This window comes from Musca autumnalis, unplaced genomic scaffold (assembly GCF_047663935.1).
Source record: "Musca autumnalis isolate F117 unplaced genomic scaffold, ASM4766393v1 scaffold_3, whole genome shotgun sequence".
NCBI lineage: Eukaryota > Metazoa > Arthropoda > Insecta > Diptera > Muscidae > Musca > Musca autumnalis.
The window spans coordinates 235998871-236143049 of NW_027411866.1; the positions used below are offsets into that span (position 1 = coordinate 235998871).

General features: G+C 38.2%; 4 protein-coding genes across 12 annotated transcripts; 2 read left to right on the forward strand and 2 right to left on the reverse strand.

Moving 5' to 3' along the window:
• The first annotated feature begins 6479 nt into the window (after positions 1-6479).
• On the forward strand, positions 6480-17744 carry LOC141399126 (zinc metalloproteinase nas-13). The gene is made up of 5 exons (XM_073977269.1): positions 6480-6541; positions 6627-6800; positions 16999-17159; positions 17222-17497; positions 17565-17744. The coding sequence occupies exons 1-5, from the start codon at positions 6517-6519 to the stop codon at positions 17742-17744; spliced, it is 816 nt and encodes a 271-aa protein (XP_073833370.1). The 5' UTR covers positions 6480-6516.
• On the reverse strand, positions 17704-25982 carry fu (STKc_STK36 domain-containing protein fused). Its single transcript, XM_073977270.1, is given in 9 exon segments — positions 17704-17989; positions 18057-18617; positions 23343-23471; positions 23534-23684; positions 23747-24526; positions 24601-24692; positions 24694-24765; positions 24981-25565; positions 25621-25982. Coding segments are annotated over 9 exon segments (2532 nt in total). The 5' UTR covers positions 25732-25982; the 3' UTR covers positions 17704-17938.
• Positions 25983-35115: 9133 nt separating this feature from the next.
• On the forward strand, positions 35116-41371 carry LOC141399133 (uncharacterized). Its single transcript, XM_073977294.1, has 4 exons — positions 35116-35319; positions 36581-36771; positions 40120-40691; positions 40760-41371. Exons 2-4 carry the CDS (start codon positions 36596-36598, stop codon positions 41260-41262), a joined length of 1251 nt encoding a protein of 416 aa, XP_073833395.1. The 5' UTR covers positions 35116-35319; positions 36581-36595; the 3' UTR covers positions 41263-41371.
• Positions 41334-74629, reverse strand: Hexo2 (beta-hexosaminidase 2). 9 transcript variants are annotated; one of them, XM_073977284.1, is made up of 7 exons: positions 74210-74629; positions 53774-54054; positions 53309-53709; positions 45822-45915; positions 45545-45763; positions 44678-45483; positions 41334-41692 (listed from the first exon to the last, which is right to left on the reverse strand). In XM_073977284.1, the coding sequence occupies exons 2-7, from the start codon at positions 53866-53868 to the stop codon at positions 41511-41513; spliced, it is 1797 nt and encodes a 598-aa protein (XP_073833385.1). In that variant the 5' UTR covers positions 53869-54054; positions 74210-74629; the 3' UTR covers positions 41334-41510. The 9 variants fall into 9 exon arrangements, with proteins under 9 accessions (XP_073833385.1, XP_073833393.1, XP_073833392.1 ...); XM_073977292.1 differs by having other exon boundaries at positions 74455-74623; XM_073977291.1 differs by having other exon boundaries at positions 53774-54081; positions 74455-74623.
• Between the last annotated feature and the right edge of the window lie 69550 nt (positions 74630-144179).

The following is a 144179-nucleotide window of genomic DNA, read 5'->3' on the forward strand; positions in this document are numbered from 1 at the left end:
GCATAAGCTTTTCACTGGTAAACATTTCTTTTAGGGAATATAATCCGACTACCACCAAAAATAATATGCCTCTTTCTCTCTGGGACCCCCATAAGCAGCCAAAATTACGTGACCATCCGATCAAAATTACGACCTGTAGCTTGATTGCAAAAAATGGAAGAATTGGATGCATTACCGACTATTGTGGTATCTCCCTTGTTTGACCACCTTCGCCAACCTGCTTTACACCAATGTAAAGGTAATATTTTCTTCTTCCATAGACAGGCTTTGCCGTTGGTATACCCCTACTAGAAGCCGATATATTCACAAAGAAAAAAAATTTGAATTTGTCTCCAAATGAGTTTTTCCCCATTCCGACCCCTAAATATTATCCGACTATCACCAAAATCAATAGGCTTCTTCCTCTGTGGGCCCCCATCTACCCCCAAAAATTTTGTCACTATCCGATCAAAATTCTTACTTGTAGCGTGATTACAAAAAATGGAAATATTGGGTATATTACTGAATTTTGCAATATCTCGGTTTGCTCACTTACGCCAACATACTTTGCATCAATATAAACGAGATCTTTTCTTCTGCCATTGAGGGGTATTCCTTTTGGAATACTCCAACCAGAAGCGGAGATATTCGCATAAAAAAACGTTGACATTTCTCCACATAAGCTTTTCGCTTATTCCGACTCCTGAATATTATCCGACCATCACCAAACTAAATAGGCTTCTTCCTCTGTGGGACCCGCATCCACTCCCAAAAAATTCGTGACGATCCGATGAAAATTGCGACCGATTACAAAAAAACCGTGATTACAAAAAAATTGGAAAATAGGACGCATTATCGACTATTGCCATATCTCTGCTATTTGACCACCTACGACAACCTGCTTTACATCCTTGTAAAGGTGATATTTTCTACTTTCCTTGCCAGGTTTTGCTTTAGATGTACCTCTTAAATAAACAGAGATATTGGCTTTGAAATAAAACGTTGACCTTTCTCCAAATAAGTGTTTGCCCATTCCGACCCCTGAATATTATCCGACCATCATCAAGATCAATAGGCTTCTTTCTCTTTGGGACCCCCATTAACCCCCAAAATTTCGTGACGATCCGATCAAAATTGCGACCTGTAGCGTGATTACAAGAAAATCGGAAAATGGGATGCATTATCGACTATTGCCATATCTCTGCTATTTGACCACCTACGACAACCTATTTTACATCGTTGTAAAGGTGATATTTTCTACTTTCCTTGCCAGGTTTTGCTTTTGATATACCTCTTAAAGAAACAGAGATATTGGTTTTAAAATAAAATGTTGACTTTTCTCCAAATAAGTGTTTGCCCATTCCGACCCCTAATTATTATCCGACCAACACCAAAATTAATAGGCTTCTTCATCTGTGAGACCCCCATTAACCCTCAAGTTTTCGTGACGATCCGATTAAAATTGCGACCTGTAGCGTGATTTCCAAAAAAATAGAAAAATGGGATGTATTACCGACTATTGCGATATCTCCGTTATTTGGTTACCTACGCCGACCTAGTTTGCATCATTGTAAAGACTGGATCTTCTTCTTTCATAGTCAGACTTTGCTTTTGGAAAGTTTTCAACCAAAGCTGTGATATTCGTCAATATAGTTAAAATCGCAAAAATGAAAATTGGGGTTTTATTTGCTACTATTGTTATATCTTCGTTGTTTAATTACCTACGAGCACCTGCTTAACATCATTAGAAAGGTGATATTTTCTTCTTTCATTGTCAGGTTTTGCTTTTGGTATACCCCGTACAGAAGCTGAGATATTCGCTTTGGAAAAAAACGTTGTCATTTTATCCACCTAAGTTTTTTGCCCTTTCCGACCCCTAAATATTATCCGACCATCACCAAAATCAATAGGCTTCTTCCCCTCCGGGACCCCTATCAACATGCAAAATTTCGTGACGATCCGATCAAAATTGCGACCTGTAGCGTGATTACAAGGTTTAGATGGACAGACGGACAGACGGACGGACGGACGGACGGACACACATAGCCAGATCGACTCAGCTCGTCGAGACATTCATTTTGATATATATATGTATGGGTCTACGACCACTATTTTGATGCGTTACAAACTTTTTGGCCAAAACCAACTTATAATACCCTCCCCACATAGTGGTGTAGGGTATAAAAAGTGAGCGTAAAAGTGGCCGTTTTGCATAAAAACAAAAAAACAATTATCCAAATCGGTCCAGCCGTTCTCAACTGATGTCATTACCAACGAACGACATTTGATTTTTATTTATATAGATTTTATATTTCATATTTTAAATTTATATTTTTTAACAGTTTTTATACCCTACACCACTATGTGGGGAGGGTATTATAAGTTGGTTTTGGCCAAAAAGTTTGTAACGCATCGAAATAATGGTCGTAGACCCATACTTATATATACCAAAATGAATGTCTCGACGAGCTGAGTCGATCTGGCTATGTGTGTCCGTCCGTCAGTCCGTCCGTCCGTCTGTCCGTCTTAATCTTGTAATCATGCTACAGGTCGCAATTTTGATCGGATCGTCACGAAATTTTGGATGTTGATGGGGGTCCCGGAGGGGAAGAAGCCTATTGATTTTGGTGATGTTCGGATAATATTTAGGGGTCGGAATGGGCAAAAAACTTATGTGGAAAAAAGACAACGTTTTTTTCCAAAGCGAATATCTCAGCTTCTATACGGGGTATACCAAAAGCAAAACCTGACAATAAAATTCGAAAATATCACCTTTCTAATGATGTAAAATAGGTTCTCGTAGGTGATCAAACAACGAAGATATCACAATAGTCGCAAATAAAACCCAAGTTTCATTTGTGCGATTTTAATTATAATGACGAATATCACAGCTTTGGTTGGGGACTTTCCAAAAGCAAAGCCTGACTATGAAAGTAGAAGATCCCATCTTTACAATGATGTAAACTAGGTCGGCTTAGGTGACCAAATAACGGAGATATCGCAATAGTCGGTAATACATCCCATTTTTCCACTTTTTTGGAAATCACGCTACAGGTCTCAATTTTGATCGGATCGTCACGAAATTTTGAGGGTTAATGGGGGTCACACAGATGAAGAAGCCTATTGATTTTGGTGATGGTCGGATAATATTTAGGGGTCGTAATGAGCAAAAAACTTATTTGGAGAAAAAGACAAAATTTTTTTCCTAACCGAATATCTCAGCTTCAATATGGGGTATACCAAAAGCAGAACCTGGCCATGAAAGTAGAAAATATCGCATTTCTAATGATGTAAAGTAGGTTCTCGTAGGTGATCAAACAACGAACATATCGCAATAGACGCTAATAGAACCCAACTTTTTATTTTTGCGATTTTAATAATAATGACGAATATCACAGCTTCGGTTGGGGATCTTCCAAAAACAAAGTCTGACTATGAAAGTAGAAAATTTCATCTTTACAGTGATGCAAAGTAGGTTGGCGTAGGTGGCCACATAACGGAGATATCACAATAGTCGGCAATACATCCAATTCTTTCATTTTTTTGTAATCACGCTACAGGTCGCAATTTTGATCGGCTCGTCACGAAATTTTGGGGCTAATGGGGATCCTACAGAGAAAGAAGCCTACTGATTTTGGTGATGGTCGGATAATATTCAGGGGTCGGAATGGGCAAAAAAACTTATTTGGAGAAAAAGTCAACGTTTTATTTCAAAGCGAATATCTCCGCTTCTAAAAGGGGTATATCAAAAATGTTGAAATGAAAGTAGAAAATATCACCTTTGCAACGATGTTACGTAGGTTGTCGTAGGTGGTCAAACAACGAAGATATCGCAAAAGCCGCTAATAGAACACAAATTTTCATTTTTGCGATTTTAATAATAATGACGAATATCAAAGCTTTGGTTCGGGACCTTCCAAAAGCAATGTCTGACAATGAAAGTAAAAAATCCCATCATTACAATGATGTTAAGCAGGTTGGCGTAGGTATCCAAAGAACGGTAATACATCCCATTTTTCCACTTTTTTGGAAATCACGCTACAGGTCGCAATTTTAATTGGATCGTCACGAAATTTTTGGTGTTATTGGGGGTCCCACAAAGGAAAAACCCTTTTGATTTTTGATAATGGTCGGATATTATTCAGGGGTCGGAATGTGACAAAAAAAAAATATTTGGAAAAAAGACCAACGTTTTATTTCAAAGTTAATATCTTCCTTCTGTAGGAGGTATATCGAAAGCAAAACCTGGCAAGGAAATTAGAAAATATCACCTTTACAACGATGTGAAGTAGGTTGTCATAGGTGGTCAAACAACAGAGATATCGCAATAGTCGGTAATGCATCCCTTTTTCCATTTTTGTGCAATCACACTACGAAATTTTGATCGGACCCTCACGAAATTTTGGGGGTTGATGGGGGTCTAACAGAGAAAGATGGTTGGCATACATCCCACTTTTCCATTTTATATTTGGGTTGTACTGTCGATGCACTTAAATGCGTTTCAATAAAATTGGCCTGTATTAATGAAGACATTCAGAGAAAAGGCGCTAAGCTATCCCAATTTTAATATTTTGAATTTTATTAGTCAAAAGCTTATGAACAGAATAATGGTGTAGGGTATCACATAGTCGGCCCCGACCCGACTATAGCCTTGGCTCACTTGTTTTTTTTTTAAATTTTATATTTTTATATTTTACATTTTAAATATTTAAATTTCATATTTTATATTTTACATTTATGTTTTATATTTTGTATTATTGTATATTTTATATATTATTTTATTTTTCAAAGAACTGCTCTTTTTCATAACACCACTGTTAATTTCTGAAGATGGTAATTTCGTTATTATTGAAATAACTTCAACACCACACAACGTATCAGATGAAGAAAAACCCCTCCAACCTAAACTTCAAAATAGCAGGCACGGTAAAGCAGACATATGATTAACAACAAATTTAAAATTGATTTGTATGCAGACAGACATACGAATGAACTAACCCAGTGTCCTACATAAAGAAAGCTTAAAGCATTAATTGGAGACTCTTTTAACAATCATCAAAAAGAAGTATGGTGGGTTAGGTCGACTCTTTCAATACTCTTTAAAAGTATCTGTACAGACTTTATCAGATTTATTGAGAGCTGAGGAATGTGATAAGTCGAAAATACCCCTTTGCAACGACGCACAATCATTCGGTATAGGTTTGTTGCCTGGCCAAATCCCACATTTTTCTCGTCATTGATTTCTAATTTCAGAAAATACGTAATTTTTGTAAATTTACGAATCATGCAGTCGCCCAGCAGCAGCACGGATTCAGTCATTCTGTTATACAAATTTTGGCTCTACGTAGTGTCAGAATATTCCGCTTAAAGGACTGCAGGAAGGTGTATCCTCATGACAGCAGGAGGTGGCGAAGTTTGCAGTACCTGCTTGGGTGTTATCGCCATCCTGCCATAAGCGCTTCCCCCTCTCTGGGAAGTCAGTAGAGATCTTCATGATGTATAAAGAGAGGTCCAAAAGTAAAAAAACGAGAACCTGTAGATCAGCGTGCCTACCAGGAAGGCTTGAATAGCATTCACACTGTCCCTACACAGTTACCGTAATCCCCATGTTTCTTATAACCACACTGCCCAAATGAACTTAGCTTACAAAAATCATAGACATTCAAAAAGCTAACATATAGAATTCCAATGTCTTTGAAGTGCAATCCGAAAGCTTTTATCGCTTAACATACCCACACAAATTTTTCGGAGCTGTGGTCTTCCTCCCACCCACCATCAAAAGCTATTGAACAAAATTTAAACTGAGTAAATTATGTGCAGACAAAAATTACTTTCAATTTACATATTAAATTCATTGGTTCTGCTCAGCTCGCACGCTTGCTCGCTCATATGAAAATAAACTTACTATGCGCAAGTGCGTAGTACTTACTAGGAGGCAGCGCCGCCGTGAAGGCACTTGACAATTTCATTTTTTAATGATATTCAAAAACAATTTTATTACCTCCAATGTGAATGAATTGCCCGTTGAAGTGTTCAATGGAGGGGTTTTTGTTGTGTTGTCGTCAGCGATTTTCTTTTTTTGTTTTCTGTCGAATGTGAATGGGATGGTTATTTTAATCGACAAAGCAATTGAAAGTTCTTATTAAAAAATTCCAAGGTATCAGAGTTAGTTAGAGAGTGAAGCGTAGGTGGAGAGTGCAGACGGTGGCGAATTGTAAACCGAGACTATAAAAGACCCCCAGTACTTTTGAAAGTCTTTCTTTGGGTTCGAGTCTGTCAACAAAGAAAGTGAAGTTGATTTTTTTGGAAAACATTGTGAACATTGATTGTGAAGAAAAGAAAGAAAGTTATTGGTTCGAAGCCAAAAGAAGAAGCAACCACCATTCAACAAGCAATAAAAAAATGCATTTATTGCGTTATTTTTTGCCAGTTATTCTGTTCTTGGCATTTCAACTATTCGGACAATGTCAGGCAGCAGCAGCGGGCGTTATCAATTGGAATCCAGTAAAACCTCCCAATCCCCGTTGGGGTCCGAATATGCATATGTTGAGACAACACAACAGTATGTGGTAACTATTTGAAATAGAATTTCATCTATGAATTTAGTTTTTCATGGTGTAAAAACAACCCCTGTAACAATTTTCTAGGTCCAGCATTTGAATATTGGAAAGATGCAAATGAAGATCACATATGGGAACACAGTGGACTATTTGAAGGTGACATCATGTTGCATCGTGAATATTTACGCAATGGCCTATTGAATGAAAAATCAACTTGGCCCGATGCCACGGTACCATTTTATATTGATAGCCAAGATTTCAGTGAGTATTTTTGTGATTGATTTATAACATTTTGTGTGTGCGTTTTGTGTAATGATGAACAAAAAAACAACTCGGACAAAATTTAATTTTTAAGGTACATTTTTAAAATATTGAATATTGTAGTTCGAGGGGAAAACAAATGGAGATAAGCTTTTCGGATCAAACCTGTAACTTAATTGGTAATATTGTGTATTGAATTTATTTCTTTAAGAAGATTGAAAATTTCGATCTGATTTCTATTCCTTCGAAGTTACTAAAGGAAATTGATCCTCCTAATCACCCATATTTTCTACGATTTCTATAATCTCCGAATACTGGAAATTTCTTCTCTCAAAATCCAATCCGATTTTCAAAATGTTTTGTAGAAATCGTTTTTTAGCCACAATAATGAACTTGTAAAGTATTTTTCATCGATCGGACCATAATTGTGACATTTCCAAAATTTTGGTGACAATGCACCTTTGGCCCTGTACAAATTACTACGGAAACAAAGAACGCTAGGTTGGCCATAAAATGTCGTATATATGGTTTTTAGATCAAATGGAAAAAATTAGGGGGAGGAAATCAAAAAAAAAAAAATCTTTCAAAGAGTACACTACTCTCCAGCAATCAGTAGAGAGACCCCTATTCTGCTTCTGGATCATCATCAGCACATCCTTTACATCCTGACCTGGAGGTGGCACGCATGCTGTGGCTCTGCGTGGTATCTCGCTAGTAGGCACCGCAACTAGTTTGCAACCTTCCCAGAGTGCGCCCGAGCCATCAACCGTTCGGATGAGGTAATCTTTTGATTTCCTATCCTGGCAGTTGATGGCTTTGACTCCCCTTGTGTAGGTTGCCTTGCCAAAGCCTGTCATGCTAGCGTCTGCCTCGTCAGAGGTTATGGCCTTCCTCAGAAGACATTCAACTAGCATCCATTGATCATCACTTATCCAACCGTCTGGATCAGCCCTATTAATGACTACCACCTGAAGGTCCTCTGGGGCTAGCTTCTTGAGGGTAGTATCTGGTTTCGATGTCCCCACAACAGTTGGCTGTAGGAGCTTCGAACTGGAGCTACCTTTGCAGGCCCTTTCCGGTTCAGCCCCAACTGCTGACTGTTAAGTGGCCACCTTAGCGATCGAGGGTGAGTGGTTGTTCGGCTGACGATCCAACATCCTTTTGGCTGTGGGCTGTGGACCCTCCGAAGACCTAACCCGCTTGACGCATGACTGCTGCGGGGAGGTCTTTGGTTTGCCACTGGCCTGTCTAGAGGTTGAGGGACCGTCAGTCACTCTAACCATACGACCTCCTGCTTCTCCAACGCCTATCACTGCTCCTTCTACTGAGGAGCAGGGCTTCTTGGGGTCCTTCGGCGCCGCAGTATCCTGTATACCAGAACTCTGCATCGTCAAGGCTCCTATTTACCCCGCCAGCTGCGGGGGCAGTCGCCGGCAGAACGGATGCACTAGATGTCGCCTTGTGCATCTGCTTTGCCCGTGACTGTCCCTTTTTCCGCTCTAGCATCGAGACGGGTGTTACCTTTGTGGGTAATGACCGTTGTGATGCCTTCGAGGCCGGAGGCATCTTTCTGCTCGTCTCCGCCGCAGTCACCGCCGGTGTCCGCAAGGAGTTCGAGCAGCTCGATGCTTCCGAATTTTGTGTTTTCTCTGGAACCACTGCCTTCTTACCAGCCGTTGGGTTGGGGGGTGCAGTCGTTTCAGGAGTCGGAATCCGATCTCCTGACGCAATCTGTGGGTCTCTCTCTGCCCCAGGAGATCGAGCAATCCCCTGCTCTGCGTGAGGATATCTTTACTAATCCTGACCATTGTAGAGGTCGTCAGGGTCTCGTCCACGCCCTGAGGTTTTCGTAGTCGTCCATAGTCGCACTTGGTGCGGCGTTGTCCATTGTCGTAGAGAGGGTCGATATCGAGGGTAAACTTGTTTTTTTTGTGGGGTTTTTAGTTTATTATTCGTATCATCCATGAGAAAATATGTTTACGAGTATTGGGGAAATTCAAGACAGCCATGGTACAGCCCTCCGTACCATGACTAGGGCTCCAATTACTCGTGTAGGTGCCCAGGTATCACACGAGCCTCCGTTCAAATACAGTTGGTACCCTAACTGCAAACCCTAAGAACACCGATGGACACGAGGTCGCTTTACACCCCGGTGTTAGGGGATCTCTTTTGAGGTAGGAGATCGAAACCTGGAGTAACCTTTGGTTGTACGCAACCTTCTATTTTCCAGGCAGTACACTTGAAGTGCAGAGTATGCACTTGAAGTACACTGCTTGGTCAAGAAGAAAGTTGCGAACTTAAGCCCCCACATCGCTTCAAGATTTTTATCCCCCGGTGGGGGTAAGATTGTTATCCCCCGGTGGCGTGTAATGCTATTGTGGTACTGTGCATTTTCCGGAATGCATGCCGATATTGGTCAACTGTGTAACAGCTTCTCATCATGTGTAGGAGTAGTATCTCTAGAATCTTTGTTACTGACGACAAGAGGCCCGTACGATTCACCTCTGCTTGCATCCTTGCTGGCTTCATTAGCTATACGAACTTTAGTCTTTAGGGTTCATACGATGATGCTCATTTGCTAGTCCCGTCGTCTATATAGGAAAATTTGGTGCAGCAGGTATGCAGCGACTAGATGTTGATGTCCCGGATAATTCTCTCAGTTACCCGAGAATCTGATGGAATAAGCACCTTTCTGAAACGGTGACTGGTAAATTCTCTGAAACCTTGACAATCAGCTTTTAGAGGTTATGAAGTCCGCAAATGACGTGTTGCCATGGTGATGTCTGGAGAGCCAGTCTCTAGGAGGGTCATCGTCCAATCTGCATAATATGGAGCTATCGTTCTGCTCGGCCAGCGCTGTACACCTCTGGCCATTGCCTAGGACGGAATGGCTGTCTTTCAAAACGTCAGTTGCTTTGTATTCGTGCATGAAACTAGGGGTTCTTAGATTGAGTTCCATACTAGGGTAATTTTATGAAAGCAGTTGCGAAATCGATCTAGGAACCCCTAGTTTCATGCACGAATACAAAGCAACTGACGTTTTGGAAGTCAGCTAATCCCAAAGCTGATGAGGAGCATTTAAGTCCCCTAGCACGAACTAATATCAGGCATTTAATACAAGGCGATATGTACTCATTAAGCGCATATACCTCGATAGTCTCACACTTTACCGCTACCCCCATACCTTCAAACTCAAGCGAAATAGGTCTGTACTGGACAGACTCATGTACAACAAAGGCGCAACCTCCTCCTCCGCCTCTTGTACGATACTATCGCAAAAAGTTGTAACCATCGCAAAATGAATCGGTGCGATCATGATGTTTCTTCGATTCATAGGCTATAGGTCCTCCGAATTGCAGTCTTCAAGTACGGCATTCAGACTGTATGTCAATACTGCCTATGCGACTTCATCAGTGTAAATGCTACCCAAGCCTCCTGACGTGCCTGGGTGGGGAAGCCAGTCCACTATGTCGTAACAGGTATGCTCACTGCGATAGCGTCCACGCAGGTACTGCATCGACAACATCATATTGTGTTGATGCACCGGTAAAACCTTCGTCTCCTCATGAAGATGGTCAACTGGTGTCATGAGGAGGCAACCTGTTGTAATCCTCAGGGCGACGTTCTGGCAAGTTTGTATATTCTTCACTGCATAGCGCTAAAGGCCGTGGCACATACTGTCCGTTGAGCGTCGTGTTACAACATCCACATGAAAACTTCAAGAACAAACTTGGCATCGCTTACACATTTTTCATGTGGTTGTTGTTTTCAACGCGCAACGCTTCACACAACGGACCGTATGTATTTGGCCCTTAACATTTGCATACCACGCTGGCGCCGCACAGCTTACCACAGACTGACCTAATGCATGAACTTGCTATTTGATATGAAGCTGTACCAAACCATGAATCTATGTATGTCAAAACAAGTAAAAAGTATCAGTCGGCTTTGCCGACAGAGATATATACTCAGCCTATGTGAATTGGAACTATCATCTACGGACAGATCGAAAGTATTTTGGATTTTTTCAGAACTTTGTGGCGCTTTTTGGACATTTGAACTTGCCGACAAGAATGTGGATTAGAAATAAAGTTCTAAAGTGTTGCGGAGGAGGTACTTAGAGGAATGGACCGAGTCATATCTTTTTGATAGATATCGCGCCTACTAGTCATTTCAGTATGCCAGGAAGCATGGACTTGTCCACGGAAAACATAATATGGCTGTAAACACGACGAAAACGAACAGCATCGCTATACATTTCCAAAGGATCTTCGAACATACCCAAACTGCACTTAGACACAAATGTTGAACTTTTGTGGGGGAGGTCCAATAAGGAGAAGACGGCCATTTTGGAAGTTAAACTAAATTTGGACAAAATATTATGAGATCCAAAGTTTTGAACAAATTGATTGCCCCGTTCATAATATATCGTGTTGTTGTAACAGTGTTTTTTTATTATGTTTGTATGTTCGTTCCCCTGTTCAATCTGACTCTGGGTCTATCTCCAGTTCCAGAAAAATGGCTGCTTCGATGGGATGTAGCCACAGATCCAATGTGGGCCCATGCCCCATATTGGGAAGATGTCTTGCACGGCGCGATCGATTTCCGCCCAATAATATTTTATGCTACTGCAATATCCCGAGCTTAGTTGAGCCAAAACTACTCTGGTTTGTCGTGGCAGCTGACGCTCCTCAGCTGCGATAGATGGGGGATGTACTTCGAGTACTTTATTCACACTATAATTGCTTAAGGCCTTGGCAACTGCGTCCGTGTGAATGCTATTCAAACCTGCTTGATATGCTTGTTGATCTAGGGGTTCTCTCCTGTATCGTTGGACCTCTCCCTCTAGAGCATGGATATCCTTCCTGATCTGTCGGGCCTACCCACAAGGTGGTGATTGGGATGGCTCACACGGTAACATCCAAGCCGGTACTGCAACGACAGCATCTCATTGTGTTGCTTTACTGGAAGAATCTTTGTCTCCTCATATAGATGGTCCACTGAAGATTTGAGGAGGCACCCTGTTGCTGTTCTCAGGGCGGCATTCTGGCAAGTTTGAATCTTTTTCCAATTCGTATCACATAATCTAGGGGACAAGATTGGAGCCGCATAGCTTACCACAGACCGACCTATCGCGTTATATGTGGTCAACAAGGTTTCTTTATCTGCACCCCAAGTGCTGCCAGCTAGGGACTTGAGGACCATGTTCCTACTTTTCAGCTTGTCGCAGACAGCTGTGGCGTGTGCGCACGACGTGAATGTAGTGTCGAATGTGTAGAATTCTGCTACCATCGACCACGACATTCAACTCACGTCCAAACTGTGCTGTCCATGTGGTGAACAGAGTGGCTGTAGATTTTGTGGCGGAAATCTGCATATTCCTCGAATGGAAAAGGGTGGTAAGATCGGTTAAATAATTTTTCAGTCTCTCACATATGTCATCAGGATAGGTAACCGACGCCAGGATCGTGCAATCATCCGCATACGTTACGATCTCGAAGCCGTCTGGAGGGGGTGGAATACAGGAGAGGTAGAGTTAAACAGTTCCGGAGATATCACCCCACCTTGGGGAACCCCCTGTTTCACTCCACGGGGTTTGGACTTCTTGTTCCTGAATTCCACGTACGACTGGCGTCCACACATATAGTTGCCTATCCAACGTTTCAAGCTTGCCGGAGGGTTGTCTGCTGAATGTCCTCAAACAGCGTTGAGTGCCTGACTGTATTAAAGGCTTTTGATAAGTCAAGCGCCACCATCACTGTTCTATCGCACGGTCGTCTCTGGTTGAGTCCTTGACAGATATATGTGGTAGTGGCGTGCAGCGCTGTTGTCGTGCTGTGCTGCTTACGGAATCCATGATGATGATCGGCGACTTGATAGCTATTTCTGATACTGGGGTAGGAGTAAGGCCTCAAGTGTCTTTGCTACGGGCGACAAAAGCGAAATCGCCCTGTACGATTCACTTTTGCTGGCATCCTTGCCTGGCTTCCGTAGTGGGACCAACCTGCCCATTTTCTAGACTTCGGGAACAACGAGGGTGGCTAGCGACAAGTTGAGAACTTTAGTGAGATACTCCAATCCCGGCTCATCCAGCTGCTTCAGCATCACCATGGAGATTCCATCAGGGCCCAACGCTTTGGATAATTTAGCGTTTCTAATGGCATCAGAACATCATCCATTGTAAATTGTGATGCTTCATCCTCGGATGAGAGAGAGAGAGATCTGATGCGATGTAATACTCTTCTCTTCGCCTTGTCACTCTCGGGGTGCTCGACAAACTGTCTATTGAAATTACTTGCGCACCTCTTCGGGTCAGTCAACGTAACGTCGCCAAACATGACTGAGCCCACAATTCACCTATACCGGCTCCAATGTTGCAGCTCTTCAGATGATTTAACCATTTGTTCCGCTTATGTTCGCCGACCAGCCTGTTAACTTCCATATCGTGCATACCATTTTAGTGAATTTTTTTAAATATTGAGGAGGAAGTTGTTGACCATTTTAGTGACATTTTTTAAATATTGAGGAGGAAGTTGTTGCCCATCTTCGAACTGAAACTAAGTTTGGACAAAATATGACGAAGGCCAAATTTTGGACCAAATCTGCTGATCAGTTCGAGAGTTATCGAACTCTCCAGCCTCTACATATGGTGCTATACACCTTTCGGGCTGTTTTCTCAAGAAGTATGGACTTGCCCCTGAAAAAAAAAACTTTACCGTCGTTACTGAGGCAGCGAATGCATGTTGCTTCAATAAAAATCAAAGAAATTCGAGAGCAGGTCTTAAAGTGAACTTATCCGAAATTTTGTGTGGGAGGTATCCGAAGGATTGGACAAATATAGTCCATATTCGAACCTGATCTATATCTGGTAGATATATTAGGATGTGTAAAGTATGGACCAAACCGGCCACTCCCTTCAAGAGTTATTGTGCGCACAATTTTTCCGAACATTTTTGAACTTTTGTGAGGGAGGTACCTGAAGGAGTGTACCGATATGGCATATCTTCGAACTTAAACTAAATTTGGACAGAATATGACGAAGGCTAAATTTTGGACCGAATCGGCAGATGCGTTTGAGAGTTATCTTGCGCTCCAACCACTACACACGGTGTCATAGGGGTTTTTATACTTTTCAGGCTATTTTCTCAGGAAGTATGGACTTGCCCCAGATGAAACTTGTATCGTCGTACTACTATCCACACAACGGACTGCTTACAGCTGATAGCTTCAGTATAATTTTTAGGCTCTTCAATTTCAGCTGTCTTGCATATATAACGGGACGGTAATTTTCCCTTTGTGCTCCGAGTGGACTTCCGAACCTCCGAAATATTTTCTTGATTTTGTGAATTCTCAGGGTCCTCACCTTCAACAGTTTCAGGTTGAGATTCTTCAATAGGTTGAATATTTTCGCAATTCTCTTGGATACTGCAATAAGAAATATCGTCTTCGCTAAGACTGTCATCCTGCGACTCCTGTTGAAATTCGTTATTTTCGCTTGCCACTCGGCGCATGGGAATTAATGCTTCAGTTGATGTTTCCGACTCACCAGACGGTGACGGTGCACAAATGCTTGACTCGTCAATAAACTTAACATCTCTGCTTAAGACAATATTCTTAGTTTTGAGGTCGAGTAAACGATACCCTTTGGTATTCTCATCATAACCAACAAATGTTAACTTCTGGCCCCTGTTGTGCAACTTCTTCAACTTTTCTTTAGGGTTCAATGCGTATACTGTTGACCCAAATATTTTCAAATTACTTACATCTGGTTTCCGACTTTCCCACATCTCGAAAGGCGTCTTGGGGATACAACTAGATACCAATCTGTTTTGAAGGTAGTTAGCAGTCATGACGGCTTCTCCCCATAAATAATTCGGTAATTGAGAACCATTCAAAAGACATCTCACCATCTCCACTAGATATATTTTTTTCCGCTCTGCAACTCCATTTTGTTGCGGATTATAGGGAACGGTTAGCTCGTGCTTAATACCTCTTTTCTGTAAGTATTTCTGCAAATGTTTACCCATGTACTCTCCACCGTTGTCGGACCTCAATTTCTTTGGATATCGCATAAATTTTTTTTTCACCATTTCCATGTATATTTCCAGTTTTTCTGCAACTTCAGATTTGTTCCGCAGGAGATAAATGACTGTATATCTGCTGTAGTCATCTATTAGCGTAAGAAAATATCTGTAACCTCTAGCAGTTGGTGTTTGAAATGGACCACATACGTCTGTGTGGACTAAATCCAAAACTTCTGACGATTTAGTTGTTGACTTTTGGAATGGTGTTTTCACCATTTTGCTTTGAATGCATACTTCACATTGCTTTCTAACTCCGCAATCAATAACTTGAAATTCACTTTCTGTTTTCCCTTCTTGCATATTCTCTATTGCGTCCATACTCCTGTGTCCAAAAACTCTGTGCCAATAATGTTGGCAATTCTTCATCATGCACTCAGCGATCAAAGCATGATGAGTTTCCTTCTGGCGTAAGCAAAACAATTCGTTTTCATTATCAGCATACCCCACTTCATCACCATTCTTTGTACGTATGCTGCAACCTTTATCGCTGAAAACTACTTGATTTCCGTTCTTCAGTATTCTGTCGACAGATAAGAGATTTCCGTGAAATGATGGAATGAAGAGGACATCTTTCACGTCCACCACTTTTTCATTTCCATTCCTGTTAATAAGTTTAATCCTACACGAACACTTGCCGCTAGATTTAATTGTTTCTCCATTAGCCACAGTCACTTCTTCTGTTACGGATTTATCCAGAAATGTGAAATCTTCTGCGTGCGTACTGATGTGACACGTTGCACCAGAGTCCAAGATCCAATTTCTATAATTGCTTCCAAAACCAAAACATACATTTTCTGTTTTACCTTTACAAACTTTGGTCTCATGTCCTTTGTTGTATGTTTTATTTTCCAGCTTCCAACAGTTCTTCATTATGTGTCCTTTCTTGTGACAATGGTGACACGTTTTTTCCTTCTGCTTCTTGAAGTTTGGGCGTGATGTTAATTTGAGAGCTGCGTTCTTAGCTCCTTCATTGTGTTGCCTCTGATATTTCTCAATCAAACTAGTCTCAACAACCCGCAATGTCAACTCATCCATCTTTCGCGCTTCCAAAGCAGTGACCAGAGTGTCAAAATATGAGGGTAAACTGCTTAACAACATAGCGACTAACCACTTCTCAGAAAACTGCTCACCCAGAGCTTCGAGCTTTTCAAACAAAATCTTCATTTCCATGATGTGTTCCGCTATGTCTGTATCATTTGAAAAACGCATGCCACATATCTTGCGCATCAAACGAACACTGGATCCCAATGTATCCTTCTCATGATGGCTTTTCAGAATTTCCCAGGCTTCCCTTGTTGATGTCGCTTTCTTGATTAAAAATAGCTGAGCATCTTCTACAGACAATCCAATTATAGCCGTAGCTTCATCGTTTCCTCTCTACCAATCGGCGTTTGTTTCCTTTGGGACAGCTTCTATAATAAATTTCCACAATTTCTCCCTTTTGAGAATGAGCTCCAGCTTATATTTCCATAGCGAATAATTTTCACCATTTAATTTAACAAACGCAGCTTTCAGAAAATCCATGGCTTCTGGGCCCATAACCTGTCGCCGAGGAAAACTGGGATACTTTTATGTTAAAACAATTTATTAAAGACTATACAGAACAATGACAAATATGTTGACAAGAAACACATACTTATAATAGAATTCAGGTTGCTATTACAACGGACTACTACGATATAATTTGAATAAATGAATACAAGTATAGTTTGGTAAAGTATAATATTGTTAACGTCAACACGGACAGTGCTAAATCAACTTCAAATTGTCTGAAACGGATTTCGTCCAAACATACTTGGGGTCTAAAGCCATTATTTCGATGAGGCACATTTTGCCCGTATAAAAGTGTATATACCCTCGTTAGCATAAATGCTGGGGGTAAACAAATTCTGTGAGGTATTTTTTGGGCATATCAAAGTAGGGATAATTTATTGATAACACACAGGTCATTTAGACTATCAAAATTTGTCTATACATAATATGAGGTGTCAAGACTATTCATCTTTCATTTGAATTTGTTACCTTTGTTTCTTCTTGTTTTTAGTGTTTTATTGAGAACAAAAATTAATTGTTTTTGACTTACCCATTTCTGTCTCCTATTACTCCTTCCATAGATGAGACACAAACGATGACCATACTAAAGGCCTTAAAGGAATATCACGATAAAACTTGCATACGTTTTCGCCCATATGAAAAGGGAGATAAAAATTGGATTATATTCAAGGGCAATTATTCTGGATGTTGGTCCAGTGTTGGCCGTAGAACTGGAGGACAAGTGAGTACAGCCTGTAAATGAAACGAACACAAATATAATCAGCAATACTCTTTTGATTTTAGGTTTTAAATCTCAATACACCCAAATGTGTGTCCCATGGTGTTGTGGTTCATGAATTGTTGCATGCCCTGGGATTCTATCATCAACAATCGTCAACGGAACGTGATGAATATGTTAAAATTAATTGGGAAAATATTCTACCAGGACATGCTCACAATTTCAATAAATATGCACGAACATATGTTACAAATTTCGGCGTGGAATATGATTACAACAGTGTTATGCATTATAGTTCCAAGGCATTTTCGAAAAATGGTCAAAATACCATTGAACCTTTGGTGGGTAAAATGCAAAGTAACACGAAATATGTTTATAATAAAAATAATTTTGTATGTATTGTTTTAGGATCCCACTGCCAGTTTGGGACAACGTAAAGGCCTATCGGAAAAAGACATTGCCAAGCTTAATGAAATGTACGAAGAAGAGTGCAACGTTTTTAGCATCTTTGATTTTGATCGTTTTGGAAATTATTTAGATAATATTATTGATTATTTTCAAGGAACACTTGATAGACTTTTTATCTAGAACTTAATTTGTCATTGTAATACAATCGCTTAACATACATACATATCTTAATTACGTATAAAACATTTATAGAATATATATAAAATTTAAAAAATAAAATATAGTTGAGTATCAAAAAGTTGAGAAACAAAATAAATGCTATGTTTACTTTAAGTAAAGATCAATGGATACTTAAAAAGAAAACTTAATAATACTTAGGAGTAAAATGAAAATTTACGCAACTCCTCAACCGTGTTGCCGGCCTCCTGAAAAAAGAAAGAAATATATATTCAATAATAAATTTAATTTATACAAATATGTTACAAAACTTACCACTTTAACATCATCATTATTATCCTCACTGAGTAACTCAATGGCTTCCCTTACTTCAGCGGACCAAGCTGCCTGCAGAGCCCTTAAACTATATCTTCCAAGTAAACGCATCAACATACATATCCTTAAACGCAACAAATCATTTGTACTTTGCATTAATGCACTCAAATCCACTTTAGGAGAAAATATTATTTTCTCCACTAATTCTGCATTTTCGGGCAGCTCACGTAGTACACAACATAATAGAGCCAATATATTATTGGCAATACGTAGAGCATGGGGATTTTTAAAATCTTGATTAAGAAAATTAATAAGAAATTCATTTGCCGACAATATTGCCACTGCATCACAAAATTGATTCAGGAATTGTAAATTTAAATGCACCAAATGACACACCAATTCGTAGAGACGTGAAATACATTTGATCTCCTCATCCCGCATATAATTGACGGTACGTATTTGACGTGGCAACGATGTTATCGAATCATTTGCCAAACGTTCATAGATCAATAGTTTCGAGGCATACATTAAATTAGGAACTATTTTGCAATCAATGTAAACCTGAAAAGAAAAGAAGAGGAACGAAACAAATCGTTAACAAAAAACAATAAAAGCAATCTTAATAAGATTAGTACATCACCCGAAAGAGTTAGGTTTTAATATACTCCATGCTTTGAATGAAGAAAATTGTATTCGAACTTCGAATAAAAAGAAATCCCCTAAAGCTAGGGGTGTTAAGCGACCAGGCGGTAATCGATGTTTTTCAAGGTTTCAGAAGGGCACCTACTCTATTTGAACGGAGCCTGGTCGATACACGGTCTCTGTCACGGTAAGGGGGCTATATAACAGTTGACCTATGTCCATCCACTAAATCAATATCCCATGGGTATAGGGACTTTAATTTAAACAAGTAAAAAAGTATCAGTCGGCTTTGCCGACAGTGATATACCCTCAGCCTGTGTATATTAAAACATTTTTTTCCCAAAAAACGCATGTATTTAGGGAGTTTTAAAAATTTTGGGCGTTTGAACTGACAAAAATGTTAATTAGGATTAAATATCAAAAGTTTTGCGGAGGAGATACTAAAAAGAATGGATCTCCAGCCACTACATATGGTACCATAGGGGTTTTTTACAACTTCAGGGATGCTTGCTCAAGAAGTATGGACTTGCCCCTGAAACAACATTTACCATCGCAATTGAGGCAGCGAATGCAAGTTGCTTCAACAAAAATCAAAGTGATTCGAGAGCAGGTCTTAAAGTGAACAGGTATCCGAAATTTTGTGTGGGAGGTACCGGATGGAGTGGACAAATATAGTCCATATTTGAAACTGATCTATATCTGGTAGATATATTAGGATGTGTAAAGTATGGACCAATTCGGCCACTCACTTCCAGAGTTATCGTACGCACAATTTTTCCGAACATTTTTGAACTTTTGTGGGAGAGGTACCTGAAGGAGTGGACCGATATGGCTTATCTTCGAACGTAAGCTATGTTTGGACAAAATATTACTAAGGCCAAATGTTGGACCGAATCGGCAGATCCGTTCGAGAGTTATCTTGCGCTCCAACCACCTCACACGGTGTCATAGGGGTTTTTTGCAACTTTCATGCTATTTTCTCAGGAAGTATTGACTTGCCCCTAATAAAAATTGTACCGTCGTATGGGGGGCAGTGAATACAAGTTGTTAAAGCAAAAATCGAAGCGATTTGAGAGATGGCCCTAAACTAAACTTTTCCGAAATTTTGTGTGGGAGGTACCCGAAGGAGTGGACCGATTGTGTCCATATTGAAACCTTATCTATGTCTGGTACCCATTTCAGGATGTGCAATGTATGGACCAAATCGGTTACTCCCTTCAAGAGTTATCGTGTGCACAAATTTTCCGAACTTTAGTGTGGGAGGTACCAGAAGGAGTGGACCGATATAGCCCATCTTCGAACTTAAACTAAGTTTGGGCAAAATATTACGAAAGCCAAAAATTGAACCGAATCGGTTCATCCGTTCGAGAGTTATCGTGCGCTCCAGCCAGCCAGACAGACAGACGGACGGACATTGCTCAATCGACTCCAAATTGTCTAAAACACATTTCGTCCAAACATACTTGGGGTCTAATTATTTCGATCAGGCACATTTTGCCCGTATGAAAGTGTATATACCCTCGTTAGCATAAATGCTGAGGGTATAAAAAATTGAAAATAAACATTGTATAGATGCCAAGGCCTCCTGATTCTTCACTAAGTGCATTAACCTGCCTCTCCCAGACATTACAACACATCACAGCACATCAAGCTCCTGTGTTACAGAAGAATGGACTATGGTTGGGGCGGGGGACGACATATCGGAACTTAAGGACATATGTACATGACAATTTACAGAGACAGAAACCTCATCGAGGAGAAAATCTCCCAAAGCCTCCAGGAAACCGTAACTGACGAAAGAGGAGGAAGCTATGGACACAACATGTTTTTAACTCCAGTCAGGAAAGTTCACCCCAAATTGGCAGAATGAATGCTGAACCGACCGGTTCCATTGGACCGAACTTTTTTGGGCCGGATAAACCCAACAAGTCATACTTTTTTGCAGACATCATTGGTGTTGGTAAGGGAGAATCATCCATCGAAAAGACGGATAGTTTGTTGCTACCTCCGACCTCAAAATATACCAAATCAAAGGAAGCAATGGCTATGGCTCAATCGTAACCTAGGAAAGATGAAAAAGGAAAGAAAATTTGAAGTTGACGACACAGTCTCAACCTTCATAGTTGTTGAAACCATCCTTCTGTCCTACGACGGCAGGTTCTATGCACCGGATTAACTCAGGGGAATCTTCAACCAGGGGCCGCCACCTCAACAATGATGTGTTTGTGTTCGTGTATTTTTCCACCATGAATGCCTGATCCGAGGCCTTTCGGTCCGTTCCGGTATAGAGATGAACCCCGGGACAGTATAGATCTACTTCGTTTGCCACATCCGCATCCACCACATGTCAACAATGGAGAGATGTATTGGTAGTAGAGTATGGGTGAGTATTGTGAAAGCTAATTGACCGAGTTTCAGAGAGTTCACCAGCAGAGGCGACGGAATTAGCAAATGAGCGCGATGAGCTTCGTCGTGCCAACCCCAGTGACCCCAGAGTAAATGAGCCGACACTGGAAGTTAACAGGTTAGTCGGCGAACAAAAGCGGAACAAGTGGTTAAATCATCTGAAGAGTTGCTACATTGGAGCCGATATAAGTGAATTGTGGGTAACGGTTAAGTCACTCTCGAACCCTGGAAATAAGGAATATAGGACCCCAGTCACGTTTGGCGACGTTACGCCCGGAAGTGACAGGGCGAAGAGAAGGGTACTACGTCGCATTAGATCTCTTACTGCCGATGATGAACCACCAAAATATTGCGAATGTCATCAGGAACGTTAGTGGAGTATCTCACTAAAGTGCTCAACCTGTCGCTAGCCGCCGTTATTGTTCCCGAAGTTTGAAAAATGGGTATGGTGGTCCCCCTACTGGAGCCAGGCAAGGATGCTGGCAAAGGGGTATCGTACAGACCGATTTCGCTTTTGTCGCTCGTAGTAAAAATCAAGAGTCTTCACAGCACAGCACGAAAATAGCGCTGCACGCCATTTCCTCACATATTAATTGAGGACTCAACCAGAAAAAGCCGTGTGATAGAACAGTGATGGTGGCGCTTGACTCATTAAAAGCATTCGAAACTGTAGGCACTCCACGCTGTTTGAGGATATTGAGTAGACAACCCTCCGGCCAAGCTTGAAACGTTGGATAATCAAATATATGTGTGGACGCCAGTCGTACGTGGATTGCATGAACAAGAAGTCCAAGCCCCGTAGAGTGAAACAGGTGATATCTTCGGAACTATTTAACCTCTACCTCTCCTGTATTCCACCCCCTCCAGACGTCATTGGGATCTTTACGTATGCGGATGGCGGTACGATTGTCGTACCTTCACTTATGTAATTTGAGAAAGGCTGAACTGCAAACATCCAGCACTAAATTTACGGCCACTCTGTTCACCACATTGACGGCTGAGGTGGGAACAGAGTTGAATCTCATGATCGATGATAGCAGAATTCCAACCATAAACTACCCCAAAATTCTAGTGGTCACATTTGACAGCATGTTCACTTCGCCCACGCATGCCACAGCTATCTGCGACAAGCTGAGATGTAGGAACAAGGTCCGCAAGTCCCTAGCCGCGCGCACTTGGGGTGCAGTTAAAGAAACCTTGTTGACCATATATAACGCGATAGGTCGGTCCGTGGTAAGCTGTGCGACGCCAGTTTGGTCCCCGAATCTAAGTGACACGCGTTGGAAAAATATTCAAATTTGTCAGAATGCCGCCCTGAGAACAGCAACAGGGTGCCTCCAAAAAATCTTCTTATACAGCAACACAATGACATGCTTTTGTGTCAGTACTTGCTCGGCTGTGAAAGTCATTCTAATCACCATATTGTGGATAGGCTCGCCACACGCAGGCACATCAAGAAGTTGGGGAGGTCCAACGATTCAGAAGAGAACCCCTATATCAACAAGCATATCAAGCAGGAAAGTTGGTAGGTTAGTGATCTCGCTACTGAAGCCAGACAATGATGACAGCAAAGGCGAATCGTACCTCACTGTGGTAACCGAAGATTCTATAGTTACACTTCTCTCCATGCTGAGAAACTGTTTCCCAGTTGCGCAATATCAACATGGATACGCTACCCAGTGGAAGTGCCAGAATGCCGACATAGGGACTGCAACAGAGTACCTCCTCATGAAACCTGAATGAGAAGACGAATATTTTACCTATGATGTCGTTGCAGTACCTCCTTGAGCAAAGAGTTGAATGTATGGCTCGTTGGTAACAGATTCCGACCAAGATTCTAGAGGCCACATTCCATAGCATGTTCACGTTGTCACAACATACCACAGCTGTCTAGGGACAAGATCCTCAAGTACATAATCCGTAGCATTTTGGGCGCAAAAAACTTATTGACACGATAGGTCAGTATGTGGTAAACTAAGCGGCACCAGAGTGCTCCGCGAATATTACTTTAACGTAAAAGAATAACATCCAAGCCTGTCAAAACGTCACCCTGTGAGCTGCAGTAGGACAGAAGATTCTATCAATACGACAAAACAATGGCTGGCTCTCGTTGTAGAACTTTCAAGGTTGATAACGTGAGAATCATTCCAATCAAAGTCGATAAATAAGTAAAACAACAGTGCATCCCGTAGGATTGAATCCCCAATGATAATGGTCTTCCTTAATTCAATTTCCTACCTTATTGATTGACTCCATAATACTCAGCGGCTCGTTTAAAACAAATGGTAAAGACAACAGTTGCGCCACACTTTCAATAACTTTCGGTATGGCTTTTGTATTACGTAAAGGAGCCACAATAATACTGACCTAATGAAACGATAAAAAATTGAATAAATCAAAACATCTCCAAGAAATAATTGAATCCTTACCAAATTCTTTTGTTTCAAAGAATCCAATTCACCATCCAAGACTTCTTGTATTGTGCGTTGTAAAAATGCCAGCCATTCATCACTTTCCATGGGTGGACTTTGAGATTCATCACAGGAATCCCAGCCTGGCATGAGGCAGGGTGGGGAATTTCTGGAGAAGCAAAAAATGGGATTAAATTTCGATTGAAATGCAATTGATGTTGATTATCTTACTGGGTATTGTGTTTTCCTTCCAGCGATTGTATGGATGCCTTTACAGAATTCGATTTTTGTTCATTGTCCTGGGAATTTTCATGATCTCCTCGCATAGAAGATTTCAACTTTTCCGAGGATTTTTCTTGTTTTAAACCCTTTTCATGCGAAAACTCCGACGAGCTATCATTGTTTACACGATGTGTTGTCTCCCTAAAGCTATGGTTATCCAAATGTTGCCCCTCATTGCTGTGAGAATTGTTTAAAGTTGTATTATTGGCATCACTGGCAGCATCCTGTATGTTACTGTTATTGTTGTCCTGGTAATTTTCTGCATCATTGGCATCCAAATTCTCTTGCAGAGTATTAATAACCATATTACTATTGTCATTGTAAGCCATGTTGTTGTAATTATCATTCCTCAGCGTATCGCTAAGAGCAAAATTATCTTCCAAATTATTTAATATCATATTATTGTTGCCATTCACAAAGCAAGTCTGGGAATTAATAATGGGCATATGTACTCCGGGTATTTGAAACATATTACCACCCATAACATCTGGTCTTGGCATCAATGGCATGGACTTTTCATTTGGAAGATTCTTGGAAATCAACTTATCTGCTTCAAATGATTCATTGGCAAATGGTACAATGATATTGTCCTCCACATCTGTTTCCAGAACTTCAACATCACTGGGAGGTATGGCATTAATACTGTCACGTGAACATGTCATATTGTCTCGAGATTCATCTAATTTTATGGAACGTAATTTCTGATTTACTTTGGCCAAATTGAGATTGCTGCAGGAAAGAAGAAATTAGTAGTTAATTGAATTCCTTCCCATTGAAGCGGTAATACTTACTTATCCTTGGACTGGCTAGATGATTTCGTTAGCTTAGTTTTCCCACTTTGTGGATTTACAAACGGTGAATTCTCAGACTTCACACCAGCCTTTATATACAATTTAACCCTCAACAAATGGATGGCAAAGTATTTGGGCCCAGCTGGCACGCATTGTGGGTTCCTTTTCCAAGAGAGCCTAAAAGGGGAACAAAAATGGAAATTTAGAAGAATACAAATTTAAGATTCCAGATATCACTTAGATTCAAATTAAAAATCTACACTATGACTGAAACGCCATACGGTCTGGGCATCCCGGTAATTATTATAGGATAACATTTTTATAGATTAAAAAGATAAAGTTCGCTGGAAATATGTATATATTTTGCAATATGTCAGCAATTCAAATCTTACCTGTAAAAACGAACGACTATCCCGGCTCAAATATCCCGGATAGGTAACTTCATTCTTTTTAATGATTTTTATCAAATGCAATATCGATGTTGTACTAAACGGAGGATGTCCTACGAGACATTCATAAGATATACACCCCAACGACCATATGTCCGCCTGGTGATCATATGGCTTCTCCTCCAATAGCTCTGGAGCCATATACAACGGTGTACCCTTAATGGAGGTCAACATGTGTGTACTCATTGTCATGTTGCGTGCCAAACCAAAATCACAAAGCTTTGCACGCAGCTCTTCGTCAAGTAAAACATTTTGTGGTTTTAAATCACGATGTAATATACGATTTGAATGTAAATAGTATAGGGCCGATACCAAATCACATATCAAACGTTGTCCTTTATCTTCACGCAAGTAACCGTTGCGTTCCATATAACGATGCAAGTCGATTGTGGCAAATTCTGTTACCACAATCAAATCATGTTTTGTTTCGAAAGATTCCAACATTTCAATCACGTTGGGATGTTTGAGATGTGCCTGTATTTCACATTCGCGCCGTAGGGTTTTCAAATCACGGCTGGTGCGACCTCTCTGCAAACAAATTAAAGGATTATTAATTGTTTTTAAAATCAAATGTTGTTCTTACCTTAGAGATAACTTTAATTGCCACAATTTGATTGTCATCTTTACGCACCGCCTTGTAAACATGACCAAAGGAACCCTCGCCCACCATAGCATTGACTTTATAACGATGCATACTTGTAATAATATAGTTTTCGTGCAAACTCTTTGTGTCTATTTTTAGTAGCAGGGAATCAACTTTGTCCCAACGAATCCTGACAAACAAAATCTAAGAGTCCTTTTGTTCCCGTTTTTTTTAATTTTCAATTGACTTCAAGCTTCATTTTTGGGAAGGAAACATTTTCACAAACTCGAAATTTATATATTTTTTGGTTCTTGGAATATTTTACATTTTTCACTTTTCTCTTCGTCCTGTTTTGTCAGTCAACAGGTTCAAGACGCCAAAAACAAAACAACATTCAGGGGTTCAATAGGTTGAAAAAAGTACCTCCGCAGTGCTTTACAGTTCGAAAATCTCAACAAGTCAGCTGTTCGTTATCAATCACAATAACGGAGAATAATATGCTATCTGGCCAAACATCAATTTCATTCATTTTGTGAAGTAAGGCTAGGTTTACACTTACGAAATCCACTCGATTTCAATTGACGATTCCATTGCTTACACGTCAAATGAAAATCCAATGTATTTCGGATGAGTTTTCATTTGACGTATACGCAAAAGAATTGACAGTTGAAATCCAAATGTAAATGTACTATCAATGTCCTTTTCCAAGCTTCAAACTCCACTTCGGCAATCAAATGTCAACAAGTTGTTTATTTGACGAACAGCTGTTAATAATAATCATTCACAAAATCAAATTCATGGTTTGGATTTTCATCAAAGATAAAAAAGGAATGAGAAGAAGAAAAATGCACCTGACAATTGCCTGCCACCAAACAACTCCTCCACATATGAAATCAAACAAAGATGGAAAAAATACTTAGCCCCGGTCCACACTAGAGCGATTTCAGTGAAATAATTTCATGAAATTATGCGTTCTTAGATCGAGTTCCATACTAAAGTAATTTTATGATTTTGCTGTAGTGGGGAACTCGAGCTAAGAACGCCTAATTTCATCAAATTATTTCATTGAAATCACTCTAGTGTGGCCCGGGACTTATTTACCGAGGCAAATTGAACAGGTAGTGCTGTCCGACAAATTTTGAATATGTCCTTTTCTCTATGTTGTTGGGGACATTAAAGCCTGGGAACATAAGCTGCCTCGCCTGCTTGCTTTGCTTTCCTGCTTCATTTTTAATTTGAAATTTGTATTATTTTTGAGTTACTGACAAAAATCGGTAAATTAAAATGCTTATAATTTCGTTAATTGCATTTTATTTGAACTTGTCATTCATAATTTTGCCTTTTAATTTTTCTGATTTTTGTCGGTATCTAAAAAATGAGCTAGAAAATCTTATACCCCGGTTACACCTAACTGGATTAAGCCAGTGGGTTTGAATTTCAAATGTCAATTCCATAGCGCAAACGTCAAATAAATCCTCTCGAAGGGGTTAATCTGGCCCATATTTCCTTAACTCGGCGAAAGAGATTTCGAAAGTGACTTTATTTTCATGTGGAGTTGTGCCAACTGAACTCATGGTACAATAATCTTAGGTAGGCCACAGCTAACAGCTGATTACAATTTTTTTTTTTGTTATGGCTTAATCTGTCAAAACCCGTGTTGACATGCAGAGTTGATATTTATTATTGATCAAAAAATTCAACTCTGTTTTGTTTTCATTTCAACATTTCGTTCTTCTTCTTCTTTGTTTACTCATCCGTTATCATTCATCAAAACAATTTTGACGTTTTACGCCATAGCAAAAGGGTTGTATTTTTTTGGCGATTCTCATACCTGGCCTACCTATGAATTATTGTACCATGGTACAATCATTAATAATTGAAAGTTTTTTAATGGTAAAAAATGTAAAAGAGAAAACTGTCAAAATTGTTGTCTTAGTCGAAGGTCACACTAGAGTGGTTTCATTGAAATTTTTAGGGATTCTTAAATCGAGTTCCCCACTACAGCAACTTCATGAATTTACTCTAGTATGGAAATCGACCTAGGAACCCTGGATTTCATGAAATTGTTTCATTGAAACCATCTAGTGAGACCAAGGTCTTATGAACTGTTTCACCTGAAAAGTAAATGACCAACAAAAATTGTAGATCTGGTAGCAATGTCAAAAAGAAGCATAAAAATTAGGGATAGGTAATGGAAAGCAATAATCGATTTTTCGATTTTGGTATAAAAATGAAAATGCGATTTTTCGGTTTAAAACTTTCGACTTTCTTATAACCGCAGAAAATCGATTATAATCAGAGCTCCGAAATACTCGCTCGAATTCTACTCGCGAGTGAAATTCGAGCGAGTTCGAGCGGGAGTACTCGCGAGATTAGAAAAAATAAATGGAGTATACTTTATTTTTACTCGTCACTCGCGAAGCATATTTCAGACTTGCTCGATTTTACTCGCGAGTTAAAAGTGTTTGCGAGTACAAGTACTTGAAGAGTACGAGTTTTGCAAGAAAAAGCGAGTGGGAGTTAAAAAGCTAGAAATAGAGTACAAGTTTGGTCGAAGAGTAAAATCGAGTAAAAAATATTTTTTTGCTGTTTGTGTGTTGTTGCGTGTGTAATAGCGAACAGGTTTTGATGTTCCTGTGGACTGAATATGGAAAGAGCAAGTTGTTCGGAGGTCCAGGGGAGGCTTTGTTTCAAAGTTCGGAAGGAGGTTGTTCCGAAGTTCCGAGGAGTGTGGTCGAAGGTCCAGAGGAGGTTGTTCCGAAGTTCGGAGGAGGGTAGTCGGAGTTTCAAGGGAAGGAGTTCGGAGTTCCGAACAACCTCCGACCACCCTCTTCCGAACTTCGGAACAACCTCCTCTGGACCTTCGACCACCCTCCTCCAAAAGAGTAAACTTCTTGTAAAACTCGTACTCTTCGAGTACTCCCACTCGCAGGTATTTTCACTCGCGATTAAACACGAGCAAATCTGACTTATACTCGCACTCTTCAAGTACTCCCACTCGCGAGTACTTTTCACTCGCGAGTAAAAACGAGCAAATCGGAGCTCTGATTATAATCGACTATTCGTCGATTTTCGACTTTTCTTGTGAAACTGCAAAACGGCCAAAATTGTAAAACCGCCAAGTCAACAATCGATGTGCAAACTGGAAAATCGATCACAAGTTAATCGATTATGCGATTTTTCTCCATACAAAAGTCGACTACGATTTCTAGATTTTTGACTGCAAAAAGTCGATTAATCGATTAACCGAAAGTCGACTTACCTATCCCTAATAAAATTCAATTGTCTTCCTTTATGTCATGTTCACACGAGCGTTTCAATTACGTTGTTCGCCTGTCGAACTACGTACACGAATTAACCCGTTTCCACGACACCATTCGTAATTAATAGAAACACAAACAAAATTTCCTTCATTTTTGTTTCCTTGTTTTCACGAAAATTTGAACCGAAAACACATAAAATATACATTAAATATATAGGAAAAGCAATAGACTTTCCTTCAAATATATCTTCTATATTTAACTACACACATTTCATTAATTTTTTCCATAAATTCTGAATAATTTTGTATTTTCAATATATTCCCAGGAAAAAGTTTGCATCCAAGGATGCAGTTAAATCATTAGAACAATTGCCGCTGGAGTACATTTTTTCTATGAATTCACCTATGAATTTTACAAGAGAGCGCGCAGCTAGGATGCACTCCATTTTGCTTCCACGGAACACAGATAGGATGCACTCTATTTTCGATCCAAATCACAGCCCTTGATGTTGTGTTTTGGATTGAATTTAAATGCAGTCTAAAGATGCTATAAAATTCAAGCCATTGCAAATATCCCATGGCAGAATAAGAAGGTAATCTCATTTGAAAAAACCGTCCTTGAGCTGTCAAATACAACCATGCATGAAACGATATGAAATTTGTTTTTGTTATTGTATGTCAATGACAGCAATAACAAAAAACTGTTTTTTTACGTTTTCTTGAAATATTTGTGTACGCAGAATAAAATATTTTCTTTATATTCAGAAAAGATCAAGAAAAACGGTAAGCAGAAAAGAAGCAGACAACGCAGTCTATGTGGATATACGGAAATTCAGTGAAAAATCGCGAAAATAACTGTGAAAAAGCACAGAGAAATTTGGATTTTCTGTTTCTCGGAAGTTAATTGTGAAATGCAACTTCAAATATACTTTAATGTTTTTTTATTGTTATTCGTGTTATTGCAGAGTTTAGTCCACGCAAGACCACTGGAAAAGAATGACAAGTCATAAAAGATGTCATCAAATATATCACCAATCGATGCGCAGTAATAATTGTGGTACCACCAAGCCAGTAAGTCATTGAGTTGCAGCTAAAATGAATGGGTTTATATTTATATACTGAATGTGTGTTTTTGTTACAGGTGTTGTTCCTATTCCCCGTGTCTCACCGGTACTCACCGCTCTGGTCAGGGTGCTTTCAATAACATGTGCCGTGATCGCATATTCGCCCCTACGTTGCAAGCGTAAGGTAAATTTAAGCCAACGTCGCGTTTGTCTCTGTCATCGCTGGTTTTGGAGCTCTAGTACTTGCCCAATCTAATAGCACGGTTACACTACAGCTTTTTGCCGGGTTAACACACTTCATGAGGATTTATTGCTTAATCTGGTCAAATCTGACCAGATTTGCCATAGAAAAATTAAATCCACTCACGACTGGGTTTATTTTAAATCCGGCACAAATCCACCAAAAATACAGTGTTGTATTCGGTATTTGTGCAAAAAAATCCAACTCTACTCAAAAAGTACCAAAAGTTGCAACTGTTTTTGCAACAGAGTTAGTCGTGTTTTACACGTTTACGATTGGTCGCATGAGATTTTATGGAGTTAATAAATCTAAAGTTATTTGAAAATCATAAAATTATTTATTTTTTTACTTTAGACACTTTTTTAAACAAAAAGTACGCTTGATACCATGATACAAAAATGTATCCCTGTGTGTAAAATATACCAATATGAGAAATTGTCATACGAGAAATTGTAAAAGTGTAAATCACGACTTTATTAGTTATTTTGTATGTATACGTAAACAAACATCAGCTGACAGTTTATATCCTCGAAAAGCTAAGTGTAACCAGCAAAGATTAACCCACTGGATCTATTAAACCCAGTGGGTTAACCTTCAATAGTGTAACCGGGGTATAAGGGTCACATCGTTGATGGCGTTTGAATCTGATGAAAAAATTTTTGTTTAAAAAACATAAAAACGCTGTATCGTACTTTAAATCAATGATTTGGTTTGGAATAGTTCATATCTTCATTCGAAAACAAAAAGCAATTGCAAATTCGATGCAAAAAGCATTTAAGCTATGAGTGTTATAAAGATTAGTGTGTTGAAAATGACTCCTGCTGACCATGATGTCCGTTTCCTCATCTGGACCGAATCTGCATTCGCCTTCTTACATCTAAAGAAAATCGCGAGTTGCTGCGTGACCCATGTAAGAAGCTCTTCTGTCGTCTCAATCCATTGTCTAATGTTTGTCAACCCATTACATTAAATTCTGATATTTTTGTAGCAGTATAGGTTTGTTGGTGGGTTTGCAGCTGCTGGCAGAAAAGAAACTCTTTTCTCGCTGCCGTGGGATTTGTTCATTCCTAATGCTGAGGTTCTTCGACGACGTGCTCCTGACAAGCGTACCATTGCCAAGCTGTCGCCAAGAAAAACAACGTTGAAGTTGGTAAGCACCAACGCTGCTGCCAACAGTGCTATAATGCTACAAAAGGCCTTTGAATCCAGAAAGAATAATAACATTGCTGCCCCAAGAAGATGTAAACTTTTCAAATTCTTTTAACTTTGTGAAAATATTGTATTCTTTTATAGATACAAAATGCACGTTTTTTTTATAATTTACAGGAATATAAAGCATATATATATTTCATAGGAAAACATCTGTATATGTCGTGTCTTTATTGGTCTGTTCCTTTACCTTTAAAAATGGTAACAGTGGCAGAAAATGGTAAAAGTGGTAAACTGCTATCATATAAATTGTATGCTATTAAAAGTAAGGGAACACATTACAGGTTAAAAATGGTAAGAAATGGTAACCTCAGGCACGTAAAGGAACAGAGCATATGTGTATGTTTTGTCATCGTAATCATGACTATCTAATTTGAGGAGTCAATTCGATAGTTCTCCTGCCAAACAGCCATTTTAGTTTGTCACCGTAGCATTTTGTCAGGAAGCAAGGACTTGACCATGTTTGAGAGGAATATTCCGAATTGTAAAGGTTGGACCAATGTCTGTCACTTTTTCAATTATTGTGACCACCAGCCATTTATATTGGGCACTGTAGGATTTTTAAAGCTTTTGGACAAATATGTCTGGAAGCATGGACTTTCTCGAAACACATCATATCACTTTAAACAGGACCACAAGGAACATAAAAATTATTCTTGAACAGCCCTTAAGCGAACATTTTGTATGGAGGTACTCGAAGGACTGGATAGATATAGTCCATCCTTAATCTATGTCTGGAAAAATATTGCGAGGATTAATTTTTGGCAATATCAGGTGATCCGTTCGTGAGTTATCGTACGCACCATTTTAGCGAAAATCTTTGAACTTTTATGTGGGAGTTGCCGGAAAAAGTGGACTGCCCCATTCTCGAAATTGATTAAAATTTTGAAAACTATAATGAGGACCGTTATTTGGACCGCATCAGTAGATCCGTTCGAGAGTTATCCTGCAGGCGGGCGGACAGACAAGGCAAAATCGACTCCAAATGGTCTGAAACTTTTAAATTTAAAAATTTGAAATTAAATTGGTTTCAGATTTGAAATGTAAATAAACCTGACGTATGTATGTTTTACATATACATACAAAGTTTGTCAAAATCAGTTTGGCAATGAAGGGACGGCAAAGCGAATACAACTCTATAAGCTCGGAGCGTGAGGTTACCTTGTATCATTGTATCATGCAAATATCCCAAAATAAATAAAATACATTGCTTATTCGTTCAAAAAAAGAATATTAACTTTATTACATTAACACAAATTATAAAAAATCTCCATTAGTTAATGGCGTTTACACAAGACAGTCTGTCTGCAAATACAACTCTGATTTACTAACACATACATACATTTGTCGGCTGTCTCCCAGCTGTCCATCATTTTTTCACAGACAGCCGGGTTAACAAATTTTTAACATTTTTTGTAAAAATAAGTGAGGTAATAATTGAAATGTGTTGAAAATAAAAGAACATGAACAAAAACAAAACATGTGAAAGGAAAGCAAAAAGAAATCGACGATTTTCTTTCATTATTCTACAATTGTTTTTGCAGTTGTCTGGACGCCTACGTCACTCAGGCAAGTTTAGGGGTTTTGACCATCAATACATGTACTTAACTGTCCTGTCATGTGTAAACGTAGGGTAAATTTGATCGTAACTGAGTTTACTTCCTTTGCTCTGCTTTTTATGACACCGCAACTGATATTGCTTCATCATCCAAATGGTTTTTCATTTTTCCTCCAACTTCAATTCAGATTCCCAAAATAACTCAAACTCCACTTCAAAAATAATTTGCGTCTTGTGAATTAGTCCCAATTTACATTAGGCGAGTTTACTTGCGGCAATTGTCAGTTTGTTGGCGAGAGAGGGTGCTGAGAGGCAAAGGGTTACCATATGCCTCACCTCTCTCTCCTACAAAATGACAATTGCCGCAAGTAAACTCGCCCAATGTAAATTGGGACTAACAGCAATGTTCGTATCTTTAGTTTGTATTTATTTTTTTAAAACAAATTCTTATAATAGCTCTGTTCCTTTACGTTCAAGAATCTTCAAGTTTTAACACTTTTTACTCGAAAAGCGTTCCTTTACTTCAGACGCCATACAAATCATATGGGAATTGTTTACAATTTTTACTACTTTTGCCGGTTGTTGCCATTTTTAGAAGTAAAAGAACAGACAAAATTTTAGAAACTCTTTCTTGTGTTCAGAAAAAAAATGCCACGTTAGGGATCAAAAAATTGGTTTGCTTGGCTAGGGATCTTTAAGCGAGTGCTTCTAAAATGTATCGAGCAGAGTGCATTTTTCAGAACTCCGTGTGGACTGCATCGAAAGATGTATTGAAATCCTAACTCTGCATTGCACAACTTCCAAACTTTTTTGCTGGGTTTTTATATGTTTCTATTTTCAAAATTAAAGAGAGAGAGACATGTCAAAACAATATTTGTGTATACAGACTTTCAGTTATTTGTTTCCTTTTTGTTTCTGATTTTTTACGCGATTTTGAACCGGTTACACTATTGAAGGTTAACCCACTGGGTTTAATAGATCCAGTGGCTTAATCTTTGCTGGTTACACTTAACTTTTCGAGGATATAAACTGTCAGCTGATGTTTGTTTACGTATATATACAAAATAACTAATAAAGTCGTGTTTAACACTTTTACAATTTCTCGCATGAGATATCGTTGCTCATATTGGTATATTTTACACACTTTTTGTTAAAAAAGTGTCTAATGTAAAAAAATAAATAATTTTATGATTTTCAAATAACTTTAGATTTGTTAACTCCATAAAATCTCATGCGACCAATCGTAAACGTGTAAAACACGACAAACTCTGTTGCAAAAACAGTTGCAACTTTTGGTACTTTTTGAGTAGAGTTGGATTTTTTGCACAAATACCGAATACAACACTGTATATTTGGTGGATTTATGCCGGATTTAAAATAAACCCAGTGCTGAGAGGATTTAATTTTTGTATGGCAAATCTGGCCAGATTTGACCAGATTAAGCAATAAATCCTCATAAAGTGGGTTAACCCGGCAAAAAACTGTAGTGTAACCGCACTATAAGCAAGGCTTTGCAGGTTAAAAATGGTAACGTCAGGTAAGTAAAGAAACACAACTGAGCAATATCGAACGACCTAGTTTAATGGAATAATTCGAATTACAAATGGAATAATTCGAATTTCAAATGGAATAATTCGAATTACAAATGGAATAATTCGAATTTCAAATGGAATAATTTGAATTACAAATGGAATAATTCGAATTACAAATAGTATAATTCGAATTACAATTGCAATTTTCGAATTACAAATAAAATGTTACGAGTTACAAATAGAATAATCGAATTGCAAATTAAATGTTACGAATTACAACTGGAATGTTTCGAATAACATGTGAAAAAGGTGTAGAACTATGATTACATTTGCGAAATCCACTCGATTTCAACTGTCAATTCCTTTGCGTATAGGTCAAATGAAAACTCAACTGAAATCGATTCGATTTCATTTGACGTTTGAGCAATGGAATTGACAGTTGAAATCGAGTGGATTTCGTAAATGTAAACATAGTATAGGTCGTTTAATTGCCCAACTCTATTTTCAAGTGGATTTTTAATTTCAAATATAAAATAACGAACAAATTATACTATACGTGTGTCACTAATTACCAATGAATTCTATCATTCACAATAGGGTCAACTAAAATATAATTTTGAATGGCCCACAGTACTAAATTCATCAACTGTGTAAAATTTTAATTTGTAAAATGAATGTATGCATGTTTGTTTGGTGATGTGTACATAACTATTTCCTCATTAACTTTTGAAACGATAAGAAGACATATCTAAAAATTTTCGCTTATTTTTTTATAAAATTTGATATACACAATAAGTTGAACGAGACAATAAAGTTTAAAAAACAAGTGAATTGTGAGTGGTAATAAGGATAATACTAATAATAAAAATAGGAAAATAGTAAACAAACAACTTCCGCGTATACGACAGCTTGTTTGAAAAAAGAGCCGCTATAAAATAAATTTTCAGTTTAAAGTAAATTAAAAAAAAAAAAAAAAATACTTTACAAAACTAATGAATGGAGAAGTTCAATAACCTTCTACTGTAACCTTCTTGTATATCCAATGACATTTGTATCTATCCTCCGACATCTGATTAAATTCATTATTAATTATTATGTTGTTATCAGCCGGCTTTTTAACAGAGAACACAATGAATGGTATCTTAACATGAGCAATGTTATCGCTATTTTTTGTGTTTTCCTGTATTTCCTTTTAATTTGTATTTTATATACTATTTCAAATTACTTTTATACTTTACACACTACACCTACTTTAATGCCATGAACCAGATTTTAATCGGACGTAAGCATGGGGAGCACTGTTAAATCATTGGTCTGTTTATCTTTTGTACAGTCCATAGCATACATATTAGCTGTGTTCCAGAACTAAAAAGTTTTTAAAATTTTTACGACTTTTACACATTTTACCCGAAAATCCGTTCCCCTACACAAAAAAGTTGTAAAATGTTCACTTCTCTTTAATCAAAAATGGCGCTGAATGACGCTCTCTTTAAAAACTTTTTACACGACAAATTTGAGCGTGTAAAAAATAGTAACATGGATGCCGGCGTCTGATTGGCTGGTACACTGACTTTGACATTTGTTCCAGTTTTTTTGACGTTTTTTTCCATTTTTGCGTTCCCGAACTTGTTGAAAAAACTTTTGTGTGACAACAATTTTGCTCTCTTTCTCTCTTTTACGAGTTTTACTATTAAAAAGTACGGGAACAAAGCTATTATTTTCTGAGTTAACATAAAGTGGACTGTTATTCAAGTGTTTGTTTACATTTTCATACACATCAGTTTAAAAGGAAACGCATTTTTAAGAGGAAAAACTTGTTTCTGTTACTAATTGAACTAATTGAAAAGTAAAGATTATTTTGTTTGAGCAATAAAATTGTTTGTTTTAGTTTGATTACAAAATTAAATGATATTGTTAACATTTTATACTTATCAATGGAACTAACGTTTACAATACGTAAAGAAAAAACACTTTCAAATCATCTCACAGCAGTACTTCAGTTAAATTTTTAAAGATTAAACTTTACGTTTATTTAACAAGTTTCATTTAAAGTAAAACATTTAATAAAAAATAGTATTATTTCTCTCCTTACAGTTGCTTGCCACTATCATGAGTTTATCGGATATTTCGAATAAATTCACCGAAGCCGTGCTGGAAGATATCATCAGAAAAGCTGGTGGCACTAAATATACCTCACATAAATTTGGAAAAGGTTTCAAAAAGGGTGATTCATATTTAAGTCGTGTATTTCGTTTGTGTGTTTATGGTGTCAATGAGGATAATGGGTGAGTTAAATTTGCGGTTGAAAATTTAATTTTAGGGGCTCCATTTCAATGGCTTTATAGTTTTCAATACTTTTAGATCTGGTTGAGCTGTTTACATAGATACACATTTAATTAGGGGTAAATTAATGGCCTGTTTCACTAAGACGATTCGAATACAAATTCGTTCGAACAACTATCAAACTTCTGTTGTTTGAATAATATTTTATCATTTTTTTGTTATAAATCAAATAAAAATGTTCTACAACAAAAGGAGTTTGGTAGTAATTCGAACGAATTTGAATTCGAATCGTCTCACAGAGGGGAAACATATGCCTAAAGGTGCTCAAAACTCAAAATATGAAAATCGTTTTTTATGAAAAAAATGTTGATAAACGGCAACCAGACTCTTTTCTACATTTGCTATAAACATCCTCGACTTTGTAAGATTAACCAATCCAATGCAGCAGTCGATTGAACTCAGCCATACTGAAAACAAAAAGTAATTTTTCGAAAACTAAGAAATTAGGTGAACATTAAAAGACATTATTTTCGCGAAAATTTATATTTTTCAAGATTTATTGTTTTTGTACAGTCTCCGAATAAGATTAGCATTTAAAATTTTCAGATTGATTTTACATCTTTGCTCTTTAATAATGGTGATACATATCCTCTTTATAAACATTTTTTATGATAATTTTTAAGATTACTACAATTTCAATAGTGAAAAAGTCTATTTCCCCGTCGTTTCCCGACCATAGTTTCTTCTAATGTTTTATGCGCTTGAGTCTCAAATATCAGATTCAATCATAAAAAATTGCGCATATTTGCGCCATTTCGAAAAAATCTAATTTTTCTCAACTAAAATATGAAATATTTTTATATGGAATTGCAAGGTTTACTCACACTAAATTTTGTTCCGCCGTATAACCGGGACTCTTATTTATCAGACTAAACTAACACCTATCAAATATGTTTGCATTATTCAGAAACATTCACGGCTTTTCTCATGTGAACTGAGAAAAATATAATTTAAGTAAGTTTCAAAAAATAAAATTTGGAATGAAATATATGCATATGGGACTATATATATACGTCTGTACCGATTTGTTTGAAAATTGGCTCAATGTTTTTTTAGGCTAGTTCAGGTTGCATGTGTCAAATTTCAGTGATTTTGGTGCATTTTTATCTCACATCAGATGCGAATATATATGGAAGCTGCATCCAAATCTGGACCGATTTTCATTATTTTCTATAGGATTAATCCTTGTACAGAAGATATGCTTTGTGCAAAATTTTATATCAATCCGACTATAAATGAGCTTTCTAGGGCTTTTGATCAACTTTTAACACCAATTTCCCCTCTGTGCGTCTTAGAGAAACAGACTATAATACTGAAGTCCTAAAATGTTACCGAGTACAAAACACAAACATCCTTTTTATAAAGGAATTTGTTAACTAATTCAGATAGTGGGCTGAGGATCGGGAAGCAGGATTTTAGTAAGCTTTTAATATTGCAGTTTAACGGCAATGAAGGAAACATATAACTATTTCCAGACTATGGTATCTACACTGAGATCACATAGCCAAAGTGAGGTCCGCACAGTAATAAATTGAATGAAGAAGTAGAATAGCGGCAGATATAGAATAAGTTCGTAACCTTACACAAAAGCGATAGAAAACAAAAGGCAAAACAAATGATAATTCGTAATCAAGTTTGACATTTGTCCATGGTATAAAGTCTCAAATTGTCATTGAAGATCGGCTATTTATTGGAGACATTTAAGGACATTTTTACGACAGGTGCCGCTAAAGGAAATTTGTTCTCAGTATTGGTAACGCTCAACTTATTAAATGCCTCTGATAATGTCAAACACTCAACGATATTTGAGGATATCGAACAGACTACCCTCCAGCCACGTTTGAACCCCTTGGAAAATCAATTACGTGGAATACAGGAACAATAAGTTTATGGCCCATAAAGTCAAACGGGGAGTTCCCCAAAGTGGCATGATATCTCTGAAACTTTTGAATCTCTACTCTTTCAGTGTTCAATCACCTCCAGATGAAATTGAGATCGTTACGTATGCGTGTGATTGTACTTTCCCTAATGTAGTTTGTGAAAGACTGAACTCCTTTGAACTTGATCGATCGATTACTTTGATCGACCTTACCGCGAATAAGAATTCAACGCGATGGGAACAGTGGATGGACATTTTGTCTATTGAGAAAGTCGCCTTTCTATAGAAAAATGTCTGCTCAGAAGACTGGGGATTTTTTCCATAGAAAAGGTCTCTTCAAAAGACTTAGGACATTTTTCTGTAGAAAACAAGTCTCCTCAGGTAATTAAAACTTTTCTTCTCAGTCTTCTCAGGAAACTAGGACATTTGTCTATAGAAACAAGTGACCTCGGGATACTGGAAACTAGGAAAGTTTTTGTTTTGGATTTTTTAAATCTTTTCTGAAAAGAATTTTTTTCTACAGAAAAAAGTGACTTCAGGATACTGAGGAAATTGTTTTCTAAAGATAAAAAGTGTTCTCATGATACTGAGGAAATTGTTTTTCTATAGAAAAAGTCTCCTCAGGATACTGAGAATTTTTTTATATAAAATAAGCTCTCTAGGAAACAGTATTTTTTTCTGTAGAAAAAAGTCCCCTCAGTAGTCTAAGAATTGTTTCTATATAGAAGAAAAGTCTTCTGAAGAAAGTGAGGAAGATTCGTCAAGTATGGCCACACACAAAGATATGTTTTAGTTTCACTACTCGCTAGGGGGTTTAAAAGTAAGAGGAATCTTGATGTTCTAGAAAGAGAGTTCCAACGTTACAAGAGAGAACCACTAGATCAGCAAGTCTATCAAGCAGGTTTGAATAGCATGCACACAGACGTCAATGCGGTCCTGGTTACAACCCATCGAAGCAGCCACATACCCAGACTTTGAAATAGAATTAGACCTGAAACATGGCATGGTAATTGTGCCATGACCTGAATTGAGAAGAAAACGGACTTACAAACATATCATGTACTGTTACAACAACAATAAAGTCATCCAAAGCCGCAAATAATCCAGAGAGTTGGGCAGAACTCAAAGTTAAGTATCTTATAGGCGTCCTCAACATGTTGCTAGTCACCAATATTTAACCCGAAGCTTGGAAAATTGAAAAAAAGATGTAGGCATCTGAGATGTGGTAAGAATTTTAGTAGGGGGGAAGCACTGTAAGAAGTCAACTCGCTTAGAAGCCGTATAGAACAAAATGTGTGTGTGAGTCCCGTATCACATAATAAATTGCATATCGTTTCAAGCCGAGCCCCTAACCTGGTTTATTTTATATTGTAATATTATTTCCTCTCTTTTCTCCCCCTTTTTTCTTTAGCTCCAACATTGAGGTCAATCTGATTTGTAAAGGTATGCCCGACAACTTGGCACGCCGTAAAGTTTTCCGGTCTGCCGATTTCTTCCGCAATGAAATTAATTTCTATTTGAAAGTTGTACCTGCCTGGGAAGAGTTCCAAAAGCGACGTCAACCGAAAAACCCCTTTACAGAATATCCCAAATGTTATGCCTCACATTGTGACGGAGAAAATGATTTTGTTGCATTGGAGGATGTTAGCTTTCTGGGTTATGGTTCCCCGGATCGTCAGGGTTACATAACTCTCGAAGAATGTTTACTAACAATGCGTACATTGGGTAGATTTCATGGTATATCATTGGCATTAAATGCCTTGGAACCGGAGCTGTTTGAAAAGACGGGCAAGTGTTTAGAGGAGACCTACTATGCAGAATCAAATCGTAAATGGTATTTAGATTTTATGAAGCTGGCATGTGAAGTGGCCAAAGATGCTGTGAGTAAATCATATCCGGATAGTAAATATGAGACAGTGGCCAAAAACTATTTACACGCCGAACAATTGTATGATGATCAAATTAATTTGGTGTCAACAAAATGTGAGTAAAGCGTAGCATATTTTTAAGGCCACAAAATTAATAATTTGTTGTTGTTTTTGGTATTACAGCAAAATTGACTGTCTTTGGCCATGGTGACTGTTGGACACCCAACTTCCTAACCCGTTATAGCGCCGAGGGCAAACCCGAAGCCATTAAAATTATTGATTTCCAATTGGCTCGCTGTGCCTCTTTGGCAGTGGATATCTCATTCTTCATTTATTCCTGTACCAGCCATGAATTACGTGAAAATCACTATGAGGAACTACTAAGGGCCTATCACGAAAGTGCTTGTGATCTCATCAAAGATTTGGGAGCTGATCCAGAATCCGTATTTTCATGGCAATCATTTTTGGATGAATTGAAGGAATTTGCCCGCTTTGGTTGTGGCATGGGCATTGAATCACTACCCATGTCAATGCTGGAAGAAGATGAGATAGCCGATTTAGATGAAATAAGTGCTGATTCTGTATTAGTTGATGTTTGGAATTTAAAACCATTCCAAGAACAACATAAACGCCAACGTATTGCTGATATGTTTAAACATGCCATTGATCAGGGTTATGTTAAATAACTTCATCAACTTCCTTATGACAATTTTAGACTAATGACCACATTTTCCTATCAAAGAATACACACAGGCAATAAATTTAATAATTCTCTTTATTTATATAAGAATAAAATATTTGGTTTAATTTCAAGAAAAAAAGGCACTTAACAAACGAGGTGATCTTTTAAAGATCAGTCTTAATAGAACACTAAAATTAATTAAAAATCAACCATTTCCCAGCGGTACACAGAAAAACACCTATCCCTACCAGTTTACATGCAGTGTCCTTCATTGAGTATACACCATTTGGGTACAACAGCATCGGGTCGTATACCACGAGATATAAGACGATCACGATAACGATAGAAACGATATTGGGCTTGCAGGTTGTTTGTCTTCGGATTGGACCATAAACGTTCAGCAGCGGCTCCAGCTCGGGGCCAAATACGGGCCTCTGCAAAAAGAAACAACAATGTAATTAATCGAAAGAAATTAGAAAAACAGAACGTAGTCTCCTCGGGAAACTTAAGAAATTGTTCCTATAGCAAAAGTATCCTCAACTCAGGAAGTTTTTCTCTGGAAAAAGTCTTCTAAGGCACTGAGCTTTGTCTATAGGAAAACGTTCAGGAAGCTAAGGAAATATTTCTGTATAAAAAAGTCTCCTCAGGAAACAGTATTTTTTCTATAGACAAATATTCATATTAAAAAACGTCTCCTTAGGGAACTGAAGACATTTTTTTTATAAAAAATGTCTCAGAAAATAAAGGAATTTTTTTTACAAAAAAAAATTTCCTCTGTCAACTAAGGAGTTTTCTCTGACATCTGAGGAAATTTTTCTTATACAACTAAGCCTCTTCAGTTAATGAGGAAATCTTTTCTATTGAAAAGAGAGTAGACGTTTTCTATAGAAAACATTTTTCTCAGTTCCCTAGGGAGACTTTTACTCAGTTCACTGAGAAGACTTTTCTATAGAAAAAATTTTCCTCAGTTCCCCGAGGAGACTTTTTTCTATGGAAAAAGTTTTCCTCAGTTCACTGAGGAGACTTTTTTCTATAGAAAAAATGTTCCCCAGTTCCCTGAGGAGAATTTTTCTATAGAAAATCTTATCCTCAGTTCCCCGAGAAGACTTTTTCTATAGAAACATTTTCATCAGTTCCCTGAGGAGACTTTTTTCTATAGAAAACATTTCATCAGTTCCTGATTAGACTTTTTTCTATAGAAAAAATTTCCTCAGTATCCTGAGGAGATTTTTTCTATATGAAAATTGTCCTCAGTCCCCCGAGGAGACTTTTTCTATGGAAAAATGTCTCCAGTTTGAGTCTGAGAAGACTTTTTTCTATAGAAAAAATTTCCTCAGTTCTATATGAAAATTGTCCTCAGTTCCCGGTGGAGACATTTTTCTATAGAGTGCTCCTAGAAGACTTTTGTCTATAGAAAAAAATTCCTTTATTTGCTGAGAAGACGCTTTCTATAGAAAAAATTTCCTCAGTTCCCCGAGGAGACTTTGTCTACAGAAAAAATGTCCTCAATTCCCTGAGGAGACCTTTATCTATAGAAAACATTTCGTCAGATCCCCAAGAAGACTTTTTCTATAGAACAAATTTCTAAGTTTCCAGATGAGACTTTTTCTATAGAAAATGAATAATTTTCCTGCGATGAAAAAAATGTCATGAGTTCCCTGAGGAGAGTTTTTCTATAGACTTTTTTCTATACAACAAATATCCCCAGTTATCTGAGCAGACTTTTTTCTATAGAAAAAAATGTCCTCAGTTCTCTGAGTCTTCTTCAAAAGTCTTTAGTTCCCTAAGAAGAATTTTCTATAGAAAAATCTAAGGGAAGAGGTGACATTTTTTCTATATAAAAAATTTCCTCATTTGCCTGAAGACGCTTTTTGCTATAGAAATAGTCTCTTAAGGAAGATTATTCTATAGAAAAAAGTCTTCTCAGAAAATTGAGCATATTTCTTTTTTCTAAAAATTCCTCTTATGAAATTGAGAAAATGTTTTGCTAAGAAAAAGTATCCTCAGAAAACTGAGATATTTTTATACCCTCAGCATTTATGCTAACGAGGGTATATACACTTTCATACGGGCAAAATGTGCCTCATCGAAATAATGGTTTTAGACCCCAAGTATGTTTGGACGAAATGTGTTTCAGACAATTTGGAGTCGATTGAGCAATGTCCGTCCGTCTGTCTGTCTGGCTGGAGCGCACGATAACTCTCGAACGGATGAACCGATTCGGTTCAAATTTTGGCTTTCGTAATATTTTGCCCAAACTTAGTTTAAGTTCGAAGATGAGCTATATCGGTCCACTCCTTCCGGTACCTCCCCCACAAAAGTTCGAAAATGTTCGGAAAATTTGTGCGCACGATAACTCTTGAAAGGAGTAACCGATTTGGTCCATACTTTGCCCATCCTGGAGCGTGTACCAGACTTAGATCAGGTTTTAATATGGACTCAATCGGTCCACTCCGTCGGGTACCTCCCACACAAAAATTTGGAAAAGTTCAGTTTAGGACCATCTCTCGAATCGCTTTGATTTTTGCTTTAGCAACTTGTATTCACTGCCCTCCATACGACGGTATAAGTTTCATCAGGGGCAAGTCCATACTTCCTGAGAAAATAGCCTGAAAGTTGCAAAAAACCCCTATGACACCGTGTGAGGAGGTTGGAGGGCAAAATAACTCTCGAACAGGACTGCCGATTCGGTCCAAAGTTTGGCCTTAGTAATATTTTGTCCAAACATAGTTTAAGTTCGAAGATAAGCCATATCGGTCCACTCCTACAGCTACCTCCCCCACAAAAGTTCAAAAATGTTCGGAAAAATTGTGCGTACGATAAACTCTTGAAGAGAGTGGCCGAATTGGACCATACTTTACACATCCTAATATATCTACCAGATATAGATCAGGTTCAAATATGGACTATATTTGTCCACTCCATCCATCCCACACAAAATGTCGGATACATGTTCACTTTAAGACCTGCTTTCGAATCACTTTGATTTTTGTTGAAGCAACTTGCATTCGCTGCCTCAATTGCGATGGTAAAAGTTGTTTGAGGGGCAAGTCCATACTTCTTGAGCAAACATCCCTGAAGTTCTAAAAAACCCCTATGGTACCATATGTAGTGGCTGGAGATCCATTCTTTTTAGTATCTCCTCCGCAAAACTTTTGATCTCTAATCCTAATCTACATTTTTGTCAGTTCAAACGCCCAAAATTCCTAAATACATGCGTTTTTTGGGAAAAAATTGTTTCAATATACACAGGCTGAGGGTATATCTCTGTCGGCAAAGCCGACTGATACTTTTTTACTTGTTTTCTATAGAAAATAGGCCGGAAAATGGTCTTAAGGTCTAGTGACACCGACACACCCACAGGGCCGACCACTGTTTCTAATGTATTTAAAAATTTCAACATTTTCCAAGTTACTTACCCACAGAATTTTGATCAACAAATTCACTCCACATGCACACCTCTCCACCCAAAATGTTCGGATTACTATCAATTTTATTGTTGTAGACCTTGGCCCAATTGTAATACTGCGTTCTACCCCAGAAACCATGATCCAAATACCAGGCATCTTTGGTCGATACAATTACCCGATAACCCATATTCAGCAGTGCAGGATTCAATGGATCATCAGCCGCGACCCAAGTTTGGATAATAAAACGCTCTTTGGGTAAATATTTTTCAATATGTCCTGGATCAGTTAAATGACTAGACCATACAATTGTCGACTTGGGTACTTTAAGGTGGGGATATTGTCGTTGATTAACTTCATCCCAAGATTCAAGATTTTTCTCATGAAATTCTGACCACAATTTATAGAAACTATCCAACGACAAATCATAACCCATTTCACGCATTTTCTTGGTAATCTCTTGGGTGTTGTTCCAGCAAGAAATGTATACCTCATCACCACCCATGTGGATCGTTTCCTCTGGGGCTCCAACTTCTGCCAGATCTTCATAAATCTCCTTCATTATGCTATACATGTTGGAGTTGACTGGATTCAATTGACCACATGGTGGTTGAATGCAATAATTTCTCCAAGGTTTTTGATTAATGCACACCGCCATATTACCCATACCCGCCATGGGACCCCATTGCCACCCGTTACCAGCATGTGAGGGGCCATCGATTTCAATTAGTACACGTATACCACGCAGGCGGGCATATTTAATCATGTTGGAGGTATCAGCACGGGAATAAGTGCTGCCAGCCCCATAGGCTCCAAAGCTGAAAGCAGAAACAGAAATTATTTAGTCCCCAAAATCCAAATTATTTAAACTTATCCTACCGCTGCATCTCTGGAACTCTGGTAATTTCCAGGGGAAAACTATGCGTATCCACAACATGCCAATGGAACACGTTCATCTTGGATGCAGCCATGGCATCAAGGGTATTGCGAATTTGTTTGAGTGGCATAAAGTTTCTGGATGTATCCAAGAGAACACCCCGGTGAGGATATAACGGACGATCGGTAACTCGGGCAGAGCTTACCATTAGCAAACCATTGCTGTATAAATAAAGTTTGATAAGAAATTTGAAATGCTTTGGAGAAAAGGTGAACTTACTCCTTGCATCCAGTTATAAGATTACTCAGGGTTTCAAAAGCATGTCGGGCGCCATAAACGGTTGGTGCTTTGATATCCACAAATGTTGCAGTCCCTGAAAAATAATATTTTTTAAAATTAATATTGAAGCACTGAGTATTATTTACTATAATAGATAAATTTTACGTTAAAAACGTTTTTTCTAACAACGCATGTGGGAGGTACCGTTGGAAAGCTGATAACCTATACATACTAAAAAGCATTTGCCAAAGTAATTTAACTTTTCCAGGATACAATATATTTTGGTATGCTGCGCAGGATCTAATAAGAATCGACACTATCAGAGAGGACCTTCTGTTAACTCTCCGACAAAAGTTTAACAACTTGTTTTTTATGTGCTGATTAAGGGCTCTTTGATCATCCTTTTTTTCGAATTTTTACCGAAGGTACACCTTGTGGTCCAGATTAAAAAAAATATTTTTTTAGGTATAAAATCTCTGCCGATACGAAATCAGTCATGTCAACTATTGTGTTATACTTTTTTAATATTACAGGGAATGCTTGCTCCGGGCTCCTTTGGTCCGTGTCAGGATATAGAAGAATCCTGGGCCATGGAACTGTTCTGTCTGTCAGATTCATATCCACCACATGTCAACATCGGTGAGATGTTATAGATGCAGGGAATGAGTGTACTTTAGATGCTGTCTTATGGGCCAAATACATACGGTCCGTTGTGCGACGCGTTGTGCGTTGAAAGCAACAACCACATGGAAAATGTGTAAGTGATGCCAAGTTTGTTCTTGAAGTGTTCATGTGGTTGTTGTAACGCAACGCTCAACGCGCCGTATGTGCAGCGGCCTTTAGTTTCCTCCAGGACTACCGTAGGAGTTATGACAACGTAGGAGTTATGTTGCTGCGCACAAGCGTGTCTCCAACATCGCCGTCCGATTCTTCGTCGTCGGAACACGATATGCCCCCACAGTAACAAACCACACAACACCACAGATTGCTGTTTTGCGGCCAGGAAATGCATAATTCCTGCTGTCAGCGAAATTGTGGACTTTATGAGTCGGAAAAACATCATGATCGCCGCGATCCAGGAAACAAAGCTCCGTGCCACCTGTAGCTTACAGTGTTGTGATTATTACAATGTACTGAGGAAGGATCGCACCAGAAGTGTTCAATACAGACCTATATCGCTTGAGCCTGGCTCTGATGATCGTACATAGAATGTATGGGCAGTCAGGTGTGAAACTGCCGAGGTTGAGTTGCTGAACGTATACATACCGCCGATAAATCGCCGTATTCTACTTATAGGCCCAACATCAGCCCGCTTTTGGATGGCGGATAACCGTCTGGTCTTGGGGGACTTTAATGCATATCATGAGGAGTGATATTTTGTCCTCGAAAACGACCAGAGGTTATAGTGCTAGCTGAACATATTGATAGCTACAAGCAGAGTTAGCGGAGAGTGTCACAGTTTGCAAGACATAACCATCGTGTCACCTAATCTGACAAATGGCGCCCGATTTCATCACCTCCCGAACACCGCACAGGCATAGTGACAGAAAGTTCACTAATCACCGCTTTAGAAATCTGCCCAACCTTCTGATGTTCGAGTAAAAGAAAGGACGTTCCAAGACATCATCTGCTGTTCGAATACCCGAAATGAAACCTAACTTCCCAGCTTCATCGTACCAACCCCAGTGACCCTAGAGCTATGGCAGTAAACAGGTTGGTAGGTGGGCATAAGCCGCACAAGTGGCTAAATCATCGGAAGATTTGAATTGAGTCAACCTTGAACACTGGAAAGAAGGAAGATAGGACCTCGGTCACGTTTGGCGATCTTATGCTGTGCCCACTGTTTTTTAATCGACACTTTGTCGAGCATTAGATTTCTTCCAGCCCAGTCATGGACCATGGCAGCGGGTTCTTTGTACCGGATGGACCCGGAACTACACTACATCATTGTTCCGGCCACACACGCTAACACCGTTGCGATGGTTACAACGTGCTAAGAAAGGATCGCACCAGAAGTGGAGGTGGGGGATTAGCTTTCCTATTGCACCTGTCTGTCCAATACAGACCTATCTCGCTTGAGTCGTCTCTAATGATCCGTGCATGGAATGTATGGGGGTAGCTGTCAAGTGTGGAACTGCCGAAATAGAGTTGCTGAACGTATACATCCCGCCGAGAAATAGCTGTATCTCAGATTACGTGCCTAACATTAGCCCGCTTTTGGAAGGTCATAATCGTCTGGTCCTGGGGGACTTAAATGCGCATCATGAGATGTGGCATTCGGCTCTCGGAAGCGATCAGAGAGGTACAGCGTTGGCTGAGCAGATTGACAGCTCTACGTTTTGCACGGTCAATGAGGACGCCCCTACCAGAATTAGAGGAGAGTGTCACAGTTTGCCAGACATAACCATCGTGTCACCTGGTCTGACAAATGACGTTACCTGGCAACCCGTAATTTCCCTTGGATCAGACCATCTCCCCATAATTGTCTCCATTAGCAGACCACCCTATTTCATTACCTCTGAACGCCGCACATTCGTCAATCATAATAAGGCTGATTGGCCGGGTTTCAGAGAGTTCACCAATCACCGCTTCAGAGAACTGCCCAATCCTTTTGATGTTCGGGTAGCGGAAAGGACGTTCCGAGACATCATCACTGCTGCAGCCGCTCGCCATATCCCTACTGGTCGAATACCCGAAGTAAGACCAAACTTCCCTGCAGAGGCGACGGGTTTAGCAAATGAGCGTGATGAACTTCGCCGAACCAACCCCAATGACCCCAGAGTAAGGGAGCTGACACTGGAAGTTAACAGGCTGGTCGGCGAGCATAAGCGGAACAAGTGGTTAAATCATCTGAAGAGTTGCAACATTGGAGCCGGTATAGGTGACTTGTGGGCAACGGTTAAGTCACTCTCGAACCCTGGAAGAAGGGAAGATAGGACCTCAGTCACGTTTTGCGACGTTACGTTGACTGACCCGAAGAGGTGCGCAAGTTATTTCAATCGACAGTTTGTCGAGCACCCCGAGAGTGACAGGGCGAAGAGAAGAGTATTACGTCGCATCAGACCTCTTACTGCCGAGGAGGAACCACCACAGTTTACAATGGATGATATTGCGAATGTCATCAGGAACGCTAAATCATCCAAAGCGTTGGGTCCTGATGGAATCTCCGTGTTTCAGCAGGAACAACTGAATGTGCCGGGAGTCAAGTATCTTACTAAAGTTCTTAACATATCGCTAATCCACATCGTTCTAGAAGTCTGGAAGCGTACAGACTGATTTCGCTTTTGTTGCCTTTAGGAGGCTTCACTCTTCCCAGCGTCAGAAATAGCTATCCAATTGTCGATCATCAGTATGGGTTCCGTAAGGAGCACAGCACGACAATAGCGTTGCACGCTATTTCCAAACATATTAATCGATCACTCAACCAGAGCAAGCCGTGTTGTGGCGCTCGACTCATAAAAAGCCTTTGATATTGTCAGGCACTCCACTCTGTTTGAGAAGATCGAGCAGACTACGCTCCGGGCAAGTTTGAAATGTTGGATAATCAATTATATGTATGTGTGGACGGCAGTAGTACGAGAAATTCCGGAACAAGAAGTCCAAGCATCGTAACCGTAGAGTAAAAAAGGGAATTCCCCAAGGTGGGGTGCTATCTTCGGAACTGTTTAACCTCTATCTCTCCTGCATTTCACCCCTCCAGACGGCATTGAGGTCGTAAAATATGCGTATAATTGTACGATCTTAGCTTCGGGTACCTCACCTAATGTCACTTGTGAAAGGCTGAAATCCTATCCAATTTTTTCAACGCGAGGAATAGGAAAATGTTAAATATAAATCTACCACTACCACTCTGTTCACCACATGGACGGCGCAGGTGAGAAGAGAGTTGAATGTCTTGGTGATGGTAGCAGAATCCCGACCACCAACTACACCAAAATTCTAGGGGTCACATTCGACAGCATGTCGTGTGGACGACATGAACATGCTATCGAATGTGACACAGTGCCACAGTTATCTGCGACAATCTGAAATGTAGGAACAAGGTCCTCAAGTCCCTTGACGGCAGCACTTGGGGTGCAGATAAAGAAGCCTTGTCGACCTCATATAACGCCATATGTCGGTCTGTGGTAAGCTATGTGGCGAGAGTCTGGTCCGCGAATATATGTGCAACGCAATGGAAAATTATTAAAACCTGACAGTATGCGCTCTGAGAACTGCAACAGGATGCCTCCTCCTGTATTCAGTGGATCATCTACATGAGGATGCTCTCATGACATGCTCTCATTGCACTGTTACTCGGGTGTTTCTGTGAGAACCATGCTAATCACCATATGTTGGATAGGACCCCCCCAACCAGACAGGAGGTCAAACGTTACAAAAGAGAACCCCTAGATCAACAAACTTTTCAAACAGGATTAGATAGCATTCAGACGGATGCAGTCGCAGATATGATAAACAACTATGGTGTGAATGCGGTCCCCCGAGAACATCCCCCATCTACCGCAGCTGAGGAGCGTGAAACCAGAGCAGTTTTGGCTGAACTACGTTCGGGATGGTGCAGCCGTCTGAAGGATCGACGACACCGTTCAAAACATCTGTCCAGCTTGTGGCACAAGCCCGCACGACACACCGCACCTTTTTAACTGCCCTACCAAGCCTACTCAGATAACTCCAGTAGATCTGTTTTTACATACCATGAAACAGTCACATTCCTAGAATTGGAGATAAACCCAGAGCCACATTAAGCAGGGAAATGAGCATAGAAACATATAAAATACTGTTCCAACAACAATATTGCCACAGCTCGCCAGACATCACCACTTGTGGTACCCTGTCTGATAAATGACCTGCCCTGGAAACATGTCATTCGACTTGGCACAGACCTTCCTTTCATGGTCTCTTTTAACACACCACCCGACTTCATAACCTCTGACCGTCGTAGTTTTTTGAATTGTGAATTGGCAAGGGTTCCCAGATTTTACCAATCACCGCTTCAGAGAGCTACCAAGTCCCGCATGTCTTTGGGTAGCTGAAAAATTGTCCTTGACCTCAACCCGCTCGTTACATATCTGCTGGAAATTAGACAAAAATTACCAACAGAGGCCACGGTACTAGCAAATGAGCGTGATTAGCTTCGTTGTACAAACCCACGATTTAGGTTTAAGAGCATAAGCGGAAACAGTGGCTAAATCACCTGAAGCAATGCAACATTGGTACAGGATTGGGTAAATTGTGGACAACCGTTAAGTTACTCTCCCAACCCGGGAAAGGGAATAATAGAACGGCTGTTACATTCATCGAAGTGACAGTGATAGAGCCGTAGAGGTGCACGTGTTATTTTAAACGGTAATTTATAGGACATACCGAGAGTGATAGGGCGAAGAGGAACTTACTACGCCCTATTTTTTCACCATATCACCAGCAATATATCCTGAAATGTCTGCTCCTCCGACCGTTTTGAACCTTGTCCAGATAAAGAAGTAACCCAGCTCAAAGGTTTGTTTGGTTTGGAATGTGTGCATTTCTGAGGCTGATCTGGTCTTAGACTCCTGGTCTACTGTGATACGAGTTGTGTCACTGCCTGATTCGAGATGTCAGAACATCACCAGCGTATCGTTTACTTCCTCATCGTCGTCGTCGGCATACGAGACACCCCCACAGTCTCCCCAACAGCAACACCCAATGTTGCTGTTGTAAAATCATATGATCTCCGGGTGGAGGAATGTGACTGCATCGATTGCCTGCAGCCACAAAGCTAGTTGAATATGTTTGGCAGGACAGTTGAAAAGGTGTACCGCATGCTGTGCAGATGTTTTCCACAGTATCATCAACCTTGCCCTATAGAAATTAGTTGAGCTAATACTACTCTGGTTTTTCGTGGATGTCAAATGCACGGACGGCGTGAACATGCTGTACACCTAGGATCTTGGGTTAGTTAATAGTCGGAATTCTGAAGTCGGGCGCCACCAACGCTCTCTTATCACACGGCTTGTTTTTGGTTGAGTCATCCACTAATATTTATGAAGATGGCCTGCAACACTGTTCTAGTGCTGTACTGCCCATTTTGATGATCGTCATTTGCATAGATGCCTCAAACATTTCTGCTGTACAATTCACCTTTGCTGGCATCTCAGCTTCAATAGGGGGGCCATCCTAACCATTTTCCAGAGTTCGGGCACGAAACCTGTACTAATGATCAACTACTACCTATTCTGATACTGGGGAGTAGAAAATCCTCAAAAGTCAAAATCGGCCTATACGATTCACCTTTACTGGCATCCTTGCCTGGCTTCAATAGCGGGACCATCCGGACAATTTTCCAGACTTCGGACACGATGTGGGTGGCCAGCCACAGGTTGAGAACTTTCGTAAGATGATCAACCCCCGGCTCTTCTCTCAGTTTCAACATTGCCATGGAGATACCGTCAGTGCCTAACGCTTTGTATAATTTCCTCTCGACTTATTTCTCGATGACATTTGCAACATTATCCAATATAAATTGTAGCGGTTCCTACTCGGCAGCAAGAGATGTAATGCGATGCAGTAATCTCTTCGTCCTATTACTTCCGGATGCTCGACAAACTGTCGATTGCAATAATATGCTCACCTCTTCGGATCAGTTACCGTAACAGCGCCAAACGTGGCTGAGGTCCTATTATCCTTCTTTACAGGGTTCGAGAATGACTTAACCGTTGCCCAAAATTCCCTTATTCCGTCTCCAATGGTGCAACTCTTCAGATTATTTGACCACATGTTCCGCTTAGACTCACCGACCAACTTGTTAAGTTCCAGTGTCAGATCCCTGATTCTGGGATCATGAGGGTTGGCATGGAGAAGCTCATCATGCTCATTTGCTAATCCCGTCGCCTCTGCTGGAAAGTTTGGGTGAGCAGCTGCAGCAGGGATGATGTCATTTTTGCTATCCGAAAATCAAGAAGGGTTTGGCAGATATCTGAAGTGGCGAAACTGGACCAAATAGCTTTCCTATGATAGATGGAAGTGCGGCATTCAGAGGTGATTAAATTGGGCGGCTGGTGACACTATGGTCGTTTGCGAGGACCCGATGGTTATGACCATTCAAATGCGGGCTAATGTTAGGCCTATAACCGGGAGTACAACTATTTGTCGGCGAGATGCATACGTTAAGCAACTCTACGATTAAATTGTGCGGCTGGTGACACTACGGTGGTTTGCGAGGACCAGATTGTTATGACCTTTCAAATGCGGGCTAATGTTGGGCCTATAACCTGGAGTACAACTATTTCTGAGCGATATGCATACTTTAAACAACTCCGCCTTGGTTTTATACCTGATTGCAACGCCATAGATTGCATGAACGAGTCATTAGAGTCACGCTGAAGCGACATAGGTCTGTATTGAACTGGCTGCTGCAATAGGAAAGCTAAACCCCCATTTCATCTCTTTTAAAACATACATGTCTTCTTACCAACAAATATGATTTACTACATACTTTCACCCTCACTCACCTGTTGTTCTTATCACCAGCTGATACGACTCATCTGTTGACCAATCTAATGTCAAATCTGTTGAATTTACTGTTGCCTTAACGAGTACCTCTTTACTCTGTTCCAGCGTACAATTACGCAGACATTCTTTTATGATGTTACTAACAAAGATACGATTTGTTTCGCGTATAAATTGTGTTGAAGCCGGACTAGGAGCGACAACATTAAATCGCACTTTCCAAGGATCGAAGTGGATACGATCCTGCGACAGAGAAACACTTCCGGTTGGCATAGGCCATATGGCACCATATTTACCGCATGACATGCGGCAATCATGTTGACTCTCAAAACGTTTTGCATCGCCAATATTTGAGGCATCATCCAATTGGCATAGTTCGGTGGAGGTGCAGATCCATTTATTACTAAATGGGTTCAAAATTTATTAAAACGATATTGAAATATATGTATATTTCATCATGTACCCACCTTGTATCCGGTTCTACGCCTGGACTACCAAATGCAGCTGCTGTTGTCAACAAATATTGCAGGAATATCAATGTCACCGCATATTTCCAAATCATTTTAACTTTCTGCCACTTCTTCGTTTTGTTTTTATTTATAGGAGCTATTTTCTCTAAAGTCCTTGAATGAATTTTGTCTTGACTTTGGTATTTATTGTTTTACTTATTATTATTATTCCATATCACTTTGTTCAGTAAAATATCACTCTAAATTGTTCGCTACCCGCACTGCACATGCATCGGAATCTAAAGACAAACTGCCGGTTACTACAGCTGCAAATATTTTTATTCACTTTAATGGTGTCAAATGGTGATTGACTTGACTTTTTACGTTTCACTGATAATAAATCACAGAAACTAAAAACAACAACAACACTTTCACAAATGGCATTTTCCGGAGTCTTTTGGATCAGTCTCTTCTTGATTGACTGACAGATGTGCTGATAAGTGGAAACTTATAAATAGGCAAATTGAATTTCCAAGACATTTACTTAAACAAACAGAAAAACTAATTCCATTCGATGTATTTTTGCAAATGTTCCAGATCTTCCACAATAAATATACTGTTGAGAATCCATTCCCAATGTCGTAACGAATTAAAAAGAGGCTTACATTTTTTTTCACAGGTAGGTCTCGTCACCCATACTTCCCGAGATATGGGCATCTGAAGATGTGAAAATTCCCTTGTTAAAGGCGGGCTATTTAGAGATAAATTTCAGATTTCAAATAAAATTTTGTTCCCGTTCCCGAGATTTGTACCTGTCCATAAGAGAAAGTTCTTAATCCCCGGCCGAAGGCCGATTTTTTATAATATGTATGATAGTATATTCCTTAAGATTTACAATGGTGCTCATATTATCATTATCCGGTCGGAACTTCAGAGACCCACATCTCGGGAGGTACATATGTTATATAAATGTTATATATATTTGTGATCAGGGTGACTAGACCTACCTGTGAAGAAAATGTGGTCCCGATCCTAGCTTAAAACAGCCTACTATGAAAAAACGAAAGAAAAGAAAAACAAATCCCTCTAAAGTTGACGAACCTCGCAAACGTTTTAAGGACCATGATTTGCGAATCTGCACCTGGAATGTTCGCACTCTTTATAGAGAAGGTGCAGTTTACGCATTGGCAGATGTACTTGAAAAGTACAAAGCCGACATTACTGCCGTACAGGAAATACGATGGAACGGGAAAGGCGTCACAACAACACCCAAAGGTGACGCACTGTATTATAGCTGCCATGGCATAAAGAATGAGTTTGTTTGCGAATTTGTAGTTGGTCGGAGGTTAAAACACCTGGTCTCCAGCTTCACCCCAGTGAATGAAAGACTCGCTGCAATTCGATTAAAAGCAAAATTCTTCAACATCAGCTTCATTTGCGCTCATGCTCCCACTGAAGACAAGGACGAACAGACCAAAGATATATTTTACGAGCGCTTAGAAGAAACTTATGACCGTTGCCCTGCCCATGACATTAAAATTATACTAGGCGATTTTAATGTCACAATTGGAAAGGAGAATATCTTTGGCACAACAGTCGGGAAATTCAGTCTCCACAGCGAAACATCTGACAATGGTATGAGGCTGATAGACTTTGCACCTGCAAGAAACATGGTAGATAGCAGTACCAGATTTAAGCATCTCGATATTCATAAGGACACCTGGCTGTCGCCAGATCAAAGAACAAGAAATCAAATTGATCACGTTGTGATTGATGGAAGACATGCATCAAGCGTGTTGGATGTACGATCGTTCCGAGGTGCAAACATAGACTCGGACCACTATATTGTTGCAGCAAAGGTACGTACCAGATTAAACGTAGCAAACAATGTGCGGACAGAGACAACACGGAAGTTGGGCATCGGTAAGCTGCAATCACAACAGATAGCCACAACATATTGCACCCAACTGACCCAACTGCTTAATCAAAGCACTCCTCTTCCCGGTAACATATCAGAACAATGGCAAACATTGCCCATTCCATGCAAACAGCAACAAAATCAGTATTTGGATATCAGAGACCAAGAAATCTACGGTATGACCAAGAGTGTCGTGCTGCTGCCGAAGAGAAAAATGCGGCATATAGGGCTACTTTACAATTAGTAGCAACGCGCAGCGCACGAGAGAGGTATCGGGAGAAAAGGAGGAGAAACGTCTTTTCCGCAGAAAAAAGAGAGAGATGGAAAAGCGGGAGTGTGAACAAATCGAAATGTACAGGAGACAGAATGAAGTCCGAAAATTCTACCAAAGAGTCAAGCATCAAACTTATGGCTTTGGTACAGGCACATCCTCCTGTAGAGACCAGCAAGGTAATTTGGTAACTGATACAGACAGTGTGCTCAGGATATGGAAAGAGCATTTTTCAAACCTGTGGGTATCCAGCGAAGACGACGAAGATACCACAGATCCAATCCCAGAAGATGGTATTGAATGTATACCGCCCAGCCAAGATGAGGTAAAGACAGCAATAAACCGGCTGAAGAATAATAAGGCAGCAGGAGCCGATGGCTTACCAGCCGAGCTGTTCAAAACCGGAGGCGACATGCTGATAAGGTGTATTCATCAGCTAGTTAGCACCATCTGGCAGGAAGAACGCGTACCCGACGATTCGTCCATAAGAAAGGAGATAATACTATATGCTCTAACTATAGGGGCATAAGTCCACTCCCGATTGCCTACCAGATCGTGTCAGGGATATTGTGCGAACGACTAAAGCCTATGGTCAACGAGAAAATTAGGCCATACCAATGCGGCTCCATGGAGATCGGGCCAACTGTCGACGTTGGTTCCTATAATTTTGAGGTAGTAAAAGACTTCGTCTACCTCGGCACCTCCGTAAACACAACTAACGATATCAGTTGTGAAATAAAACAAGTAAAAAAGTATCAGTCGGCTTTGCCGACAGAGATATACCCTCAGCCTGTGCGAATTGAAACACTTTTTTCACAAAAAACGTATGTATTTAGGCGGTTTAAAAATTTTGGTCGTATGAATTGACAAAAATGTTGATTAGGATTAAAGTTCAAAAATGTTGCGGAAAAGGTACTTAAAGGAATGGATCGGCATTGACCGATATGGAAGTGAATCTCCAGCCACAACATATGGTGCCATAGGGGGTTTTTACTCTCTTCGGGCTGTTTGCACAAGAAGTATGGAATTGCCCCTGAAACAACTTTTACCATCGTAATTGAGGCAGCAAATGTAAGTTGCTTCAAGAAAAACCAAAGTAATTCAATTGAACTTATCCAAAATTGTGTGTGGGATGTACGGGATGGAGTGGACAAATATAGTCCATTTTCGAACCTGATCTATATCTGGTAGATATTATGAGAATGTGTTAAGTATGGACCAAATCGGTCACTCCCATCAAGAGTTATCGTGCGCACAATTTTTCCGAATATTTTTGAATTTTTGTGGGGTAGGTACCTGAAGGAGTGGATCGATTTTGGCAGGAATCGCCATTTCCGTTCGAGAATTATCTTGCGCTTCCACCCATCAACCTTCGTATAGGGGACAGTGAATACAAGATGTTATAACAAAAACCAAGGCGATTCGAGAGCAGGTCCTAAACTGAACTTTTCCGAAATTTTGTATGGGAGGTACTCGAAGGAGTTTACCGATTGAGTCCATATTGGAACCTCATCTAAGTCTTGTAGAAATTTTATAATGTGCAAAGTATGGACCAAATCGGTTACTTCCTTCAAGAGTTATCGTACGCACAAATTTTCTTAACATTTTCGAACTTTTGTGGGGGAGGTACCGGAAGGAGTGGACCGATATAATCCATCGTTGAACTTGAACTAAGCTTGGACAAAATATTTCGAAAGTTAAATTTTGGGCCGAATCGGTTGATCCGTTCGAGAGTTATCTTGCGCTCCAACCACTACACACGGTGTCAGAGGGGTTTTTGTAACTTTCAGGCTATTTTCTCAGGAAGTATGGACTTGCCCCTAATGAAACTTACAGCGTCGTATAGAGCACAGCGAATACAACTTGCGTAAACAAAAATCAAAGCGATTCGACACCAGGTCCTAAACTGAACTTTTCCGAAATTTTGTGTGGGAGGTACCCGAAGGAGTGGACCGATTGAGTCCATATTGGAACCTCATCTAAGTTTGGTAGAAATTACACGATGTGCAAAGTATGGACCAAATCGGTTATTCCCTACAAGAGTTATCGTGCGCACAAGTTTTGAGACAATTTTTGAACATTTGTGGGGGAGGTACCTGAAGGATTGGACCTATATGGCCATCTTCGAACTTAAATCGAATCTGGATAAAATATTTCGATACCCCAAAATTTGAACAGAATCGATTGATCCGTTCGAGAGTTATCGTGCGCACCAGCCAGCCAGACAGACAGACGGACAGACAAACAGACGGACGGACATTGCTAGATCTACAACGACATCAATATAGTTAAACGTATTGAGATGCAACGATTGCGTTGGCTGGGCCATACCATAAGAATGAGCGATGATGAACCCGCTAAAAAGGCGTATAAATACGAACCGCTTGGCGGTGCACGCAGAATTGGCAGGCCAAAGAATAGATGGCGCAAACAAGTGGATGAAGAGATGAAAAGGCGCGGTATTCCAGAGTGCGAAGCAACAAATAGAGAGAATTGGAGAACTTTTCTTAGTTCGGCCTATAGAACAAATGTTCTGTAATGAGCCAGCTAAGTAGGTAAGTAGGAGCCGATGGCTTACCAGCCGCTCTGTTTAAAACCGGAGGCGACGCGCTGATAAGGTGTATGCATCAGCTAGTTAGCACCATCTGGCAGGAAGAACGCGTACCCGACGATTGGAACCTGAGCATCCTGTGTCCCATCCACAAGAAAGGAGATAAGACTGTATGCTCCAATTATAGGGGCATAAGGATTCTCCCTATTGCCTATAAGATAGTGTCAGGGATATTGTGCGAACGACTAAAGCCAATGGTCAACGAAATAATTGGACCATACCAATGTGGCTTTAGACCTGGCAAGTTCACCATTGATCAGATATTTACCCTGCGGCAAATCCTAGAGAAGACCCAAGAGATGCAGATCGACACATATCACCTTTTTGTCGATTATAAAGCAGCATTCGACAGTCCCCTCCGATCAAAGGTATTCCATGCAATGTCTGAATTTAGTATCCCCGCAAAGCTCATCCGGCTTTGTAAAATGATTTTAACTGATACTAGGTCCTTAGTTAAAATTGGAAAGAACCTCTCCAAACAGTTCAGTACCAAAAGAGGTTTCATACAAGGAGACAGCCTTTCGTGTGACCTATTCAACATTTTGCTGGAAAAGGTAATACGAGATGCAGATGTCAAAAGAAATGGCACAATTTACACCAATAGCCACATGTTACTTGCTTATGCTGATGACATAGACATCATGGGACGATCAGTAAAGGAAGTAACTGATACCTTTAGGAAGGTGGAAGCAGAATCTGCGAAAGTGGGCCTGGCGGTAAACGGCGAAAAGATGTTGTCGACGCGCAACGCGTCCATTGAGCTCGAACCAACTGTGGAAGTTGGTACCTATAATTTTGAGGTAGTTCGGCACAGCCATAAACACAACAAACAACATAAGTTGTGAAATAAGAAGAAGAATTGTATTGTCCAACAGATGCTACTATGGTTTAAGTAAGCAATTTAAAGACAAAGCCACATCTCGCCAAACAAAAATAACACTATACAAAACGCGGATACTACCCGTGCTAATGTGTGGCTCTGAAGCATGGGTACTTGCGCAAGTAGATAAGGCAGTGCTTTGTGTGTTTGAGAGGAAAATTCTTCGAAAGATCTACGGGCCGATTTGCGTAGACCGATATCAGCTAGATAGATATCAGCTATACAAAGACATGAATATAGTTAAACGTATCGAGATGCAACGATTGCGTTGGCTAGGCCATATCATAAGAATGAACGATGATGAACCCGCTAAAAAGGCGTATGAATACATGCCACACGGTGGTGCACGCAGAATCGGCAGGCCTAAGCTTCGATGGAGCATACAAGTGGATGAAGAAATGAAAAGGCGCGGTATTCCGGAAAGCGAAGCGAAAAACAGAGAGAATTAGTTCGGTCTACGGAACAAATGTTCAGTATTGGGCCAGCTAAGTAAGTAAGTAATATTTTTGTTTTTGACGTCTTCTATCTAGAATGAAGTTTTGTGGGACAAAACGTAATAAACTCAGATAAAGTACAACATTAACCCTAAAACGTGATTTTACTTTTGGCAGATTCCTGGCGTTTAGATACGATTAAGAGTTTTGGTGTATTCGGGGACCTATAATAAAATTTTATGACAAATAATTTTGTAGAATATTTTGATCTGATACGAACGATCACATTTTAAAGGAGGTTTTAAACTTTTTTGAAAAAATGGATCAAAAAGACCCCTTTACTGACTCGCATGAGGGTTAATTTTTTCATAAAACGATACCCCGCATTGTCGTCGGTAATATTGCCAAAGACACTTTATACCTAAAATACAAGGATTCCAAGGAATCTGATGTCGAATATTTCAAAACCTGTAGAAATGGGCGGAACTTGCCACGCCTATTTAGGTTGCTTCTCGACATAAACTTTCAAAATGCCGGTACACGTGTCTTCTTTTTTTTGGTCCTCTTTCATAATCTGGCTGAATTATCTTGTAATTATTTTTTGTGTTGTACATTGTAATTGAAATATTTGTTGCATAAGAAAATATGTAAAAACTTTTGCATATGCAAATTTTTTGCGTTTTTCATAATTTTGCATATGTCGTATGTTTCGATTGCAATTAAATCAGAAGCCATAAATATGCCCAGCCCCAAAGTTTGACATGAATCGGACCAAAAATAGGGGTTGCATAAAATTCGCTGTCTACTAATAAGACAACAATAAATGACAAATTTTCTTTGAATGTCAAAAGAACACCTCTTATTTAGTCCGGTCAAAATAGACATTGAAATAGCAAAAATTCCCACAAAGCTGAATTTTGGTGGAGAGCTAGGGTTTGCCATTAGAAGCAACGTCCTAAAAGTCCCCATCGATCCCATGTGTGCAAAACAAAATATTCGGGGTCAAAGGTCAAATTTTAAGAGTTTTTAGGTTTTCGGATTTATTTTTTGAAAACGGTTGTTCCAATCAAAAAGTGACTAAAGTAAATATTGTAGACAGAAAAATTATCTATAAGCTTGACCTTTATAATTTTTTTCCTAGAAGGAACCATTCTTGAGATATAGCTGTTCTAAAAAACACATGATTTTTATGCACTTATAAGGGAAATATGCAATTATTTAGACGAACTGGCTAATATAAGCGAAGTAATCGGGTCTGTCCCCCCAAAAAATATATATTTTCTTAAAGAGCGAAATTATAGCTATCTTCTAAAAAAAAATCCAATAAAATCGGAGCGTGTTTAGTAGAGTTATTCAATGTTAGAGTCATTTTATGCAAAAATAGCCCATTTAACCCACATGTATAATCGAAAGCCCAACGGGAACGACCCCAACGAAAACTCTCCGATTTTTTTCAAGTTTTGTCCGAAGGTAGGGTCTGTTGCGCTGATTACGGAAATGTATAATTTTCAACGGTTGCAGATCCGGTTCACCGGTTATTCGACCCGAAAGGCCAAATTTAAAAACCGGGTTAGACCCGGTTCTACTGAACCGATTACGGCAAAGTGGATATCGTTTGAAAGCTTACGGAAGTATCTAACACATATCGTCGTTACTTTAACCGATTCGCCTCAGAATGTACTTACGCGACTTATTTTTTATTTGACCTTTAGATCGCGATATCTCGAAAATGGTAAGTCTTTTTTAAGAATCATAAAGACCACTCTTGTAGACAATTATTGAATCTACAACTTTTACTTTAGCCAGCTTTTGCTAAGTATTACCGTTTTTGAAAAAATTAAAAAAAAAACTGAATAATGCCTCCAAAAATGACCTTTGACCCCCAATAACTTGTTTTGCACACATGGGATCGATGGGGACTTTTAGGACGTTGCTTCTAATGGCCAACCCCAGCTCTCCACCAAAATTCAGCTTTGTGGGAATTTTTGCTATTTCCCCCTTATACGCATGTCTATTTTGACCGGACTAATTCGCAAGAACTTTATTAGCTCAATGATATGGAACCTATTTTTTATCGCCGAGTTCGAACTGCTGCCGTAAAAAATTTTTTGTAGAAAAGTTGTACATGGCTGACATACCCACCTAAGTGAATTTTTACAATTGTTTGACATTTTCATGATAACTGATTATACCCAAGGCAAAAGGTAAATGCATGAATTACAACAACTAACATATTTACAAAAACAACATTGTTGTTATTGAAAATGTAATGTCAAAGAAAATATTGAATAATGGGGTCGTTCTAAAATTTTTCTCAGGAAAAACAAATATATTTTGAATATCCTCTAAAATAGAACAAATTTGACTCAAAATTTAAATATAAAGCATAGCACAATTACCAAGCTGTTCGAATATGAAAAGTCAAATCCCTTTATAAAAAAAAAATATTTTTGTTGTTATTTCCCCAACAACATAAAGAAAATGTTGACATAACATATTCAAAATTTTAATATACCATTACCTGGGATAATCTATATATATAAAAGAGCTTAGTGATGACTGAGTGAGTGAGTGAGTGACTGACTGGCATATCATCGCCCAGACGAAACCGCTGAAGCTAGAAAGCTGAAATTTTGACTGTGGGTTGCTGTTGGTGTGTAGGGGTGAGATAAGGCTGGGTTTTTGGAAATTCGACCTAGAAGGGTACGAAAAGTACTAAAATGTACTAAATATGGTACCCTTTGTATTAGGCAAACAGGAAGAGCTAGAATTCTGAAATTTGGAATGAGGGTAACTGATGGAGAGCTAAAAAGATGTACCAAATGGTATTTGGATATTCGACCTCTAAGTGTACGAAAAGTACTAAAAGTTACAAAATTTAGTACCAGTTGTATATTTTAAATGGTTTTAGCAAGAAATTTGGAATTTGGTATGCAATGAAGGTTGGGAAGTTGTGTTTTTAAAAGGAAATGGTTCAGGGAATTCGTACTCATGTGAACGAAAAGTACTAAATGGTACTAAATTTAGTACAATTTAGATTTGGGTGAAAGGATAGAGCTAGAAACCTGAAATTTGGAACTAAGATTACTGACGGAGTATAGGATTGAGATATGGGGGTAGTTTTAGAAATTCGTACTTATGTGTACGAAAAGTACTAAATGGTACTAAATTTAGTACAACTTGTATTTGGGTGAACGGATAGAGTTCGAAACCTGAAATTTGGAATTAAGATTACTGTTGGAGTGTAGGAATGAGATTGGTTTGGAAATTCGTACATATGTATGTGTATGAAAAGTACTAAATGGTACTATATTTAGTACAACTTGGATTTGGGTTAACGGAAATAGCTGGAAACCTGAAATTTGGAATTAAGATTACTGACGGAGTATAGGATTGAGATATGGGGGTAGTTTTGGAAATTCGTACTTATGTGTACGAAAAGTACTAAATGGTACTAAATTTAGTACAACTTGGATTTGGGTGGAAGGATAAAGTTCGAAACCTGAAATTTGGAATTAAGATTACTGTTGGAGTGTAGAATTGAGAAAGGTTTGGAAATTCGTAAATTATGGGAACGAAAAGTACTAAATGGTACTATATTCAGTACAACTCGGATTTGGGTTGTAAATTAAGGTTGGGAAGTGGTGTTTATAAAAGGAAATAATAATCTATATATATAAAATAAAAGAGCTTAGAGATGACTGAGTGAATGACTGACTGGCATATCATCGCCCAGACGAAACCGCTGAAGCTAGAAAGCTGAAATTTTGACTGTGGGTTGCTGTTGGTGTGTAGGGGTGAAATAAGGCTGGGTTTTTGGAAATTCGAACTGGAAGGGTACGAAAAGTACTAAAAGGTACTAAATATGGTACCCTTTGTATTAGGCAAACGGGAAGAGCTAGAATTCTGAAATTTGGAACGAGGGTAACTAATGGATACTTAGAAATATGTACCAAAGGGTTTATGGAAATTCGACCTATAAGTGTACGAAAGGTACTAAATTTAGTACCAATTGTATATTTTGCACGGATGTAGCTAGAAACTTGTAATTTGTTTTGGAAATGAAGGTTGGGAAGTGGTGTTTATAAAAGCATATGGTTTGTGAAATTCGTACTCATGTGAAAGAAAAGTACTAAGTCGTACTAAATTTAGTAAAATTTGAATTTGGGTGAAAGGCTCTATCCTTTCCTGGAAATCTGAAATTTAGAATTAAGATTACTGACGGAGTATAGGATTGAGATATGGGGGTAGTTTTGGAAGTTCGTACTTATGTGTACGAAAAGTACTAAATGGTACTTAATTTAGTACAACTTGGATTTGGGTTAACAGAAAGAGCTAGAAACCTGAAATTTGGAATTAAGATTACTGACGGAGTATAGGATTGCGATATGGGGGTAGTTTTCGAAATTCGTACTTATGTTTACGACAAGTTCTAAATGGTACTAAATTTTGTACAGCTTGGATTTGGGTGAATGAATAGAGCTGGAAACTTGAAATTTGGAATTAAGATAACAGTTGAAGTGTACGATTGATATATGGAATAGTATTAGTACTTATGTTTACGAAAAGTACTAAATGGTACTAAAATTGGTACAATTGGATTTGGGTGAACGGATAGAGCTGGAAACCAGCAATTTCGTACTTATGGGTACGGAAAGTATTAAATGGTGCTAAATTTGGTTTTGGGTTAAAGGATAAAGCTGGCATCCTGAAATTTGGAATTAAGATTATCTTTGGAGTGTAGGATTGAGGTAATTTTGGAAATTCGTACTTATGGGTACGGAAAGTACTAAATGATACTAAATTTGGTACGAATAGAGCTGAAATCCTGCAATTTGGAATTGAGATTACTCTTGGACTGTAGGATTGAGGAAGTTTTGGAAATTCGTACTTAGATGGTACGAAAAGTACTAAATGGTAATGAATTTGGATTTGGGTGAACGGATAGAGCTGGAATCTTGAAATTTGGAGTTAAGATTATCTTTGGGGTGTAGGATTGAGGTAATTTTGGAAATTCGCACTAATTGGTACGGAAAGTACTAAATGGTACTACATTTTGTACAATTTAAATTTAGGTGAACGGATAAAGCTGAAATGATGAAATTTGGAATTAAGATTACTTATGGAGTGTAAAATTGAGGTAGTTTTGAAAATTCGTACTTATGGGTACGGAAAGTACTAAGTTTGGTACAATTTGGATTTCGATCAACACATAGAGCTGGAATCCTGAAATTTTTAATAAAGATTACCTATGGAGTGTAGGATTGAGGTAGTTTTGGAAATTCGTACTTATGGGTACGGAAAGTAGTGAACTGTTGGAGTGTAGGACTGAGATAGTTTTGAAAGTTCGTACTTATTTGGTGCAATTTAGATTTGGGTGAACGGATAGAGGAGGAATCATGAAATTCGGAATTACTGTTGCAGATAACTATCTGTCTAAATTAAGATTACTGTTGGAGTGTAGGTTTCAGGTGGTTTTGGAAATTCGTACTTTCATGCGAAAAGTGTTGATGGTATTAGAAATAGAGGAGGAATTCGGAAATTTGGTATTATAGCCGCTATTGGTGTGTAGGGTTGAGATATGGATGTTGTTGTGGATATACGTACAATAAGTGTATGAAAATTACTATATGGCACAGAATTTGGTGAAGTTGTGAAATTCGGTATTAGTACAGCAGTTGGCATTTAGAGTGAAGATAGAGAGGATGTTTTGGAATTTCGTACTTATGTATACGAAAAATACTAAATGGCGATTGGGATATAGTTTTGGATATAAGGAAATAATTTTTGAAAATTATACATATTATAAGTACTAAATTTGGTACCAGTTTGGGGTTGCATGAAAGGATATGCGCGGAATTTCGAATTGTTGTGTTGGTGTCTAAATAAGGATTTTTTAACTGCATACAAATTCTGAAATTAGGCTGAGGGCTGGCTGATTTATTGAGAAATACGAAATGTACTAAATGATATTAAATTTGACGTTAGGTTTGGCAATGAAGCTGGAATTATACATTTAGTGTGTGAAAAGTACAAAATTGCAATAAATTTGGTATTGGGCTTAGCAATAGAAGTGGAATTCCGATTTATTATTTATTTGTCAGGTTCATTGTTAGAGGTGGTCGTACAATAAGTGTACTAGAAGTATTAAATAATACTAAATATTGAAGCACTGGTATTGAGTGAATCGATAAATGAAATTTGTTATGAGGATCGCTGTGTAGATTGGATCAGAATGTTTATTAAAATCCGCCTTTAAATGTATAAAAGGTTTCTACATGTAACAAGTAGAGCTAAAGCTGTACAATTTGAGCTAAGGTCCTGGATTTTAAAAATTGTACTGAATAGTGTACTATAATGTACTGAAATCAAAAAGCAGTAAGTTCATTTGAAAAGGTAGATCTATGCGGCTAATTTTTTACAAGAAGGTTTTTACATTCTGAGAATAAAAAGGCCTAAAATAAAATAACAGGTTTTGAATAAAAGTTATCCACATTTTGATATCACAAAATTTTCAAATATAACATGGACTGTAATTTAAAATGTAGTCCGCTTTTGAAGTGTAGGGTCTTTTTTGAAATTCGAACAAAACGTGTACGAACAGACTTAAATGAAATTAAATATAAATTCAAATAGATATTAGTACATCAACATTTTCAGTGTTCACCATATTAAATACTGTTTATTTGTATATTATTCCTTTTCCGCATACGTAGTAGCGGGCATTTTGCTAGTTAATAATATAATTGTTCCACAAACATCCCAGTCGGGACAGGGGAGACTTCTCTCATATCAATGAGTGCACCCCGATTCATATTAGCTCAATGATATGGGACCTACTGTTTATAGCCGAGTCTGAACGGCGTGTCTAAGATACCACCTGTAGGAAAGTTGTACAATGCTGAAATACTCAGAAAATGTCGCCAACATTACTGAGGGGTATTTTCCCACCGTTGAAAAGTGTTTGATGTTGACTGGCCGGGGAATCGAACCCACGATCTTCGGCGTGCAAGGCGGGTGTGCATACCATTGCACCACGGTGGCACCCACCGTGCGCCATGATATAAAGTATACAGAACTGTCGTAGGTCACTGTTATTACACGTTTACGATGAAAAGAAGAATTTTATGGTAGCAAATTTCGAAGTTTCAAATTTCATGATTAGCCCCTATTACATTTTGAAAACCAAATTTACAAAAAAGTAAAACTACAGCTGATTGTCACTTCTACCTTATATAAATGTGCATTGATTACAACGATATAAAATCCTATGGTGACTAACTATCAAAAAGAATGACTCTCACAATAGTCCATTGCGGAACTTGGTCTTTCAGATTCTATTCCACAATAGTTCAAAAATTTTTTGGTTAAAACTAGTTTAAGGGGACTTTCCGTATCATGTTGAAATTTCTATAGCGAGTGGTCCTTGTAATAGTATAATTTGCTAATATTTAGCATCACTTCTTAAGGACTTGTCTAGGGTGAAAGTTTTTTACTGACTAGAAAATGCCAAATACCCATCCAAGAGGTGGGTGATTTGATTCAATTTATTAGTGGAATAATTAGCCTTCTGTTTATGATACATATCGACAAACGCCTAGAATGTTAAAATGGGAAATTCCAAAACTTCTTTTGTTACCTTCGAAAATACAACATTTTTATACCCTACACCACCCTGTAGTAAGGATATTATGTGTTAGTGCATTTGTATGTAACATGCCTAAGGAAAAGAGATAGACCCATAGTTCCTTCTAGGGATATGCATAGAATCACTTTCTAAGTCGACTTATGCATGTCCGTCCGTTCGCAACGTACAGGTCGCAATTATTGTTCGATTTGGCTAAAAATTGGGGAAGATCATTTTTTAGCCTCATGAAGAACGCTATTGCTTTTGGTGACAATCGGTTCAGATTTGGATATAGCACTCATATATATTTTCGACCGATTTGAGGTACTTGATGCACCAAACAGCCTATATCTGTGTAATTTTTATGAAATTTGGAATGTGTGATGGAATTAGGTCTATAGATAAATGTGCCAAATTGTATTGAAATCGGTTCAGATTTGAATATAGCTCCCATACATATTTTCGGTCGATTTGAGGTATTTGATGCACCAAACACGCTGTATCTGTCCAATTTTGATGAAATTTGGAATGTGTAATGGAATTAGGTCTATAGATAAATGTACCCAATTATATCAAAATCGGTTCAGATTTGGTTATAACTTCCATATAAATTTTCGGCCGGTTTTTGGTATTTGGTGCACGAAAGACGTCATATATGTCCGATCTTAATGAAATTTGGAATGTGTGACGGAATTTGGTCTACAAATAAGTGTTCCAAATTACATCAAAATCGGGTCAAATTTGGATATAACTCCCATATATATTTTTGGCCAATTTTTGCTATTTGGTGCACGAAACACGTTATATATGTCCGATCTCAATGAAATATGGAATGTGTGACGGAATTTGGTCTAGAAATAGGTGTGCCAAATTTTATCGAAATCGGTTCGTATTTGGATATAGCTCCCGTATATATTTTCGCCCGATTTATGGTATTTGATGCACCAAAGACGCTATGTATGTCTAATTTTGATGAAATTTGGAATGTGTGACGGTGTTTGGTCTAGAAATATATGTGCCAAATTATATCGTAATTTGTTTGGATTTAGCTCCCATATATATTTTACCTATTCACAGTGATGTAGGGTGTCATATAGTCGGCCCCGCCCGACTTTGATCCTTTCCTTACTGGTTTTTTTAAGCGCCACTTAGGTGCACTATTCTTGTGAGAATGTATTTAGCTGTCGCCCAAGCCAATTGATTTTTCTACTTGTTGTATAAACAAGTTAGAACGAAGTAAAGTTCGGCGTGGCCGAACTTGTTATACCCACCACCACGAGTTGTATTGAAGTAAAATTGAATAATTCGTTTCCTTTCGTTTATGAAGAAGACTAAATACCAAATTTCAGTAAGTTCGGTAAAACAATGACCTAACTTTTAAAATACCAAAATTCTGGAAGTACAGTTCCATGGAAGCTATATCAAAATGTCGATCTATACCTACAAATTTTCTGGCGGAAAGTTGTTAGACTCAAAGAAGACTAAATACCAAATTTCCGATATTTCAAAATACCGAAAATCAAGAGGTCTGATTCTATGGGGGATATGGGAACCCCGGACCTATACTGATAATTATCTTCTGGAATATTTTATAGCCCCATGGAAGACCAAACAAGTAAGAAAGTATCAGTCAGCTGTGCTGACGGAGATATACCTTCAGCCACTGACCAAACTAAAAGTTTGAAAGAAACTTTTAAAAAAGTTTTAGAGTTATGTTGCTCTATAGCCGTTTTGCTATGCGCAGGGAGGGTTTTGGGCCTTGGTTCATTATCTCAGGAAGTATTGATTTACTCCGGAAAAAGATTGTACCGTTGTTAATGAGGCCCCTAGAACAACATACTGAAAAAAGAATCAAAACGATGGGAGAGGAGCTCGTAAACTTCACGTTTCTTGAATTTTGTGTGGGAGGTACCCGAAGAAGTGGACCGATATAGCCCATATTCCAACTTCATACATGATATAGCCCATATTCCAACTTTATACATAACTGGATGAAATAATGTGATGTGCAAATCCTGCACCAAACAGAAACTCGCTGCGAGAATTATCTTGCGGATTTGTCATTTTGGTTGGTGCCGTCAGGGTTTCTTGGAACATTTAGGCCAATATCTCAGGAAGTAGGGACTTGCGCAAGAAAAAAATTGTACCGTCGTAAAGGGAGCCGTAAGGACAACCTGCTGAAAAAAATCAAGACGATCCGAGAGGAGCTCTTAAACTTCAACTTATCCGAATTTTGTGTTTGACGTACCCGAAGGAGTGGACCGATATAGTCCATATTCCAACCTGTTACATGACTGGATGAAATAATATGATGTGCAAAGTCTGCACCAACCAAAAACTCCCAGCGATAATTATCTTGCTGATTTGCCATTTTGGTTGGTGCCCTCTGGGATTCTTGGAACTTTTAGGCCAATATCTCAGGAAGTATGGACTTGCGCAAGAAAAAATTGTACCGTTGTAAAGGGAGCCGCAAGGAGCTTTTAAACTTCACTTTATCCGATTGTTTTGTGTGGGAGGTACCCGATGGAGTGGACCAATATTGTCCATATTCGAACCCGATCTATATCTGGAAGGAATAATACGATGTGCAAAGTTTGGACCAAATCGATTGCTCCCTTCAAGAGTTATCGTTCACACCATTTTACAGACAATTTTTTAACTTTTGCGGGGGAGGTACCCGAAGGAGAGGACCGATATGGCGCATCTTCCAACCTGTTACATGACTGGATGAAATAATATGAAGTGCAAAGTCTGCACCAATCAGAAACTCCCTGCGAGAATTATCTTGCGGATTTGCCAATTTGGTTGGTGCCGTCAAGGATTCTTGGAACTTTTAGGTAAGTATATCAGGAAGTATGGACTTGCGCAAGAAAAAAATTGTACCGTCGTAAAGGGAGCCGCAAGAACAACTTACTGAAACAAATTTCAAAACAATCCGAGAGGAGCTCTTAAAATTCACTTTATCCGAATTTTGTGTGGGAGGTACCCGATGGAGTGGACCAATATTGTCCATATTCGAACCCGATCTATATCTGGAAGGAATAATACGATGTGCAAAGTTTGGACCAAATCGATTGCATTCACACCATTTTACAGACAATTTTTTAACTTTTGCGGGGTAGGTACCCAAAGGAGACGACCGATATGGCCCATCTTCGAACTTAAACTAAGTTATAATTACGATACCCAAAATTTGGTTCGAATCTGTTGATCCGTTCGAGAGTTATCGTGCGCACCAGCCAGACAGACGGACGGACATGGCTAAATCGACTCCAAATTGTCTGAAACTAATTTCGTCCAAACATACTTGGGGTCTAAAACCGTTATTTCGATGAGGCACATTTTTGTTCGTATCAAAGTGTATATACCCAAAGGCAAACAAATTTCATTCTTTCGGTTGGATATTAACATCACAACCTTCAGAATTACGAAAATCGGGAGGTACCGTTCTATGGGGGCTATATCAAAACGTGGACCTATACTGATGAATTTCAGTCAGAAAGACTTTTACCTCCAACAAAGAATAAATACCAAATTTCAGCCATTTCGGTGGGCTGCTGTGGCCATAACCTTCAAAATACCGGAAATAGGGAGGTACCGTCCTATGGAGGCTATAGTATAGTCGTGGACACATACCGAAAATTTTCAAAAAAAAAAATTAAATTTAAAAAAAACTTAATACCCCAAATGAAGACCAATTACCAAATTTCAGCCATTTCGGTGGATTATTGTGGCCACAACCTTCAAAATACCGGAAATAGGGAGGTACCGTTCAATGGGGGCTACATGGAGGCGTGGACCTATACCGAGGAATTTCATATGGAAGACTTAATACCCAAAATGAAGATCAATTACCAAATTTCAGCCATTTCGGTGGATTATTGTGGCCACAACCTTCAAAATACCGAAAATCGGTAGGTACCATCCTATGGAGGGTATAAAGTCGTGGATCTATACCAAAAAATTTCATATGGAACGTTTAATACCCCTAATGAAGACTAAATATTAAATTTCAGCACTTTTGGTGGAATATTGAGGCCACAGCCTTCAAAATACCGGAAATAGGGAGGTACCGTTCTATGGGGGCTATACTAAGGTGTGGACCAATACCGACAAGTTTAATATGGAACGTTTAATACCCTAAATGAAGACGTAATATCAAATTTCAGCCATTTCGGTGGAATATTGAGGTCACAACCTTCAAAATACCGGAAATAGGGAGGTACCGTTCTACGGGGGCTATACTAAGGCGTAGACCTGTACCGACAAGTTTCTGGGAGAAAGTTTTATACCCCCAACGAAGACCAAATACCAAATTATTGTGGCCACAACCTTTAAAATAGCGAAAATCGGGAGGTACGTTCTATGGGGGCTATATGAAGGTGTGGACCTATACCGACAAATTTCGTATGGAGGGTTTAGTACCCAAAATGAAGACCAATTACCAAATTTCAGCCATTTCGGTGGATTTTTGTGGCCACAACCTTCAAAATACCGAAAATCGGGAGGTACCGTTCAATGGGGGCTACATGGAGGCGTGGACCTATACCGACGAATTTCATATGGAAGGTTTAATACCCAAAATGAAGATCAATTACCAAATTTCAGCCATTTCGGTGGATTATTGTGGCCACAACCTTCAAAATACCGAAAATCGGTAGGTACCGTCCTATGGAGGCTATAAAGTCGTGGATCTATACCAAAAATTTTCATATGGAAGGTTTAATACCCAAAATGAAGACCAAATACTAAATTTCAGCAATTTCGGTAGAATATTGAAGCCACAGCCTTCAAAAAACCGGAAATAGGGAGGTACCGTTCTATGAGGGCTATACTAAGGTGTGGACCCATATCGACAAGTTTCATATGGAACGTTTAATACCCTAAATGAAGACGAAATATCAAATTTCAGCCATTTTGGTGGAATATTGAGGCCGCAATCTTCAAACTACCGGAAATAGGGGGGTTCGTTCTATGGGGGCTATACTAAAGCGTAGACCTGTACCGACAAATTTCTGGGCGAAAGTTTTATACCCCCAAGGAAGACTAAGTACCAAATTTCAGCAGTTTCGGTGGAATATTGAGGCCACAGCCTTCAAAATACGGGAAATAGGGAGGTACCGTTCTATGGCGGCTATACTAAGGTGTGGACCTATATCGACAAGTTTCATATGGAACGTTTAATACCATAAATGAAGACGAAATATAAAATTTGAGCCATTTCAATGGAATATTGTGGCCACAACCTTCAAAATACCGAAAATCGGGAGGTACGTTCTATGGGGGCTAAATGAAGGCGTGGATCTATACCGACGAATTTCTTATGGAAGGTTTAATACCCAAAATGAAGACCAAATACCAAATTTCAGCCATTTCGGTGGATGATTGTGTCCACAACCTTCAAAATACCGAAAATTGGGAGGTACGTTCTATGGGGCTAAATGAAGGCGTGGACCTATACCGACGAATTTTATATGGAAGGTTTAATACCCAAAATGAATACCAAATACCAAATTTCAGCCACTTCGGTGGATGATTGTGGCCACAACCTTCAAAATACCGATAATCGTGAGGTACCGTTCTATGGGGGCTAAATGAAGGTGTGGACCTTTACCGACGCATTTTATATGGAAGGTTTAATACCCAAAATATCCTAGGAGCAATATAAACTTCCATACCAAATAACAAAGCTATATCTCAAAAGTTGCGAGCTGTATCTTGATTTCAACAGACGGACGGACGGACATGGATATATCGACTTAGAATTTTAACCTGATGAAGAATTTATGTACTTTATAGGGTCTCCGTTGAATATTTCGATGCGTTACAAACGGAATGACAAATTAATTTCTACCCTCCATATTATGGTGGAGGGTATAAAAATAAGGAAACAGGATTTTATTCGTGTACTCGCGGTTGGACAAGTCAGTCGAATTTTTGAACCCGCAAAAGTTAAAAATTCTCTGGCGTATTTGCAGTTTAATGCTTGCTTTACATTTACGAAATCCACTCGATTTCAACTGTAAATTCCTTTGCGTATACGTCAAATTTTCATTTGAAATCCATTGGATTTCATTTGACATTTAAGCAATGGAATGACAGTTGAAATCGAGTGGATTTCGGAAATGTAAACTTAGTGTAAGTCCATGTATCCGATAGTTTTAAATGTTTTTTTTTTTTTTTTTTTTTTAATTTTATTCTTGGGGAAGTCCATACTTCTCGGGCAGATTTTTTTCTTTTGTTTTATTTTAAATACTGATGACAATAGTCATTGTAAAAAAAATTCTTTTTATATAGAAGCCGGATTTTCTTATAAAAATTCTGTCTTTGTCTTTGAGTTTGAGTTTCAGCTGAGGGGATTTTCACAGCAAGCATTACATACAATATAATGTTACGTTCATACATCAGTCAGTATTTAGATTTATTTTTAATTTTTGATATTTTAAGCTGTTGAGAATAAGCATTATTGTTGTTCTTGTATTGAATCTAAAATTATTCTGCCCTATCGTTGTTAATGCCACTTTAATTCCACAAACAAATTATTATTTGTCATATCAGTGTATCGCACAAAAAGAATTCAAACACAATCACCATTTAACAGATATTAAAAAAATACATTCAGTGGTTAGGCAATTAGTTTTATTTCGCGTTGTTGTAATCTCTGTTAGTAACACCACTGAATTAGGATTTCATTTCACTTTTATTTTTCATACATTTTTTATACTTTCAGTTGGTGTTTATTCCGAAACACTTTTCACGAAAATCCACAATTTTCACCTAATGTTGGAAACAAGTTTCAAAATCAAGTGATCGCCAATCACCACTCTTTAATGTCTAGGCCAGGCGCTTGATTTAACGAACATATATACATATGACCGACAGACCACTCCGTTTTGTTGCAAATAGATACGCTGCAACTTCACTTTGAATAGCCAGATAATTAACGTATTATTATTACTTTTGTTGCTGTTTTTATATATTTTATTAAGGCTCGATTACGTTAAGCGTTCGAGTAGCTAGCTGTTGCTTGTCTTGCTCATGGGATTTATTTTGCTTTTTTCAATGCAATTACTTCGAACGCTACACAAACCGTACTGAAGTCGATTTGTTTGTGGCGTGTAAAAGAAACTAAACATTTGAGCTCAGCTTGGGGTTTGAAAAAGCAAAAACAGCAGCAGCACAAATAAAATAAAAGCCACAACCGCAACGAAACATAAACACAAACACTACACACCGCCGTTGTTGTTGTTGTGAGAGTTCATACTCGAGCAACACACAAAACAATCTTTTTTACAGTGGAGATGGGAATTATAGCAGAGTCTTGATCGGACATTTATAATAATAATGATATAATATCCCAGCAAAATTTGAGGGAAGGGGTTTTATGCCAAGGCGTGATTTCATAGCATCTTTTGCATTGGTTCAAATGAAGTCGTGAAAGATCCGATCTTTTCATTAGCTTTCAAACAAATGCAAATGAAGTCGTGAAAGATCCGATCTTTTCATCAGCATTTGAACCCATTTCATCGATCCAATAGAGATAAATTTTGTGTTTTTATTTATACACTTTTTTCTAAATATATAAGTTAAATTATTTACAATAGGCTAGATGTTGTCGAAGACTCGAAATCACAACCAACGTTATTAAAACTCTCGTCGTAATGTTAATGTCATTGCAAAGGGTTGGTGTAAATGACATACCAAAGCATTGGTGGAAATGACATTCCAAAGCATTGGTGAAAATGGCATGTCAAAGCATTGCTGTAAATGACATGCTTTGGATCCAAAAATGAATAGCATCTATTGGGGTCCACGCTCATATAAAATTCATCGATGAAGATGCTAAAAGGATGACATGCCAGATCACTTTCACCCATGATTGAATGGCATCTTTGGCATCGAACATTTTGCTGGGATATAATAATTGTTCCACAAACATCCCATAAGGGATGGGAAACTTCTCTCATATCAATGAGTGCATCCCGATTCATATTAGCTCAATGACATGGGACCTACAGTTTATCGCCGAGTCCGAACGGCGTGTCTAAGAAACCACTTTTGTAGATAAGTTTTACATGGCTGAAATACTCAGGAAATGTCGCCAACATTACTGAGGAGTATTTTGCCACCGTTGAAAAGAGTTTTGATGTTGCCTGGCCGGGCAATCGAACCCACGACCTTATGTGTGCATACCATTGCACCACCGTGGCACCCCGGACATTGATAACTAGTAAAAAATGTTTAAGATCGGCCGGGACGAACCCTCCACCATAAAATATTCTGAACCAAAGATCGGACGATATGAATTTCTTTGCTAGTTGACTTTTCAGGTCTTGGTAGCTGAATTATCCTCGCCACTTTCCTCTGGAATCACTGACCAATTGATCAATAGGTTGAGGATTTCTGCTAAATAGGCTTTTGCAGCTGAGCCAATGTCCTTCAGCATAAGCATGGAAAAGCCATCAGTAGTGCGATTCTCTAACATATTTTTCGAGTTACCGACAAAAATCGGTAAAATTAAAATGCTTTAGCGGCGAATAAAAAGTCGTCGTAAAGTTCTACCGATAGCAACAGTGTTGTCAACTTTTGTTTCAACTTTCCATTCATAATTTTGCGTTTTTATTTTACCGGTTTTTGTCGGTAATTCAGAAAATGAGTTAGAGAATCGCACTACAGGTTCCAGGGCTTTCGATGGTTTGGCTCTCAGTTTTCGGATTCTCTTTAGGGCTGGTCTTTTTGTCCTGTTTGGCATCGATGATGACAGCACCTCCGAAACGTACAGCGATGTTTCCTCTCTGCATGTTTGCTCCTGTAAGACTCTTCACTGTGGCCCAGAGCTTATGTGAACCAGCTTCACTGTTGTCCAGATGTGTTTCACCCATTTCTCTCTGCGATACTGGTTGACGGGAATATTGATTTCCTCCGACAGAGTTGGGAGTCTTGGATCATCTGGAGTTAACTGGCGGATTTCGCCTCGTTGTTCTGCGGTCGCACAGCAGCTATTGGAAAATTGGTCCTACAATGTAGAATTCTGCATGCAGATAGTTATATCAAGCTCTTGCCGTTGTTGTGGCTTCTAGGGCACTAAAATTGTCGAGAAGAGTACTATTAAATTTCATTCTACAACTACGGAACTTATCCAGAATGCCTTATCAAAGTTTTGGCCTTTGACTCCTTCTTTAATCTAGCGAAAACAGAACTTGTACTGTTCACTATAAAGCGTAAGTTCGGCGATTTTGTGCTACTGGTCCTGGATGGAATGTAACTACACCTTTTTCAGATGTAATTCGAAACATTTTAGTTGTAATTCGTAACATTTCATTTGTAATTCGAGAATTCTATTTGTAATTCGTAACATTCCATTTGTAATTCGAATTATTCCATTTGTAATTCGAATTATTCTATTTGTAATTCGAATTATTTCATTTGTAATTCGAATCATTCTATTTGAAATTCGAATTATTCCATTTGTAATCGAATTATACTATTTGTAATTCGAATTATTTCATTTGTAATTCGAATTATTCCATTTGTTATTGGAAAAATGCAATGAGCAGCCTCGACTCTAATAACGGGAACTTTTAGAAATATTTCACAAGCAGCTCTGAATGAAATTATGAACATTCGGCCTAGGGGACTCAACATTAAATGCCCGGCAGGGCGTTGAGCTAAAAGAAGGCTGCATGAACTGAATCTGCCGCTATTGTATATGTATCATAAGCAAATTAGGAGCAAACTTTAAAGTGGATCCTCGAAGAAAATCTCACCTAGATTTTTCAAACCATGAGATTGGATGTTCACAATGGACCGAAAGCTCTCACAGTGGCGTATTCACACAAGTAGCTACAGGTCCCCTAACCTAACTTCGGTCTTGAAAACTGGAGTATGGAGCATTTTTCCCTTCTTTGCCCGGCCAGGCAACATCAAAATTTTCAACGGTCAATATACCCCTCAGTAATGTTGGCGATATTTGGTCCCATACCATTAGCTAATATGAATCGCAGTGCACTCATTGATATGAGAGAAGTATCCCTTGTCCCGTCTGGGATGTTTGTGGAACAATTATATTATTATGAGGTTTTTGACTCCTTTATTTCTAAGCAACTGTATGTATCTTGCGTTCGTGGTGTACTTAAATATGGTTCAATAATCTGCCTTCACTGAAAAGTCGGCTGACAATGCTTGGTTTAAATTTTGTCTTAAACGTGATACAACGTAAAATACCTAATGAATACTCTTCACCCATGTCATCGATGTGGCGTGGAATCCAGTGGACAACATTTAAACAACTTGAACACTAGGAAATTTCTGCTTGAAAATATAGACTCCATTTAAGATGAGTTTTGCCCCGCCGGGCTAGAATGCCGGTTGGCATTGGAGCGAACTCACTACAAACATAAGCATTGAATATGTTGCCGTCGAATGGGTAGACAATTGTAATTGCAATCCCATGTAAGTGGGTTTTTGTACCGGATTGATCCGAAAGCAAAAGCGTTTCGACCAGCGGCTACCAATCCAGCATCAAACATATGCTGCTACAGTTACATACATGTAGGAGCAGTTCGCGCAACCGCATTTGTTTACTACGTTACGAGATTGAGTAATTTCTCCAATATAAATTAGACGCAGATATGTAGATTAAGTTAGACGCCGACAAGAACATATTAAAAACACACGACGAAACTTGACGCCGACGAGCTGACTTACACAGTCGCTGAGGTGTAACAATACAGAGCACACAGAAGAAGTTGGTCATTAGAAGAATCAATAAGTTAATTGTGCTTAGAAGTTTTAGATGTGCATAGAAATGAACACGCATTGAAGCCAAGTGAAAAGCGATGAGTTTTAATAATCAAGCCGTAAAAATAATTTTGTGATCCTCATGTATAATTTACTTTAATCTAATTTTAATGAACTACATATAATAATATTAATAAATAAACAACTGTAGTGCGATTCTGTAACTTTTTTTAATAACGAACCGACATCGGTAGTTAACAAAAATATTCGGTTGAGTTAACGAATGTGCTATTCTGTAACTTTAGGTTAACGATTGTAGAAATCGTTAGCACATACCGACGAATATCGATGGAAAGACGAATTGTCAAATATTATATTTTGATATTTTTTAATGTATTTTTGAATTAAAAATATTGTTTCTTCGCAAATACAGGCAAAAAACGCGTAAGGGAGGAAGAAAGGTCCGCTTTTTGAAGAAATGCGCCTAACATAAGTATCTGCAAGTATTCCAACAATGCGTAACACAAGTCTACTTTCAACTTCTAAAGCGTCAAGTGTGTATGTATGTATGTACTTCTAGGATGTAAATAAATCTCATAGATTTTCGTGGTTTTATTCCAGGATATGAATAAACGTGTCATTCGCATCCACGTATTAGCTCGGCAAGGCATTATACGTTTGAAGTGGGCAGGACAGTGTAATCAGAATCATTGGTCAAAAGGTCACTTTGAAGTTAATTGTATTTTTATGAATGTACAGATAAATAAATTTTTAACACCGCAATAAAACGAAGAGTTATTTTTGCCATATGAATATTTAGCTTTGAAATTTGACATGACTTAAACCCCTACAATGGTGTACGTGGATCCACGTTACCGTCATTTGAGTTTATATATTCACATATTCAATTCATGCCCACATCAAATGGAATTTCTCATAGCGTTGTGTATAAAAAGTTCGGAAATCCGAACATATACGACATTTTTAGCATTCTGATTATTAGTGATGCTGAGTTTAAATCTATAATATTCCCACAGAGCAAAGTAGGTTGTAGGAACACCATACACGTTTGGTCTCGTAGAAAAATAGTGTTAAGGGCATTGGTATAGGCCTTGAGTTGTTTTGAAGATTTAGCTAACGGTTTTCCTCTTTAATAATAAGGAAAGGGTAGCATGGGGCAGCTTCGCCACTGTTGAGCTTTCGTCAGCGCCGATTTAATTGATGCTACATGTAGATCCTCCAAAGGAGTTAATCGAAGATCTACAACTTTCTCTTTGGTGATATTTATATTGAAAATCGGCGCCGGCGAAAGCACAATAGTGGCGAAGCTTCCCTCTGTTATCCTACATAGTTAACCCTTATGTAAATGCCTTAAGAAGATTTTTCTCAATAATGTGGAATTTACCTTGTGTACGGTCTTTATTGACATAGCATATGTTCATATAAAACGCCGTTGTTTAAAGAATTCAGCAAAATATTGCAATAATGTACTGTCGTTAAGACTTAACAACTACTTCTTTTGGTTGTTAACTTAACAATAATTTACAAAATTTACCGACAAAAATCGTTAAAATTGGTATACAGAATAGCACTTACCGAAAATTATCGATAACTACCGACATTCGTCGTTAATTCTGTCGTTAAGGAGTTACAGAATCGCACTACTGAATTATATTAAAAACATTAAACAAAGTGTTATAAATTCAGACTCTAAAGGTAAACAAACCTATATATTGGTAGTCTAGTGACTATGAAGCGTGGAGCTGAAAAGGATATCAATGCCCGACTAAACAAAGCAAAGACTGCTATTTCGGCCTATATGGAAATCCCAACAAATCTCAACTCGTACTAATACGAATCTTAATTCGGTCCTGTTATACAACTGCGAAACCGTACAAGTGCAATAAACGTCCCTCTACAGACTTATACAAGCATATGCCTAAGGCAATTGTAACCAAACCGCATTCGGAATGATGCTGGAACGGAGCAAAACACGAGACTAATATGGATGTGCTCGGTTTGTCAATGAGGATACCCCTACCGGAATTAGCGGATAGTGCCACAGCTCGCCAGATATAACCATCGTGTCACCTGAGCTGACAAATTACCATCTCCCCATAATTGTTCCCATTATGTACCGAATTTATTACCTCTGCACTTTTATCAATCTTGGGAAAACTAATTAGCCTACTTTCAGAAAATTCTCTAATCGCTGATTTAGAGATCTGCACAATTCTTTCGTTGTGCGGGTTGCAGAGAGGATGTTGTGAGACATCATCACTGCTGCCTCCGTGAGACCAAAGTGATACCGAATTTCCCAGAAGGAGGAAGATAGACCCACAGTCACGTTTGGCGATGACAGAAATGGTGAATCATACAGACCTATTTCGCTGTTGTCATCCGTAGCAAAGGCCTTTCAGGCTTTAGTTTAGTTTAGCTAGCTATCCAATTGTCGATCATCGGCATGGCTTCCGCAAACATCACAGCATATTTGTCGAGCACTCAACCAGAACAGGCCGTGTGATAAAACAGTGATGATGGGGTTGACATTTTTTTCGAAAGTTTGACAGTTTTTAGCCTAAGCGTACTCAGGATAGTTTGACATGCGACCATGTGTTGGGTTGTTTTCAGTGGCTTGATTGAGACACCTCCAAAACATAGTTTTTGAACGTATTTACTGCATCTTCTGGCGAAAAAAATCGTTGACCACGCCTTTTTCTTGATGTGCTGCAATCAAATGAAGTCATTGGATCCCTAGTCAGTGCTGTACAGCGCATGACCCATCAATTCCACGTTTTGTCCGATCAAACAGGCGTTCGTTTGAATCTATGTGTGAGAGCTCGCATTGTCATGATGCAGAATGATTCTTCTCTTGTTCTTTATTCGAATTTCTCAGGAGACTTCAGGCAAACAAATTGTAGAGTAACACTCAGAATTAACCGTCCTACATTCCTCAAGACGTAAAGTCGCCACACGGTCAGTTTTGCCGAAGAAACAGGCGACCATTTGCTTCGAAGTGCTTCTTACAATGAACAAGTTTCTTGGATTTGGCTCGCTTTCGAAGACCTAGACGGTCGATTCCTGTTTTGTTTCAGGCTCTCTTCAGGCTAGCCGAGCACAAAAAGCGCGGTATAAACAGAAAAAAGTTAAGTGTCTTGGAAACTTCCATCTGTTATGAACACATGTTAAATTTTGTTTCGATCTGGCAAATCCTTCATATAGAAACAGGTGTTCAAAAAAGACGCATCGGCATTTTTTTTACAATGGAAAAATTAGAAATGCGTGCTGTCATTAAATATTTACATAAAAAAGGTTTATCGGGACAAGAAATTCATAATGATATGGTGAATGTGTTAGGTGAAAGTGCTCCTTCATATGCAACAGTAAAACATTGGGTTGCTGAATTTATACGTGGTTGTACAAGCATTGAAGATGAACCACGTAGTGGACGTCCAAAAACAGCAACAACAACAGAAATTGTAGCCAAAGTGCATGATATGGTATTAAATGATCGACGAAGAAAAGTGCGTGAAATTGCTAATATCATGGGCATCTCAAATGATCGAGTCCATTTAATTTTGCATGAAGAACTACAGATGAAAAAGCTTTCTGCAAGATGGGTGCTGCATTTGTTAACAGTCGATCAAAAACGCATAAGAATGAACATTTCTCAAGCTTGTTTGGATCGTTTTAAGCGAAATAAAATGGATTTTAAGCGTCATTTCATAACTGTTGATGAGACATGAATCCACCACTATACTCCAGAGACAAAAGAACAATCCAAACAATGGACTGAAGCTGGAGGAAGTGCCCCAAAGAAGGCAAAAACAATTCAATCGGCTGGTAAGGTTATGGCAACGGTTTTTTGGGACTTCAAAGATATTTTGTTGATTGAATATCTGCAAAAGGGTAAAACAATGAATTCAGAGTACTATTGCAACCTTTTGGATCAATTAAATGTACAAATTCGAGAAAAACGTCCTGGCTTACAACACAAAAAAATAATTTTTCATCAAGACAACGCACCAGCGCACAAAAGTGTTTTAACAACGGCTAAAATCAACGAATTAAAGTACGAGTTGCTTGACCACCCACCTTATTCTCCTGATTTGGCTTCCAGTGACTTTTACTTGTTCCCAAATCTAAAAAAATTCCTTGCTGGCAAGCGTTTTACCTCAAATGAAGATGCAATTACAGTTGTAAACCACTATTTTGAAGACCTTGAGGAAAACTATTTTAATCAAGGGATAGAATTGCTAGAAAAGCGTTGGACTAAGTGTATTGAAGTTTCAGGAGATTATATTGAAAAATAAAAATATTTTTGAAAAACTAACTATTCTCTTTCATTGATAGGCTAAGAAGTTTCCGAACCGCCCTCGTAAGCATAGATCCAAGATTCGTCGTCTGTGACGATCTTATAAACGTCGTTTGAAGCACAACGATATCAAATGTTAGTTGGTAGAAGAAATGTCCAATGGTGCTTTTATCTTTCCGTATGTAACATGGCGAACTTGCATTATCCGTTCACGGACGGCCTTATTTTTTTCTGGCACAACGGTGGTTCTTGGACGACTCTCAGGATCTTCGTTTTTGAGCGAGTGTCGGTCACGATATAATTCATTAAACCAGTTTTTCATAGTGCCGTGTATAAAGATTTAATTTGATCGATACACTCTTGCCGTGATAATCCACATCAGAAATTGTAAAAAATGAACGTACGAAAATATTCAAAGTAAATTCCATTTTTTTGGCAAGGTGATTTTTCAAATCACTGTAAACAACACAACAAATGGTCGTATGGCAAACTGTCCTAAGTACGAATGGGCTAAAAACTGTCAAACTGTCAAAAAAATGTCAAATGGGGCCTGGAAACACGCGGTGTTGGCTAGGCCAAATAGTTTTTGGGCAGCCCTCGTATTCCATCCGAGACATATCCTTAAACTGTACTTTTAACATTTTTTGTTTATAGTGTGTTTATTCTAAGGGTGGCATTCTAAGGAGGGCACCGATATAATCCGTTCGAAATTTATCCTGCCAAAAGTTTTGTATTTTTGTGGAAGTGATACCCGAAAGAGTGGACCGAACTTGATCTATGTTGGGACAAACTATTACGAGGTGCTAAGTGTGGACGAAACACCAGTTAGACAGACGGATGGATAGGGCTAAGTCGACTCCAAATTGTCTAAAACGGATTTCGAAAAATACTGAAAACATTTTTAAATTCTTTAGTCTATGCTATAATATTATTTCACGACTGTCATGACAAATCCGCTTTGAAAAATCTCAACAACATCACACAAGACTTTCGATTCAATACAACAACTACAACGAAACAAAGAGCGAGAAACACGATCAAAGAATACCAAAATTCAAACAATGGTTCATAACGAATGGAAAACACCGAATTGGTATGGATTTGATTTGTAATTCTATATCGTAAAAAGAAATGTTTTGAGTTTTTAATACGATCTATAAAAAATTTAATATTATAAATTTCAATCTTAAACACATAAGGGATAAGTACCATAAAGAACTTTTTTCCACTAAAACAACCCCCATTAAGTTATACTCTTCAATAAAAACCTGTTACAAACTTAGTAAGAAACTTATATCCACGCTACCATTCTATAGGGCATAACAAATTTCTGTGTGTGGGTCTAGTAATAGTAAAAATGAAAATAAAACATAAATTAATTCAGCACCACAACTCCAAATGCGTAGACAAATCAAAACGTGAACTCTGTTTGGGGCCAGTGATAGTGAGTGAGTGAATGGTGGCAGCGTTGTGATGGCATGAAAGAAAGCATGGAGCAGTTCCAACAACAATAGCATTACAACTTCAAACAAGTGGGGAGCTTGTAGTAAAATAAAAATACAAATTAAATCAAAACTATTGTAAAATGTTGTTAATATGCAAAATTATGCATATGAGTGCTACGTACATGCATGAGTACAAATGTTTGTATGCGGGCCACACTCTCTTTTTGTATGGTCGCAAGATCAACGGTAATTAACAGTAGTAGGTGATTTTTTCATGTATGTAGAACCCTATCTAGAGCTGTTAATTGCACGAAAGATTATCAAAGTGTATATGTGAATGATGGAATGTGTAATGAGTTGGTATGTGAGATTGTGTGATGAGATGAACAGTGTTTTATATTCTGTAAGAACAGCGGGATTGGATTTTATGTGACATTGAAATCTATAATCCATTAGAAGTGACATTTTTGGTTAGGAGACTTTTGGCTCGTAGAGAACGTGAATTATCAAACTACTGCATAACCATGGTCCATTTTCGAACCTAACATACTTGGGTTCTTGAACCGTTGTTTCGATGAGACACATTGTAGATTGTATCTAAAATCAAACAAAACAGAAGAAACTATTTACTATCGATTTGGTACATTGTAACCTGGAATGTCCGGACTCATTACCGTTAATTAGACAGCGGAATCCTATGCAAATGCATATATGGTTAGGATGGCCGTAGAGAAAATCTGATTAGACAGAAACTCGTTTTATCATATTTTGCATATCGGGCATATTAGTCCAAGGATTTGTGTGTATAAAACTTTCCACTTCCCAATTTCTCGGTATAGGTCCACGTCTTCATATAGCACCCATACGGTACCTCCCTAGTTTCGGTATTTTGAAGGTCGTGGCCTCAATATCCCACCGAATTGACTGAAATTTGGTATTTTGTCTTCGTTGGCGTATAAAACTTTGCACATGAAATTTGTCTGTATATGTCCACCTCTTCATATAGCCCCCATAGAAAGCTACCTCCCGATTTTCGGTACTTTGAAGGTTGTGGCCTCAATATCACACCGAAATGACTGAAATTTTGTATTTTGTCTTTGTTTTGGGTATAAAACTTTCCACCTGAAATTTGTCGGTATAGGCCCACGTCTTCATATAGCCCCCATAGAACGGTTCCTCTGGATGTCTGGTATTTTGACGGCTGCGGCCTCAATATGCCTCCGAAATGGCTGAAATTTGGTATTAAGTCTTCCTTGGGGATAAAAAACTTTCCACCTAAAATTTGTCGGTTTAGGTTCAGGCCTTCATATAACCCCCATAGAACGATTCCTCCCGATTTTCGGTATTTTGAAGGTTACGGCTCAGGTTGGTGTGCTCAGGATATGAAAAGAACATTTTTCAAAACTGTTGGTATCCAATAGCAGCGAAGACGACGAAGATACCACAGTCCCAATCCCAGAAGATGGTATTGAATGTATACCGCCCAGTCAAGATGAGGTAAAGACAGCAATAAATCGGCTGAAGAATAATAAGGCAGCAGGAGCCGATGGCTTACCAGCCAAGCTGTTCAAAACCGGAGGCGACACGCTGATAAGGTGTATTCATCAGCTAGTTAGCACCATCGGGCAGGAAGAACGAGTACCCGACGATTGGAACCTGAGTATCCTGTGACCCGTCCACTAGAAAGGAGATAAGACTGTATGCTCTAACTATAGGGGCATAAGTCTACTCCCGATTGCCTACAAGATCAAGTCAGGGATATTGTGTGAACGACTAAAGCCTATGGTCAACGAAATAATTGGGCCGTACCAATGCGGGTTTAGACCTTGCAAGTCCACCATTGACCAGATATTTACCCTGCGGCAAATCCTGGAGAAGACCCAAGAGATGTAGATCGACATCTACCACCTTTTTGTCGATTATAAAGCAGCCTTCGACAGCCCGCTGCGTTCAAAGGTATTCCAATTTGGTATCCCTGCAAAGCTCATCCGGCTTTGTAAAATGACGAGATCCTCCGTTAAAATAGGAATGAACCTCTCCGAAGAGTTTTATACCAAAAGAGGTTTCAGACAAGGAGACAGCCTTTCGTGTGATCTCTTCAACATCCTGCTGGAAAAGGTTATGCGAGAGGCAAACTTCAAAAGAAGTGGCACAATCTTCACCAATAGTCACATGTTACTTGCTTATGCTGATGATATAGACATCATGGGACGATCAGTAAAAGAAGTAACCGATACCTTTATGAAGGTCGAAGGAGAATCTTCTAAAGTGGGTCTGGCGGTAAACGGTAAGAAGACCAAATTGATGGTGTCGACGCGCAATGCGTCCATTGAGCTCGGACCAACTGTGAAAGTTGGTTCCTATAATTTTGAGGTAGTAAAAGAATTCGTCTACCTCGGAACCTCCGTAAACACAACAAACGACATCAGTTGTGAAATAAAAAGAAGAATTGTATTGGCCAACAGATGCTACTATGGCTTAAGTAAGCAGTTTAAAAACATAGCCACATCTCGTCAAACAAAAATAACGCTCTACAAATCACTGATACTACCCGTGCTGATGTATGGCTCCGAAGCCTGGGTAGTTGCGCAAGCAGACATGACAGTGCTTGGGGTGTTTGAGAGAAAAATTCTTCGAAAGATCTACGGACCAATCTGCGTTGACGGTGAATATCGACGTCGCATGAACCACGAGCAGTATCTGCTATACAGCGACATCAATATAGTTAAACGTATCGAGATGCAGCGATTGTGTTGGCTAGGCCATATCATAAGAATGGCCGAAGATGAATCCGCTAAAAAGGCGTATAAATACGAACCGTTTGGCGGTAAGGTCACGGCTGTGTTTATACATTTCTCTATTTTATTGACTTGTCTTAAGAGAATTTTAAACAGAAAAATTTAAACACAAACATTTTTGTACCTATCATTGAAATATTTGTTGTATAAGAAAGTGCATAATTTTGCATATGCAGAATGCGTTAATAAGAAAAGGACAGGAACAACAAGTATGGTCTCCAAGATTGGAAGGACAAGGAGTGCATCGACAACATCTTGTTGTGCTGAGGCACAACACTCTTAGATAGTCCACTGGTGTCATGAAGAGGCACCCTGCGACAGTCCTCAGGGTGACATTCTGGCAGGTCTTCCACTGCGTAGCGCTAACATTTGTATACCACTGTGGCGCCGCATAGCTTTCCACTGACCGGCCTATTACTTTTTAAGAAGTTAACAAGAGGCTAGGAGGTCTTGATCCAACTACTTAGCTGTGTCTTGCGAAGAAGACTTTGATTTTGAGATAGTTTTTAGTTGTGGGTTCAACTACTCTGCCAACATTTGAGGCTTCTGGTATAATATGAATGGCTAACAATAGGTTGAGAACAGTTGTTAAATACTCAATTCCAGGTTCATCCAGTTGCTTAAGCTTTATCATTGATATTTCATGTTGGCAGAACGCTTTGTATGATATGGCGTTTCGAATAAAGTCTGTAACATCGCCAACCGTAAATTATGGTGGTACCTCATCGGCTGGGAGGGCTGTTCTTATACGGCGTTGCACACCACAGTGATCCCACTTGTATGCAAAGGAGTGCAAAAAATAATTCTAATCGAGCTACCGCCTCGAAATTTTCAACGTAGGTTTTTAACCAAGTAAAGAGATTGAAAAAAATATTAGAAGTAGGTTAGGCAGGGGCTATTTGAAAACCTTAATGGGCCCTTCGCGTTTCTTATTCCTGGGATTGAACTGAGCATAAAAGTCTACTAGACCATAGGTCTACCGCGAAAATCGAGCCTCCCGATTTTGAATTTAAGTTTTTTATCCACGTTTTTTTGGACATTTTGGCATATAACAGCCAAACCATTGAGATTTTCGATCGAACACAAGGACAAGAATTGTAGCCAAGACAGTAGTTAAGAACTCTCTAATACATCGCAAAAGCACTGGAACGCTCCTTCAGGTGGTTTTGGCCTTGAGAAGGTGCAAACTTTTCGAAAAAACAATATTTATTTTGAAAATTGTGAGAAATTCAGTTATAGTTTTTTTGTGGGGGTTTTCAGACTTAAACTACTATAACTTAGCCATTTGTTAACCGATTTAAACAAATAATAACTTGTTCGAAAGATATTATTCACCCCTTTAAAACGAAGAGGGATCAATGGAAATCCGTTGTGAGAAAAAAAACATATGTCCGTTTAAATTTGAAAATGTAAGAAACCCAGATTTTCACTACTTTTACCGTTATAACAAAATAAAACGAAGTGATACAAACGAACTAAAGGCATTGTCGTTGTCCATGGATCCCAACACCATATAATTTTGCATCAAAACTCTTAAATATTTTTCTGGTCAACTTTTGTAGCACAGTGCCATTTATCGACATTTTTCGAAAAGTTTGCACCTTCTCAAGGCCAAAACCGCCTGAAGGAGCGTTCCAGTGCTTTCGCGATGTATTAGAGAGTTCTTAACTACTGTCTTGGCTACAATTGTTGTCCTTGTGTTCGATCGAAGATCTCAATGGTTTGGCTGTTATATGCCAAATGTCCAAAAAACTCGATTTTCACGATAGACCTATGGTCTAGTAGACTTTTTTGCTCAGTTCAATCCCAGGAATAAGAAACGCGAAGGACCCATTAAGGTTTTTTTCCTTCCAATTTTCAATATAGGTCCACGTTTAAATATAGCCCCCATATAAAAGTACCGCCCGATTTTCGGTATTTTGACGATTTTAGGCACATTTTCCAACCGATTTAGTTGTAATTTTGCATTTTGAGTTCTGAGTGAACAAAATAACTCCTTGCAAAAAAAATTCAATATAGGTCTACGATTTTCGGAATGTTGAACTATTTTTGCCAGTACAGTCAGTACATAAAATACCTCCTTGCAAAAAATGTTGAATATAGGTCCAAGTTTAGGTATAGCTCTCATATAAACGTACCTCTCAATTTTCGCAATTTTGACGATTTTAAGGCGTGGTGTATCTTACCGGGGGTAGATGGGCCAACTAGATTTGTTTTTATCGTAAACTAGAGACTTTCCCAATAATTAAAAAAAATATGAAGTCCCAAATACTCCGAACATTAGTAAATATCAACATAATTTATATTACTGACTAGGGGACCCGGCGAACTTCGTCTCGCAGTTTGTTAGATAAAGAACTTTATGGCTTTGGTTCAAACCTATAATACTATTATTGCTATCACCTTGTTCAATGGCAAATATTTCTTTGTTTTGAACTGTTTAGGACGATCTTTAAAGCAGATGCACATTTGACAATTGTACTTTCGACAATTGTCAGTTTGACGAAGAGAGAAGGTACTGAGAGGCAAAGTGTTTCTATTTTCCTCGACTCTCTCTTCTATAAACTGACAATAGCCGCGAAAAAAATTAGGTAACTCCAAATGATCTATTTTTTAAGACAATAACACGTTTTGCGATGTAAATAAAAATATCTGGTAGCGCAGTTGAAGCAGAATAATATCATAACGCCCTACTCGTTTCATAATCGATGGTTTTCTGCAAATCTTGTTTCCACCACTGAACACTATATTTCACTAAAGCAATTGAATATGAATTTGAATTTAATGCTGAATATAGTGCTTATTTAAATTTGCGTTTTAATCGATTAACCCATTTTAACCTATTTACCCATTTTGATGCGATCGTTATCAGGTAACCATCTTGGTCTGTTTTTATACCCTCAACCATAGTATGGAGGGTATATTTAGTTTGTTTTTCTGTTTGTAACACATCGAACTAATCATTTGCACACATATTCTTGATCAGGATAAAATTCTAAGACGATATAGCCATGACCGTCTGTCCGTATGTTGTAATCACTCTAGCGTTCGCAATAATTGAGCTAGAGCTCTTTATTTTTGCACCCGAGCGTCTTTTTTTCCATAGGCAGGGCAAGTTCGAAGATGGGTTATGTCGGAACACTTTTTGGTATAGCCCCCATATAACGCTACCCCCCGATTTTCGGTATTTTGGGGATTTTAACTACATTTTTGACCGAACTACCTGTAATTTCACGTTTGGGGTTCCCAGTGGTCACAAAACATCTCCACCAAAAACCGTCAACACAGGTCCATGTTTTGGTATAGCCTCCATATAACGGTACCTCCCGATTATCGGTATTTTGAGGATATTAGCTAAAATTTTTAACCGAATTACCTGTAATTTGACAGTTGAGGTTCCTAGTAATCACAAAACATCTCCACCAAAACTGTCAACATAGGTCCATGTTTTGGTAGAGCCCCTATATTACGGTACCTCCCGATTTTCTGTATTTTGTGGATTTAAATTACATTTCTTTACCGAACTATCTGTAATTTCAGGTTTGGGGTTCCCATTGGTATATCCACTAAAAACAGTCAAGGTCCATGTTTTGGTATAGTCCTCATATAGCGGTACCTCCCGATTTTTGGTATTTTGAGTATTTTAGCTAAAATTTTTGATCGAACTACCTGTAATTTGACCGTTGAGGTTTCTAATAATCACTAAATATCTCCACCAAAAACTGTCAACATAGGTCCATGTTTAGGTATAGCCCCCTATATAACTGTACCTCCAGATTTTCACTTTGATATAGCCCCATATAAGGTTCCTTACCGATTGAATACATTTTTTTATGTTTTTTACCTTATTTAGGTATCAGAGGTCACAAAATATCTTCGTCTAAAATTGTGGACAGGAAAGAATATAATTATTCCGTTTTAGTTCTGAATATTTTATGGTGGAGGGTATAAAAAGTTCGGCCCGGCCGAACTTAACGCTTTTTTAATTATTTTTTCTGACTTCCCTATTTAATGTGATCTCCCGAATTCTACTTGCACTGCAAATTCGGTATTAGATGCAATGGCTCTGGTAACATGGACAGAGCTATTCTATTAGTTGCCGTTCTTTGTGTGTTTGTGTTTTTTCCAATTTTGAATATCATCCTTTTTTCGAATGACATACATACAGTGTACCAACAGTACCAATGTACATATGTATGTTTGTATGTATGTATTTGGCCGTTTGTAATTGCCTTTTTTTGTATCATGACAGAATCTAAACAGTATCAAAATATATCTGGTACAGCTTAAATATTATACCGCATACATCGGAAGTTTATCTTTCGAAGATGTTTTTACCTGCGGTTTGAAAATATACATATATGCCACAACTTCACTTCCAATGAAATTACCTCGGAGCTCTTGATGTTTCAATTAACCCACCAATTTTGTGGATTTGTACCTTTTTCCTCAAAACTGTGGAAACCACTTTTGACATTATCATCTCAGTCTTTTCAATCGGTATCTGACCGAAACCACCACTAATATTTACAAACTCTAAACTTAGCCCTTTTAACCATTTTTCGCTGTTAATTTCCTAAAAAGACGCTTGAAAATAAATGAAAATCGATTTGATTGTGAATAATTCCATTCTGAATTGGTGCGAATTGTCAAAATCTGTTCAGCCGTTCTTGAGTTATAAGCGTAGTAACTAACATCATCCTTTTTACAGTGTTTTATTTAACTTGCCTTGGTGTATGTTTAGTTCAAATCTGGTAACTCATTTTCAACACGGTTGTAGTTGACCAATCGAACTAAAACTTTGCACACTTCTCAGATTTGGATGACAATACACGAATATGAAATCAAAACCAATATTGGTCCATTTTTACACTGTTTTATAGTGTTTTATCTAATTTGCTTTTCAAATCTGGTAACTCATTTTTCACATAGTTGCAGTTTCCCAATCGAATGTAAAATTTGCACAGTTTTTAGATTTGGATGACAATACATGAATATGAGATCAAAAATAATATTGGTCCATTCTTACAGTGTTTTTACTTGACCCCCTTTAAAATCTGGTAACTGATTTTTAGCACGGTTACAGTTGGCCAATCGAACTAAAACTTTGCACACTTTTCAGATTTAGATGACAATACATGAATATGAAACCAAAACAAATATGGGTCCATTGTTTCCTATAGCCCCCATATAACGGTACCACCCGACTTCTGGTATTTTGAGGATTTTGTCTTCATTTTTAGCCCGAATTTGCTGTAACTTGGTATTTGGAGTTCTCAATAGCCCAGGAACTTCCCCACTAAAAATTGTGGACGTAAGTCAAGGTTTAATATAGCATCCATATAACTGTACCACCCAATTTCAAGCATTTTAATCTACATTTTCTGCTCAAATGGACTGTAATTTGGCATTTGGGGATCTTAGTGGTCAAAAATTGTATTTACTAAAAAGTTAAAAATAAAAAATAATTTAAAAAAATTAAGTTTCAGTGTTTTATTTAGAAATGCACTTAAAACTAAAAAATAATTTGTCGCTTAGCCTCAATAAATATATTCTTTCTCATGATAGAATCTCTCAAATAAAACACTTGCCGTTTAATTTTGCCACCATTCATAATTTAAATGCAAGCGTTTTATTTGAGAGATTCTATCATGAGAAAGAATATATTTATTGAGGCTAAGCGACAAATTATTTTTTAGTTTTAAGTGCATTTCTAAATAAAACACTGAAACTTAATTTTTTTAAATTATTTTTTATTTATATATATAGATATTAAAAATACCAGAAAGAGTCATTTACAAAGAATTTATTTTTAAGGAAGTTGGAAAACGATTTATGACAATTTTTTCGTAAAAACATTAAGGGCCATTATTAAATGTGTTCTTTTACTATCTGATGGATTTGAAAGCGCAAAATAAACCAATTTTGAGGCATTAAAAATATATATTTTACATTGAATGTTAATTCCAAGAAGCTCCTCCTTGAAACTTTAAGTTAACCGGAACGCTATAAATCTGTTCGGTAATCCAAACTATAACAAAAGAATACTTGTAATAATGGTCTGCGTACTCGATAATTTTTAATAATAGTTGTGTCTTTTTACGTGATAATTTGTAATAATTATTACTAATGTTGAAGATTTTGACAGTTGTAATAATTATTACAAATTATCGAGTACAGGGACAGGCATTATAAGTTTCTTTCTGGAAATTGTAAATTTAAATTTTTAATCACTCATAAACTGCGAATTTTTGTGGATGTACTTTACGCTTTTAATGTACACATACAAATTTCAACTTCTTCGGCTTAACGTGACATATTACCGCTGTAAATTGGCAAACAAATTTGATTGCGATTGAAATAGAGAATATTTTTTTTTCATTTGGAATCAAATTTGTTGCCCTACATTTTTAGATTTTTGTCCACACTCCTCCTCGGCCTATCTCTCTCGCAGTGCTCAGAGTGATTTAGATGGTCTAACCACTTTTTCGATTATATTCGCCTACTAGCCTATTGAATTCAAGAGTAAGTTCCCTAATTCTTGCGTCTTCAGTGTTCATACAAAGAAGCTCATCACGCTCATTTGCTAGTCACTTCGTAGTTGCAGGGAACTTTGGCCTGATTTCGGGTATTCGGTAAATTCTCTGAACCTTTGCCCCAAACAGCTTTCCCATAGTTCCGAAAAGTACTGCGTTCAGAGGTTATGAAGTCTGGTGGTATACTTGCGGAAACGATGATAGGATGGTAATGGTCAAATGTCAAAACAAATAATGAGTCTTGAAGTCCCCTAGCACCGGACGCCTATTGCCTTCCAAAAGCGAACTAATATCAGGCATTTCACGCAGCGCACAACTATTCATCGGCTGTCAGTACACATTGCCTCGCCTGCTTGCCTTTCTTTCCTGCTTCATTTCTGACATAATAAAAATAAAAGAATAAAGATGGTCGAGCCAATTTCGAACTAGGTTGCCCCCTTCTTTTTTATTCTTTTATCAGAAGCAAGCAAGGCAAGCAGGCGAATCAGCTTATGTACCCAGTCCTTAACTCGGCAGATCCTTATTTTACAGCTACTCCATCTATGGCCACTAGTCAAGCTCAAGCGAAATAGATCTGTTCTGGATAGACTGGTGTATACAAATGGCAAGTCGTCCACCTCCGCCTCTTATACGTTGTAACTATCGAAACGTTGCAAGCTACAGTTCGCGACTTTGTTGCTAAAATTTCGCGACTTTGTTGCGGAGACCATTGCAGCAACTATGGATTTTCGGGAAGCTAAATAAAAATATGTGGTGTTAGGTGTTGCGTTTGTTGTAGTTTTTGGGCGATTATTTGACAAGTGTGAACTTCCACAAACATCCCAGGCGGGACAAGGGAGACTTCTCTCATATCAATGAGTGCACCCCGATTCAAATTAGCTCAATGATATGGAACCTACTTTTTATCGCCGAGTCCGAACGGCGTGTCTTATGACACCAATTGCAGAGAAGTTTTACATGGCTGAAATACTCAGAAAATGTCGCCAACATTATTGAGGGGTTTTTAGAAACCGTTGAAAGTTGGGTTTTGTTTGGCCTGAGAATCGAACCGCAGACCTTCTGAGCGTAAGGCGGGTGCGCATACCATTGCACCAAGGTGGAATCAATCGGAAATATTACAAAGTTGGGTTTGGGTTCAGCGAAGGAGTTGACGAATATTGCCCATCTTCGAACTTGAGCGAAGTTTGGACCAGCTCAGGTTTTCGTTCTCACCAGCCAGCCAGACTGACGGACAGGGCCTAATCAAGTTCAAATTGCCTGATAGTATTAAATTTTATATCCCTTCGTTAGCCTAAATACTGATGGTCTAAAGCATAGCCGACCAAGAAGAGCGAGCGCTTAAATTGTTTATGTGTGGGTAAAATTACACTGACAGAACAGGGTGATGATTTTCATATTGAGTGTGAAATGAAAAAATATATTGTTGGTGTGTTCGCTTTGTATGACTTAAATTAAAAATAATATAAATAACTTCATAATTTAAAGAGTAATTTTCTTCATATGTTTAATTTTTTAGCGAAAAAAACAAATTTTATATAAAAATTATTTTTAAGATTTCTAAGCATAAAAAAAACATTTTTTCTATGAATTTCCCTATTGACTCGGTGCGGCGGACTATTGTGGACCGAGATAAAGGCACCTCTTTGAAAATGTCTTCCATTTTTCTACCAGTATCTCCAAAAAAGGTAATATATATATATATAATTGTTCCACAACATCCCATAGGGACAAGGGAGACTTCTCTCATATCAATGAGTGCACCCCGATTCATATTAGCTCAATGATATGGGACCTACAGTTTATCGCCGAGTCCGAACGGCGTGTCTAAGACACCACTTTTGTAGAGAAGTTTTACATGGCTGAAATACTCAGGAAATGTCGCCAACATTACTGAGGGGTATTTTGCCACCGTTGAAAAGTGTTTTGATGTTGCCTGGCCGGGGAATCGAACCCACGACCTTATGTGTGCAAGGCGGGTGTGCATACCATTGCACCACGGTGGCACCCAAAAAAGGTAATACTGACATAAAACCTTCTTCAAAAGGTCTACATTTCTTGGCCAATTCCAAAGCAATCTTATATGAGGCCTTGATTGTGGCATTATTATACCCTCAGCCTTTAGGCTAAAGAGGGTATTTACACTTTGATACGGCCAAAAATGTGCCTCATCGAAATAATGGTTTTAGACCCCAAGTATGTTTGTACGATATCCGTTTCAGGCAATTTTGAGTAGATCTAGTAATGTCCGTCCGTCTGTCTGTCTGTCCGTCTGTCTGGCTGGCTGGTGCGCACGATAACTCTCGAACGGATCAATAAATTCGGTTCAAATTTTGGGTATCGAAATATTTTGTCCAGATTTCATTTAAGTTCGAAGATGGGCCATATCGGTCCACTCCTTCAGGTACCTCCCCCACAAAAGTTCAAAAATGTTCGAAAATTGTCCGCACGATAACTCTTGAAGGGAGTAATCGATTTGGTCCATACTTTGTATATCGTAAACATTATACAAGAGGAAGATGAGATTCCAATATGGCCTCAATCGGTCCACTCCTTCGAGTACCTCCCACACAAAATTTTGGAAAAGTTCAGTTTAGGGCCATCTCTCGAATCACTATGATTTTTGTTTTAGCAACTTGTATTCACTGCCCTCCATACGACGGTACAAGTTTCATTAGGAGAAAGTCCATACTTCCTGAGAAAATAGCCTGAGAGTTGTAAAAACCCCTATGACACCGTGTGAGGTGGTTGGAGCGCAAAATAACTCTAGAACGGATCTGCCGATTCGGTCCAAAACTTGGCCTTAGTAATATTTTGTCCAAACATAGTCTAAGTTTGAAGATAAGCCATATCGGTCCACTCCTTCATGTACCTCCCCCACAAAACTTCAAAAATGTTCGGAAATTTTGTTCATACGGTAACTCTTAAAGGGAGTGGCCGAATCGATCTATACTTTACACATCCTCATATATCTACTAGATACAGATCAGGTTCAAATATGGACTATATTTGTCCAATCCATCCGGTACCTCCCACACAAAATTTCGGATAACTTCACTTTAAGTCCTGCTATCGAATCATTTTGATTTTTGTTGAAGCAACTTGCATTCTCTGCCTCAATTACGATGGTAAACGTTTTTTCAGGGGCAAGTCCATACTTCTTGAGTAAACATCCCGAAGTGTGTAAAAACCACATATGGCACCATATGTAGTGGCTGAAGATCCACTTCCATAATGGTCAATGTAGATCCATTCCTTTTAGTATCTCCTCCGCAAAACTTTTGATCCCTAATCCTAATAAACATTTTTGTCGGTTCAAATTCCCAAAATTTATAAAAACCCCAAAATACATACATACGTTTTTTTGGGAAAAAATTGTTTCAATATATACAGGCTGAGGGTATATCTCTGTCGGCAAAGCCGACTGATACTTTTTTTACTTGTTTTAATTGCCTTTGTCTTTTATAATATTAAGACTCCTATTATTTTTTTTTAAATTAAGCTGTCATATTATTTTTTTCGCTCATTCGCCGTGAATAAATGACATTTTGTATACGTATTATAATGACGCCTAAGGTAAGATGGATATAAATTTTTTTTATTGTTGCATTGCAGACGAGGCATCCTGCGTCATTAAAAATATTAATACAAACCAAAAAATCATTATCAAATTCTTCCCTCCACATATTTGCTGTACAACTGCAAAATCTTTTCAGTGTACCCAAAAAAAAAAAAAATAAAATAAAGCGGCATCAACCTGCTTGCATGACATTCTAGTCCGGTCAAAAAAGACATTGAAATAGCAAAAATTCCCACAAAGCTGAATTTTGGTGGAGAGCTAGAGTTTGCCATTAGAAACAACGTCCTAAAAGTCCCCATCGATCCCATGTGTGCAAAAAAATTATTCGGGGTCAAAGGTTAAATTTTAATGGTTTTTTGGTTTTCGGATTTATTTTTTGATAACGGTTGATCTAATCAAAAAGTGACTAAAGTAAATATTGTAGACAGAAATATTATCTACAAGTTTGACCTTTATAATTTTTTTCCTAGAAGGAACCATTCTTGAGATATAGCTGTTCTAAAAAACACATGATTTTTATGCACTTATAAGGGAAATATGCACATATTCAGACGAACCGGCTAAAATAAGCGAAGTAATCGGGTCTGTCCCCCAAAAATATATATATTTTCTTGAAGAGCGAGATTATAGCTATCTTCTAAAAAAAATCCAACAAAATCGGAGCTTGTTTAGTAGAGTTATTCAATGTTAGAGTCATTGTATGCAAAAATAGCCCATTTAACCCAAATGTGTAATCAAAAGCCCAAAGGGAACGACCCCAACGAAAACTCTCCGATTTTTTTTTTTCAAGTTTTGTCCGAAGGTAAGGTTTGTTGCGCTGATTATGTATAATTTTCAACGGTTGCGGATTCGGTTCGCCGGTTATTCGACCCGAAAGGCCAAATTTAAAAACCGGGTTAGACCCGGATCTACTGAACCGATTCCTGCAAAGTGGATATCGTCTGAAAGCTTACGGAAGTATCTACCACATAGTGTCGTTACTTTAACCGGTTCGCCTCATAATGTACTTACGCGGCTAATTTTTTATTTGACCTTTAGATCGCGATATCTCGAAAATGGTAAGTATTTTTTAAGTATCATAAAGACCACTGTTGTAGACAATTATTGAATCTACAACTTTTACTTCAGCCGGTTTTTGCTAAGTCTTAACGTTTTTGAGAAAAATTAAAAAAAAAACTGAATAATGCCTCCAAAAATGACCTTTGACCCCGAATAACTTGTTTTGCACACATGGGATCGATGGGGACTTTTAGGACGTTGCTTCTAATGGCTAACCCTAGCTCTCCACCAAAATTCAGCTTTGTGGGAATTTTTGCTATTTCCCCCTTATACGCATGTCTATTTTGACCGGACTAATTCAGTACAAGACTGAAGTAAAAAAATCAAAACATTTGCTCTCTTAGTTTGCGTTCGGGTCACGTGTGTGTTATTTGCCGAAAAACTTCGTAACCTTAACAATATTAACGAACGGGTTTGGTCTAAAGGTCTGAGGAAGCTGAAGCTAGCCCTGCTTTAATTTGGTGCATTTCGATAAAAGTGACCAAAGTTAAGGAAACCGCCCGAACTTTAAATCAGCAACGACTGTGTGGTCAAATATGGCTTTGCCATTCCAACCTCCGTTCCTATTAGACGTATTCTAACAGAAACCTTTGATTATGAAGGTAAACTATCTGAGATTTAAATCAATACAAAACAGACAATGTTAGTGGTAAAATATATGAGACATGTATCGGAATATGTGTAGTAGATTATATTAGATGTTATCACATTTATCGCGAACATCTGCTTTGCTAAAGAGCACATTAGCACGTGTTCATGTAATCATGTTACCATTCAACGAGCTTCAGGACCCTCTGTGTGCAACGAACACACGTTGAGTGTTAGAAATCAATTTTTATTTAATACAATATGGTTGTGGAGAATGATATTTCAGTCCACTCCCTTTAATAAAAAAAGTTTTTTATTATTCCGATTTTTAATATCAAATCATTCTCTTTGTTATCAAAAAATATCACAGATTGCATGAAATTCAACAAAGAGAACTATTAATAAATTCCAATTGAAAATTGTAATATACCATACAAAAAAATTAACTAACTAGCCACATGTTAATTATTTTTTTGTAACATATATGCCATAATAACCAAAAAACCGTAGAAGCAAATGAGCCTCAAATGAGTCGCAGGAAAAAAGATTCGTAGAACAATTAGTTCATTCAAACGTAACTAAAGAATCATTTATACCACTCTTTTTATATTCATTCATGGTGTTTGATGATTAAAAAATTAATACAAACCGAGAGAGCGAGCTCGCCGCCACAATTGCGCTGCAAAATTCAATGAACCAACAATGGACCACATCACCAATTTGCAAACGACCCAAACGAGCGAACCAACATATCCTCCTCCTCTGTTTCTCGCGCAGAGATTTCATTGTTATCCAATGATATTGTATTCAAATAATAATGAAATCGAGGCAAAAAGCGAGCTCCAGCCAGCAAAGAGGGTAAAGAAATCAGCATTCAATGAACAAAATGAATTGTAGATGGACATAAGGGATGGAGGATGGCAGAGAGGGGGACGGAATATAATGATAAAAAGCAGGGGAATAACAAAAACCAAACTTTTAATCACATCACATATGGGCTCTACTGTAAAGAAAAATCTACTCATTATACATGTGATAGGCAATAGGTCAATCCAGATAAATGGAATGATCCGATCCACGTTTATTGGTCAGTGGGTCTAACGAAAAAATATGTTTAGCAATCCACGTTTATTGGTCAGTGGGTCTAACGAAAAAATATGTTTAGCAATCCACGTTTATTGGTCAGTGGGTCTAACGAAAAAATATGTTTAGCAATCCACGTTTATTGGTCAGTGGGTCTAACGAAAAAATATGTTTAGCAATTCACGTTTATCGGTCAGTGGGTCTAACGAAAAAATATGTTTAGCAATCCACGTTTATCGGTCAGTGGGTCTAACGAAAAAATATGTTTAGCAATCCACGTTTATCGGTCAGTGGGTCTAACGAACAAATATGTTTAGCAATCCACGTTTATCGGTCAGTGGGTCTAACGAAAAAATATGTTTAGCAAACCACGTTTATCGGTCAGTGGGTCTAATGAAAAAATATTTTTAAAAATCCACGCTTATTGGTCGGTGGGTCTAATGAAAAAATATTTTTAAAAATCCACGCTTATTGGTCGGTGGGTCTAATGAAAAAATATTTTTAAAAATCCACGCTTATTGGTCGGTGGGTCTAATGAAAAAATATTTTTAAAAATCCACGCTTATTGGTCGGTGGTCTAATGAAAAAATATTTTTAAAAATCCACGCTTATTGGTCGGTGGGTCTAATGAAAAAATATTTTTAAAAAATCCACGCTTATTGGTCGGTGGGTCTAATGAAAAAATATTTTTAAAAATCCACGCTTATTGGTCGGTGGGTCTAATGAAAAAATATTTTTAAAAATCCACGCTTATTGGTCGGTGGGTCTAATGAAAAAATATTTTTAAAAATCCACGCTTATTGGTCGGTGGGTCTAATGAAAAAATATTTTTAAAAATCCACGCTTATTGGTCGGTGGGTCTAATGAAAAAATATTTTTAAAAATCCACGCTTATTGGTCGGTGGGTCTAATGAAAAAATATTTTTAAAAATCCACGCTTATTGGTCGGTGGGTCTAATGAAAAAATATTTTTAAAAAATCCACGCTTATTGGTCGGTGGGTCTAATGAAAAAATATTTTTAAAAATCCACGCTTATTGGTCGGTGGGTCTAATGAAAAAATATTTTTAAAAATCCACGCTTATTGGTCGGTGGGTCTAATGAAAAAATATTTTTAAAAATCCACGCTTATTGGTCGGTGGGTCTAATGAAAAAATATTTTTAAAAATCCACGCTTATTGGTCGGTGGGTCTAATGAAAAAATATTTTTAAAAATCCACGCTTATTGGTCGGTGGGTCTAATGAAAAAATATTTTTAAAAATCCACGCTTATTGGTCGGTGGGTCTAATGAAAAAATATTTTTAAAAATCCACGCTTATTGGTCGGTGGGTCTAATGAAAAAATATTTTTAAAAATCCACGCTTATTGGTCGGTGGGTCTAATGAAAAAATATTTTTAAAAATCCACGCTTATTGGTCGGTGGGTCTAATGAAAAAATATTTTTAAAAATCCACGCTTATTGGTCGGTGGGTCTAATGAAAAAATATTTTTAAAAATCCACGCTTATTGGTCGGTGGGTCTAATGAAAAAATATTTTTAAAAATCCACGCTTATTGGTCGGTGGGTCTAATGAAAAAATATTTTTAAAAATCCACGCTTATTGGTCGGTGGGTCTAATGAAAAAATATTTTTAAAAATCCACGCTTATTGGTCGGTGGGTCTAATGAAAAAATATTTTTAAAAATCCACGCTTATTGGTCGGTGGGTCTAATGAAAAAATATTTTTAAAAATCCACGCTTATTGGTCGGTGGGTCTAATGAAAAAATATTTTTAAAAATCCACGCTTATTGGTCGGTGGGTCTAATGAAAAAATATTTTTAAAAATCCACGCTTATTGGTCGGTGGGTCTAATGAAAAAATATTTTTAAAAATCCACGCTTATTGGTCGGTGGGTCTAATGAAAAAATATTTTTAAAAATCCACGCTTATTGGTCGGTGGGTCTAATGAAAAAATATTTTTAAAAATCCACGCTTATTGGTCGGTGGGTCTAATGAAAAAATATTTTTAAAAATCCACGCTTATTGGTCGGTGGGTCTAATGAAAAAATATTTTTAAAAATCCACGCTTATTGGTCGGTGGGTCTAATGAGAAAATATTTTTAAAAATCCACGCTTATTGGTATGTGGGTCTTAAATATTGTTAAAAATCCATGCTTCTGCTATATGTGTCCAATGATGCGTTATATATGACGTTTAGAATAATCGGAATTGTTTTTAAACGGAACTGCCTGTAATTATAAACTGATGCCTGAACTTGTTGGAAAGTTTATTCACTTGTTTTAGCACATTCCACTACAAATGTGTCTGTAACGTCCTATAGTCCAGGTTCCGTCATCAAAAAACAAAACTTCATCATTGCATCTGTTAGTTGGCAGGGTATTAAACTGACGGAATTGTAGACTAGCGGCTGCTATGCTGACACTACTCCTCCTTCTTCTTTTACGGCATTTAGAAATATGTAATCTGAAATATTAAAATTAATGTTCACAACTAAACAATGTTCGCACATGTTGATTATATTTTGTTCCTTAACAATGCAAAGGAGGTGGTCAGGGTGGTGGTGGTTTAAAGTTCCCCATCCTCCACAAATGTTCTGTGACTGTGAAAACAATAACAAATCATTTCACATTTGCTTTAGTCATGAAGACAATGGCACGGAAATGAAATAAGGATTGTGGGCGTACAAAAAGTGTGTGATGGGTTTGAGAAATTTAGAATCCAGAATAAAAGGATAATGAGATAGATTTGAAAAAAAATGTTGTAATTTTTTCAAAGAATGTTGATTGGAAAATCATTTTTGAACATGATAAGAGCTTCCTCTATGTTTGGGAAGATCATACAAATAATTAATATTTTATTATAATTATTTTTTTAATTATTAATTATAATTAATATTTTATTATATGTATATGTATGTATTGTAATTTTATTTTAATATATAGCTACAATAAATACATCAAGAGATGTCACCTATAGAATAGTGCGTTCTTGAAAGTAATACATTTGATTTAAAATATTGTTGAACAAATGTCTTTGTTTAATTAATTAAATTTTGTGACGAGGAATTTTACAAATTACGTAAAGGTCTTGGGATGTTTTGCTCAGCATTTACATATAGCATGCTAGTTGATCACCCTATGAACATTCCATAGCTTTACGTGACCTTTAGGTAAATGCTAAGTTATGCACTATAGAAAAAAAGATTTTATTTTTTCTAAAGCAAAGCAATTTACAAAAAGCACGAATTGAGAAGAATCTGTACTTGTTATGTTCGTGAATGGAATATAGGATAAAATACACCAAAAAATGAACAGTGGCCAGTTTTACAAAAAAAAAAAAAATTAAATAAAAATTTGGCAAAACTCGAAAAAATTTATAAATTTACACAAAACATTTTTTAAATGTTGTTCAAAAGAGTCCGCTGCGTTTAGTTATGAAAATAAGAATTATATTTTTTGTCTGAAATTTGGTTTAATTGCCGGTCAAAGTGACGTTCTCGCTACGTTTCGTAATGCCAAATTTTATCGTTTAGAAAACAATTAATACATATGTACCTATATCTAAAATTAAAAACAGTTTTTAAATATTTCTCTTTGATAATTGTATTGAAAGGCTTATGAGACGCGTTTGAAATTTTTAATGTTGCCAATGAAGTGAAGTATCACAGTAAATTAGAAAAATATTAAATTAATTAAATATTATTATTAACAAAACGTATACCCACGGTTAGGTCAAAATCCATTAATTTTAAGAGTTTTGGTCATGTTTTTCGGAAAACTGACCATTGTGCAACAGTTCTGATTTGTTTTCGATTTATATTTCAAGGTCACTTGAGAAACTACCTTAAAGAGCTGCGTAACACTTTAATTTAACTAAAAATCAAGAAAAATATTGAATTAAAACCAGTAAGGAAAGCATTAAAGCCGGGCGGAGCCGAATATAAAATACCCTACACCACAACTATTTCAATACAACTTGACGAAATTTTATTTTTTGGTATTTTGCCTGTTAGGGCGAAGATCATTTTTAATGGTTTTTTTATTAATTTTCTCGTTTAGAGTTAAGCTTGATGATCGGAAATTATTTGCAAGTGAAAAAGGAAAGCCAAAGGACTCGAACCCACATAGTCACCAAATTACGGTACCTGGTTTCACTCGTGGTATAGCAGATCTTCAGACGTATCGACTATGTGATGGCTTCTCTGCCCTAGAACTTTTCGTTTTTCAAATGCAAATGTGTTTTATACATTTACGCGGATATTTGGCCGCTGAAATGTATTTTCTTCACGACAAACGCTATTTTGCGCTGCTTTTGAAGTTATGAGTTTTGGCTTTGAACGCTAACACGCCGTGACAACATTTTTTTGATTTGTTTTCAAGGACGTGAGTTCAAATCCCAGCCGGGCTCAGCCTGTTTTTTATTTTATGAAATTTTGCCTGTAAGGGCGAAGATCATTTTTAATGATTTTTTTATTAATTTTCTCGTTTAGGTTAAGCTTGATGATCGGAAATTATTTGCAAGTGAAAAAGAAAAGCCAAGGACTCGAACCCACATACCAACAATCATTGAGAAAATAGCTTTATACCTCTGTTTGGAGATATACAGTCAACCAAAAAAGTCTACATACACTCTATATATCTCGGGTTTTAATGGTAAGGAAGCAGTTTTATGAAAATCCAAGTACATAGTTCTATCTCAGATCCCTAATAAACAATATTACATACATCAAAAATATATTCCATAATACGAATAACGGTAAATTCAATAAAAATTAAAAAATTAATAGGGAAAAAGTGTACATACACCCAATGAAATATAGAGATTACCGTAAAATTTATGGAATAAGCAATACAAATTTTACATTTTACTGCTTTATCGAATGTCTTTGGTTGTCTATGACATATTTTAGACAAAATAGGAACATATTTGTGGATTAATTGCCGTTATTTAAGGTCAGACTTCGCGTATAAGTTGTTAAAGGGGACCCTTGCTGATTTCTTTGAGTTTTTGAGGTTGTTACTTTATAAAACCCCAGAAAATACAGTGGGACTGATAATTTTGAGATCCAAGAGCGCTTTGAAGTTGCCCTTGTAAACATTCTATGCTCCTGAACTTCGCTAAATATACGAATTCCTGAGTTTTCTCATAAATTTTATAGTTTTTACAACATTCCAAGGGGCAAATTACATGCAGAAGCCTTCGAATTACCTTGTAATAAGGTCCGGTACAATCCTTGAGCATCTATTGAATCAGCAATGTAAAAGTTTCCGACATTTATAGCGCTTCAAGTGACCCTAGCTATCATAATACGAGAGCATACTAGTTAACAGTGTAAATTTCATGCATTCTTTGGTGGTGCTTTTATTTTGATGCTTTGGAAACATTAGGAGCGGGTTTGTAGAATAATGTTGTACATTACTGATTGAGTTAAGGTCCAAAAATGTATTACAAGGTAATTCCAAGGTTCTTGCGTGTAATTTGACCCTTGGAATGCTGTGAAAACTATGAAAAACTCAGGAATTCGCATATTTAGCGAAGCTCAGGAGCATATATTATCCATAAGAACAGCTTCAAAGCGGTCTAGGATCTTAAAATAATTAGTCCCACTGTATTTCCTGGGGTGTCATAAAATACCAGACTGAAAAACTCAAAGAAATCTGCAAGGGTCCGCCTTAACGAGCTATACGCGAAGTCTGACCTTAAATAACGTCAATTAGAGCACAAATATGTTCCTATTTTGTCTAAAATATATCATAGACAACCAGAGACATTCGATAAAGCAATAAAATGCAAAATTTGTATTGCTTATTCCATAAATTTTACGGTAATCTTAATATTTCATTGGGTGTATGTACACTTTTTCCCTATTAATTTTTTAATTTTTATAGAATTTACCGTTATTCGTATTATGGAATATATTTTTGTTGTATGTAATATTGTTTATTAGGGATATGAAATAGAACTATGTACTTGGATTTTCATAAAAATGCTTCCTTACCCATAAAACTCGAGATTTATAGGGTGTATGTAGACTTTTTTGGTTGACTGTAGTTTCATAAATTTTCAGTTTTCAGTTAAATATAAATCGGCCACAAAAATATATGACAATTGGTTTCTTAATTTTCGAACTAGAGTTGGCATCGCAAAATGCTTTAATAAAAACAGGGTTTCGTAGACGAGCTCAAACTTCGTAATATTTTTCTCTTTCAGATGAAGAAAAAAATCTGCCAAAAAGTTACGCAGTTTTCTCGGAAAAAAATCATGAAAATTGTTTTTATTGAGCTTTACAATTGGGGGTCTCCTTTAAGGCTAAGCACACTAAAATGTTGGCTTACATCCAGTTTGAATTGCTTATAATTTATATTTCGTGTAGTCCTTGTGATTTGTATTGCCTTTCATTTTCACATACTTTAAAAGCTTAAAGATTATCTCACGCGGAAGGATTCCGTCCAGTATATACTCGTCCAAAAAAAGAACAAGTAAAAAAGTATCAGTCGGCTTTGCCGACAGAGATATACCCTCAGCTTGTGTACATTGAAATAATTTTTTCTGTATTTAGGGGGTTTTAAAAATGTTGGGCGTTTGAACCGACAAAAATTTTGATTAGGATTAAAGATCAAAAGTTTTGCGGAGGAGATACTAAAAGGAATGGATCGACGTTGACCGTTATGGAAGTGGATCTCCAGGCACAACATATGGTTCAATAGGGGGTTTTTACACTCTTCGGGCTGTTTGCTCAAGAAGTATGGACTTGCCCCTAAAAAAACTTTTACCATCGTAATTGAAGCATCGAATGCAAGTTACTTCAACAAAAATGTGATTCGGTATTAGGTCTTAAAGTGAACTTATCCGAAATTTTGTGTGGGAGGTATCGGATGGAATGGACAAATATAGTCCATATTTGAACCTGATCTATATCTGGTTGATATATTAGGATGTGTAAAGTGTATACCAATTCGGCCACTCCCTTCAAGAGTTACCGTACGAACAATTTTTCCGAACATTTTTGAACTTTTGTGGGGGAGGTACCGGAAGGAGTGGGCCGATCTGGCTTATCTTCAAACTTTAACTATGATTGGACAAAATATTACTAAGGCCATATTTTGGACCGAATCGGCAGATCCGTTCGAAAGTTATCTTGCGCTCCAACCACTACACACGGTGTCATAGGGTCTTTTTTGCAACATTCATGCTATTTTCTCAGGAAGTATGGACTTGCACCTGATGAAACTTGTACCGTCGTATGGAGGGCAGTGAATACAAGTTGCTAAAACAAAAATCAAAGCGACACGAGAAATGGCCCTAAACTGAACTTTTCTGAAATTTTGTGTGGGAGGTACCCGAAGGAGTGGACTTATTGAGACCATATTGGAACCTCACATTACTCTGGTAGAAAGTTTACGCTATACAAAGTATGGACCAAATCGGTCACTCCCTTCAAGAGTTATCGTGCGCACAAACTTTCCGAACATTTTCGAACTTTTGTGGGGGAGGTACCGGAAGGAGTGGACCGATGTAGCTCTTCTTCGAAAGCCAAAATTTGAACCGAATCGGTTCATCCGTTCGAGAGTTATCGTGCGCTCCAGCCAGCAGGACAGACAGACAGACGGACATGGCTAGATCGACTCCAAATTGTCTGAAACACATTTCGTCCAAACATACTTGGGGTCTAAAGCCATTATTTCGATGAGGCACATTTTCATCGTATCAAAGTGTATATACCCGCCTTAGCCTAAAGGCTGAGGGTATAAAAACCGACAAAAACTTTCTAACTTTGCTATTTTTATTATTACAGTGTTTTTACAGTGTTTTATTTAACTTGCTTCGGTGTGTGTTTAGTTCAAATCTGGTAACTCATTTTTAACACGGTTGCAGTTGACCAATCGAACTAAAACTTTGCACACTTTTCAGATTTGGATGACAATACACGAATATGAAATCAAAACCAATATTGGTCAATTTTTACACTGTTTTACAGTGTTTTATCTAATTTGCTTTTCAAATCTGGTAACTAATTTTTCACACAGTTGCAGTTGACCAATCGAACTTAAAATTTGCACACATTTCAAATTTGGATGACAATACATGAATATGAAATCAAAACCGATATTGGTCCATTCTTACAGTGTTTTTACGGTGTCTAACTTAACCCCCTTTTCAAATATGGTAACTGATTTTTAAGACGGTTGCAGTTGACCAATCGAAGTAAAACTTTGCACACTTTTCAGATTTAGATGACAATACGTGGATATGAAACCGAAACCAATATGGGTCCGTTTTTTCCTATAGCCCCCATATAACGGTACCACCCGATTTCCGGTATTTTGCTTTTCAAATCTGGCAACTCATTTTTCACACAGTTGCAGTTGACCAATCGAACTAAAACTTTGCAATCTTTTTAGATTTGGATGACAATAGATGAATATGAAATCAAAACCAATATTGGTCCATTTTTACAGTGTTGCACAGTGCTCAATTTTACATGCTTTTCAAATCTGGTAACTCATTTTTAACACAGTTGCAGTTGACCAATCGAATTAAATTTTGCACACATTTCAGATTTGGATGACAATGTATGAATATGAAACCAAAACCAATATTGGTCCATTTTTAGAATTTTTACAGTGTTTTATTTAAATTGTATTTCAAATCTGTTAACTCAATTTTGACACGGTAGCAGTTGACCAATCGGACTAAAACTGTGCACACTTTTCAGATTTGGATGACAATACATGAATATAAAATTAAAACAAAGATTGGTCCATTTTACAGTGTTTTAACGGTGTTTTATTTAACTTGCATTTCAAATCTGGTAACTCAATTTTGACGCAGTTGCAGTTGACCAATCGAAATGACACTTTGCACACTTTTCATATTTGGAAGACAATACATAAATATGGGCCCAATTTTCCCTACAGCCCCCATATAGCGGTACCACCAGATTTCAGGTATTTTGAGGATTTTATCTTCATTTTTGCCCGAATTAGCTGTCATTTGGGATTTCCAATGATACAGGCATTTCCTCAACAAAAATTGTGAACATGGGTCCAGGTTTTGGTATAGCCCCCATATAGCGGTACTCCCGATTTCAAGTTTTTTAGGGATTTTATCTTCATTTTTAGGCCGAATTGGCTGTAACGTGGCGTTTGGAGTCCCCAATGGTACAGAAACTTCCCCATATAAAATTATGGACATAAGTCCTGGTTTTGGTATAGCCTGTATATAACGGTACTACACGTTTTTAGGCATTTTAAAGTTTTTATCTAAATTTACGGCCAAAATTTACTATAATTTTGTTCTCAGTGGTCAAAAAATGTATTTACTAAAAAGTTAAAAATAACAAATAATTTAAAAAAATGAAGTTTCAGTGTTTTATTTAGAAATTCACTGAAAACTAGAAAATAATTTGTCGCTTAGCCTCAATAAATATATTCTTTCTCAATATTGTCACAATTTTTAATTCAAATGCAAGCGTTTTATTTGAGAGATTCCATCATGAGAAAGAATATATTTATTGAGGCTAAGCGACAAATTATTTTCTAGTTTTCAGTGAATTTCTAAATAAAACACTGAAACTTCATTTTTTAAAATTATTTGTTATTCAATGTAAAATTCGGCAGAACAATGTTGATATGTTTGAATGTATTCGAACGATTGCCCTTTCTAATGAATATGTAAGGAAAAACTAACACATTAGCCTATATAGGCGAAAATATAGGAAAAAGTTAACAATTTTTGCACATTTTATTCATTTTTATTGGTATAGGAATTCACTCTCGGAGTCGACCCGGAGTCGGAGCCGGAGTCGTGAAAAAAATCGTCTGGAGTCGGAGTCGAGCCAAAACTACCTCGACTCCGAAACCCTGCGAGATACCCCTTGTACATGTCATTGTTTTGTAGGTTTTTGGCTCCTTCTCTGTGGCTGGCGTTCTGTCTCTTCTTATTGCGCGCGAAATCAAGTCGTCAATGGTATTTATAGGAAAATTGTTTTTCTTTAGAGTGTCTTTAATTATGTTGATGTTCTCGACATGGAAATCTTTGTCGCTAATAACTAATACTCTCGTTACAAAATTCGTTGCTGTATGTAACAATATTAAAATATTGGCTCAAGAGGCTAATTATAATGAACGTTACACTCTTGAGATGCTACATATTACAAGAATTTTTTAATTATATATTTTTTATTTAATCTGGTAACAGCCAGCCCTTATTAATGTCAAAATGCTTAAATCAGGTACTGTTTTTTGCCGCTTCGAAATCTAGGAGCCTTATTCCATTATTACCAGATATTTCAATGTAGAGACTGAATCTCCAAAAGACTTGCATTAGAAATCGCCTAGAATAACACTATAGAAAAAATCCAGGTTACCAAAAATTAGGTCCATTCTGAGAGTTGCGGTTAAAAATAGAGGGTAAATTAGAAGTCTCGTATCGCTCCGTTTGTTTACGTTAATTCGAATTTTTTAATCGATCTTCGAAGTTTGCCGTTAACTTTTTTTCTTAGATTTTCAACTTTAAACAGGCACAATTTTCCTTATCTGTAGAAGATTCAAGTAATATCATTCAAACAAGTCATTTTTTAAATCGGTTAACAAATGGCTAAATTATAGTGGTATAAGTGTGTTTTAACTATTTGCTTTTTATACCCTCCACCATATGGAGGGTATAATTAAATTTGTCATTCCGTTTGTAACACATCGAAAAAATCGTCGGGGACCCTATAAAGTATATATCGACACCTCCAAATAATAGTATGCTAAGTCTAAAAAGTTAGTTTTGCAGGAGAAGCTCTCAAAGTTTGGACAATTTTTTGAAATTCAGTACTATGCTAAGTCAATATTTGTTTATAACTTCTGTTCGGATTGACCGATCATTACCAAAATTTGACAGAATTTAAGTTAAAGGACATTCGACACCTCCAAATAATAGTTTGCTAATTCTGAACAGTTAGTTTTGCAGGGCAAGCTCTAAAAGTTTGGAAATTTCTTTGACCTTCAGTACTATGCTAAGTAAATATTTGTTTATAACTTCTGTTCGGATTGTCCGATTATTACCAAAATTTGACAGAATTTATGTTAAAGGACGTTAAATATAAAAATGTAAAGAACTTGAAAACATGCTAAGTCGACTTAGCATACTATTGTTTGGAGGCGTCGATATATATATTATTGATCAGCATAACATTCTATGTCGATTTAACCACGTCCGTCTGTCCGTCCGTCTGTCTGTTGAAATCAAGATACAGCTCGGAATTTTAAAGATAGAGAGTCAATATTTGGTACATAAGTTTTTATTACTCCTGATTTTCGTTATTTTTAAGGTTTTAGCTTCATTATCCTACCAAAATGGCTAAAATTTGGTACGTAGTCTTCTTTAGGGGTATAAAACTTTCCCCCAAAATTTTGTCGATATCGGTCCATGCCTTCATATAGCCCCCATAGGACGGTACCTCCCGATTTTCGATATTTTGAACGTTGTGGCCTCAATATTCCGAAATGGCTGAAATTTGGTATTTAGACTTCGTTGGGGGTACTCAAACTTCCCCGTTAAATTTGTCGGTATAGGTCCACGCCTTCATATAGCCCCCATGGAAAGGTACCTCCCGATTTTCCGTATTTTGAAGGTTGTGGATTCAATATTCCACCAAAATGGCTGAAATTTGGTATTTAGTCTTCAATGTGATATAAAACTGTTCGCCAGAAATTTGTCTGTACAGGTCCACACTTTCATATTGCCCCATTTCTAACTAAAATTCGTTGTTTCATCTTCCAAGAGTTATAAAATATTCCAGAAGAGTATTATAAGTATAGGTCCACGTCTTCCTATATCCCCATAGAAGCGTACTCCTTGATTTCGCTATTTTTTAAGTTTTAGCCAAATTCTCTTACCGAAATATAGGAAATTTGGTATTTAGTCTACTTTGAGCCTAAAAACTTTCCGTCAGAAATTTGTCGGTATAGATCGACGTTTTAAAAAAGCCCCCATAGAATGGTGTCTCACATTGTTTTACCGAAATTGCTGAAATTTAGTATTAAGTCTTCTTCATACACGAAAGGGAACCAATTATTCCATTTTACTTCAATACAACTTGTGGTGGAGGGTATAACAAGTTCGGCCCGGCCGAACTTAACGCCGTTCTTATTTGTTTTTTTTTTCTAAGCGCTCCTAAAATGGACTTGAACATTTTAGGTTTTATTGAAATTCTAGCAAATCTCGGGTGAAACTGGAGACCAGGGCCCTATTCCAAGAAACAACTTATCAACTATTCAGTTTGCACTTAGCAATATTTTTGACAATTCGAAAATTGTTCAGTTCCACAGAACCCTTTTTTTATAAGTGATAAGTTGCTAATGATAAGTTGAGTTTGTTAAATTTTCAAAAAAAATTTTGCTCTCTTTTATTTCTGTTCCACAAACGTTCCCTTCCGCTAAGTGAAAAGTTGAAGATGCAAAGTGTATTTTGCTAAGATTTTGCAAAAAAAGGTGCTCTTTCGTTCCACAGAAAACTTTGCATTTTGGTTTTGCAGACCAAATATTGATAAGTTAAAACAAGTAAAAGTTTTAAAACGTTTCAACGGCCCAAATTTCGAGTATCGTAATATTTTACCCAAACTTAGTTTAAGTTCGAAGATGGGTTATATCGGTCCACTGCTTCGGAAAAATTGTGCGCACGATAACTCTGAATAGGAGTGACACATTTGGTCCATACTTTACACATCCTAATATATTTACCAGATATAGATCAGGTTCGAATATGGACTATATTTGTTTCGTTCACTCCTTCGGGTACCTCCCACACAAAATTTTGGATAAATTCACTTTAAGACCCGCTCTCGGATCACTTTGTTTTCTGTGGAAGAATCTTGCATTTTCTGCCTCAATTACGACATTATACATTTTTATACGCTCAGCATTTATGCTAACGAGGGTATATACACTTTCATACGGGCAAAATGTGCCTCATCGAAATAATGGTTTTAGACCCTAAGTATGTTTGGACGAAATGTGTTTCAGACAATTTGAAGTCGATTGAGTAATGTCCGTCCGTCTGTCTGTCTGGTTGGAGCGCACGATAACTCTCGAACGGATAAATCGATTCGATCCAAAATTTGGCTTTCGTAATATTTTGTCCAAACTTAGTTTAAGTTCGAAAATGGGTTATATCGGTCCACTCCTTCCGGTACCTTCCCCACAAAAGTTCGAAAATGTTCGGAAAATTTGTACGTACGTTAACTCTTGAAGGGAGTAACCGATTTGGTCCATACTTTGTATAGAGTAAACTTTCTACTCCTCCTCCTTCAGGTACCTCCCACACAAAATTTCGGAAAAATTCGGTTTAGGACCTGATCTCGAATCGCTTTGATTTTGGTTCTAGCAACTTATATTCAGTGCCCTCTATACGACGGTGCAAGTTTCATCTGGAGGAAGTCAATATTCCTGAGAAAATAGCCTGAAAGGTGCAAAAAACCCCCCTGACACGGTGTGTAGTGGTTGGAGCGCAAGATAACTCTCGAACGGATCTACCGATTCGGTCCAAAATGTGGTCTTCGTAATATTTTTGCAAACTTAGTTTAAGTTCGAAGATAAGCCATATCGGTCCACTCCTTCAGGTACCTCCCCCATAAAAGTTCAAAAATGTTCGGAAAAATTGTGCGCACGATAACTCTGAATGGGAGTGACCGATTTGGTCCATACTTTACACATCCTAATATATTTAGCAGATATAGATCAGGTGCGAATATGGACTACATTTGCTTTGTTCACTCCTTCGGGTACCTCCCACACAAAATTTTGGATAAATTCACTTTAAGTACCGCTCTCGAATCACTTTGTTTTCTGTGGAAGCATATTGCATTCTCTGCCTCAATTACGACAGCAAAAGTTTTTTTCAGGGGCAATTCCATACTTCTTGAGAAAACAGCCCGAAAGGAGTAAAAAAACCCTATGGCTGTAGGGCTCGAACCGAATACTGAGTTCGTCCACACTTTGGATATAGTAAAATTTCTTGGAATATTAGATTAAATTCGACGGTAGTGCTTATATTTTTCCACTGCTTCCGGTAACTTCCCCACAAAAGTTCAAAAATATTCCCTAAAATGAGACGCGCAATATCTCACAAACGTACCAACCGATTTTTTCCAATTTTCGATCTCAAAATATTTTGTCCAAGCTTAGTTTATGCTGAAATTTTGGCCCTATCGGTCCAATCCTTGGGGTACCACGCACACAAATGTTCAACATATTGGTGTAGTTAAGGGTTTGTTCGAGGATCCTTTGGACATTTTAACCGAAGATTTTCCGAGTGGTACGATATTATGCTTTTCGTAGGCTAGTATGGTACAAAAGCCCTATCTATCGATATTCCCCTCGAAGTTTTGAGCTTTAATCCAATCCATATTTCTGTCGGTTCATACGCCCATACATTTTTTTGTTTTTGCAAAAAAAGTATTTCAATCCACACAGGCTGAGGGTATATCTCTGTCGGCAAAAAGCAGACTGATAGTTTTTTACTTGTTTTTTATAAGTTTTTATAATTCTTATGGGCGAAAACGCGGCACATGTTAGTTCACCAATTCTAACGTGGTAGCTAGGTAGGTTGGTGTCCACTTGAGATGTGGAACCAAGATAAGTCTGGACTTGACCATATTAAAGCCGGCCAGGACCGTTACTTCGTATATTTTATCACAGTCTCCAGATAACTTGTAACCAAAAACCGAATTTTGTAATATTTTAAAATTGGTCTCGTACTTTGTAAGTACATCGACTTTTGGGGTTCAAGTACCGATTTTGGGGGAACAGTTTATTTTGTGTTGTTTGATCAATATTCCAAAAGCTGTCGTTGCTCTGCTCCGCTCCACTTCCGTGCCACCATATCAATAAAAGTCCAGGACTTGGATTAGGTCCTTTTATAATTGGTCTTATTGAAGATCTCTTATTCTACTTTTGAAAACTGATGCTTGATGGTTTTTTTGTCTTCTCAAAAATAAACTTCCATGGACAGAGCGTCAAGTCAACCACACGGAGGATAGCAATCGCAAGGAGTGTTATTACGTCCACATGTTTCATTTCAAACTTGCATCCGCACCTTGTATGTACGCGGACAATTAGTTTGGCGAATGGTTTCATTTAAACTCTTCTACCGCATTTCCAAGGACGTGGTATATAGCTTACAATTTCTCCCAGGTTGACTATTAAAGAAGATCAACATGTCACCTTTGAACTCGCAGTTTTTGATTACAATAGCGTCACTGCCTGCAGTGCATGTTTCAATAGTTAGTAGAAGAAATTGTACCTTTAATGCCAATGTAAAGATTCAAAACATACATATGTACATACATGAACTTAAAATGTTGTTGGGTGGTCATATGTTAATGTAAGTACATACATACGTACATATTATGTACATACGTATGTGTATAATTTTAACAACATTTGATTAAAATTCTGAAAACACAGAAAAAAAACAATGCAAAACTGAACTCTGAAGTTGTAATGAAATCTGCTAAGTTGTTGTGTTCATTATTCTCTTGCTGCTTACGCTGCCAATGACGCTGACGATTTCTTTGTTCTGCCCGAAAGCATAGGCAAACATGTACTAATGCATGGATTACGATTTAATTAAAAACAAACCTAACTAACTAAAAAACAACAGCAACAAAAAAACCAAAGCTAACAGGGAAAGCATGAAAAGCAGCAACAACAATAAGTATTGTTGTGACATGGAATTAAAAAAGAAAGAACCAAATAACAACAACAAATCACAAATTAAATGAAATCAACTAACACGACGATAATAGTATGTATGTATCATGTACACATATGATTATACATTGGTATTTGTGACATCGCATCAATCACATATTAACAAAACCCATTTTGCATCACCTTTTTGCCCCCGATGTGACCGGCAGAAGTATAATCAATGATTTGTAAAATAATCATTCATGCACATCAACATTAACACACAGGGCACCATTTAGCCACACTTAGACCCCTAGCTGTGTATGTACATATGTATGTAGTATGTTCTCCAAATGTAAATGCAAGAATTGTTCAAAATCAAAATACCAAAATAATACATACCACCTGTTTTGAAAAAATTAAAAAAAGAAAACAACAAAAAATTTAGAACAAACAGTCAAAATTCAAAACAATTATACATAGATTGTCGAATTGTCATGATCAGATGTATGTATGTACAACTAAGATTTTAAATAAAGCACAAAATTACGATTAAAAAGCTTTCCAACTTTTTAGTTGCAAGAATCGCTGATTTAAAGAGGATTCGAACAGAACAGGCTACATGGAAGGACGTACAGTTGTTATAGCTTTTGATTTGTCGAAGAGTTGTCAATCAGGAGACCTGTTTTAAAAACATAAGTAAGCGTGGAATATCAGGCCAATAAGCGAGGATTAAAAAAAATGTCAGTCGGCTTTGCCGACAGAGATACACCCTCAGCCTATGTGAATTGAAAACTTTCATCTACGGACAGATCGAATGTATTTAGAATACTTTCAGAACTTTGTGGCTCTTTTTGGACATGTGAACTTGCCGATAAAAATGTGGATTAGGATCAAAGTTTCAAAAATATGGCGGATGATGTACTTTAAGGAATGACCGACTTGGTCCATTATGGAAGTGGATCTTATTTTGGGAGTCATATCTTTTCAGGAGGGTTGTTGTTGTAACAGTGTTTTATTATTATGTTCGTATGTTCGTTCTCCTGTTCAATCTGGCTCTGGGTCTATCTCCAGTTCCAGGAAGTTGGCTACTTCGATGAGATGTAACCAAAGATCCACTGGAGTCAGATGAGTAGGCTTGGCGGGGCAGTTGAATAGGTGCTTAGTATCGTGCGGGCCCATTCCGCATACTGAGCAGATGTCTTGCACGGTGCGATCGATTCCCGCCCAATAGGAATTTAGGCCACGCCAATATCCCGAGCGTAATTGAGCCAAACCTACTCTGGTTTGTCGTGGCAGCTGACGCTCTTCAGCTCCGATGTCTGCATTCACACAATAATTGCTTATGGTCTTAGCAACTGTGTCCGTGTGAATGCTGTTCAAACCTGCCTGATATGCCTGTTGATCTAGAGGTTCTCTCATATATTGTTGGACCGTCGTCTCTAGAGCATGAATATCCTTCTTGATATGCCTGGGTGTATCGGTGGCCAGCAGATGGTGATTGGGATGGTTCTCACGGTAACACCCGAGCAAGTACTGCAACGATAGCATCTCATTATATTGTCGTACTGGAAGAATCTTTGCCTCCTCATGTAAAGGGTCCACTGTAGATTTGAGGAGGCACCCTGCTGCTGCTCTCAGGGCGTTCTGACAAATTTGAATCTTATCCCACTGCGTATCACATAAATTCGGGGACCAAGCTGGCGCCGCATAGCTTACCACAGACCGACCTATCGCTTTATACGTGGTCAACAAGGTTTCTTTATCTGCACCCCAAGTGTTGCCGGCTAGGGACTTGAGGACCTTGTTCCTACATTTCAGTTTATCACAGATAGCTGTGGCATGCGCTGACGAAGTAAAAGTGGTTTCGAATGTGACCCCTAGAATTTTGGGGCAGTTTGTAGTCGGAATTCTGCTACCATAGACCCTGATATTCAACTCTCTTCTATACTGCGCCGTCCATGTGGTGAGCAGAGTGGCCGTCGATTTAGTGGCGGATATCTGCATATTCCTCGCGTGGAAAAAGGTGGTAAGATCGGTTAAATAGGAGTTCAGTCTCTCACAGATGTCATCAGGGTAAGTACCTGACGCCAGGATCGTATAATCATCCGCATACGTTACGATCTCAATGCCGTCTGGAGGGGGCGGAATACAGGAAAGGTAGAGGTTAAACAGTTCCGGATATATCACCCCTCCCTGTTTCACTCTACGGAGCTTGGATTTCTTGTTCCTGAACTCCACATATGACTGGCGACCACACACATAGTTGATTGTCCAACGTTTCAGACTTGGCCGCAGGGTTGTCTGCTCGATGTCCTCGAACAGCGTGAAGTGCTTGACAGTATCAAAGGCTTTTGATAAGTCAAGCGCCACCATCACTGTTCTATCACACGCCCGCTCCTGGTTGAGTCCTCGATAAATATGTGTGGAGATGGCATGCAGCGCTGTTGTCGTGCTGTGCTGCTTACGGAATCCATGCTGATGATCGGCAACTTGATAACTATTTCTAATGCTGGGGAGGACTAAGGCCTCAAGGATCTTCGCTACGGGTGACAAAAGCGAAATCGGCCTGTACGATTCACCTTTGCTGGCATCCTTGCCTGGCTTCAGTAGAGGGACCACCCTGACCATTTCCCAGACTTCGGGAACAATAAGGGTGGCTAGCGACAGGTTGAGAACTTTAGTGAGATACTCCACTCCCGGCTCATCCAGCCGTTTCAACATTACCATGGAAATTCCGTCAGGGCCCAACGCGTTGGATGATTTAGCGTTCCTGCTGGCATTCGCAACATTATCCATTGTAAACTGTGGTGGTTCATCCTCGGCAGGAAGATATCTAATGCAACGTAACACTCTTCTCTTCGCCCTGTCACTCTCGGGGTGCTCGACAAAGAGTCGATTGAAGTAACTTGCACACCTCTTCGGGTGTTTCTTTGCACACGTATCTATTTGAACGGGCAATTGACACTTGGGTATAAAAAGTTTTTTGTTGAAAAACAAGAAACAAGGGAACTGAAGAAGATTTGTAGCGGGCTTTGAAACTATAGTCTTCCCTGCCTTACCCCTTGGTAAACATCGCCAATTTTTTTCCACTAATAAATTAAAGTTGTTTTAATAAAATATTAAAAAAACGACTATGGGATTAAGCCTGACTATTTTGAAAAACAAAATAGAAGTCATATGTTTTCGATAGATATCGCGCCCAATAGTCATTTCAGTCGGCCATCGAATAACTTTTGGACCAGTTTGTCAGGAATCATGGACTTGTCCACGGACCACAAGGGGTACCTTCAGTATACATTTCCGAAGGAACTTCGAACAGAACCTAAACTGCACTTAGACACAAATTTTGAACTTTTGTTAGGGTGGTACCCTAAGGTGAGAACCGATGTGGACCATTTTAGAAGTTTGGACCAAAATAGTTGCCCCGCTCAAGGTATATCGTGCATACCATTTAAGTGACATTTTCCAAATTTTGGACAGAATCTGCTGATCCCTTCGAGAGTTGTGGTGCTCTCCAGCCACATGCTGTCATAGGGGTTTTTCACACTTTTCGGGCTGTTTTCTGAAGAAGTATGGACTTGCCCTGAAAAAAATTTGACCGCCGTAATGAAGGAATCGAATGCAAGTTGCAACAAAAATCAAAGTGATTCGAGAACAGGTATGAAAGTGAACTTATCCGAAATTTTGGATGGGAGGTACCCGAAGGATTTGACAAATGTAGTTCATATTCGAACCTGATTTATATCTAATAGATATATTAGGATGTGTAAAGTATGGATCAAACCGGTCATTCCCATCAAGAGTTATCGTTCGCACAATTTTTCCGAGTATTTTTGAACTTTTGTGGGGAAGGTACCTGAAGAAGTGGACCGATATGGCTTATCTTCGAACTTGAACTATGTTTGGACAAAATATTACGAAGGCCAAATTTTGGAACAAATCGGCAGATCCGTTCGAGAGTTATATTGCGCTCTAACTATTAAACACGGTGTCATAGGGTTTTTTGCACCTTTTATGCTATTTTCTCAGGGAATATGGACTTGTCCCAGATAAAACTTGTACCATCGTATGGGGGACGTAAATACAATTTGTTACAACAAAAATGAAAGAGATTCGTGAGCAGTTCCTAAACTGAACTTTTCCGAAATTTTGTGTGGGAGGTATCTGAAGGAATGGACCGATTGAGTCCATATTGGATCCTCATCTAAGTCTGGTAGAAATTCCACAATGTGCAAAGTATGAAAAATATCGTTTACTCCCTTCAAGAGTTATCGTGTGCACAATTTTTCCGAATATTTTCGAACTTTTGCGGGGGAGGTACCGGAAGGAGTAGACCGATATAACCCATCTTCGAACTTAAACTAAGTTTGGACAAAATATTGCGAAAGCCAAATTTTGGACCAAATCGGTTCATCTGTTCGAGAGTTATCGTGCGCACCAGCCAGACAGACGGACAGACGGACGGACATGGCTAAATCAATTCCAAATTGTCTGAAACACATTTCGTCCAAACATACTTGGGGTCTAAAACCAAAATTTCGATGAGGCACATTTTGCTCGTATGAAAGTGTATATGGTAATATTCAAAAATGTTTTACAATCGTTGAAGTTGAGGTTCACCATTTAATAAGTCGAGAACTGTCAATATATTTTATACAATATGAATATATTTATATTAATTGAAGTGTTTTAGCCGGGCTCGCATAAAATGAACCATAACAAATAATTTATGTGGAAGCTGTGTTGGTGGTAATATTAAAAAATGGGTAAAAATGTGTTGAAGTTTACAAGTTTTTTTGTGTTCTTTCCTGATTTCTGGTCAAACCAAGGAAAATTCAGACCTGAGCTCAAAGAAAGAATTAAAGAATACCCATTGGGCAACATGGTTCTAATGTATGACTTTTCGATATATACACTACATCCCCCTAAAATTGATGCTGACATTTTGAAGTTTTGAAATCTGGGTTTTTTGAATTTTTCTTATAATTGGAGGGAGGGCGCAACCAGATAATTACCCAAACTATTTATTGGATTCTAGAATTCGTGATTCCACGTCGTTTGATGTATATCTCATGAGTGTGCTTCATACAGCTCCCTAGTAATAGTAGTCGAAAGTCGAAATTTTGATGCGTAAATTTTCTTTAAAATCCTATTTTTTGGCTTCAAAAGTTACAACTGTGACTCAGGTACCCTTGAACCCCGCGTGATTTTAGTTTTTTTACGCACCGGATCTAATGAACCCTTCCGCTTTCAAATCCATCCACTAAAACGGCGGTTATAGATACCTTGAAAGTAGGAAATTCTGCAAAATTATATTTTGATGATTCCGCGCATTGAACCGCGATTTTCTTTGGTTATTTTTACATAAGTGGAATCCTTTATACGCGATTATATTATTTTCCAAAACCGTGTGGCATAAATTACCAAGATTATGGAGTAATATTAGTACTTCGTATAAAATAGAATTTGGTAGCACATCCGCGGTTCTTTACGAATTTGTTCAAAATTTTTTTATAATGACGTATTTTTTATAGGCGGTCACTGAAATCGGATGCGCGTATAATCTTATGTACATCGCGCAATTTTTACCCACATAAAGGTTTTTTGAACAGTAAGATGCAGCTGACGGCACACTTTGGCCGCTGAATGAAAAGTGGAAAAATCGCTACATATTGATAGAGATACACTCGCTGTATCTGAAAAACGCATGCGCCTTAACTGATTTTAACGAATTTGCGAATTATACGTTTTTTAACTTTTATGTTTTTTCTTTGGTTGTAATTTTAATATTACTTTCTATTTCATAATCCTATTGTTTATTGAAGTAAGCAAATACACTTTCGGGTTTGTCATCGCATTTTCCTTGAAGAAGTTTCAGCGAAGTCCGTCAGTCCTTGCATCGAAATTTAGCGAAATAGTAGAATAACTCCCAAAAATGTTTTTTTTTTTTTGTATTAAACAAAATAATATATTTTTGAAATAATTTCCAACAATAAGTTTTCGTCTTTTGTTGTTGCTGTAATATGCCAGTTATAAATCCTACAGTTAAAATTTTGGTCTCATATTTTTCTACGCGTTGTCTAGAATCTGTACGTATTTTTAATTTTTTTTTTTTTTCGAATTTTATTTGAACTCTAAATTAGAATAAATTAAATTTACTCCACGATTTTTTCATTTTTTCTTGACTTTCCGCGAAAATAGGAATACATTTACTAAATATTTAGGCATCTTCGGATAGATATTAAATGCTGTTAACGCTTTATATATACATTTTCTTATTACAGCACAAATTGAATTTTTAAATATTTGTTCTTTATAAGGGAATCAAACCCTCCATAACTTTGGAGCGCAGCATCCAATTTTGTGAACGCGAACAGATTTGAATCCACGACTTTTTTCTTAATCTATGTTCCAAAAATTGCGGATATGCTCGCAAAATATTTTTTAACATTTCTTCCAATGAAATTGCAAAAGAAATTTGAAATTTACCATATACCCTCGATAGCATAAATGCTGAGGGTATAAAAATGCTCAGACAGGTGAAAGGTAAAACCTACAGGACCATATCAAAGCGTCGAACTATCCACGGTGCTCCTTAACTAACTTTAAATGAAAGGTGCTTACACCAGGGAAGTTTTTGCGGATTCTGAAACAACAATGTTCATAGATGGGAAAAATCAATAAATCGCGGTCAACGTTCAAATTGTTTAGCCTTTATTATGTTTTCACGATTTTGTTTGAAAAGCGCAAGCCCTATCAAAAATGTTGTAGCTGTGAAAATTCTCTACAAGGTTGACCTTAATTGTATTTTCGTAGGTTTTACCATTTTTGCGATATAGAAGTTCGAAATGGGACAATGCACTGACTGCATCGTCTCCTTATAAAACAATGTCATAAAGGGTGCACCTTAACTAACCTTAAATGAAAACCGCTTACACAGGGGATGTTTTTGTGGATTCTGAAACAGCAATGTTCAAAGATGAGAAAAATCCAAAACAAAAAATATAAAATTCCTTTTTTTAACTGAAGATCTTGTGTCAGTTGGAGTCATTTTACAAGGCCGTATGAGTTTTGAGGGGATACCAAATTAAGACATTGCTTGGAATAACTTTGAACGTAGCAGACTGTCGAAGGCTGCTTTATAATCAACAAAAAGGTGGTAGGTGTCGATCTGTATCTCTTGGGTCTTCTCCAGGATTTGCCGCAGGGTAAATATCTGGTCAGTGGTGGACTTGCCAAGTCTAAAGCCGCATTGGTACGGTTCAATTATTTCGTTGATCATGGGCTTTAGTCGTTCGCACAATATCCCTGACACTATCTTGTAGGCGATAGGGAGAAAACTTATGCTCATATAGTTGGAGCATACAGTCTTATCTCCTTTCTTATGGACGGGACACAGAATGCTCAGGTTCCAATCGTCGGGTACGCCTTCTTCCTGCCAGATGGAGCTAACTAGCTAATGCATACACCTTATCAGCGCATCGCGTCTGGTTTTAAACAGCTCGGCTTATAGGCCATCAGCTCCTGCTGCCTTATTATAATTCAGCCGGTTTATTGCTGTCTTTACCTCATCTTGGCCGGGTGGTATACATTCAATACCATCTTCTGGGATTGGAACTGTGGAATCTTTGTCGTCTTCTGTACTATTGCATACCAACAGTTTGGAAAAAATGCTCTTTCCATATCCTTAGCACACTATCTGTATCAGTTACCAGATTACCTTGCTGGTCTCTACAGGAGGTTGTGCCAGTTCCAAAGCCATCAGTTTGATGTTTCACTCTTTGGTAGAATTTTCGGACTTCATGCTGTCTTCTGTACATCTCGATTTATTCACACTCTCGATTTTCCATCTCTCTCTTTTTCATGCGGAAAACACGTTTCCCCTCTCTCTCCTTTTCTCCCGATACCTCTGTCTTGTGCGCTATGCGTTGCTATTGATTGTAAAGTAGCCCTATATGCAGCATTTTTCTCTTTGGTAGCAGCACGACACTCCTGGTCAGATGCACCTTCCCAAATACTGAATTTGCGGCTGTTTGCATGGAATGGGCAATGTTTGCCATTGTTCTGATATGTTATCGGGACGACGAGTGCTTTGATTAAGCAATTGGGTCAGTTGGGTGCAATATGCTGTGGCTATCTGTTGTGATTGCAGCTTACAGATGCCCAACTTCCGTGTTGTCTTTGTCCGCATATTGTTTGCTACGTTTAATCTGGTACGTACCTTTGCTGCAACAAGATAGTGGTCCAAGTCTATGTTGGCACCTCGAAACGATCGTACATCCAACACGCTCGATGCATGTCTTCCATCTATCCCAACGTGATCAATTTGATTTCTTGTTCTTTGATCTGGCGACAGCCAGGTGCCCTTATGAATATCGATATGCTTAAATCTGGTACAGCTAACTACCATGTTTTTTGCAGCTGCAAAGCCTATCAGCCTCATACCATTGTCAGATGTTTCACTGTGGAGACTGAATTTCCCAACTGTTGGGCCAAAGATATTCTTCTTTCCAATTTTGGCATTAAAATCGCCTAGTATAATTTTAATGTCATGGTCAGGGCAACGGCCATAAGTTTCTTCTAAGCTCTCGGAAAATATATCCGCATGTTTTAACCTCCGACCAACACAGCTATAATATATAGGTGTTGTTGTGACGCCTTTCCCGTTCCATCGTATTTCCTGTATGGCAGTAATGTCGGCCTTGTACTTTTCAAGTACATCTGCCAATGCGTAAGCTGCACCTTCTCTATAAAGAGTGCGAACAATCCAGGTGCAGATTCGCAGATCATGGTCCTTAAAACGTTTGCGGGGTTCGTCAACTTTAGAGGGGTTTGTTTTTCTTTGCTTTCGTTTTTTCATAATAGGCTGTTTTTTTCTAGGGAAAGGGTTACTAACCCGACGCCCAAACCCAAGTTTTTAACGTTCTTATGAGTGAACGCGCGGCAGATGTTAGCTCACTACCTTTAACGAGTGTTAAAGGCAGCTACCCCAGGTGACACCATGGGGAGGTCTGTGTCCACTTGAGATGAATGAGGAACCAAGATAAATCCTGGACTTTGCCATGTTAAAGCCTATTAGGACCGTTCCTTGGTATCTTCCATCCCCTACGTCCTATTACTACAAGTTAGAATTTTTGTGGAAAAGTTTCGTGGCCATAGGCAACCTCAAGTATCAAATTTCAGCTAGGTCCGTTAAAAAATGTAGCTAAAACCCTCAAAATACCGAAAATTGGGAGGTACCGTTATATGGGGGCTATACCAAAACTTGGACCTATGCTGACGATTTTTGGTGGAGAAGTTTCGTGGCCAGTTAAAACCTCAAATGGCAAATTACAGCTAGTTCGGTTAAATATTGTAGCTAAAATCTTCAAAATACCAAAACTTGGACCTATGTTTACGACTTTTGGTGGAGAAGTTTCGTGGCCAGTGAGAACCTCAAATGTCAAATTACACCTCTTTCGGTTAAAAATTATGGCTAAAATCCTCAAAATGCCGCAAATCGGGAGGTATCGTTATATGGAGGCTATACCAAAACTTGGACCTATCTTGACGATTTTTGGTGGACAAATGTCGTGGCCACTGAGAATATCAAATGTCATATTACACCTAATTCGGCTAAAATTTTTAGATAAAATACTCAAAATACCGAAAATCGGGAGTTACTTTTTTATGGGTCTATACCAAAACGTGGACCGATGTAGCCCATCATCGAACTTGCCATGCCTGCAAAGAAAAGACGCATCTTCCCTAAATTTCAGCTTCCTATTTCAATTTTTGTAGATGCTAGAGTGATTACCACATACGGACGGACGGACGTAAATGCATAGATCAACTCAGAATTTTACCCTGATCAATAATATATATACTTTATAGGGTCGCAAATGATTATTTCGCGGAAAAACAAACTTAATATACCCTCCATACCATGGTGTATAGGGTAGGGTATACCAAACAACACACAGAGGGGAAGATGTAACCCATCACCAACATCACATCATCACCACAACAGGGCTTGGTTAAACAATGATTTGTATTTTTAAATTTGATCATGCAATGACTTTTTAGAAATTCTAATTGTCAACCGAGACCTTGGCTTTGTCATTGTTTTTCTGATTTGGAATTATGATTTCAGTGAATTGTTTGTGTTGTTTGTCTGCGTTTCAGAACTTTGAAAAATGGTCAGTGTCATGGTCGTAATTAATTAAGCATGTCTGTAGGTCTTAAACATTGGAAATATACAAGCCAGACATACACACATACATACATACATGTGATGTAATTTCAGATAGTTCTTTTGGGTGAAAGCTAATTTTAATGAGACAAATGGTGAAAAAAAATGTTAGATTTCGGCGGAAAATGCCTTCCTATAAAACATCCTTTATTAATGTTTGCTTGTTAAGGTGACGACGAACATTTTATTGAATTCCAGATGTTTTCCTTATTTCAGATGAGGTGAATGACCGAATTTTTTACAAATTAAAAAGAAAAATGTCAGTGAAATTGTTGCACTAAGCATTGCAATCCCACGGCAGCAGGTTCTTTTGTACCGGATTGACCCGGAACTACACAACATCATTGTTCCGGCCAGCGGCTGACACCACAGTGTACATATGTTGGTATTTGTTTCGATTTTCTGTGTTGGGAGTAGCATATCCCGGAATGCCTTCTCCGAATTCTTTTGGTCCGTGCCGCGACGGAGGAAAACCCAGGACCAATATACTTGTGCTCCACAGCCAGCCTTCGGTGAGATGCAACAGATGTCAGGAGTGGGTGCATCTAAGAGGTTGCTCTGGACTTGTCCATGTGAGAGACTACGACAGAGATTATGTTGCTGCATGCTGTGTGAATACAGTCCCCAGTGAGTTGTCATCGGATTACGAAACTCCCTCGTTGTCTGATTATGATACTTCCCCGCAGTCCCCTCGACAACAACTGCACATGCAGCCTTTAACACCAGCCGCTGTTGTCCCAATCCTTTTTGCAATTTAATTGCAATGGACTCCGAGGTAATATCGAGGAAATAGTAGATTTCATGAGTCGGAGGAATATCAAGGTCGTTGCGGTACAAGAAACCAAGCTCAACAACAACTGTAGCTTACAACGTTGCGATGGTTATAACGTACTAAGGAAGGATCGCACCAGAAGTGGATGTGGGGGATTAGCTTTCCTCTTGCATCAGTCTGTCCAATACAGACCTATCTCGCTTGAGCCTGTCTCTAATGACCCGTACATGGAATGTATGGGGGTAGCAGTCAGGTGTGCAACTCCGAGATAGAGTTGCTGAACGTATACATGCCGCCGAGAAATAGCTGTATCTCAGATTACGTGCCTAACATTAGCCCGCTTTTGGAAGGTCATAATCGTCTGGTCCGGGGGACTTTAATGCGCATCATGAGATGTGGCATTCGGCCCTCGGAAACGACCAGAGAGGTACAGCGCAGGCTGAGCAGCTCTACGGTTTGCACGGTCAATGAGACGCCCCTACCAGAATTAGAGGAAAGTGTGCTAGCTCGCCAGACATAACCATCGTGTCACCTGGTCTGACAAATGACGTTACCTGGCAACCCGTCATTTCCCTTGGACCAGACCATCTCCCCATAATTGTCTCCATTAACAGACCACCCGATTTCATTACCTCTGAACGCCGCACATTCGTCAATCATAAGAAAGCTGATTGGCCGGGTTTCAGAACTGCCCAATCCTTCTGATGTTCAGGTAGCGGAAAGGACGTTCCGAGACATCATCAATGCTGCAGCCGCCCGCCATATACCTGTTGGTCGAATACCCGAAGTAAGACCAAACTTCCCAGCAGAGGCGACGGGATTAGCAAATGACCGTGATGAGTTTCGCCGAACCAACCTCAAATGACCCCAGAGTCAGGCAGCTGACACTGGAAGTTAACAGGCTGATCGGCGAACATAAGCAGAACAAGTGGTTAAATCATCTGAAGAGTTGAAACATTGGAGCCGGTATAGGTGACTTGTGGGAACGGTTAAGTCACTCTCGAGCCCTGGAAGAAGAGAAGATAGGACCTCAGTAACGTTTGGCGACGTTACGTTGACTGACCCGAAGAGGTGCGCAAGTTATTTCAATCGACAGTTTGTAGAGCACCCCGAGAGTGACAGGGCGAAGAGAAGAGTATTACGTCGCATCAGATCTCTTCCTGCCGAGGAGGAACCACCACAGTTTACAATGGATGATGTTGCCAATGCCATCAGGAACGCTAAATCATCCAAAGCGTTGGTCCCTGATGGAATCTCCATGGTAATGCTGAAGCATCTGAATGAGCCGGGAGTGGAGTATCTCACTAAAGTTCTCAACTTGTCGCTATTCACCCTCATTGTTCCCAGGGTCTGGAAAATGGGCAGGGTGGTCCCCCTACGGAAGCAAAAGTGAATCGTCCAGGCCGATTTCGCTTCTGTCGCCCGTAGCAAAGACCATTGAGGCCTTAGTCCTCCCCAGTATCAGAAATAGCTATCAAGTTGCCGATCATCAGCATGGATTCCGTAAGCAGCACAGCACGACAACTGCGCTGCACGCCATTACCACACATATTTGTCAAGGACTCAACCAGAGACGGCCGTTCGATAGAACAGTGATGGTGGCGCCTGACTTATGAAAAGCCTTTGATACTGTCAGGCACTCCACGCTGTTTGAGGACATTGAGGAGACAACCCTCCGGCCAAGCTTGAAACGTTGGATAGTCAATAATATGTGTGAATTCAGGAACTAGAAGTCCAAACCCCGTAGAATGAAGCAGCGAGTTCCCCAAGGTGGATTGATATCTCCGGAACTGTTTGACCTCTAGCTCTCCTGTATTCCGCCCCCTTCAGACGGCATCGATATCGTAACGTATGCGGATGATTGCACGACCCTGGCGTCAGGTACCTATCCTGATGACATCTGTGAGAGACTGAACAACTATTTAACCGATCTTACCACCTTTTTACATTCGAGGAATATGCAGATCTCCGCCACAACATCGACAGCCACTCTGTTCACCACAAAGATTCGTGGTCAACGGTAGCAGAATTCCGACCACAAACTGCCCCAAAATTTTAGGGGTCACATTCGACACTACTTTCAAGGCGCGCGCGCACGCCACAGCTATCTGCGACAAACTGAAAAGTAGGAACAAGGTCCTCAAGTCCCTAGCCGGCAGCACTTGGGGTGCAGATAAAGATACCTTGTTGACCACATATAACACGATAGGTCCGTCTGTGGTAAGCTATGCGGCGCCAGTTTGGTCCCCGGGATTATGTGATACGAATTGGAAAAAGATTCAAACCTGCCAGAACAGCAATGGTGCCTCCTCAAATCTTCAGTGGACCATCTACAAGAGGAGGCAAAGATTCTTCCAGTAAAGCAACACAATGAGATGCTTTCGTTGCAGTACTTGCTTGGGTGTTACCGTGAGAGCCATCCCAATCACCATCTGCTGGCTAGGCCCGACACATTCAGACATATCAGTAAGGATATTCATGCTCTAGAGACGGAGGTCCAACAATATAGGAGAGAACCCCTAGATCAACAGGCATATCAAGCAGGATTAAATAGTATTCACACGGATGCAGTTGCTAAGGCCATAAGCAAATATAGTGTGAATAAAGTCCTCGAAATACATCCCCCATCTATTGCAGCTGAGGAGCGTCAGCTGCCACGACAAACCAGAATAGTTTTGGCTCAAATATTGCAGTCGCCTAAATTCTTATAGGGCGAAAATCGACCGCGCCGTGCAAGACATCTGCCCAGTATGTGGCATGGGCCCGTACGACACAAAACTACTTTTCAACTACCTAGCCAAACCTACTCATCTAACTCCGGTGGATCTGTGGTTACATCCCATCGAAGCAGGCACTTTCCTGGAACTGAAGATAGATAGACCCAGAGCCAGATTGAACAGAAGAACTAACAAACATAATAATAAACACTGTTACAACAACAAAAACTTTAACATTGTACGTCATGCTTCGAACTTGGAACGGTGCCGAATCGAGCAATAATATACCATCTAATTCATCCTTACAGTAGTGTCACATGGAAAATCTATGAAAAAGTTTCCTCCATTAGCCTCTAAACAGTTTAGTTTTGAAATTTCATTTAATTCTTATTTTAAAATGTCCAAACACAAAAATTAAGTGCATTTATAAATAAGTTGCCACATTTAATTTTCTAACTTTATCACCTGTCATCTTTTTTCACCAATTTGATTTGAATTTGCTTAATAATGCTCTCGTCGTTGGTTAGGCAAAGGTTATCTTGATATCTATTTGACTTTTGAATTAAATATTTAATTACCCTAATTGATAGTCAAAAATGTTCGAAATTAAATTGAACTGCAGCAGCAGCAGTGCGTTCCAGATAGCAAAAATACAAAAAGAATTGGGGCGAGCAAAAAACATTTGAAACCCAAAAACAAATGTTATGTGAAATTTTAAATGGTGATGATATTATATCGAAAACATAAATCTTTTAAAAGTAAATCAATGAACATTTTGTATGGCACATCATAACCCAGTGAAATGTTTAGTGTAAGATATGGATTATACGCAATTTAGAAGCAATTTTTACCATAATAAAAATAAGGAAAGTGTAATGGATTGGTCGGGTGACGTAGGGGATGGAAGATACCAAGGAAGGGTCCAGGCCGGCTTTAACATGGCAAAGCCGAGGATTTATCTTGGTCCCTATTTCATCTCAAGTGGACACTGACCTCCCCGTGGTGTCACCTGGGGAACTGCCTTTAACACCCGTTAAAGGTAGTGAGCTAACAAGTGCCGCGCGTTCACCCATAAGAACGTTACAAACTTGGGTTTGGGCTTCGGGTTAGTAACCCTCCCCTAGAAAAAACAGCATACTATGAAAAAACGAAGCAAAAGAACAACCTGGAATGTTCGCACTCTTTATAGAGAAGGTGTAGTTTAGCATTGGCAGATGTACTTGAAAAGTACAAAGCCGACATTACCGCCATACAGGAAATACGATGGATTGGGAAAAGCTTCACAACAATACCTAAAGGTGACGCCGCACTGTATTATAGCTGCCATGACACAAAGCATGAGTTTGGTTGCGGATTTGTAGTTGGTCGGATATTAAAACATCTGGTCTCCAGCTTCACCTCAGTGAATGAAAGACTCGCTGCAGTTCGATTAAAAGCTACATTCTTCAACATCAGCTTTATTTGCGCTCATGCTCCTACTGAAGACAATGACGAACAGACCAAAGATATATTTTACGAGCGCCAAGAAGAAACTTATGACCGTTGCCCTGCCCATGACATTAAAATTATACTGGGCGATTTTAATGTCAAAATTGGAAAGGTGAATATCTTTGGCCCAACAGCCGGGAAATTCAGTCTCCACAGTGAAACATCTGACAATGCTATGAGACTGATCGACTTTGCAGCTGCAACAAACATGGTAGTTAGCAGTACCAGTCGCCAGATCAAAGAACAAGAAATCTAATTGATCATGTTGTGATAGATGGAAGACATTCATCGAGCGTGTTGGATGTACGATCGTTCCGAGGCGCAAACATTGATTCGGACCACTACCTTGTTGCAGCAAAGGTACGTACCCGCTTAAACGTAGCAAACAAAGTACGAACAGACTCAACGCGGAAGTTGGACATCGATAGGCTGCAAACACAATAGATAGCCACAGCATATTCCACTCAACTAGCCCAATTGCTTAACGCGAGCACTCCTTGTCCCGATAACATAACAACACAATGGCAAAACATTGTCCACTCCATGCAAACAGCCGCAAAATCAGTACTTGTATACCAGAGACCTACACCAAGGAATCCATGGTATGACCAGGAGTTTCGTGCTGCTACCGAAGAGAAAAATGCGGCATATAGGGTTACTTTACAATCAGTAGCAACGCGTAGCGCACGAGAGGGGTATCGGGAGAAAAGGAGAGAGGAGAAACGTATTTTCCGCAGGAAAGAGAGAGAGATGAATAGCGGGAGTGTGAACAAATCGAGATGTACTGGAGACAGAATGAAGTCCGAAAATTCTACCAAAGAGTGAAACATCAAACTGATGGCTTTGGAACTGGCACAACCTCCTGTAGAGAACAGCAAGGTAATCTGGTAACTGATACAGATAGTGAGCTAAGGATATGGAAAGAGCATTTTTCCAAACTGTTGGTATCCAATAGTAGCGAAGTCGACGAAGATACCACAGATCCAATCGCAGAAGATGGTATTGAATGTATACCACCCGGCCAAGATGAGGTAAATACAGCAATTAACCAGCTGAAAAATAATAAGCCAGCAGGTTATGATGGCCTACCAGCCGAACTGTTTAAAACCGGAGGCGACACGCTGATAAGGTGTATGCATCAGCTAGTTAGCTCCATCTGGCAGGAAGAACGCATATCCGACGATTGGAACCTGAGCATCCTGTGTCTCATCGATAAGAAAGGAGATAAGACTTTGTGCTCCAACTATAGGGGCATAAGTCTTCTCCCTATCGCCTACAAGATAGTGCCAGGGATATTGTGCGAACGACTAAAACCCATGGACGATGTTGCAGATGCCATCCGAAACCCGAAATCATGCAAAGCGTTGGGCCCACACGGAATGTCGATGCTTAAGCGACTGTATAAACCCGGAGTTGAGTATTTAACAAGTGTCCTCAACCTATCGTGAACCACCCACATTGTACCAGAAGCCTGGGAAGTTGGCATGGTGGTCCCGCTACTGAAGCCTAGCAAGGATGCCGATTTCACTCCTGTCGCCAGTAGCAAAGATCCTAGAGGCGCTACTCCTCCAAACGATGATAAACTGTTTTCCAGTTGACCAAAATCAACATGGATTTCGTTGGGCCCAAACCGAATATCGATGATAATGCTTAAGCAACTGGATGAAGCCGGAGTTGAGTATTTAACAAGTGTCCTCAACCTATCGTTAGCCACCCACATTGTAACAGAAGCCTGGGAAGACAGCAGGGTGGTCCCGCTCACTACTGAGGTCTGGCAAGGATGCCGATTTCACTCCTGTCGCCAGTAGCACAGATCCTAGTGGCGCTAATCCTGCCCACGATGAGAAGCTGTTTTCCAGTTGACCAAAATCAACATGGATGTCGGAAAATGCATATTACTACAACAGCATTAGACGTCATGTCCACACATATTAGTAGAGGACTGAACCAGAATAGGCCGTGCGACCGAATAGTCATCGTGGCTCTAGACCTATCGTAGGCCTTCGATACCGTCAACCATGCCAAGCTGTTCGAAGATATAGAGAAGACTTCTCACCAGCCTTGTTTGAAACGTTTGGTGATCAACTATATAGAATATAAAAATATCCGCCGCTAAATCCACACTGTTCATCACTTGGAAGGCTGAAATGGGGTTCCCACTGAACATATTGGTCGATGGTGTACTGGTTCCGACTACTAACTACCCCCAAAATATTGGGTGTAACGTTCAATAGCATGTTTAAGTCGTCCGCGCAAGCCACAGCTATATGCGATAAGATCAGAAGTAGGAACAAGGTCAAGTCGCTGACCGGCAGCATTTGGCGTGCTGATAAAGAAACCTTGTTGACCTCTTACGACACAATAGGCCGGTCTGTGGCAAGCTATGCGGCGCCAGCATGATATGCAAATGTTAGCTTTCGCAGTGGAAGAAGATTCAAGCCTGCCAGAATGCCAACCTGAGGATTGCAACAAGGTGCCTTCTCATGACACTAGTGGACCATCTTCAAGATATTGTCGATGCAGTACCTGCTTGGATGTTATTGTTGAAATAAACTGTTTATAAAATATACGTGTGCGAACATAACATGTAGGCCATGAGAATTGTATTTGTTTGTTTACATTTTTTATTCTTCGAAACCTCTGTCAATAAATATGAATTATCTTTTACTTTCAAATCGTTCAACTGAATAGACGTGTTTTATTTTTGCTCTGCTAAAAGATTATGGGCCCAGGCCATAACTGAATCGGGAAACATACACATTGTTAGCGGATAATATTATTCGGAATATAGAATATCCAGGAATGTGTGACGCAATGAATTCGCTTGGTGCAATTCAACAAATGGAGAAGCTGGTTGGCTCCGAAAACTGGTCGACTTGGAGTTTCGCCATGAAGACGCAGCTCGAACTGGAGGATGCATGGTCATACATAGAGCCTGTAAGTAATGCAGCTACAGTGAATGCCGAAAAGGATCGAAAAGCAAGATGCAAGATTATTTTGGCAATTGACAAGAATCTGTATGTACATGTCCGTGATTGCAAGACAGCAGCAGAAGTTTGGAAAGCCCTCAAGAATCTATTTCAAGACACTGGATTGGACAGACGAATTGGTTTGTTGCAAAAATTGTGTTCTGTGCAATTGGTGGAATGTTCTTAAGTGGAAGACTACGTGAACCAGATTATAACGACAGCCCAAAAGTTGAACGATATTGGATTCAGCGTTAATGATGAATGGATTGGAAGTTTGTTGCTAAAAGGACTTCCCAGTGAATACCAGCCAATGATTATGACAATTGGAAGTACAGGTAAACCATTAACAGCAGATAGTGTAAAGATGAAGCTCCTGCAGGATGTCAAATTCGAACCTTCACCGTCAAATAGTGCGTTGCTTTCCAAGAAAGGGAAATTTGCAGGAAACAAATATGCGAAGAAAAATATTTCAAAACAAGACAAGAAAGGAAAGTCGCGATGCTTCAATTGTGATGGGATTGGCCATTTTGCCAATCGGCCCGTCGAAACTGAAGGAAAAGAAATCCACAGGTAAAGAAAGTACAATGTTTGCAGCATTTAAAGTGGAATCTTCAACGGAGGAATGGTATATTGATAGTGGTGCTACCAATCACATGACAGCAAAACAAGAACATTTCAAAAATTTTTGTGAGTATTCTGGTGAAATAAAAGCGGCGAACAACACCACAATGCAAGCTGTTGGAAAGGGTGACATAGAGATGAAACTTGCAACGCCTAGAGGTAATGAAATCGTCACCGTTAAAGATGTTCTTTACGTTCCAGATTTAGAAGTGAATCTCTTGTCTATAAGGAAGATTGTGGATCATCAAAATAATGTGGTATTTGATCGATCTGGTTGCCGTATTATAAATTCCTCCAAAGAAGTTATTGGAATGGCAAAACAGGTGAATGGCTTATACAAATTGAACGTACATTCAACTGAAAGCGCAAGTGAAAACTCAACGGAACTTTGGCATCGCAGATTTGCACATCTAGGATTTGAAAATTTGAAGCTTCTAGCCAACGGGTACGTGAAGGGTGTCAATTTGAGCAAGAATTCTGTGGAGTCGTGTATATCGTGCGCAGAAGGTAAACAACATCGTCTCAGCTTTCCTTTAGAAGGCTCCAGAGCATCTAATGTTTTAGACATTATACATTCTGATGTATGCGGTCCAATGGAAGTGTCATTAGGAGGAAATCTTTACTTTGTGACGTATACTCGTAAGGTAAGAGTATACTTCATGAAAAGTAAGGATGAAGTTGTGGATCGTTTTCTGGAATATAAAGCCGAAGTGGAAAATCAAACGGGAAAATCAATTAAAGTATTGAGAACTGACAACGGTAAGGAATACGTAAATAAGAAGCTGGCTTCTGAATTAGGAAAGAGTGGCATAATTCATCAGACCACGATTCCCTATACCCCAGAACAAAACGGTCTTGCTGAGAGGATGAACCGAAATTTGATGGAAAAAGCTCGAGCAATGTTATGTGATGCATGTATGCCGAAAAATTTCTGGGCGGAAGCTGTATATTGCGCAAGTCATGTCATAAATAGATCACCACATAAAATGTTGAAGAAGACTCCGGAAGAAATGTGGTCTGGACACAAGCCGAACGTAAGTTATTTTAAAATATTTGGATGTACCGCTATGTGTCATGTCCCTAAACAAAAGCGACGAAAACTTGATTCTAAATCGGAAAAGTGTGTATTTGTCGGCTAGTCTAATACGTCAAAAGGATACCGTGTCTACAGTTTGATTCGAAAACAAGTTTTTGTATGCCGAGATGTAATATTTCACTAGACCGATTTTCATTATTCAAGAACAGATCATAAAATGGACAACAACAGTTCCGCTTTATACGATTCATGTGGGGGAACAAGATGTAAATATCCCCGATAGTCAAAGCGAGTTTGGGTCATGTTCATCAGTAGTAGAAGATGCACATGAAGTGGGGGATTCTGGAGAAGTTCAAAGCGATCAACATGATTTTCCTGCTCCAACTGATGGAGTAGATAACACAGACAATTCATCGGTTCCACGCAGAAGTGAAAGAATTGCAGCAAAGAAGAAAGCTCTAACTGTTAAACAAGAAAATAGCACAGACGAACCAACAAGCTTAGAAGATGCCATGAATAGTCCGGAAAAGCTGAAATGGATTGAAGCTATGAAAAGCGAAATAAAGTCCCTGGAAGAAAACCATACTTGGAATTCTGTAGAAAAGCCGCCTGGAGTGAATGTGATAAAAACCAAGTGGGTATTTAAAAAGAAGAAAGAACCAGGTAACAATATCCGATATAAGGCCAGATTAGTAGCAAGGGGCTACACACAGAAAAAGGGAATTGATTAAGATGAAACGTATTCACCTGTAGTAAGGTATACTTCAATTCGTTTTCTTATGGCTGTAGCAGCGAAATATGATCTGCAGATTGTTTGTTAATGGATGCAGCCACAGCTTTTCTGCAAGGTGAGTTAAATGAAGATATCTATGTTGAAAAACCTGAAGGTATTCCAATGAAGTGTGATGGCCAAGTTTTGAAACTCAATAAAGCAGTGTATGGACTTAAACAGTCAAGTTTAGTTTGGAATTCGAAACTGGATAAAGCGCTTGTCAATTTTGGACTGATAAGATCCAAGATGGATCCTTGCATTTATATGCGTATATATATATATATATATATATATATGTCGACGACATATTGTTGTTCAGCAATGAGATACCATACCGGAAAAAACTAAAAGCTCAATTAATGAAGGATTTCAAAATGAAGTTTTTGGGTGAAGCAAAGCAGTGTTTAGGAATCCGAATTTCACGAAAAAATGACAAAATCTATTTGGACCAGGAAGAATACATAGATGAAATGTTAAAGAAATTTAATATGGAAAACTGTAATCCTGTGTCAACACCAATTGATGTGAATGTTAAACTTTCAAAGGATATGTCTCCCAAAACAGCCGCTGAAATCAACAGTGAACAGTGTACTAGACCGGATATACATATGTCAAGCGGTAAATAAGCTAAGTACATTTAACAAATGCCCTGGAAAAGCACATTGGTGTGCAGTAAAGCGAGTTTTTAGATATCTGAAGGGAACAAAGGAAGCAAAATTAACCTTCTCTAAAAACGGAAATGGAGATATTATTGCATATTCCGATTCCGACTGGGCAAGCGATTCCGATGAAAGACGTTCAGTTACAGGGTATGTAAATATTCTTCAAGGAGGATCTGTATCTTGGGCCTCCAAACACCAAGCAACCATAGCATTATCATCAACAGAAGCGGAATACATGGCACTTTCCGCTACAGTGCAAGAAATTTTGTGGCTTAGAAGTCTTGAAGCAGACCTCGACCCAAAACCAAATGAAAATGCAACTAAAATATATTGCGACAATCAAAGTGCAATGCATTTGGCATCAACCAGCAAATATTTGGCACTATCGAAACACATTGATGTTCGCCATCATTTTATACGGGAAAAGAAAGAGTCAAACATTGTTCAATTCGTTGGAGTCAAAACTCAAGTTATGGTAGCAGACAATTTAACTAAAGCAGTACCTGCAGATAAACATAAATTTTGTTCAATTCAAATGGGTTTACATTTTAAGTAAGTTTTGTTCGAGTGGGGGTGTTGAAATAAACTGTTTATAAAATATACTTGTGCGAACAAAACATGTAGGCCATGTATTTGTTTGTTTACATTTTTTATTCTTCGAAACCTCTGTCAATAAATATGAATTATCTTTTACTTTCAAATCGCTCAACTGAATAGACGTGTTTTATTTTTGCTCTGCTAAAAGTTATCGCAGCGAGCATCCCTGTCACGATTTAATAAAGAGGCTTCCCCCACCCAGGCATGTCAGGAGAGATCTTCTTGATCTAGAGAAAGAGATGTCCAAAGGTATAAAAGAGAACCATTAGACCAACGAGCCTATGGGCAGGCAGTACAAAGATTCTGTGCTAATGCCGTACTTGTGGACCACCCTCATCCATCGCAGCAGAAGAATGTCAGCTGCCAAGGCAAACACGAGAGGTTTTAGCCCAGTTAAGATCGGGACCATGCAGCCGACTCAACTCTTATTGGACCTGAATTGATTGAGAACATACGACACACTGCATTTGTTTAGCTGCCGAGCTAACCCCACTCATCTGGCTCCTGATTTTTTATGGACGCAACCAGTCAAGGTTGCAAAATTCTTGAGTATGGGTACAAAGGAATCAGAACCTGATAACTGAAATAGTATACAGACGAACATGTATGCGTTGCTACAACAAAAACCTAAAGCACTCCTTAGACCGATTTGAACATGAATCTGAAGCTCCAAAATTTCGGGCTTAACATTTCGGACATGCGAAGCTCTAAAACTTATTTGATAGTCAGTTTGAGTCAAATGACAGGACCCGCATGAGCGATTTAATCTTAATAATGGCTGCAGCGTCGTTCAGTCAGTGATTTATGCCATCAGGAAAGGGCTAGAATGCAACCTTGCAGGATAGGATCAATAGCCAGGCGGCCCTTATAGTTCTAAAATCATGAACCTTAAAATCTCGAGCTAACCTCGCTTGCAGAAAAGCTCTGATATACGCAATAACGATAAAATTTACTGGGCCTCAGGTTATAGTAATATAATTGGAAACGAATCAGCAGATGAAAATAGTCTTAAAATCGATGACTGTATTAAACTTGTACACGTCTGTCTGTTCGGAGAAATACGAACATGCATTAACAGTGAATAATTCGCTTAATCAACAATACGCCCACAATTAAAAATAGTTTAAATTCCACATTATAAATTCCGATATTAACTTATCTCGCAGCTTGCTGCTGGGTAAGATTCTGACAAAAATCATCATCAATACAATTAACTTTTTATAATGCAACAAACGTGTGTGGAGTTGACTAGATGCATTCGTCATGATGCAGTCAAGCGCATTCCATACGAATGATGGATGCATTCATTCTTCATTCGTTCGTTCAGTTCATATCTAAAGCAAATGCAATCAAGATAATTGATATGAAAAAGCCAGCCAACCAAAATGTACGCAACCAAATGTTTTAAATACAATTGCAGAAATATTATTGCCGAATAGAAGCAGCAGAAGCAACAAAACGGGAAGCAAACCCACCAAAGCATCCATCTGGTGTACAGATGTTGCAAGGATGGTTGGATGGGGATCCTGCTGCTGGTGGTATCCCCACAAAAAAAAGGAACTAAAATCACATTCAAAAATTGAAAACAATATTCTCAAATCAAATCAACAAAATCACATTTCTCACAACTGCCTACTGAATGGAAGCAAACAAAAGCGTGAAAGCCCAACGGACGGACAATCTTAGAAATCAATCAAATCGACATGATGATGTTGTTGCTGCAAGCAAATGATTGCGTTTCTTTTTTTCTAAAGGGAGTTGATGCAGTCAAGATTATGAAATTTTGTAAAATAAACTGGAAAAGGTTTGAAAGAGAGGAGAGCTGTGTAGGCATTGCAAATGTGGCTTCTATTGCTATTCCGTTGGCTGTTGATGGTGGTGTGTAATCTTTTGTAAAATTAATCAAAACATAAAATGTAATCATAAAGGAAAAACTACGTACAACAACAACAGCTTGACAACAAGAACAACAACATCAGCACTAGCAGCAGTCAACAACATCATTTCAGCCTTCACAGAGCAGCAACAAGGACTAAGTGGTAAGAGATGAATGGAATCAACATAATTTTCATCATCAGTAAGACTGAAGGACAGTAGTTTCAGCTGGAAGTTTATTTTTTTAAAAATCGACGTTTAGGAAAAATATTTTTTAAAAAATGCACCACGTTTATGAAAAAAAATTAAAAAATTCACTTTTATGAAAAAAAAAAATTTTAAAAATTCAGGTTTATAAAAAAATAAAAAATAATAAAAAAAATAATAAATAAAATAATAAATAAATAAATCCACGTTAATGGAAAAATAATTTTTAAAAAATCCACGTTTATGAAAAAATAATTTTTAAAAAATCCACGTTTATGAAAAAATAATTTTTAAAAAATCCACGTTTATGAAAAAATAATTTTTAAAAAAATCCACGTTTATGAAAAAATAATTTTTAAAAAATCCACGTTTATGAAAAAATAATTTTTAAAAATCCACGTTTATGAAAAAATAATTTTTAAAAATCCACGTTAATGAAAAGATAATTTTTAAAAAATCCACGTTAATGAAAGCACAATTTTAAAAAAATCCACGTTAATGAAAAAGTAATTTTTAAAAAATCCACGTTAATGAAAAAGTAATTTTTAAAAAATCCACGTTAATGAAAAAATAATTTTTAAAAAATCCACTTTAATGAAAAATAATTTTTAAAAAATCCACGTTTATGAAAAAAATAATTTTTAAAAGATGCACGTTTATGAAAAAAATATTATTTAAAAAATGCCGTTTATGAAAAAAATAATTTTTAAAAAATGCACGTTTATGAAAAAATAATTTTTAAAAAATGCACGTTTATGAAAAAAATAATTTTTAAAAAATGCACGTTTATGAAAAAATAATTTTTAAAAAATGCACTTTTATGAAAAAAATAATTTTTAAAAATCCACGTTTATGAAAAATTAATTTTTGTAGTTCATTTGGCCCTTAAAAAATAATTAAAAAATATATGTTTACTGATAATTTGAAACTTGAAAACATCATCTTTGAAATAAGAAATATTTTTCAAGAAAATCCTTACTATCCACTGTAGCTGAGTGCCAGCAAAAAATAATTTTCCTCATTTTAATTCAACCAAGCAAAAAATAGTGTGCAATTGTGTATTGGTGGAGGAAGAGGATGCAACAGTGTAGGCGGTACGGAAATCCACTTGCAGCACCACACAAATCGTTCTCAAACGGCAAACAAACAAAAACTGTCAACCAGAATCTCATTTGTTACTCTGATTAAGAGACTGTTGTGCTGTTGTCGTTGTTCGTTTCCTGATTTCATTTGATTGTTGCTGTTATTGTATTGTTGCTGGCAACTAAATGTGGTAAGCTGGAACTTGTAAATAAAACAACAACCACAACCATCAGCATATCCACCGTTCAACTATGACGACAGCATCAGCAGCAGCAACAACAACAACAAATGTCTAGAAATTCAAGACAATGCTTTTGAACAATGAACGAATGAATGACTTTTTTCCAGATTTCATTGTTCTGTATCCTGGTTGGGTGGTGGTTGGGTGTGCTGGTTGTTGGTATGTCCTGTCGTCGTTGTTGTTTCGTTTTTGTCTTTTCTTTAGCGTTGAAATGAAATCATAAAAACATAAACATAATCATAATAATAATCAACGTTTTCTTCTCTTGCCTTGTTGTTGTTGCAGCTCATGTATTTGTTGTAGCTTTGGTTTTTATTTCCAGCAAGGGATTTGCAAAATTATAAAGTGCAATAGAAAGGAAACACGCCCATCCAACGTTTAGGTGGGTTTCCTTCTTTGTTTTTTCTCTAAGTAGTGGAGAAAGAGTAAAACAATACAAAGGCATGTATAAAAGCAGAATCATATTAAAAAATTTCCTTAGACTGGGTGTCTGTAAATCGTTGGTGTGGAACGCCTTGTTGGTATTAAATAAATGAGAAAAATAATTATATGTGGACCTTTTCGTGTGGGTTATTTCAGAGATCTATGAAGCTGGGTGGGCGGTAAGGAAAAATAGCCCTAAAGAATGGAGCCCACTTTCCAGAAGGAAGAAATGTTAGGGTTCACAACTTAGGAAAATAAAATCACATTAGCGAGAAAAATAAATTGACACCAGAGATTGTTATATTCGTAGGGTATGCCAAGAACCACGATTAATCTTGGTTCTGGCACAATTTATGTTATTTTTTCATTAACTAGGATTTTTAAAACATTTTTTCATAATCGCGATTTTTTTAAAAATAATTTTTCATAAACGTGGATTTTGTAAAAACTGTTTTATGATCAACTTGGTTTTTTTCAAAGTTATTTTTTCATAAACGGGGATTTTTAAAAATTATTTTTTCATTAACTTGGTTTTTTTAAAAATTATTTTTTCATTAACTTGGTTTTTTTAAAAATTATTTTTTCATAAACATGTATTTTTTAGAAATTATTTTTATCATAAGCGGGTAATTTTTAGAAAAAAATTTTTTCATAAGCGGGTAATTTTTAGAAAAAAATTTTTTCATAAACGTGGAATTTATTGTTTTTTTTTTATTTAATAGATTTTCACAAATTAATTTTTAAAAATTTTTCATCGACGTGGATTTCTTTAAATTTATTCATGGACGTGGATATTTTAAAATTAGCTTTTCATCAACGCGGATTTTTTCTTTCCATCAACATGAATTTTTTTTAATATTTGTCCATGAACGTGGATTTTTTAAAAATATTTTGTCATTAACGTGGATTTTGCAAAAAAAAATATTTTGTCATTAACGTGGATTTTGCAAAAAAATATTTTGTCATTATCGTGGATTTTTTAAAAGTTATTATTCAATGAAAGTGTTTTTTAAAAATTATTTTTTCTTTTTCTTGGATTTTTTAAAAATTATTTTTTCATTAACATGGATTTTATTTTAAAAAAGTACTCTTTCATTAACCCGAATTTTTTAAATTTATTTTACCCCTAAAGTAGATTTTTCATTTTTTTTCTTTATCGTGAACTTTTCACAAATTATTTGTTCATTAACGTGGATTTTATTGAAAAAAAAAAATTTTCTTTAACCTGGATTTTTAAAAGAATATCTTGTCGTTAACATGGATTTTTAAAAAAATATCTTGCATTAATGTGGATTTTTTTTAAATTATTTTTTCATTAAAGTGGATTTTTTTTTCATAAATGGGGATTTTTAAAAAATATTTTTTCATTAGGTTGATTAATTTACCTGTTGGCTATAATCTTCATAGCCTCAATTAGTATGTTAAAATATACCGTTTTGAAAACCACACCACTCGGGTAGAGATTGTAATTCCGTTATAGTATGTGGTAAAATATATCCAGCCTGATGAATTGAGAAACCTCAGAAGGTCTCCCAGACCTAGTAGTTCGGTTGTCTCAGCAAGATCGTGTAGGAACGGTCGTCCAAGAGTTTTAAATCTTCTTTGCAATTGTGCAGGGCAGGAGCAGAGGAGGTGTTCAACCGTTTCTTCTTCTTCGTTTCCGCAGCTGCGACAGTAGTCATTGTGTGGAATATGTAAACGCTTTGCATGGTTACCAATGGCCCAATGACCGGTTAGCACCGCAATTAGTCTTGCCAGGTTCCGTCGATTTTGGCTAATCAGGATCTTTGTACGTTTCAGTCTTGTCCCATCTGATCTCTGCTTCTGAAAGATAGTATTTGAAGATATCCCCTTTAACTACTCCCATTGGTGTTGCGACTGACGCCCTTGGAAGTTCGTTGGAGGCAGATCCCGCTCTAGCTAGTTCGTCTGCTTTTTCGTTTCCAACAAGACCCTTATGACCTGGGATCCAAGTAAGAACTACTCTGGTCAGAAGCCCTAGCTTAGCAAGCTAGCTTTGATGTGACAATGTTTGACTTCAATGCTAGGAGCCCCGCTTGACTGTCGACAAAAATTCCTATTGAGTTTGGTGAGGGGTGCTGTAGAAGTATATTACAAGCTTCCTTAATAGCCAGTATCTCCGCCTGAAAAACACTGCAATCTTCAGGTAGCTTTGTGGATTTAGATATGTTTGTTTCTTCCGAGTAGACACCAGAGCCGACTCCACAATTCATCTTATCTGGTGTACATCCATAACACAATTTTTGGTTTGAGACCCCAGCGGCTCCCAAACATTTTGCGACATGTGTAGTATGCAACGGTTGCTTTATGAGCACGATGTTCCATGTTATGTTTCCATGACAGTTTTGAATCTACGATAACGCCTAGGTATTTGGCGTGATCTGATAGTGGTATTTCTTGACCTCGTAGTCGAAGAAGATTGGTGATTGCATATTTGGTTTTTGTAGTAAAAAGCATCATCTCAGTCTTCCCTGGATTCACCCCCAGACCACTACTTGTGGCCCAAGTATCCAGTGATTTCAGGGCTCCGCTCATGATGTCACTCAGCACGGACGGTAATAAACCAGAGACGAGCATTACCACATCGTCCGCATAAGCAACCACCTTCATCCCCATACGGTCAAGTTTGCTTAGGATTTCATTAATCACAAGGAGCCAAAGCAGTGACGAGATCACCCCTCCCTGTGGGGTTCCTCGATTTACGTGATTCATTAACTTGGATTTTTTAAAAATTATTTTTTTCATAAACGGGTAATTTTTAGAAATATTTTTTTTTTCATAATCGCGGAATTTTTAAAAATTATTGTTTTTTTCATTTAATAGGTTTTCTAAAAATTATTTTTTTATTTAATAGATTTTTTAAAAATTATGTTTTCATTAACGTGGTTTTTTAAAAAGATTTTTTCAGTAACGTGGATTTTTTTAAAATTTTTATCATTAACGTGATTAATGTTGATTTTTTTAAAAAAATAAATTATTATGTTGTCACGGCGTGTTAGTGTGTTCAGAACTAACTCATAACTTTCAAAGGCTACGACGCTAAGCGTTTGTCATGAAAGCCATACAAAGATTTGAAAAAAAATCAACTTTTTAAAAAACAAATTGCATTTGAAAGAGGAAAAAAGTTAGATGATAGCGAAGCC

Excerpts from the sequence above, each read along its gene's own strand:
- LOC141399126 (XM_073977269.1), top strand. The coding sequence starts at position 6,517 with ATGCATATGTTGAGACAACACAACA. Across the intron at positions 6,542-6,626 it reads TATGTTGAGACAACACAACA|GTCCAGCATTTGAATATTGG; the intron begins GTATGTGGTAAC and ends ACAATTTTCTAG. Across the intron at positions 17,498-17,564 it reads AAAATACCATTGAACCTTTG|GATCCCACTGCCAGTTTGGG; the intron begins GTGGGTAAAATG and ends GTATTGTTTTAG.
- LOC141399133 (XM_073977294.1), top strand. The coding sequence starts at position 36,596 with ATGAGTTTATCGGATATTTCGAATAAATTCACCGAAGCCGTGCTGGAA. Across the intron at positions 36,772-40,119 it reads GGTGTCAATGAGGATAATGG|CTCCAACATTGAGGTCAATC; the intron begins GTGAGTTAAATT and ends TTTTTTCTTTAG. Across the intron at positions 40,692-40,759 it reads TAATTTGGTGTCAACAAAAT|CAAAATTGACTGTCTTTGGC; the intron begins GTGAGTAAAGCG and ends TTGGTATTACAG.
- Hexo2 (XM_073977284.1), bottom strand. The coding sequence starts at position 53,868 with ATGATTTGGAAATATGCGGTGACATTGATATTCCTGCAATATTTGTTG. Across the intron at positions 53,710-53,773 it reads GGCGTAGAACCGGATACAAG|TAATAAATGGATCTGCACCT; the intron begins GTGGGTACATGA and ends GAACCCATTTAG. Across the intron at positions 45,764-45,821 it reads CTTATAACTGGATGCAAGGA|CAATGGTTTGCTAATGGTAA; the intron begins GTAAGTTCACCT and ends TTATTTATACAG.